The sequence below is a fragment of the Gossypium hirsutum genome, chromosome D03 (assembly GCF_007990345.1).
Source record: "Gossypium hirsutum isolate 1008001.06 chromosome D03, Gossypium_hirsutum_v2.1, whole genome shotgun sequence".
Classification (NCBI taxonomy): Eukaryota; Viridiplantae; Streptophyta; class Magnoliopsida; order Malvales; family Malvaceae; genus Gossypium; species Gossypium hirsutum.
Window position 1 is genome coordinate 7,410,248 of NC_053439.1, and position 144,179 is coordinate 7,554,426.

The 144,179-nt window shown below is 33.5% G+C and overlaps 6 protein-coding genes, 2 long non-coding RNA genes, 5 other non-coding genes and 1 pseudogene across 15 annotated transcripts; 3 read left to right on the forward strand and 11 right to left on the reverse strand.

The window, feature by feature from the left end:
• The first annotated feature begins 1,555 nt into the window (after positions 1-1,555).
• On the forward strand, positions 1,556-5,921 carry LOC107950031 (WAT1-related protein At5g64700). The gene is made up of 7 exons (XM_016884779.2): positions 1,556-1,833; positions 1,929-1,991; positions 2,088-2,204; positions 4,707-4,962; positions 5,053-5,211; positions 5,305-5,456; positions 5,557-5,921. The coding sequence occupies exons 1-7, from the start codon at positions 1,661-1,663 to the stop codon at positions 5,696-5,698; spliced, it is 1,062 nt and encodes a 353-aa protein (XP_016740268.2). The 5' UTR covers positions 1,556-1,660; the 3' UTR covers positions 5,699-5,921.
• A 12,084-nt stretch (positions 5,922-18,005) lies between these two features.
• Positions 18,006-18,956, forward strand: LOC107950030 (agamous-like MADS-box protein AGL82). The gene has a single exon (XM_016884778.2). It carries the CDS (start codon positions 18,009-18,011, stop codon positions 18,954-18,956), a length of 948 nt encoding a protein of 315 aa, XP_016740267.2. The 5' UTR covers positions 18,006-18,008.
• Positions 18,957-19,945: 989 nt separating this feature from the next.
• LOC107950585 (PR domain zinc finger protein 2) lies at positions 19,946-22,094 on the reverse strand. The gene is made up of 2 exons (XM_016885464.2): positions 21,456-22,094; positions 19,946-20,556 (listed from the first exon to the last, which is right to left on the reverse strand). Exons 1-2 carry the CDS (start codon positions 21,690-21,692, stop codon positions 20,293-20,295), a joined length of 501 nt encoding a protein of 166 aa, XP_016740953.1. The 5' UTR covers positions 21,693-22,094; the 3' UTR covers positions 19,946-20,292.
• A 7,663-nt stretch (positions 22,095-29,757) lies between these two features.
• Positions 29,758-30,832, reverse strand: LOC107950919 (uncharacterized). The gene is made up of 2 exons (XR_001698264.2): positions 30,419-30,832; positions 29,758-30,085 (listed from the first exon to the last, which is right to left on the reverse strand). It is a non-coding gene; the product is annotated as an uncharacterized lncRNA (long non-coding RNA).
• Positions 30,833-36,919: 6,087 nt separating this feature from the next.
• LOC121215332 (uncharacterized) lies at positions 36,920-38,509 on the reverse strand. The gene is made up of 2 exons (XR_005911134.1): positions 38,233-38,509; positions 36,920-37,915 (listed from the first exon to the last, which is right to left on the reverse strand). It is a non-coding gene; the product is annotated as an uncharacterized lncRNA (long non-coding RNA).
• A 14,933-nt stretch (positions 38,510-53,442) lies between these two features.
• On the reverse strand, positions 53,443-53,549 carry LOC121215809 (small nucleolar RNA R71). The gene has a single exon (XR_005911782.1). It is a non-coding gene; the product is annotated as a small nucleolar RNA R71 (small nucleolar RNA).
• Positions 53,550-69,052: 15,503 nt separating this feature from the next.
• LOC107950584 (protein BOLA2) lies at positions 69,053-71,607 on the forward strand. Its single transcript, XM_016885463.2, has 3 exons — positions 69,053-69,250; positions 71,099-71,121; positions 71,198-71,607. Exons 1-3 carry the CDS (start codon positions 69,188-69,190, stop codon positions 71,391-71,393), a joined length of 282 nt encoding a protein of 93 aa, XP_016740952.1. The 5' UTR covers positions 69,053-69,187; the 3' UTR covers positions 71,394-71,607.
• Positions 71,608-72,576: 969 nt separating this feature from the next.
• LOC121215869 (uncharacterized) lies at positions 72,577-72,712 on the reverse strand (annotated as a pseudogene).
• Positions 72,713-73,339: 627 nt separating this feature from the next.
• On the reverse strand, positions 73,340-73,456 carry LOC121215719 (U5 spliceosomal RNA). The gene has a single exon (XR_005911695.1). It is a non-coding gene; the product is annotated as a U5 spliceosomal RNA (small nuclear RNA).
• Positions 73,457-74,821: 1,365 nt separating this feature from the next.
• On the reverse strand, positions 74,822-74,938 carry LOC121215686 (U5 spliceosomal RNA). The gene has a single exon (XR_005911662.1). It is a non-coding gene; the product is annotated as a U5 spliceosomal RNA (small nuclear RNA).
• Positions 74,939-76,880: 1,942 nt separating this feature from the next.
• Positions 76,881-76,997, reverse strand: LOC121215697 (U5 spliceosomal RNA). The gene has a single exon (XR_005911673.1). It is a non-coding gene; the product is annotated as a U5 spliceosomal RNA (small nuclear RNA).
• Positions 76,998-92,236: 15,239 nt separating this feature from the next.
• LOC121215708 (U5 spliceosomal RNA) lies at positions 92,237-92,353 on the reverse strand. The gene has a single exon (XR_005911684.1). It is a non-coding gene; the product is annotated as a U5 spliceosomal RNA (small nuclear RNA).
• A 2,585-nt stretch (positions 92,354-94,938) lies between these two features.
• LOC107950582 (pre-mRNA-splicing factor ISY1 homolog) lies at positions 94,939-96,770 on the reverse strand. Of its 2 annotated transcripts, none has more exons than XM_016885460.2 (2): positions 96,466-96,770; positions 94,939-96,132 (listed from the first exon to the last, which is right to left on the reverse strand). In XM_016885460.2, the coding sequence occupies exon 2, from the start codon at positions 96,101-96,103 to the stop codon at positions 95,204-95,206; it is 900 nt and encodes a 299-aa protein (XP_016740949.2). In that variant the 5' UTR covers positions 96,104-96,132; positions 96,466-96,770; the 3' UTR covers positions 94,939-95,203. The 2 variants fall into 2 exon arrangements, with proteins under 2 accessions (XP_016740949.2, XP_016740948.2); XM_016885459.2 differs by having other exon boundaries at positions 94,939-96,136.
• Positions 96,771-97,598: 828 nt separating this feature from the next.
• Positions 97,599-99,636, reverse strand: LOC107950583 (uncharacterized). Of its 2 annotated transcripts, none has more exons than XM_016885462.2 (2): positions 98,777-99,636; positions 97,599-97,845 (listed from the first exon to the last, which is right to left on the reverse strand). In XM_016885462.2, the coding sequence occupies exon 1, from the start codon at positions 99,529-99,531 to the stop codon at positions 98,791-98,793; it is 741 nt and encodes a 246-aa protein (XP_016740951.2). In that variant the 5' UTR covers positions 99,532-99,636; the 3' UTR covers positions 97,599-97,845; positions 98,777-98,790. The 2 variants fall into 2 exon arrangements, with proteins under 2 accessions (XP_016740951.2, XP_016740950.2); XM_016885461.2 differs by having other exon boundaries at positions 97,599-97,862; positions 98,777-99,630.
• Between the last annotated feature and the right edge of the window lie 44,543 nt (positions 99,637-144,179).

Here is a 144,179-nt window from a genome sequence, read left to right on the forward strand (position 1 = left end):
ATTTTAGTCACTTATGTTTAAAATGTTATGTTTTAGTCACTTACGTTATCGCGTTGTAACATTTTAGTCACTGAGCTGTTTATTGTTGTTAATAGTATAATGGTAAGCTAATATGGCACATTAAATCATTATTTCAAACAAAAATTTTAGGTTAATTTATACAATCGGTCCCCATATTTTTTTGTTTTAAGCAATTTAACTTTTTCCTTTTATGTTTTTTAAATTTATTTTTTTCTTTATTTTCCATTCTCTTCTGCTTCTCCCTCTATTTTCTCCCTTCTCCATTTCTTTTAACGTAGTTTTTCTATGCTTTCCATTTGTTAAAACTAGTCCCTATACTTTTATTTTTTTGAACAATTTAATTTTTTTCGAGTGAGGCAAGCTTATGAACTAGTTTTAACAAATGAAAAACATAGAAAAACTACGTTAAAAGAAATGAAGAAAGGAGGAAAACAGAGGGAGAAGTGGAAGAGAATGGAAAATTAAAAAAATAAAGTTAAAAGAACATAAAAGAAAAAAAATTAAATTGCTCAAAATAAAAAATATAGGGACCAATTGTAGAATTTAACCTAAAATTTTTGTTTGAAATTATGTTTTAATGTGCCACGTCAGCTTATTGTTACACTGTTAATGACAATTAACAGTTCAGTGACTAAAATGGTACAAGACGATAATGTAAGTGACTAAAGTATAACATTTCAAAAATAAGTGACTAAAATGTAACTAGAGGCAAACAAAAGTGACTATTTTGATAGTTTACCCTAATTTAAAATACTGAATTCCTTTTATTTTGAAGTTTTAAAACTCTTATTTTCTTATTTAATATTAATTCGTTAAGCATAGTTCAGTGCATACTTTTTTAGCACGAATTTCCTCTAATATTAACGATTTTTTTATTAAATTGAGGGCTTTATAAAAACCGGACTATGCTTTATGCATGCAAACCCTCTTGAATCAGTCCTTCCACTAATAATCAAAATAATCTTAGCCCCTATTAAAAGTAAAATTTGAGCATATTGTTTAATGAAACATAATATACTCCAAATAAATATAATCATTTCTACCATTAAATTCCATGTCACTTCTCACATGTTGATCATAAAAAAAAACTAACAGCACTAGTCTTTGAGAGTATTTTGTATAACATTTGACAAATTTATAAGGTACCGAATTAAACTTAAAAAAAATTTAGGTACCAAATTAGGAAAAAGTACCAAGTTCAAGTACTAAATTGAGAAAAAAAAATTTAAATACCAAATTAAGAAAAAATATAAAATTTAAGTATTAAATTGGATCAAATCATGTTTAAGTGCCATCTAATCTTAAAATAATTGAACAGATTAAATTTGAATAAAAAAGAAAAAGAAAAGGTTGGAACCCTATTGATGACATGTCAAGTGTCAAAGAAGCCAATCCTAATATCAATTTTTCATTAATAATAAAGGGGTCCCTTTGGCCTCAAAAAAGGGGCCCTTTCATCTTCACCACACACGTCCCAATAGAAAAGAAAAAGCAAGTTATTTTCAATGGCCAATCCCTCCATTGTCCCATCTCCTCACTCCAACTTACCATTATATAAATCCTCCCTCCTCCAGTGTTGCACTTTCAAACTGCAATACACATCTTTCTACCCCCCCCCCCCAAAAAAAAAAAACAAAGAATGGATAACAAAAAGCCCTATCTTGCTATTATTCTCATTCAATCTATATATGCGGGCATGTTCTTGGTCTCCAAGGCAGCTTTCGATGGTGGCATGAACAATTTCGTCTTCGTTTTCTACAGGCAGGCCGCTGCTACCGTTGTCTTGATCCCTCTTGCCTTGTTTCTTGAATGGTAATTTTAAGCTTCTGCCCTGGTTTTTATGCCAAACTTGAAGACAATATAAATAGAATCATGTTATTAAATTTTGTTTGCTTTGGAATCTAAAGGAAAGCAGTGCCTCCACTATCATTCGTGACGTTCAGCAAGATATTTTTGCTGTCTTTATTCGGGTAAGTCAAACATTTAGAAACACTTGGTGAATTAAGATTGCGCAGCCATTACAGTGGAAGAAATCATATAAACTGTTGAGAAATTTTGGATTTCAGGATAACTTTAAGCTTGGATATCAACGGTATAGCCCTAGTTTATACGTCTGCAACTTTAGCTGCTGCTACAACAAATTGTCTGCCTGTCATCACCTTTTTCTTGGCTGTGTTACTTGGGTAAATTATCCCTACTTCTTAATATCTTTCCAATTTTATATGTATATATCTATTTTTTTCTTCTCATTTAGGTTGGGTTTCTGACTTAATGTGACATGAACATTTTTAGTCATGAAATTCATCTTAGAGTTGTATTTTATGTTTAAATTTTAGACTTTGTAAATTAGCTACTTCACAATGTCTTCTTAGAGATTAGTACTTTGATTATTTAATTAACATGAACCACCCATTGAGTAGAAGGTCTTTTAGTAAAAGAGGCATTGGCTAGTTGCAACTTTTTAAAGGAAACGATGTTAGCATGAGACATGGAAATATGTTTCAAGGCTTTTAGATGCTAGAAAGTTTCAGATCTTTGCTGCCAAATTTGCAGAAGAGTAAGAACAAAATGTGACTGGTTCATTAGACCCCAAAGATAAATTCTATCAATAACCTATAATTTTAATTTTTAGGTATCAATAAAAATGTGTCACTTCATTCATTTTCGAAGACTATAAAAAATATTATTATACATTCATTTATATCTTATATTCTCTCAAAAACATTGAATTTTTTCTAGAATTTATTGAAAAAAAATTAAAGTATAAGCATTGAAAATTGGATGTCTCAACTATTTGATTCTCTCTTTTATGATGCTTTCCCTTCCATTTTTATCACCTTGGTAAATTTGGATGAAATATTGATGCCAAAAGCCTTGTACTATTCGCCTTGGAAACTACACATATGAATGTATGGTTTGAGTTAAACCCAGTTTTTATTTCTTTCATAAAATTCTTCCATTGGCGTTCAACTCAGTTTTCTAATTCATCCATATGTGTAGGTGTAGCTTCCATGGTTGATGGTATTTAAAGATCATGGGTATCGAATGGTAATAAATGTGTTTCTTTTTAAAATAATTATGTTAAAACTAAACAAAATTAGAAAGGACATTATGAAATATATGCGAGCCATCTAAAAATAGAAAAAAAATATAATTTACCCATTGAATCTGATTCATTAAAAATTACTACAAGGTTGCTTCACGGGGAAGGATGTTGTTGCAAATTATCAGGAAATAGTAGTGTTTTACAAATTTAATCGGTGGGACTGTGATAGGCTTAAGTTTATAATAATTAAAAGAAGAAGTGAGAATATGTTTTAGGGGCAAATCTCCCTTTTTATTACTCCCATGAAGGAATGCAAAGGTTGGAGAATATTTTATTAGTAGTGCTAGTCGCTTGATTTTCTATCCTTTTTATGGCCCTGAAAAAGAAATCCCTTTAATCATAGGAATTTAATATAAGATTTATGTTTAAGTCTGACACCAATTTTATCATAAAATAAAAATATTATTGAAAGGGAAAATGCAACATGGTAAACAATGATAGATTTGTTTATCTTTAACCACATAATACCACCCTAAGTAAAAAAATATTAAAAATAATGCAATAGTTCTGTTGTCAAATTAAAAATCATAAAGCGGTGTATTTATTGTTAGGGTTTGTAAAATACTTTATTTATTATTATTGTGGTATCATAAAATATTAATGACAATGACAAATAATGCACATTCCGGTTCTCAAGAAGAGAATGATGTTCAAATCTAGAGACCAACACTTAAAAATTACAAAAATAAAATATTAATGACTTAACAAATGAACATTGTTGCTATAAATACTTTGACGCAACCAAACTAGCAAATCATTGGTAAGTTCTTTTTCTTTAGTTTTAAATTTTTGCTTATAGTGGCATATTTTGTATTTTCGCCTTATTTCATTCAATGGTAGATATACAAGTGTTGAGGTAAAATTAATTTCCCAACATAAAAAATTAAAATTTTAAAACTGATATTCGACAGTTTTCGCCTTTTTCTTTTTCTGTATCAAGCTGGTATCCGCAAAAAATATTCAAAAAAATGTCCTTAGATGCAATTTGTTTGGGTTTTGGGGGCCAGTTAATGAATGGCTTTCAATCAAAATCGAAAATAGGAACATTGGGTCCCCTGGTGATGTAGCCGTCAAAGGAAAAAGCCACTATGTATTAAATTCAGAAACATTTTCCAACACGTGCTCATATATATAGATATATACTTGCCCCTTCATTTATCAATTTTGTCATTTTAACTCTCTTCACATAAAAGCCTTATATAATATATATTGGTCTTTTTCGTTGATATTTTCTTGAGAATTATGAGTATCAGATTTTCAATAGAATCAAACAACTGAATTTATGGTCTCCATGCAAATACAATTTTGCTTATGGCAGAACCTGAACTGTCCATTATTTCACCATTTATTTGTTGTGTTAAATAACATATGGCTATAATGAAGATCATAGTTGCTATAACATAATGTCAAAAACTGGGTGTCTTCAAACTTAAGGTTTAGTCTAGTTTATTTACACAATCATTGAAGTGATGTGTTTTACGTTTGCAGTTTGAACCCTAACATGTATAATCTTCCTCTTCTTTTTTTTCCACGTGCAATTTTAATATTTTATTCAAGTACAATATTTATTGCATGACAGGGTGGAAACGTTGAGACTAAAGACAAGTGCAGGGATAGCAAAACTTATGGGCATATTAAGTTGCTTGGCTGGTGCACTCACCCTTGCCTTTTTCAAGGGTCCCCATTTTAAACTTTTTTGCCTCCATCACCTCTTTCAGCACCACCATGACCAAACACTTGCTACTACCCGAACTTCCTCTGGTCTCACTTGGATTAAAGGTTCTTTCCTCATGTTGCTTTCCAACATCCTTTGGGGCTTATGGCTCGTCCTGCAGGTTCAGATTGTGCCCTACAATAAAAATCTTTACTTTTACATTACCAGAATTGAAAATAAACAAGCTAATTTGGTTTGAAATATTTACCAGGGTCCGGTTTTGAAGACCTACCCTTCGAAGCTTCTCTTTACAGCTCTTCAGTGCTTCTTAAGCACAATTCAGTCATTTGCTATCGCTATTGCTTTGGTAAGAGATCCTTATGAATGGCGACTCGGCTGGAACGTTCGACTCGTTTCTGTAGCTTACTGTGTAAATATCTAATACGTACCCCTACTCTTTTCATATTATTACACGTAAAAATGTGCGTATTACGTGTATTGATGGTAATATTATTATTGGCAGGGAATTGTGGTGACAGGCGTGACATATTACCTACAAGCATGGGTTATTGAAAAGAAGGGACCAGTGCTCTTGGCCATGTCAACACCATTGAATCTCATCTTCACAATGTTGTGTTCTGCATTTTTCTTATGCCAGTTTATCAGTTTAGGAAGGTGGGTTATTGATTTACATTTGGTTATTAAGTTTAAAAAACCATCTTAACCTTGGGATTTCCATATTGTCTAACCTCAAGTTTTGTTATGGTTTGTCCAGTGTGGTAGGGGGGGTTTTGTTGATTTGTGGGCTATACAGTGTGCTGTGGGGCAAAACCAAAGAGCAGAAACTGCTGAATCAAAATTGTTCATCAGCTGCTGTGGACAAAGAATGCACTGAGCTACCAGTTGTGGCACCCTAAAAACTCCATCCTTATTGCTGATATTAGTAGGGAAACCCTACGTTTTTTTTAATTTTTGATGTTGTGATTGTCAAGGTTAAATTTGAGCAATTTTAGCATGAATTTGTTGTACATATATTCGCTAGTGTTAAATTAAGTTAAAGTTTGTATTTGATGTATTGATAATGTTTAAGTTCATACACTATCGTATTATCATATATTAATAATACTATAAATTGTTATATTTTTAATAGGTATCATCTTTCGATTTACTTATTGTGTTTAAATTTATATGAATATGATTACTATTATTGAAAGAATTTGTTCTCATACAATTGAGATGAATGGATTCACTTTTCTTGGTTCTTCTAATTAGACCTAAATTCAATGAGCATAGCAAATAAGTTCATCAAACTATCTGCACAATTAGAAACATGATATGAATCCCAAGTCGAAACTTCGGGCTTCAACCTATAATGATTGGGTTAAAAGAAAGTAAAATTAATCTTTATACTATTAATAAATTTCTTATTTAAGATAGTGTCGTGTGTACCAATTCGATTAGAAAATTATAAAAATGATCCTTCATAATTAAAATGAGTAATACTATTTGAGTATAATTTAGTCTTTTCAAATGAAAAAAATTAATAAAGTATAAATAAAAAAAATGTTTGAATCTATGCCTATTACATTAATAAAATCTTTAATTTACCACTTGACTAAAATTTTATTTTAATATTTTTAAACATTTTAATTTTATTATGCACACTTTATTATCTCTATCAATTATATATATTATTAATTAGTTTCAAACTATACGTTTTATTATTTATTATATGTTATTTTTAAACATACATTTATGTTTTAAATTTACGGTTTTCACATGTATACGGAATAAGACTTTTGGTAACAAATAAGTTTTATAATTTCAATAGCAAAACGAGAATGAAAATTATAATTAAAAATATTAATGTGATAATATTATATATCTTAACATATTATTATGTATCTATTTTAATTAATTAATTAATTATTGTATAGATATTATTTAAACAAATAATTGAACAACAAAGTTAAAGTAAAATAATAAAAATAAAATTAGATAAATAAAGAAACTAAATGATTTACTTGCTGTTATAAATAATAATAAAAAAATTAGATCTCCATTTGGAGAATTTTTTTTCTTCAAAATATTTGAAATTCTACTTCACCGTAATTACAACAGAATCTAAATTAGCCTTAAGTTTTAAGAATCACAGTTGTTAAGCAAACTAGTGATGTCCACAATATTAAAAAAAATGGGATAGATCAATGACCTAAACATCAATTTTCTGTTTGTAGTGACTCGTTGTTAAATTTACCATTTGTTACTATAAGTGTAATTATTGATTATGTTTAAAAAATAAATTTAAACCTTTAAAAATTTGTTATGGAAAATAGTAATTATATTTTATCAATATAATAGTTACTGAAAGTAGTAAGTAGCTAGACTAAATTAGTCGTACCAAATTTTTTTAATTGGCCTTTTAGGTTTTTTTTTTTGAAAATTAGAGAAATAAGTTAATTTTGGAGAAAGAGTGTAAAAGCGCGTCTAATTGGGCACACTTTCTGCACAGTTGGCAAGAAATCGCATCCAGACGTGTTTTCACACACTCTCTCCTCAATCTTTTTTTAAAAATTCTGTTAGGGTTGGGGTTTTTTTAGGAATGAGCGTTTAGGGTTTTAGGAGTGAAACCATGAAAGTTTATAGGTAGATTTGAGGGGTCGGGGATGCGATAACGCGACTTAGAACACATACATTTCATATGTCATATCGGGATAGGACTATTACCTCAAAAACCCATCCTGTGGAAGTCAGATTTCGGGGTGACAGTGCTTAATATGGTCACGGGTCGAAGTCTAAGTGGAGGTCCCAGTAGGCAGTCGTGATGTGATACCGGGTTTAAGTATAATCGAGGGCCAGTTAACGATCGTTATGCGGTCACAAGTTCAAGCTTTTTTGATACCCACAAATGATGCCTTATATATACCATACATAATATTGAGACCATAATTATAAAGGAAAATAAAGGGATTTTTGGTGTAACAAATGTAATTTTTTCTTTATTTTCAAGTAGCCGGTATCTTTAACCTTTCATTCTTATCCGAAGGCTGGCACCGAGGTGGAAACAAGAGGGCTCTCAAGCGGAGAGCTGATGTTTCACCGAAATAGAGGTCAAACTTGGGTTGGCGCAACAACGGCTGTAGTTATTAATGGGTTGTTTAATAACAACAACCATTGTTGCCCCGAAAGGAGCATCACTTTTACTCTAACGTCACAGTCGTTGCTCGCTTAAGAGTCCTACTGCCTCTACGGCGGTGTCAACCTTCGGATAAGAATGAAGTTTAAAGATACCAGCTGCATAGAAATAGAGAAAAAAATTACGTCAATTATAGCGAGAAGCCCCACAGTTTTTCCCTATGATTATGTCCTCGACCTCTTAATGGTATTTATAAGGCAACATCTTTGGGTATCTGAAAAGTTTGAGCTCGTGCAACGACCGTCAACTAGATCTCTCTTTATACTCCAATCAATGACCTCATAATGGCCATTGATTGAGACCTTTACTTAGATTTTCACTCTTGACTGTATAAAGCAAAATCACCCTGGAACCCAACCTCCACAAGATAAGTTTCCTAGTTAATGGTCTCATCTCTACAGGATATGTGACATGTGTTAATCTTGGAGCAATATCGCATCATTGACGACTCAAGAATACCTCAAACTGAAAATTTTTAACACTGAAGCAGGAAAGAAAACCAAGAGAGAGAAATTTTGTAAAGTGGAGGGATAGAGGTCAGGAGAGGTTATGCGTTTAGGGATGATGGAGTGTGGAGGGAGAGCCCCCTTTTAATGGCGTGAGGAAAGGGTGAGATTTCAAAGGAAAAAATCCCCGTGGTCAAAAATATGTTGTAGGACTAATGTTTTCATCGAATATTTTTAAAACGTGCTTCAAATCTTACCTCGGATTCTTAGGATCATTGTACTTTTTTGGTAGACTTTAGTGGAAATAGAAAGAAAACTCGTTCAGCTGAGAGAGCTTTCTTGCTGACATGGTAGGAAAGCACGCTCAACTAAACGAGTTTTCTTTCCATTTCCACTAAAGGTCTGCCAAAAGTTCCCCGACCCCAAGAATCCGGATAAGATTTGAAGCACTGAATATCCTTTGAAGTACGTGCCTAATGAAATTATTTGATTTGTGAAACGCTTATTTGAGCATCGAAGAGCATTTCATTATTATTATTCGACAAAAGTGCATCTTATAAAAAGCATTTTGAAGCACGCACACTCTCTCTACTTGTTTTATTTTTCTACTAAAGTACCGAAATATTCAGAACTTAGACACGCAACAAATTCATATCAAACATTGAAAACTTTCACTACAAGTGTTGGTTGCATTTCTTTGGATAACCATTTGAAGACTTTTTTTTGTTCTAAATATCTAATTTTATTTTTTAAATTGAAATGAGTCGACGAGTGAAATCTATCATTTATTACGATAGTCAAATCTATAATACGAAAGTCAAAGCGTATTTGCAGGAGTCCAGTTCGTGGAATTGGCTTTCAATCGTACTATTCAATTACGTGAGCTACAAACTAAAATCAAGAAAAAAGTTGAGGGTTTGAGCAGGAGAAGAATTTTGAGCTTTCAATGTAGATATATGCCATCGATGGACCCCTTTAAGTACAAGCTATTAGATGTAAAAGGTAAGCTCGAGCTGGAGGCGATCATATCATTGCATTGCTTAGTGAAAATGTTGTAATGGAGTTATATATCGAGTTTGTCGAGGCTGATGGAGTTAGTCCATCTTCAACCATTGCTGCGGTTAATGCAGGAACCGAAGCTAAAGCATAAACTCCTACGACACAGTTGTATGGTGAGTTCATTGGTTTGTTACAAAACTTCTATTATGATGTCCTCGAATATCAATGAGTAGGCATTATTTGATTTTTGGCACCGATTTAAACTTTGGCGGTTACTGTTGGTCGGGATATAAGCGTAACCTAAACCTCGACACTAGGGCATGACATTCAGTCAATGCGTTCGATTTCAACTTCGGTGGGTCATTGCCCTAGGGCGAAAGTACTTTTATTGAGGGGCATCAACCTACAGCAGTTCGTAATCTGGTGTAGATTTTTTTAGGCATACTGAGTATAAAAGAACTGATGACTTACTCCCTACGATTGGGTCTGGCGAGGATACATCAAACCATATGGTGGAAGATGACAATGAAGGCGAGACTGAGGAAGAAGATGCAGTCGAAGAAAAAGGGGTAGTGAATACAGTTGACAGATCAGAGTCAGACCTCGATCCAATTTGCCAATCTGGTCCAAATGGTTCAGAAATAGAACTTTTTTTTCTAAACCAAAGCAGGTTCCAACTGAGGTAAAACCTTGCGATTCTGACGATAATGGTTTTGACAATGCTCCGGATCCAGATTTGTAATTTAGGGCATATGAAACTCTGCCCTACATGATCAACATTGACCTCTCCGCTGAGGGTGGTTTAAAGTTCCGACATCACTGCACAAAACACCTAGCTATACAAGCTTCTCGTCAGATGTCTAGGTACTAGAAGTTAGCATGGAATACCCCAAAAAAATTGTTTTTCTTGCTGCACTGAGGAAGTATAGCTTTAAGAACAACGTGAACTTTCACATCACAAAATGTCATTCAGAAAAATTCGAGGAAAAGCGTACAATGCACGACAGGAGGCACAAATGTAAAATCATGACATCTTTTCAGAATAATACGAGCTTGTCGATGATAAAGAAATATTTCGATTTACATACTTGTATTGTAGCAGGTGCGCGATGTGATCATCTGATTTTCTAACATAATGTGAACTGATCGGATTTTTCATTTTTTTTCCAATAATGTAACTTTAACTTGTAATTTGTAGGTGTAAGTTAGTATCATTCGAGGCTAGACTCTGACATGATATCTGACATTATTCTACCTATGGTGAAAGGGAGTCTTAGAATTCTCGTCTTGGTGTTGATTGCCAACATTCGTAGCCAATATGATTACACGACATCGTACTACAAGGCATGGGTCACAAAACAAAAGGATATAGATAAGTTGCATCACAGCTGTGACAGTTTGTACAACGATTTATGAAAATGGTGTCAGGTATTGGATCGGTACGTACCAAGTTCCGTAATCGATCTGGAAACGCACCTAGTGTACTTTGGCGATCATTTGATCCTTGGGAAAAAAGTATTCCATCGATTCCTTTGGACCTTCGATCAATACAAGGAAGCTTACTAGTATTGCAAGCATTTGGTGCAAATTGATGACACTTGCCTATAAGGGAGGTATCAGCATTTGTTGTTGATGGTCGTTGCCCAATATCGTAATTGGAGGATTATACGGATGGCGTTTGCAATAACTCCTTCCAAAAACGTAGATGATTAAGATTTCTTCCTTGATTGCGCCATCGTGTTTGCTCGCAGCCCGACATATGTGTCATATTCGATAAGGGAACTAGAATCTTGTCTGCTATTTAGCGGCATGGTAGCCTTTGGGATTGCACCTACCATAGGTACTGTACAAGGCATGTTGGCTCAAACTACACTTAAATGGCTTTCGAAAAGTGAGCAAGATCAACGCATTGACATGGGCACATAGTTTCCACTTTATCTGTAATCATGCTAAACCATATATTATCGTATATTGTTTGCATTCATTGGTATACTTTTCTTGCCAAGGTACGAGCTCGTCCAACATCATTTTCATGAGATATTGAATAACTTGTATGCCATCAATAGCGTCGGTGTGGACTACCTCGCCAACATATTAATACAATCGTATGACATGGGTCTACGGTACGGGCACATGACAATGAACTTAGTCGAATGCATCAATTTCGTACTAAAAGAGACGTCATTTTTTGATAACCTCGATTTTCAAAAAGACATACTTTCACCTTGCTGCCTTATTTTCAAAGTGGGTGGCGTCATATGCTGGGCAAATAACGGATGGTCATATTTGGTGCGAGTATGTCATGAAAGAAATTAGATGAAATACATTAAGAGCGAACACAGTTTATGTAGTGTGTCATTCACGTCGAAACTTGAGATTTTAGGTCATGGAGGACGCTAGGCTCGACCAAGACATGTGAAAGGCATCATATTGTGTTGACCTACTAAAAGGGACTTGCGATTATGGGAGATTCCAGGCACTTTGATTCTCATGCGCAATGTACTTGCCGCATGTGTGAATGTACGAATTGAATACATGTATTATATTAACGATGTATACAGACTGGAACACATGCACAATTTATGAAGATCTGAATTCTCACCTGTCCTACATTAGAGTATGTGACCATTAGTGTCCAACGCCTCGTTCGAGTTGGCCTCGAACATGAACTTGCGTCGCACCTCGAAAGGTCATCCGATTTTCACTCGGATACACACCAATATGGATGTTCGAGAGAGAGACAATCAATAGAAGTTACGCATGTACTGTAGAAACCCAGGGCATACAAAGACAACATGTTTCGTATTGAGAGATACATTGAGGCCTCAACGTCGCTAGCATTCTTTTTTTTTACGATATAAAATTGAGGACAATGCTTTTTCCTTTTTTGTGTACAAAATCTTTTTTTTTTTAAATTTCAATTGTATTTGCCACCTTCTAATTCAAGTACCAATTACAATTTCTCTGATGATTGAAATTTTATCATTTTTACAATTTAGTCCCTATACCTTTATTAATTACTAGTTCGATAAAGGTACCTATCCGAAGTTGCATATTTTATACCAAATATTAAATATGGAAAATTACGCATAATTTATATTAAAATTTAACAAAGACAAATATGAGTTGCAATAAAAATATATATAAAAAATTATTCTTTTGTTATTGGTGTCATTTATATTTACATCACAATAAGTAAATGAAAAATACATTATCGGTGTTGTTAGGCTAAATGTGTGCCACAAGGCGGTGGCTGAATGGTACGCGTAGAATTTTTGCATACAACTAGTGGTGTCAGCTCATTTTTTTGATCGTGGTCATTGTCCTAATCTTCTTCGTCTTCACTTCCACCCTTGTACTCATCATCTACACTGTCATTTTCATTTTCATCTTTACCATCGGCTTCATCTTTGTCTTTGTCACCTTCCTCTATGCTTGAGTGCGGTGCCGTCTTAGCCTCCCATCATGTGTCCTCTGTTCTACGAAAAGATGTTGCGTTGATGACCCACTTTGATAAAACAACGACGTGATGGGTGTTTGCGACACTATCGACAAATAACCATATGTCGTCGCAAAACCCAGATATGTTGGCATTGATATGAGCTTCGGTATTGGCATTGATGACGACATCGGTGTCACTATCAGTGTAGGTATATGTGTCAGCCTTGACGTTGACATAGAGGAGTAGAATGTTGGGGGCGGAGATGCCTCGAAAAACGTACATGTGGTGAGTGTAGATGCAGGGTGTTGTGGTGGTGCATAGTGTGGTGCTTGTGAAAAAAACACGGGGTTACAAATAAATGGAGTGAATTGACCAAGATGTGGTGTAGACACGGGTGGCGGTTGTTGGGTTGAAGTTGGGGATGAACCCATCGCAGCACCTCCTCTGAACCTACGTTGTTGAGGCAATTGTCGTGACCTCTTCTGGTGAAATTGCCTACTCCTTACGTCCATCGACAGCAAATATGGCTTGCCAGCGACTTTGAACCAAGGCATGTACTCCAAACAAGACGTTGTGTCCGATGAGAAAAATAATTCGCGGATGGGTAAAAATTTCATCCTACGATCCCAAATGTCGATGTACTCTTAGTGGTAATCTCACCAATTTTCATTGGTCTTCTCCTGCAAATCTAGCTTGTGCAGTGCTTCCATGTCTCGCGATGATGACGGAATTTTTTGCCTCCGCCAAAATTGTTGCATCGCTTTTCCTGTTTGTGCATCTCCACCGTCGTGTACACTATCAATGACAACTCCACGTCCTGTATACTCTGAATGGCCAAAAATTCTAGAGGGACGCATTCTATGATATCCGTATCGGTTATGACATCCATTCTAACCGCAATGCACAATTGTAAATTAGAGAAATAAACCGTTTTTCTTTTTGAATACGGTCAATTTATTAGGAATATTAATGCATTATTTGTCTAAACCTTACCATCAAAATTTTATGAAAATTAACAAATAAATTACTTACAAATTATCTAAACTTATTTACATTAAAAATTAATAATAAATAATTTCAATAATTGCAAATATATATTTTCAATAAAACCAACTTTTAATTTTTTTAAAAAAAATTGTAAACGCTTCATGTAAATTTTCTTCAAAATTAGGGTCAATTATGAAATAATTATATTTTAATATTTTATAAGTGAGAAAAATAATCATATATATGCATTAGTAATATTTTTTATGTGGGGCATCTAAGAATTTACCATTTTCCACTATAAACATATAACATGTATAATTATTTATAATATTAAAAACTAATTTTATGATTTAGAATCAATTAATTTAATGATCCAAAATCACCATAATAGTATCCAACAACTTAACCTTGCATTAATTATCACATAAACATATCTTTTTTATAATTTCATAATTTTACTATAATATCTTTATATAATTTTGTTATAAAAATAATATATTTGATATAAAAATTGATTATGAAAATTAAAAAAATCGAAATTAAATTAAATTTTCTATTAATTAAAATCTTAAATAGAAACTATAGAAGTTGTAGAGTTATTATTTAAGGAAACATTTTATAATATATTGTTAAAACAAAATATTCATCATTTAAACCTTTAAAAATACAACTTAATATTATAATTTCATCCATTATATAAAAAATAAAAGATTTATTATTAAAACCTTTAAAATAAAATATTCATTATATAAAAAATTTGCAATTAGAAATGGAAACTCATCATGTAACAACTAATGATACAATAATTAATTTTAAAAATCCATTATATTTTGGCATACAATAGAAGCATTTTTGACTAAATATAATATCTTTAAAGTTGTATTTTGATAATAGTAGTGGATATTGCAATTTTGATTGTATTATTTCTTTATAAAAGGGTACTTAAACGGAAACTATATAATTATTACCATAATTACACCCTCACACATGCAACTAAAGAATATAAAATTAAGATTACAACCTACCAAATATATTTCAACTTCATTATATTGTTAGAATATAAATTAAAATTTTAATAAATTCAGATTGAGTATTAGCTCGATTGGTATGGGCATCATACGAATGCATTAAAGCGCATTATCTTATTATTTATGAGTTGGGAAGAGACTATAAATATTTGCAAACTACTTCAATTTTCCTTTTAAAATGTATAGGTTTAGGGATTTATGATAACCATAACAAAAAGACTTGATATTTGTATATTTAACTTTTATATGCTGAATGAAAAATAATAGATGTGTTAATTTCATTTTTACATCTCTCAATATTTTTAATTTAATTCGATTTAGTCATTATTTGCATAATTTCCTTTCGGATTAAGCTTCTATACTTTAATCTTGTCATAATTTTACTCTCCTACTTTTACAATGTCATTATTGATTCCAAATAACTATTCTATTTAAAATAATTACATGTAGCTTTTCTTAATTTATCAATTTAAAATAATATAAATTATTAAAAATTTAATAAAATAACTTAATATGACATGCTTTATTAAATAAACATACGCATGGCTATATAAACTAGTGCCTAATATGATATTGATGTAAATTTCTTCTATTCTTTTAAACATAAGAATTAAAGTGAAATAATAAAAAGCAAAACCAGATAATTAAAGAAAATAAATCCTTTAAATAGTGTTAATAAAATAAAAAAATTGAAAAAATAATAAAAAGAAAATCGTATTTCGAGGATTTTTGTCTTCCAAATGTAAGGTTTGTACCTCACGTTTAGCATTTTTTTTTATTAATCATATGTTGAATTATTTGTTTCTTAAATTAAATTAATTTTTATTTAATTTTTCACATAGTTATATTATACATGTGGATTTGACGATTTAAAAAATAATAATTACGTGTCAAATTTTTATTAATTGATTTAATAATTCACTAACCGTGTTAACTCAAGTACCCATAATAAATCGCATATTTATAGTTTAAGTATCACTTGGATATTTTATGAAAGTAAAATGAGGATGGAAACTATTATTAGTCATGTTACCTAATAAAATATGTATAAAAATGTTATTATATCTATTTAAATATTTAAATTAATTAACTAATTAATGTATGAATTATTTGTTATATTAATCAAATAATTAAATATAAAACAATGAAAACAAAATGAGATCATTAATGAAAATAAATAATTAAAATGCTGATATAAATAAATAAAATTTAGAAAAAAGGATAGAAAGCAAAATGGTAATTTCAGTTGTCAATTTTTTGGTGTATTTAACAAGTGTTGAATGAAAATTGTTTGTCAAAGTGGTGTAGACGAAGAATGCATCGAGTTAACAGTTATTGTCAGATGAAGGGGAGGAGAAGAGGGGTATGAAAATGCCTCATTTTCGACCTCTTCTTGATATTAGTAGGGAACCTCCTACTTCTTCCTTTTGATTTTGTCATTTCTCATGGCTAAATTTGCTAATTTTTAACATGAATCCTTTGTAGATATTTTTGCTAAGAATAATTTACATTAGGATAATCCTAAAATTTAAGGTTTTTAGGCACTAATAAAATCTTATCACATCATCAAATTTTAAAGACATGAAATTATTAATATACATACATCTATAGAGAAATTATTTTTGGATCATTCTCACCACAAAATTCGTTGTCCCTTTCCAATTCTTTAGTTTCATGTCATTGACAAATAATTTTTGGTAATTTTTACCCTGAATCCAAAACCTAAAACTTGAATCCCGAACCCTTAAACACTGAACCCAAACTCATAACTCATAACTCCGAACCCTTGGACTTTAAACTCAAACCCTTGAACCTTTGAACTCTAAACTCAAATCTTAAACCCCAAACCCCGAACCCTAAACCTTAAATCCCAAACCCAAACCCTGAACCTTAAGGTTCGGGGTTTAAGGTTCAAGGTTCGAGGGTAAAATAATTACTAAAATTATGTGTCAATGGCATGGAAAAAATTGCACAAAAATTATTAATTTTTTTAAAAATGTTAGTTGCATAAAAATAAAAAAAATGTTAACTTATGGAAAAAAGAACAAAATGATTAAAATTTGTAAAAGAAGAAAAGATATTTGTTTATAATTTTAAAAATTAATTATTTAAAGTAATTTAATTAAAGTTAAATTAAGTTAGAAAAAAATATTAGATATAGATGAGTATATAATAATATTTTATTATCTTTAAAATTTGATGACGTGACACTATTTTATTGATGCCTACAAACTATTCTTTTTAGAATCATATTAATATAACTTATTTCCCTATTTAATGAATACTGTTTGTATTAATTACATGGATAATGTAGGTTCACATAATTAATATATTAATAATATTTTAAAATATATAAGTATTACGTTACTATTATTATATGTATTAACATAGGTATAAAAATATTATAATTTTAATTCTCATTTTACTATTAAAATTGAAGATATTAATGTAACAATGTATGAGAATTGAAATTGTATTACTTTGTAATTATGACAAAATCTAAATTAGGGTTTTTTTCTTGTCATCGTCGACAATAACATGGGATACTTTTTAAAAAGGTAAACAATTATCATAAAATGTACAAAATCCCAACCAACTTTTAACTTGATTTTCTAAATATGGATAATTTCCATGTTAACAATTTAATCTTTTAATTGTCTAAAAAATCGGAAAATTTAAGACTTGAAATCACTACAATTATTCTAGTTATGGTAAGTAACAAAAATCATAATCTTCAATTTATATTCATAATTATAATCAGAGAATTAATTTCTAGTCTATAAAATCTTAAAAGAATTCCACGATGTTTCTTTCTAAACAAAATATAATCTCAAGAAACCATTGAAGAGAGGTAAACTTCTTATGCTTCTTTTTCTAATTAAGAAATCGTTTGATAGCTACTCATATAACCCATTTGTCTTTATTCTTCTTCTTTTCTTTTGTATATTATTGTGCTTTTAATGGTTAATTTCAATATTTTTCTTTGTTATATGTGGAGAGAAATAAGAGTTGTCTAAATATTTTTTTTAATTAAAAAAGCGCTTTTTTTATTGATTTGATGTTGTATTTCTTTTTGGTTTTCAGAGAATTTTAGAAATGGGTCGTGGAAAATTGAACATGAAGTTCATTATGAAAGACAAAGTGCGTATTTTAACATACGAAAAGCGCAAAAAGGGCCTAATAAAAAAGGCCCAAGAATTCTCGATTCTTTGCGGTGTTGAAACGTGTGTAATTCTTTATGCACCCAAATCGAAAGAAACCCCTGCGAAGCTCGAGATTTGGCCCTCGGACCATGCTAAAGTGATGCATGTCATCGACAAATACAAAGGGAAGCCATTGCACGTACGCGAAAGGAAATGCTTTAACGTTCTTGATTTCTATGCAATACGTCGGAAGAAGCTCGATGACGAGATTTGCAAACTGCGGAAAGCTAATACAGAAGCCAAGTTTTCCGTATGGGATGATCGTATCAATAGCTTCTCGGTTAATCAACTTTCGGCCCTTCTCTCTAGCTTGGACTCCAACTTAGAATCCGCACGGACGATGATTAAGATGATAAAGGGAAAGCATCAATCTTTAATCGAAGATTCAACTGAAAACCAGCTGAACCAACCAAGCCTTGATCTTTATAATCAAGCTCAACTCTCCTTGTTTCAAAGGGCCTCGGACATGGAAATCACAAAGCAGCAACAACCCATGTTTACTGTGAGTTCTTCTTGTCAACCTTTTAGCTCCAATGAGCCTCTTCAATGGCAGTCTGTCAATATGAATCCTATTGATACCTCAATGGCAATGGTGTCCACAAATGGTACTTTAGACTTCACTCAAGCGGATGGAGAGTGTAGTAGCAGCACAACTTATAGTTCACTAACACCACAAACATGTTATGACCCAACAACTTCAATGGTGGGCAATGTAGTGTTGAGTAACTCTTGGGGAGTCCCAGTTTGCTTTTATGGTCAGTTAATGCCGCCAATGACACCATTTGCGTCCCCTACGATGTTGAGCTTTCCTTCTCAAGCTGGCGAGCTTGATCGTAATGTCGGTGATCAAGTTAGATCAATCAATAAGAAATAGAAGTTTTAGAAAAAGTTTAATTATAATTGGAATTGGATTATGATTTAGTTTGGTTGTACCTAAGATTGTTGCTTGATTTAGGGTTTACACTTTAATTTTATTTAGTTATGTTTTAAAATTTATATTTTTCCATTCTTTGATTGGTTGAGCATATAAATATTTATTTAGTTATGTTTTAAAATTTTATATTTTTCCATTCTTTAATTGGTTGAGCACATAAATCTTTACGAGGACACTAAATCAAATAAGATTTTATATGAGGACACAATTAAATATGAATTTATATATGGACACTAAATCAAATATAGATTAAATGTGATATCTCATTTATTAATAAATAAGCAGGAATGTTTGAATGAGAGATTTGGGGATGAAAGTTTCTTTTATTTAATTTACTTATTTAAATAGAATAATGAAAACTGAGATTTGAGTTTTTATTTATTTTCTTATTTCAACTTAATCCTAATTAAAAATACTTTACATTTTAAAATGCTTTAATTCCAATTTTTATTTTTAGTTTATTATCCAAATGCACCGTTAAACACATAAAAATTTATATACTTTGACCTATTAAACAGGTTTTTCCATCATGTTGAAGCTTTTTACAGAAATTAATAATTTAATATTTTTTCTTTAATTTCATAAAAAAAATAATGTTCATATTTTGTGAAAATTGAAAAATTAGTTAAATTATTAAAAAATGTATAAATTTAAATACTCGATTTATACTAATTTATTGCATATAAATTATTAAATTTAGTCGATTCTTTTGCATGTAAATTACAAAACTGTTAGATTTTCATAGGGTAAGGTACCAATTTTTTTTTTCTCAGCTTTGGAATAATTGTAAGAAGAAGAAAGGGACAAATCCAACAGCTTGGCCCTTCCTCGGTACCCTCCAAACTCATTCTTTGTAAAATAACAGCACATAATTTCTTATTTTCTAGTAACCAGAAAAAGCAATGGCAAAGAAAAATTCTACTAAGAAATGAACACCCACATTCTCATACAAACAATTACAAGCCAACTTGTGGAAGCCAAACATCAAAACTCTTAAAACAGGGTTCTGCTGCATGAACTCAATCATTGAACATATTTTCAATCTAAGGATCCCATATGAACAAGTAGGATAATGATATCCAAAAACAATTTCTTAGGAACGATAATAAATGTTTCAAGAACAACAAAATACAAAGTTCACCCAAAAGATGTCCATAAACCAAGTGAATTACTTGGTTCTACGACAAACATATACAGCAGCTTTCCCTCCTAGTAGTAGGATTTTTCATTTCTTCCAATTATATCACACACCTAATTCAACATTACTGCTCATACTTCAGTTTGCTACTAGCATCTCGTCTTTCTTTTCGCCGGCTGACGTTTCTTTGCTTTGTGTCTCCGGCACATTCACAACTGCTGCTGCTGCTGCTACTGCCTTGGGCACTGCTTGAGCTGATTCTATGTTCCCGGAAGGAATAGACACGGGCTCCAACGACTCTTGTTTAGCTATTTCCGAAGATTCTTGTAGCGCTGACTCCGGTGTATCGTTTTTCATTGGCTCTGATGGTGTGGTATCACTCTCAGCTGTCCCCTTTTCTTTCTGTAAAAGGATAACAGTTAAGCTAATAAAACAAACCTCCCACACTTGCTTAAGTCTATCAAACAAATATCATTGGAGTAGATCTATATGTATATGTATCAAGGAGCCTTTTGTAGTCGATAAATGAACCATTGGGGAAAGTTGAGTCCACAGTGCAACATTATTGATAAAACAAACAAACATAAGAATGCAGATTGATGAAGCTTTACAGATAAGGATGTCTAGAAAAGTATTCCACATACATTCCAAAATGTTTGAAATCATAAAGCACCCTAAAACATCATCAATGAGTTAAGTTGCAGAAGATTATTCAAATGAACAGAACAAACCGGTACGGAAAGTACTCGAAGGGCCAGTTTGTTCGCCTAAATCCACTAGTTTGATGCATTATATGGTGCCCACCATCAAATTATATATCTTGGATCAGAACCACAATATATTTATCACCATCAGTTTATGTACTATTGAGGAAATTTCCTTTTTATATATCTACATATATGTTATAATCTCATGCTTTGTAGCTTGATAGACAATACCAACCATATGAGGAATTATTCAATCTACTTTTTGAATCTTTGCTTTGCTTTCACTTTCTTACCAACCAAACAGTAGAAAAACCAGTTATAATTCAAAGAAAAAAGTGAAGAAAAAGATGCTGTTCAACAACCAGCATAATGAAAAGACAGATATATGACCGTATTCAAATGAAAGATTCCATCATCCCTGCTTTAACGGAAATCACATCAACCACTAAAGCAAAAGATCTAGAACACCATTCATCAAATTTAGTAATAAACACAGTTCCATTCACATCTAAAACGAATACAATTTAAACCCTTTCTTCAATTTACAGTACACATGCATTATGCAGTACCAGTTATAGGATTAGAAACAGATACCTCTTGGAACAAGTTACTAAGAGATCGTCTCTTGTTTGATTGATCATCAATGGCATCATCATCGATAACATCTTTGTCCTTAGCAACCTCATCAGCTTCCACCTTCTTTTCACCATCAGCAGCAACAGCAAGAGCAGCCTCCTTTGGTTCGGGAACCGCCTCTTTCGACGGTGCTGGAGCAGGGATCTCGGGTTCGTCACCCTTCAAAACCTTGGGCTTGGTAGCACAACCACCCATGTTTGCTCAGCTTTCAATATTGTTTTGATCAACTGTTTTAGGTAAGATTGAACAAAAAGAGAAGATATAGGAGATTTATAGGGGAAAAGGAAGAAAACTTGGGTTTTTTTTTTTTTTAAAAAAAGGCTTGATTGGCTTCAGACAAATGTTGTACTCTGCGTTAAAACAAGAGCAATCCCAAGAGACAAAAAATAAGACAAAACGACAACTAAAAAAACATACTGAAACATTTTATTAACGGTCCCCCAAAAAATTAATAAATTGTTTCCATTGTTATTATAATAATAATTATAATTATTCATAATAATCATAATAATAACAGTTGTCTCAAGCTGTACAGCTTTTCACAACCCTAATGTGTTGAAATCTCAAAAGAGAAAAAAGAAACCATTGAGTTTGGGTGAAGTAATTGATGAACATGAGTTGGCTATGATTTTATTTTCCTGGTTTTGGAAAGTGTATTTTTTAAATTAATCATCCATGAATGGGTGGTAAAAAGAACAGAGCAGGGGACCATGGTATGCATGCAAATGGGTTGTAAAAAGCTTCAGGTGGGGCCTTATATTTTCTGTCAAGTATTTTTACATGTTTATGTTATTGCATGTATTATGCATATGTTGGAGTTAGGTTCCCCCTGTTTTACCAACTTATTTAACACAGCAAAATTTTATTCCATCAAGACAAGGCCATAATCGTGATTCCATAAATGGGAGGTCACATTATATATTATTATTAAAAGGAAATGAAAGAAGCAGAGAGGGAGGCAGAATCTGACGAGAGTTTGCAGGGCGGAATATGCCGAAATTAGGTCCCTTAAATTATTCAAAGGATTTTTATTATTATTAAAACATTCAAAGGATATTAATTGTAGAGAATTAGGTAATAACTAAAAACGAAGATGTGGTGTGCTTATAATCGCATCGTGTTGCCCATCAGACTTCCACTTCCCCATATAGTCTATAATATATTTTTTATCATTATACCTGTTTTCCATCAAAACCCTAAATCTCATACTTCAGAAGGAAGAGTTTGTTGTAATGAAGAGAAAAGGGTTTGACCCATGTTGGAGGTTTGGAGCTATGCCTCAAAGTTGTATAACGTAATTTTAGACATGGCAAGCACTAAAAAGAAAGGTTAATTATACTGATTTTACTAAATTGTGGTCGGATTTTAAATTAATTTTAAAATTTTAGAATTTTAATTTATATCATATTTATTACACTAATTTATCAGTTTAGATGTTAAATGTTAATTCAAATCTAATATTATACGCATTTAACATGTTTGAATACTTATTGTCATGATAATCTAGGTTTGATGTATTAATTTTTTTTTTAAAATTTGTATACATATGCTTAAATATACTTCATATGATACCTGAGTTAGAATTTAACGTCTAAAGAAAATTTAAACTACTAAAAGACTTTAATTAATATGATACAGATATTTTGAGAACATAAAATCATAATTTATAACTATTTGTGCAATTAACCACTCAATAAGCTCCACTGCGAAACTGTAATGTAATGCAATGCAAGCACCGATTTTCATTTCCAATAGCTGATTGTAGCACACATTTTGTTGTTTACATAACAGGCCAAAAGCACCAGAATTGGACCACTAGATTGTTAAAACAGACTACTCTTTGCCTCCCCAATTCGACCAATGCCTACCAAAACACCTTTTTATTTAAAACACTTACAATGCTACTTTTCTAATATTTTTGAGTGAAGTTAAGAATGTTACTCCCAATGATAAGGGATAACCTCAAGGTGTTCTTGTCTAAAGAATTATACCAGGGGCTGCTATTTGCAAAAATGGGAAATAACTAAAAGGAACAATTATAACCTATCTAACTTATTTCGGATAAGACATAAGAATTGTCGAGGGACCGAATTCGATATTAATATAAGTTTTACTTTAAAAATTTAAGTATAAATCTTTTATCAGTGATTCAATCGATTTATAATTCATAATTTAATAATTTTTTAAAATGGATACAGAGAGGTTAAAATTTCTTCAAAGTTGCTTTATAGGTATGTCTAGGTCTGAAAGAAAATTAAGAAGGAAAAAAAAATAAAATTAACTATCACTATTTAACCATAATTTTGTTCTAAATACTATATTTTTCCTCTTACCAACCGGGGAAGCATTTGATTTAATTTATTTTTGGCTTAACGTTTATATGTTTTATAAAATGGTGTTAATTGTATTTTTGAGTTTTTTTTTAGCTATCAATCTTTTTTTAACAGATTTTATGAAAGTACCGTTAAAAAAGTTAGCGGGATGATGTGGAATTTCGTATGCGGAATATTTTTAATGAGATGTAATTTATTACTTAAATAATCTAATAAAATAATTACATATGAAAAATAATAAAATAAATAAATAATTCATGAAGTTAAAAAATAAATCTTAATTTAAAGAAAATAAACATAATTACCTAAAAAAATATGAGGTTTAAAAAATATATTTAATAAATCAAACCGAAAATACTGAATGTGAAGTTTAAAATTCTTTGTAGAAAAAGCCAAAAGCCCAATGGCGAAGCCATGTTGAGGCCTAGGGGGGGCATGTTTAATATTTTTCAATTTAGTCATTTGTAAATTTACACTATGGCCTCTCAAAAATATAAGTAGACTCTTCAATGTTTAAGATTTTTGCAATTTTCCCCTCTCTCTCTATATTATAGCCCTCCAAAAAATATAAGTAAGCTCTTCCAATATTTTTATAGGATTAAAAATAATATTAAAAAAATTATTCTTAATAAAAACAAAGAGATAATCTTCTTGAAGAAGTTAAATTACTCATGATGACTTTTGAATGATATTTTTGTTAAATAATAAATTAATATTTATTTAATAGTTTACTTAACATAATAATATTTTATAAGTAATATAATATAATATATATATATATATATATATATAAAGAAAAGAAAAGATGAAGAGGCTTTTATCATCTTTCTTCTTCATATTAGTGCTTAAAAAGAAAAGAAAAAAAATATTATTTATCATTTTTTCTCCAAATTTGAAGTATAAGGTATGTTCTTCTTCAAACTTTTCATAGATTTTGAATGTTTGAAACTTGTTTTACATATATGTACCAATAGTTTTTGTTTGTTTGTTTGTTTGTTTTATCAAGTATATTAAAAGTTTCCATTAAAGGGCATTGATGGAACTTGGAAGCTTATAAAATTAAGTGAAATGTGTATGTTTTTGGATGGAATATGATTAGGAGACAGATTCTAACTTGTTAAAAGTGTAAAAATGAAACAAAAATAGTTAGATAATGTTATAGTAAGTTTCGGCCAAAGTGAAAAGGAGGAAGAAAACTTTGGTCACTTTGTTTAAAATTATGTCAAATGTTAACTTGTGAAATAGTGAGCATTCCTGTGAAAACAGAATAAAAAATAGTTAATCGTGTCTAATGATAGCTATTTCGTCTTAATTGTTGGAATACTGCTTCTTTTGAATATATTTTTTATATGTTTAAATCGATTGTCATGTTGGAATACTATTTCTTTTGAACCGATTGTTTATATGTTTAAATTGACTGTTACATAGCACTTCTAATTTTAGCTTGTCCCCCAGATTAATATCTTGGTCCGCCACTGCGTACATCAAGATTAAACTCAAAAGGTTTGTAATGGCATCCATGCTATACATTAAACTGAGTACTATTGTTCATGCATTATACATCATACATTCTTTTTACACCATACGTGCCGCATATTAAACTAAGTACTATTGTTCAATCATTACCATGCTATAAATTAACGCCTCTAATTTATGTGCCCAACAAGTTGGGTGTATCCTTAATCAATGACGTGACCATCTTCTTCGTCTATAACTTTGATCAAGGCAAAACCAAGCTGCAAATTTGATTGTGTAACACCCTAAACTCGGCTTAGACGTCCAGTCCAAATTTAGAGAGTTACATCATCTTTCATCAATTACCACACAAACAACAAAACAAAACTAAATCATGCTTCACATAATATTCATCACAAAAGCTAAATAAGTGTATAGTCTCCCAAAGTCATACTGTTATAGTTTACCGAAACTCTTAATGTACTACTTAAAGCAAGATAAGCGCTTGATCGAGCTTCCGCGGCACCGACCCGTTCAAGACTGGGAACAACCTGAAATCCAACCAATAACGAAATGAGTTGTGAACTCAGTGCGCAAAAGAAATTTATTCAATTACTACTCATTTATAAAGTAGTTCTAAATTTAGAGATTCATTCGATACAGAAGTAATTTCAGTTCAGATTTAGAGCAGATCAGTTACATATATATATATGCAATTTCAGTTCGTATACGGTACAAATCAGATACAGATGCAATATCCTTATTCAAGTCCGTTACACACCGTCTTCGGCCATCCCAACACACCATTAAGGACATTCAATGCCCAACCAACCCTGCACACCTTAAAGTGTTCGTTGACACTTTTACAGAGACGCAGCTTAGCTGCTAGATCAGTATGCAACAAGCTCCAGAATTATATTTATTCTCATTGTGGCGTAGCCACAATTTCAGAACAGATTTCTTCCTCCTTCACAATATCCCAACCCATGCCAATGCAGAACACAAATGCCCATATCAAGTATTCAATCATTCTAATTTATTTCACAATTAATAAGGCACATCAACATCAGAATAAGCATTATAGTATACATATAACTATGTAGTTCACAGATCAGTCTCAGAGTATCAGACAATTCTCATATAATCAAATTTAATCATTTGTACATTAAAGAGGCTAGTATCAGTGTTAAGTAACCTTCTCGGCCTCAAAAATAGGTTTCGGGCCCCAATAACATGCCACATGGCCAAGTCACATGCCCATGTGCCTTGCCCATATGGTTCCGAAGCATAAACAATGAGTTACACGGCCTGGACACATGCCCGTGTCCTTACCTGTGTGACTCACACGGCCTAGGTACACGCCCGTGTCCCTGGTCGTGTGTCTTTGTACCACAAACAGTGAGTTACACGGCCTGGGCACACACCCGTGTCCGTTACCCGTGCGAACTTTGCACTAATATGGCCACACAGACCAAATTTTAATGAAGTTTGTCTTAATCACCAGCATACCTCCGACAATTAGAAAAAATTCTCTTAACGCATATGATAGGATTCAAAATCGAGACCAGACAAAATACAGACAGATGCTTAACCAGTGAACCAATAGGATCATTCTTGACATAGATTCTTACAGAACTACCTTTAACTATATACCGCATGGACAAGGATAGTTCTAAAAGAATAAAACTTTTAAAGATATAACTCGAACTTCAGACCTTAAACACGAAAGTAGAGCATAGGACCAGAGCTACAGAAATCTAATTACTGCAGATTCTCACAATTAAATTCTTAAAATTTTAGGGTGTTACAACTCTCTCCCCCTAAAAGAAATTTCGGTCTCGAAAATTTACCTGAGTCAAATAGATACAGATACATCCGTTGGATTGATTCTTCCGATTCCCACATGGCTTCCTCGGTACCATGGTTTCGCCATAAAACTTTCACTAGAGGAATAGTTTTCTCCCTCAGAATCTTAACTTCACGTTCCAAGATCTGGACAGGTTTCTCTTCGAATGTTAAATCCAGTCGCAATTTGATCTCATCGGCAGTAACATAAAACACATCATGAATCAGCTCTGGTGGTAATTCTAACTGGTATGCGACAGGTTCTATACGCTTTAATATACGATAAGGCCAAATGAACCTTGGGCTTAGCTTGCCCTTGCGTCCGAAATGGATGACATTTTTCAATAGTGATACTCTCAAGAAAACTTGATCACTAATAGAAAAATCAATGTCTTTTCTTTTTAAATCTGCATAGGACTTCTGCCGATTAGATGCGACTTTCAAATGGTCCCGAATTACTCTCACAATTTTTTTTTAGTTTCAGAAACTAACTCAGAACCAGAATCCGACGTTCACTTCTTTCAGTCCAACATAACGGAGTACGACACCTATGACCATACAAAGCTTCGTATGGGGCCCTCTGAATACTAGACTGAAAGCTATTATTGTATGCAAACTTAGCCAACGGTAGATACTCCTTCCAACTACCTCGAAAGTCTATTACACAACCTGGAAGCATATACTCTAGGATCTGAATAACTCACTCTGATTGTCTATCAGTTTGAGGGTGGTATGCAGTGCTGAAATTAAGTCGGGAACTTAAGGTCTCATAAAGTTTCATCCAGAACCAATACATAAATCGCAGATCTCTGCCAGAGATGATTAAGACTGGGATTTCGTGTAATGTCACAATTTCGGCAATTTACAGTTTAGCTAACTTTTATAAGGAGTAATCTACCTGGATAGGTATAAAGTGAGTGGATTTGGTCAATCGATCAATGGTGACCTAAATCGAAGGGGCTTAAAGGCAACCCACTAACAAAATCCATTGTTACCTGCTCCCACTTCCACTGAGGAGTCTTAACTGGCTGAAGCAATCCGGAGGGCAACTGATGTTCTGCCTTAACCTTTTGACAAGTCAGATAGTGGGACACAAAAGCAAATACCTCCCATTTTGGTTCGGGCCACCAATAGAGCTCTCGAAGATCCCGGTACATTTTTTTCCCACCAGGATCTATAACATAGGGACTACTATGTGCCTCCTGAAGGATTGAACGCCTCAGTTCTCTATCATTAGGTGCACAAATCTGACCTTTAAAGCACAACACATTATCGCTGTTTAAGCTAAAATCAGAAGTCTCGTTCGAATTAACATACTGCAGACCCTGAACTAACGACTCACCACTCAACTTTTTAGCTCTAATCTGCTCCACCCAAATCGATTTTACTAATAATTCAACCAACAGCCCTCCATCCTCAACGAAACTGAGATGAACTAACATTGCTCTCAGATCAGTCATCGCTCTACGGCTGAGGGCATCAGCTACCACATTAGCCATACCCGGATGGTATTCTATCGTGCAATCATAATCTTTGAGTAACTCAACCTATCAACGCTACCGAAGATTTAATTATTTTAGGGTTAACAAATATTTAAGGCTCTTGTGATTAGTGTAAATAATACACCCTTCATTATACAAATAGTGTCTCTAGATTTTCAAAGCAAACACAATTGCAGCTAGCTCAAGATTGTAAGTAGGGTAGTTACCCTAGCGTGTCTTGAGCTGCCGCGACATGTAAGCGACCACCTTACCGTCTTGCATAAGCACACATCCTAACCCGATATGTGAAGCATCACTATATACTATAAACTCCCGACCCAATTTCGGTTGAACTAAGATAATACACCCTTCATTATACAAATAGTGTCTCTAGATTTTCAAAGCAAACACAATTGCAGCTAGCTCAAGATTGTAAGTAGGGTAGTTACCCTAGCGTGTCTTGAGCTGCCGCGACATGTAAGCGACCACCTTACCGTCTTGCATAAGCACACACCCTAACTCGATATGTGAAGCATCACTATATACTATAAACTCCCGACCCAATTTCGGTTGAACTAAGATAGGAGCCTGTGTCAAAACGGACTTGAGCATATTAAAACTAGGCTATTGTGCCTTAGACTGCACGAATTGAGCATTTTTACACAATACTTTTGTCAGAGGTGACTTAATCAGAGAAAAACCTTCAACGAACCTTCGGTAGTAACCGGCTAAACCCAAGAAGTTACAAAGATCAAGTACATTTTTCAGTTGTTTCCACTCAACAATAGCTTCTATCTTCTTGGGATCAACTCGGATCCCTTCCACCGTCATTACATGACCTAAAAAAGTGACTTTCTACAACCAAAACTCGCATTTACTGAACTTGGCATACAACTATTTTTCCTAGAGTATCTGAAGTACAATGCAAAGATGATCATCATGCTCAGTTTCAGTTTTAGAGTAGATCAGGATATCATCGATAAAAACCACTACAAATTGATCTAAGTACGGTTGAAACACCTGATTCATTAAATTTATAAACGCCATCGGGGCATTCGTTAAACCGAAAGGCATTACCAAGAATTCATAATATCCATAACGAGTTCTAAAGGCAATTTTGTACACATCAGTCTCTTTGACCTTGAGTTGATGGTAACTAGAGTGTAGATCAATTTTAGAAAAGACAGATACTCCTCGAAACTGGTTAAAAAAGTCGTCAATCCTCAATAATGGGTGTACATGCCCAAATATGCCCGGGCCCAAACCAATAAATGGGCCCAATTTTGCTAAGCCCAAATATCATATTTAACCCAAACCTAGCCTAAAAAATACAGCAGAAACCCTAAAACAGCTAGAGCAACAGCGCCACAACTGTCACCCTTTTCTTTTTTGCTCGATTTCGCTCCCAGCAACTCCAGTCACTGCACAACTCGGAGTCGACCACCTCTACGCATGCTGTAATCGCCACGATCACCTGCAAATGTGGACTAGAAGAGTCTAAAAAAGAAAATTGTGTAAATAAAATGTATTTTTTAGGCTATAAAAAGCCTAGATCTATGTACTAAATGGGGAGGAGACTGAAAAAAAATACAGAAGAAAATATATATATATATAATAGAGCAGATATCAATTTTTAAGGTGATTACTAGAAGTGTTTTAGTGATTTCTTTTTATTTTGTTTCTGCGCATGTAATGATAAAAAAGGGAAAGAGATTTTTGTTCTTTCATTCTATTTTGCTTTTATTTCATTATTATCTTTTATTTCTTTTCTTTAAAATACGAAAAAGAAAGAAAAAGGGAGACTTACCTTTCGCCGGAGTCGTCGAGCTGGTGTCCCCTTCGACGAAATCGGGGCATGGGCTGAACGGCGGCCAAAGGGTTAAGAAAACCCCAAAAGAAGCAGTTTCTGCTTCAAAGGGAAAGGCTAAATATTTCCCTAAATTTGTTTTTTAAAATTTAAAACTGAGCAATGATGGCACTGTTTAGTTTGGGGGTCCGCGCATATCAATCTTCAATGGGAGAATTGCGCAATAAGTCCTTCCCCTTTGCGCCATGTTTTATTAAGTCAATTATTTCTTTTTAATTTAGCCTAAATGTTTTTACCTTGTTTCAAATCGGTCCCCATTGCGGTGCAGCGTTTTAGGGAGGCGGATTATTTCCATTTGGGCCCCCTCATATAATGCGTGTGTCGCAGATTGGTCCCTGTTCTATTTTAATTTCATTTTTTTATTTATTCTCTTTTTTCCCGTAATTTCTTTTATTTTCTTTCAAATTTATTTTTTAGAATCATTACTATATTATTTATTATCATTTATTACTATTTCTATATTCATATACGATTTTTTATATATAGTACATATATGCATAATTCTTTATATAATATATATATTCTTAAAATGCACGCATTTTACATACGTCTTTTATTTTTTATTTTTTTTACTCATATATTTTACATTATATATTCATACTTAAACATTTCTTTTATTTTTTTAAAAATGCATACATATCCACATACTTTTATATCTATCTTTTTTTCATATATTAGTTTGTTCTTCTAGTTGTTTGCATTCATATATGTATACATACATATACATATTTTAATAACATGCATAATTTATATATTTGTTTTTTTGTTCTCATAGTTTTTATAAATAAATAAATATATATATGTATGTACACTCATATTTTACAATACAGACGCATTTTTCCTATTTTTTTTGTGCATATACATGTTTTATGAAATATACGTACATATTTTTGGAGATTATTATAAGTTCTGCTATACATATTATTTTTATATGTATACTTATATATGTGTTTTATATATGCATTAACATTTTATCATGTTTTTTTATATATATTGATTTCATCAAAGCATTAAAATCAACATATTTTATAAATTTTCAAAATATTTGGCATTCGTGATTCTTGAGGAAGATCGTGTCCTAAAACTTACTGGTCCTGATATTTTGACTTCTCAAAATAAGAATTTTCAGAAACAAGAGGCAATATTCGGGTATTTTGAAGATTTAAAAACATTGTGCCCTAACTCACTGGGTGTGGTGTTTTATTTCTTTGAAATAAGAATGTCTTATTATTTTGATTCATTCATGAAATAAAAAGTTACCTTTTAAAATCTTTTCAAATTTTTGACACCGAAGCATTAAAAAAATCAATTTGGTACCAATTTTGGGCGTTGCGAGGGTGCTAATCCTTCCTCGTGCGTAACTGAATCCGAACCTGTTTTCTCAAATTTCGCAGACCAAAATTATTTTTTAAGGTGGGCCGATCACACCTTAATAAAGGATCGGTGGCGACTCCAGTTTTTGTTTTTTTTAAGTCGATAACCAAATTTTTTGTTTTCAAAAAAATGGTTTCGACAGCTTGGCGACTCCACTGGTGACTTTAGAGAGTCGAGCCATAAACTGATTATATTTGTCTTTGTGTCGAAAATCAAAAGTTTTTTTAAAAAAAATTCATGAGTTCCCTTCGCATTCATTGATTTTTCATCTTGGAAAGTTGACGACTTTGCATTTGCATTTTGCATTTTACCCTTTAAGTGGGAGCGAGAAACTAGTCCTTCGTGAGGTTTTCACCTCCGTGCAGGGTAGTGGACCGCTTCCGGGATACATCTGTACCTATGTCTTCGTGAGATTTTCATCTCCGTGCAGCCATAGGGAAATGTATCCCCCTGAACTGAACTTGATCCACATGAGCCTATAATGGGTGAGGATCGAGGAATATGCTGGTTCGGGTACCCTTACTCTAGAAACTAAACCTCATATAGTGAGCTTTAGGAACTTACCTTAGGTAAAAGTACTCTAAACCTTAGTAGATACCTGACTAGGAGTTTTTATTTCTTGATCATATTGGATTTAATGTTTATAATTGATACTAACTTGTTGTTTTGTTTTGACTGCATGACATTTTGACTGCATGACATTTCATCATATAAAAGAGATGTTGATTCACGTTTGGTTGTTAATAGAGAACTTGCCAGGGAAAACGGGTTTCTTGATAAGGTGGAGGATAATACGGTTGTTTGAGTATAATCTACGAAAACGTGACACGAAAGGTAATAGCCTAACAAGAGGAGTATACGACTTTGCCGCATGACCTGAGGATTCAAATTGTCAAAATTTATTCAAAAGTCATCAAAGGTCTCAATCTTTTAAAGAAGCTAATGAATGTGAGTGAGCAAGGAGTTGCGACCTAGATCAAACAAAAAGGAGCTCAAATTCGCGAGATGCATCTTAATATCCGAATGGTCGATGTCTTCGCTTGGAGTACGAGGGGGAAGCCGTATATATATATCCGCTTTATGTAAAGAGATTTGTTTTCTAGTGAAGATTTCTAGTAAAGAATTAAACATGAATCAACGTCTCTTTTCGCATTCATCTCATGCATTTGCATTACATTGCATCATATGCATTAAACACCTCTAAATGATCCTAATTAATTAAAATCATTGCTCAGTTAACCTGGAAATCAACCAACCAACCCAACACCGATACGGCACTCGGGCAAAGATTAAAGATATGGATCAGAGATTGGAAAAGCTCGAACAGCATCAGAAGGAGATGCAAGACCGACTTCAGCTACAGGTGCAAGAGCGGTTAGATAAGATGCAAAAAGATATGTCTGAGAAGATGCGAGAATCCCAAGATGATATTATGACGAAGCTAACCAAACTATTAACTGGAGGAGGTGATAAAGGAAAAGGTCCCATAGCTGATGTCGAAGTGGGTAATGAACCATTCTATCCTCCAGGCTTTACTCCTCCACATTTTCGAACTCAAGCTGAATATCCGCACAAACCCACGGTCACAATTAGGCCTCAGCAGTCCCAGGCCAGTGCTTCGAACTTTCAAGCTAGATTGGGCTCTAACCCCGAAAACTACCCTGTTAACTCTATTATTCCTGACTTCGATGAAGTAACTAAAAAGGAAAGAATAAAGGAGGAGTTACCAAAGCAGCTAGAGGAAAGGTGCAAATGGCTCGAGGAGAAATTCAGGGCGATGGAAGTCACCGAGAGCTATCGCGGGATTGACGCTAAAGAGCTAAGCTTAGTTCCAGATTTGGTACTCCCTCACAAGTTTAAGATGCCAGAATTCGAGAAGTACAATGGGACAACTCACCAAGAAGCTCATATCACCATGTTCTGCAGACGAATGGCTGGATACATTAACAATGACCAACTATTGATACATTGTTTCCAGGATAGCCTTTCAGGGGCAAAATCTAAATGGTACAACCAATTGAGTCGTACCACGATTGGTTCATGGAGGGATTTGGCACAGGCGTTCATGAAACAGTATAGTCATGTGACGGACATAGCTCCTGATAGAATCACCCTTCAAAACATGGAGAAGAAGCCGAGTGAAAGCTTTAGGCAGTACGCACAGAGATGGAGGGAAGTCGCAGTCCAAGTTCAGCCATCGCTCTTAGAAAAAGAAACGACCATGCTGTTCATTAACACACTGAAAGCCCCATTCATTATGCATATGTTAGGAAATGCTACAAAAAGCTTTTCTGACATAATTATGAATGATGAAATGATTGAAAATGCTATAAGAAGCGGGAGAATTACGGCGGAAGAGAGTAACAAGCGGTCAGCCCCAAGGAGAAGAGAAAGCGAGGTGAACAACACAGGTTACTCTAAATCAGTTGTTGTAAGTCATCCAGAAAAGAGGGTTGCTAGTCAACAAAGTTCATTGAGACATAAATCTGGAGTGAAACTAGGTACTGAGAAGCTCCAGTTCACGCCAATTCCGATGTCGTATAAGGAGCTGTACCAAAGCTTATTCGATGCACACGTTGTTTCCCCTTCCTACTTGAAACCCCCACAACCTCCGTATCCCAAGTGGTATGATGCGAACGCACAGTGTGACTACCATGCAGGAATTACGGGGCACTCAATCGAGAATTGCATTACCTTCAAAAAGCTAAGTGAAAAACTTATCAACATGGGTGTTGTTAAGCTTGATGACTCATCTAGTGCAAAAAATCTACTTCCCAATCATGATTGACAATAGGGTGGGCGCAGTATATGAAGAGGTGTTGGGAGAAACAACTGAAGAAGGGACCTTGTTAGATATTCGCCATTGTAAACTTGGGAGTGTTCTAAATAATTGGACTGTAGAAGAAACCCTTAGTATTTAGAGTTTGTTAGAGTAATGTTCAGAACACACTTGATGCTTTTAGCCTAGAAGCAATAGGAACTTCTTTGTGAAATAGGCTCATGTTGGAACATTATTATTTTAATAAAATGCATCATTGCAATCATCTTTGAGCAAATATTCTTTCATTCTTTACGGTTCTTTCATTCTTTTGGATTTTTTCTGCCAAACCATTCATTCATTCATATTATAGGTCCCTGGATATCAATGACATGATTTACACTGTTACAGACTCTGAATCTCCTTTTAAGCGAGACATGTGTTAGAGAGATTTCACGACTTTGAAGATGACATGGATTGTAGTCTATTTCTGGACTTATTAAGGATGGCAGAACAGGAAGAAAATTTTACCTCATGAAGAGACGATAGAGACTGTGGCCTTGAGGGAACATGCATGACCGGAAAAAACAAAGTAAGAAGCTGTTGAGTTACTTCAAGTATTCAAAGATGTCTTCGTATGGTCATACCAGGATGTGCCCGGTTTAAACGCTGTCATTGTAATCTGAACAACAGCATGATAGTAGAACTTTACAGTATGTTCAAGGTGAATATCATGAATGGTGCAATGAAAACTCTACCGGGGCAATGCCACTTTTTTCAGTTTATCATGATTTTTTCATTAAAGTTGAAATTATTTCTCTTCGGTTCTGGCTGAGCTGAAGTAGGATGAAGATCCAATCCCGATACGATTAGTTGAACCTAATTGAAGAAAAAGGCTAGAAACTATTCATCATGGTCGGATGTACCAATAAATGAATGATGCAAGCCTATGACAAAAGGTTTGTCCCAGAGAATTCCACGATGGTGACTTAATGCTGAAGAAGATCCTCACTCTACAAGAAATATAACGGATGCCAAATTGGGAAGAACTTTATATTACAGAGAAGGTCTTTTCCAAAGAAGCTTTGATTTTGAGCGAGGTGGATGATAAACCGGCAAAGTCCTGTAAACTCAGATTCAGCCAGGAAATACTCCGCTTAAAGAAGGAGAGGACCAAGTTAAAAACCCCCAAAGGGAAGTTTGAGTAAAAAAAAAAGGTGATGTGAAAAAATGAAAAGATGAAAATGAAAAGTAAAAATGGAGAGGCTAAGGTAAAAATCCACAAAGGGCGCTTTAGACCAAAGGGGATTTAAGTTGAAAACCCAAAAAGGGCGGCTTAAATATTGATCAGAATGGGGTATGAGGAAATCAGAGTAGCTCAAATATTGATCAGCATGGGGCATGCAGTGGTCTTGCTATACCTGAATCAATAGGAAATGGTACGCGGCATCTTGGGGCATCAACAAAGTATGTAGATCTCCTAAACACATGTTAAACTCAGAATGGTCTTCATAAAGTTTGTACAGAGAAGTTCAAGCTGCGATATCTGGGGCACCTAATCCTTATACTATTTTTGTTATTCTTGGAACACTTCTTTTATTTCCAATATACGCATTCCTAAATTAATTTCTTTGTTATCCATCTTTGTTATCCTCGATAATTTATTCATCTCGAGCTATGCTCAGAACCAACTCTATTCTTATCCATGATCCTTTTTGCAAGCATGTTGCATTAAAATAATGATTAATGGACTAATAAAACTTTCACAATGGATGTTTTGAATATTACTATAGAAGTTTCTGAATAATATAGGAACCTCAAGCAGGACTATTGTTTAGAACGCACCAAGTTGGAAATCTGATAAAGAAGAGTCTAAATTAAGACTATCCCTTTGAATTTTCTTGTCTAAAACATCGATTGAACAAGATGGCAAGATATCGTGTTGGTGACAAAGCTTCAATGAACAAGCAAGCAATGATCACCGAATAATAAGAAGAAGTTGTTCTTGGAGAAGATTTCTTCATTTGTGCATGAGCATTTGGTACAACACTCTGGGAATGGTGTAATAGACCAAAAAGTTTCATATCCTGTATCCTTGAATTGCGATAACAGAGGATTGAGAAAAGCCACATATTTTTACCATTGGGTTACAATGGGAAAATAATGGTACAGTTTTTGCATCCCAGTGGATTAAACTTGGAGGTTTACAGTGGGGGCAATCTGGTCAAGTGTTTCTTTAGAGACGCTAGCTGAGTAAGAAGGTGTTATAACACATTAGTGATGAAACCTTAATAAACTTGGAGTAATAATAACTCAAACGTTAAAATATCATTTACGTGACATTCTGTATTCATGCAAACACCATTCACATCTGTCTAGTTAGGAGCATTTGATTCATTTTGATCATGCCATCCTAATCATTAGGCATAATTAGGTTCATTATACAGGTCATGTTCCCCAGAGAACAGATCAGTGATTATAACAGTTCTTGCCTTCCTGCATCGAAAGTGAAGCAATGAAGACACCAACCTCGCCTCCCTCGGAGACAGTGGAGCAGGTGAAAGATAGCAGATCTTGTCCCCCTGAGCAGTAGTGGGGTAGATCAAAGATGGCAGATTTTACCTCCCTGAGGTTACAGTGGATTACATTGAAGCCAGTATTCCTATCTCCTTGAAGTTGCAATGGAGTGGACTAAAACCGCAGATCTCATCTCTCTGAAGTTGCAGTAGAGCAGATCGCATCAGATTTATCTTTAAGTTGTAGCAGAACAAATTGAAGCTACAAGTTTTATCTCCCTAAAGTTGCAGTGGAGGAGATTAAAGATAGCAAATTTTGTTCTTGTGAGAAACTATAATGTACGAATCCTATCTCCCTGACATTGCAGTGGAGTAGATTGAAACGCTAGTTCCTGTACCTCTGAAGATGCAGTAGGAAGGAATGAGGCCACTAGAAGAGAAGCACTGAAGAAGTTGAGGCTCAGTAAGACCGGACATAATTGGGCCTTGTAGTCTTTGCTCTGTTCCCATTACACAACAACAATCAAAGAGGGGCAGTTGTACATGCCCAAATATGCCCGGGCCCAATCCAATAAATGGGCCCAATTTTGCCAAGCCCAAATATCCTATTTAACCCAAACCTAGCCTAAAAAATACAGCAGAAACCCTAAAATAGCTAGAGCAACGGCGCCACAACTGTCACCCTTTTTTTTTGCGCGATTTCGCTCCCAGCAACTCCAGTCACCGCACAACTCGGAGTCGACCACCTCCACGCATGCTGTAATCGCCATGATCACCTGCAAATGCGGACTAGAAGAGTCCGAAAAAGAAAATTGTGTTAATAAAATGTATTTTTTAGGCTATAAAAAGCCTAGATCTATGTACTAAATGGGGAGGAGACTGAAAAAAAATACAGAAGAAAAAATATATATAATAGAGCAGATATCAGTTTTTAAGGTGATTACTAGAAGTGTTTTAGTGATTTCTTTTTATTTTGTTTCTGCGCATGTAATGATAAAAAAAGGGAAAGAGATTTTTGTTCTTTCATTCTATTTTGCTTTTATTTCATTATTATCTTTTATTTCTTTTCTTTAAAATACGAAAAAGAAAGAAAAAGGGAGACTTACCTTTCGCTGGAGTCATCGAGCTGGTGTCCCCTCCGATGAAATCGGGGCGTGGGCTGAACGGCGGCCAAAGGGTTAAGAAAACCCCAAAAGAAGCAGTTTCTGCTTCAAAGGGAAAGGCTAAATATTTCCCTAAATTTGTTTTTTAAAACTTAAAACTGAGCAATGATGGCACTGTTTAGTTTAGGGGTCCGCGCATATCAATCTTCAATGGGAGAATTGCGCAATAAGTCCTTCCCCTTTGCGCCATGTTTTATTAAGTCAATTATTTCTTTTTAATTTAGCCCAAATGTTTTTACCTTGTTTCAAATCGGTCCCCATTGCGGTGCAGCGTTTTAGGGAGGCAGATTATTTCCATTTGGGCCCCCTCATATAATGCGTGCGTCGCAGATTGGTCCCTGTTCTATTTTAATTTCATTTTTTTATTTATTCTCTTTTTTCCCGTAATTTCTTTTATTTTCTTTCAAATTTATTTCTTAGAATCATTACTATATTATTTATTATCATTTATTACTATTTCTATATTCATATACGATTTTTTATATATATAGTACATATATGCATAATTCTTTATATAATATATATTCTTAAAATGCACGCATTTTACATACGTCTTTTATTTTTTATTTTTTTTACTCATATATTTTACATTATATATTCATACTTAAACATTTCTTTTATTTTTTTAAAAATGCATACATATCCACATACTTTTATATCTATCTTTTTTTCATATATTAGTTTGTTCTTCTAGTTGTTTGCATTCATATATGTACACATACATATACATATTTTAATAACGTGCATAATTTATATATTTGTTTTTTTGTTCTCATAGTTTTTATAAATAAATAAATATATATATATGTATGTACACTCATATTTTACAATACAAACGCATTTTTCCTTTTTTTTTTTGTGCATATACATGTTTTATGAAATATACGTACATATTTTTGGAGATTATTATAAGTTCTGCTATACATATTATTTTTATATGTATACTTATATATGTGTTTTATATATGCATTAACATTTTATCATGTTTTTTTATATATTTTGATTTCATCAAAGCATTAAAATTAACATATTTTATAAATTTTCAAAATATTTGACATTCGTGATTCTCGAGGAAGATCGTGTCCTAACTTACTGGATCGCGATTATTTTTCGATGAATTTAGAAAGCCGAGTATTCGTTTTGCAATAAATTCTCAAATTTCAAATAAAAGCTTATTCTCGGGGATTTAAAATGTTGGGTCCTAACTTACTGGTCCTGATATTTTGACTTCTCAAAATAAGAATTTTCAGAAACAAGAGGCAATATTCGTGTATTTTGAAGATTTAAAAACATTGTGCCCTAACTCACTGGGTGTGGTGTTTTATTTCTTTGAAATAAGAATGTCTTATTGTTTTGATTCATTCATGAAATAAAAAGTTCCCTTTTAAAATTTTTTCAAATTTTCGACACCGAGGCATTAAAAATATCAATTTGGTACCAATTTTGGGCGTTGCGAGGGTGCTAATCCTTCCTCGTGCGTAACTGACTCCGAACCTGTTTTCTCAAATTTCGCAGACCAAAATTATTTTTTAAGGTGGGCCGATCACACCTTAATAAAGGATCGATGGCGACTCCAGTTTTTATTTTTTTAAGTCGATAACCAAAATTTTTATTTTCAAAAAAACGGTTTCGACAATGGGTACTTTTTCTTGATTGTCAACTTGTTCAACTGTCTATAATCTATGCACATTCTGATCGACCCGTCTTTCTTCTTAACAAATAGTACTGATGCTCCCCATGGAGACATACTCGGTCGAATGAATCCCCTATCAAAAAGTTCCTGAAGCTGGGCTTTTAGATTGGTCAGCTCTTTCGATGCCATGCAGTAGGGCATAATGGACACTAGAGTAGTACCTAGTAACAGATCAATTCCAAACTTTACCTCTCTATGTGGAGGTACTCCGGGAAATTCTTCTAGAAAGACATTTGGTATCTCCTTCACGGTGCAGATATCTCTCACCGAAAGTTTCGTAAGAGCAGAATTGGATACGTAAACAAGGTATGCCTCGCACCTATTTCAAACTAACTTTTCTGCTACAAGAGCGGTGATTGCATTAGAGAGGTAATCTCGACGTTCACTAACCATGACCACCCTTACCAATACCACGACCTCTGACTAGTTACTGAACCTCTCTCTGAGGCTGAACAGAATTTGGAGCCGAAGTTTGTGCCACAGTTGGCACTGAATTTGGTCATCAGGGGCAATCTCTAACTCGATGCTCCATCGAACCACAACGGAGGCATGCTCCTAACTTTCTCCAGCACTCGCTCGGATGGCGCTTCCCATAATCACTGCACAACTCAATCTCAGTCACTACAACTGGTGTCTCGGCCATTAGGGAACTATTAAATATCAACTGCTTCTTAGGACTTTGACTAGAACTAGAAGGACCCAAATCCCTGTTAATTTTATTCTAATCCTTCTTACGATCACGCCACTCGCGCTTAGTGCGTTTCACTTCTTCCACTATCTTTGCTTTATCAAATACGATCGCAAAAATCTGCTCCCTCTAAGGAGCTATCAAAACCCCCCAGGTCATATCTCAATCCCTCCTCAAATCATACACACTTATCATAGTCAGACGCTACTAAAGTCCATGCATACCTATTTAGTCACAGAAACTCGGCTTCATATTCAGCTACAGATCGGTTGCCCTAAACTAGGCTCATAAAATTGTGTCGACGAGCCACAATATAACTCGCCCCCATATACTTACCCTGGGCTGAGCCTCAATATATATCGTGTCGGTTAACCTATTCGAGTTGAGCACCTTGTTCAACTGTCAGCCACCACTGATAAGCTTCGTCTCGGAGTAGGGGCACAACACCCCTTAATTTTTGAGTAGGAGTACAGTTAAGATCTGTCATAATATTTTTGGTAGCCTCGAGCCAATATTCAGCAACAGTAGGAGTGACTCATATGATGCCCTTGAAAAATTCAGCCCCATTAGACCGGAGTCGTTTAGTAACTGATCCTTGCTTCTCGATCCCAAATGGATCCCTATGACCCTCTCCAGTGCTTGAATCATGGCTTGGGACAGTGCGTTGTCCTTAGCCGTCGAAGTCTGGGACTCCGTCTCAGCAGTGAGAGTACCAACAGTCTCGCTGGTCTCTAGATTGGGCATGCTATCCATAGAGGATGATTCTGCTCGATGATTTCACCAGTTCACATCAAAAAAATTTACCCACAACAGTTTAAGTATTATAATCTTTATAACAGAACATAAATACTTACAGGGTTAACGTTGGAGGCTCGGTCGTTCACTAAAGTTTCAATGTGTTATATTAATTCAGATACTAAAGTATTACTAAACTACTTTTCACACACATTATAAGCCAAAACACAGTCCGAGTGTTGGCAAACCTAGCTCTGATACTACTAAATGTAACAGTCTAAACCCGGCCTAGACGTCCAGCCCAAATTTAGAGAGTTAAATCATCGTTCATCAATTACCACACAAGCAACATAACAAAACTAAACCATGCTTCACATAATATTCATCACAAAAGCTAGATAAGTGTATAGTCTCCTAAAGTCATACTGTTATAATTTACCGAAACTACTAATATACTATTTAAAGCAAGATAAATGCTTGACCGAGCTTTCGCGGCACCGACCCATTCAAGACTGGGAACCACCAAAAATCTAACCAAAAACGAAATGAGTTGTAAGCTCAGTGCGTAAAAGAAATTTATTCAATTAATACTTATTTATAAAGTAGTTCCAAATTTAGAGATTCGATTTGATACAAAAGTAATTTCAGTTCAGATTCAGAGCAGATCAGTTACATATATATATGCAATTTCAGTTCATATACGATATAGATCATATTCAGATACAATATTCCTATCCTCGTCTTCAGCCATCTTGACACACCATTAAGGACATTCAATGCCTTACCAACTTTGCACACCTTAGAGTGTTCGTTGACACTTTTACAGAGACGTAGCTTAGCTGCTAGATCAGTATGCGACAAGCGCCAGAATCAAATTTATACTCATTGTGGCATAGCCAAGATTTCAAAACAGATTTCTTCCTCCTTCACAATATCCCAACCCATGCCAATGCAGAACACAAATACCTGTATCATGTATTCAGTCATTCTAATTCATTTCACAATTAAATAAGGCAGTTCAAAATCAGAATAAGCATTATAGTATACATATAACTATGTAGCTTACAAATGAGTCTCAGAATATCAGACAATTCTCACATAATCAAATTCAATCATTCGTACATTGAAGAGGCCAGTATCAATGTTCAGTAACCTTCTCGGCCTCGAAAATAGGTTTCAGGCTCCAATAACATGCCACATGGCCAGGTCACACGCCCAAGTGTCTTGCCCGTGTGGTTCCAAAGTATAAAAAGTGAGTTACACGGCCTAGACACACACTCGTGTCTTTGCCCATATGACTCACACCACCTGGGTACACGCCCCTGTCCAAGGCCGTGTGGCTTTGTACCACAAATAATGAGTTACACGGCTTGGACACACGCCAGTGTCCGTTACCCGTACGAACTCTGCACTAATATGGCCACACACAACCTAGACACATGACCGTGTGCCTTACCCGTGTGGCCCCAAATCGATGAACAGTGAGTTACACAGCCAACCACACGGTTTGGGCATACGCCAGTGTGCTTGGTCATGTGGTGTCGATAGACACAATTTTCGGTAATCAAAATTTGCAAAAATTAAGGTTTCCAGTACGCACCTAGTTTCGCTTTGACGGAAAACAATACGGAGATTACCCGAAACCCAATTAACAATTCAAAAATCAATAATTTGACTAAAATGACAAAATAACGCAACATAAATAGACAGTCAATTATGTAGAATAAATCGACACGAGGAAACTTCAATGACTAACGCCTACCGACGATTCAATCGTGCTATGTCGACACAACACGCGGAGGGTCGCTTTCCTCTGTACTCATGCCTAAGGGGACAAAACGACTAGTTAACAGAGAGTTTAAGTAAAATAATCTGATAATTTCCAATTTCACAATGCAACCGAAATCTAACCAAACCTCGTAAAAGTCAAAGGATTCTGACAGAACTTATACAGAAGTCTTTCAGTAACTTAAAGATCTCACTAATTTCTACTCGACGAGGAGAAATCAAAGAAGTAAAATAAAGAAAGGAAAGAAAATAAAAAAGAAAAAGAAGAAGAAAAGACATAGACGTTAACCAAAATTTAATGAAGTTTGTCTTAACCACCCGCATGCCTCTGACAATTAGCAAAAATTCTCTTAACGCATACGATGGGATTCGAACTCGATACCAGAAAGAATATAGACAGATACTTAACTAGTGAACCAACAAGCTCATTCTTAACATAGATTCTTACAAAACTACCTTTAACTATATACCACATGGACAGAGATTGTTCTAAAAGAATAAAACTTTTAACGATATAACTCGAACTTCATACCTTAAACACGAAAACAAAGCATAGGACCAGAGATACAGAAATCTAATTACTGCAGATTCTCACAATTAAATTCGTAAAATTTTAGGGCGTTACAGGTTGGACACAAAACAACCAAATGTGAACCACTGTGTTTGGATTGAGACTATTCTTATTGTTCTTCAACACCTTACTATAATCTCCATTTATGATATATGACAGACTCGATCCAATGTTCCACTTGGTCAAGTTCACCATAAATACACTACGACATGGTTCTAAAAAAGTTATTGCCATTTTTCTTTTGGCATTAAGCATTCTCTCTTTATCTTCATTTAGGAATGCAATCCTTGAATACTTGCGGCATATTCGGAGGTGGTTCCATGCCCATTCCCATAAAATTTTATTATTAATCTTCTACTTCTTCGTTCTGTCAACGCTAGTCTTTTGTTTCTTTTGCTTGTCGATTAAGTAATCTTGTTTTCCTTCTTCAACTCCAGCTTCATGACAAGATTTGAGACCCTCTTTCTTAATCATCTTCTTGTTCTCCATCTCCGTGACTAGACGAGCTACAAACTTGGGAAATACCATCTGATTTAATTTCTGTAGCTTCTTGCTTTCACTAGAAGTAGATGCTTCAACACCATTCAACAGCGCCAGCCATGAACAATCAACATCATCAACTTTCTCTTTACCCTTTAACTAGGACATCTTCGATTCTTTAAAACTTTTTTCAATAATGGCAGATTTGTTCATAAAAAACTTTAGTATGAATAAAATAGTGCCTTTTTATATATAGTCAGAGTTCTAATCCACACCTAACTTTGATTCCTATATTGTATTGAAGTGTAAAAGTTTTATCTTATTCAAACTATTTAGTTTTGTTTTTCTCTGACTATATAATTTTACCCATAATGATAACTTTTTAATCTTACAATTGAGGTTTCCATTTTTTATTTTTTTAAATATTTGTTAGGAATTTGAAAGGTTGATTGTAAATTTTCTTAAATTTTTTTTTTTAATTTCCATTATCATATGCCCAATATAAACCGATTCTTTGGATGAAATTTTCTAACCTTATTCTTGACACTATAGATTGTAGACAGAGCTTTTTCTTTTTCTTTTTTAATGATTATGGTAAAAAAAAATAGTAATGCTTACATGTAAAAATGACATGTAGAAGAGTTATTATATAATTTCTCGAAGTTTGTAGTCATACTCCTCTAAAATTTTGGGAAAAATATCATTACAACCTTTAAAAATTTTGAAAATATCAGTAGACAAATATGTAATGTATGGCTATGAAAATGACAATATTCACGCTTTGTTTTTTTGATGAATTTTTTAAAGAAAATATCTTTATTCCACTTTTTCAATTAATGTTAATCAGTTCTTACATACTGATCATAATCCCAAACGATTTCATTGAACAATTATTCTACACATACTGATCATAATCCCAAACAATCTCATTGAACAATGATTCGCCTTATTACATCAATGTAATCCCAAATAGTTGCTCCGCCTTCGAGGCAAACTTAATTTCAAACGGTTGTTTTATCTTCAATATGAGCATAATTTTAAATACTTACCAATGGTTGCAATACTTACAATGTTGGTGTAATTCAAAATACTTGTGGATTACTACAATTTTTGTAAGAAGAAATATATGTAAATTTTCTTAAATCAAATTGACTTCATCTGCAAGAAAAAATTTTACTACTGCTTCAGTCTCAAGAAAAGTCACTTTATAATGTTTCCTTCAATTAGAAGGATTCTTATCATAAACATCTTGGTCAAATTGTGGGTCTCATCAGGGACATTTTTATATACATTTTTCAAGATTAGGAAAACAGAATCCAATCACCGTACACATATTTGGGCTCATTCTCTCATCAAGGGAGCTCTTCATTACTTATCTTCCTCATTCTATTCAATGATGGATCTACGCCTTACATTGGTGAATCGTTCTAAAAGCTCATCACCTTCTCTACCTTGTTGAAACTTTACATCAACATTAAGCCTAATCCATATCGAACTTGGTTAACTAAATCATAGTTTTATGTAAAAAGACTTATTTTATTCAAATTGATTTGAAAATAATAATATTTAATACTAATTGAGAAGATATTTGATCCATTATCCATTTGGGTTTTATGTATCATTAGTGAATAATAACATGATATTTCACCATTGAATAAAACAAAAAATAAAACTTATAAATAAAAATAGTAATATCTTTATTTAAATATAATTAAATATTAATTTACTGTAAATAAATGCAAAGGTAATCCTAAATTCGAGACCCTAAACTTTAAATCTAAAACCTTAAATCTTAAACTCAAATTTTAAACATGCGGATTCATAGAACTTCACAATCATAGTGGATTCATACAAGCGGACTTTGTCGCGGTCTTTATTTGGCAAAATCTCATATGTAACTTTAAGACAAAGCTTTTACAATAAGTCCAACAGACTTTTATATCTTTCACAACTTTCATATGCGTTGACCATGGACTTACTTACACATATGTGGCTTATAGCCTTAGACTCTGATGTGTCATGAAACTAACTAAAAATACGACAAAAGTAAGTGCACCTATAGATAAATAGTATATCTACGGTAAGTAGAGATATTGTACCCACGAGGACTAAAAGTACTAGTAATTACCATTTTCCTATTATTTAATCGACAAATTGGAGTGATTGGTTTAAGCTAAAATCTACTAAATTAATTAACTAATGAACTTAGCAGAGAATAAATCAAGAAAATAATTGAATAATAACCAATAAACAAAACAATACCCAAAAATGAATCCACCTAAACTTTATCTATCATTACGAATTTGAATTAAACGATTTATCCACTTGATATCTTGATTAGTAGAAATCTCTAAATTATGCTAATATCTCTTTTGAGAGTAAGAGCAACTGACTCTAAGTTGATTAATTGAAATTTCTTTCTAATCAAAAGAAATTAAAAGGAGGTCTTCAATCTTGATGGAAATATTCTTCAGAGTTGGCTCCGATGTTGTTCTTCGAGTTGTTTTCTTCAATATTCTCTTATGGCCCCCTCTTCTCTTTTTCTATTTGGTATTTATAGACTTTAGAATGCCTAGAAAGCCTAAAAATTATGTTTTTCCGTGTGTTTGAGATGTGAATTGTGAAATCAAGACGGTCTGGCACATGACAGTGTGCCAACCAGTGTGGGAAGGCTCAGCCCGTGTGGCTCCTAAAATCTGCTCCATTTGTTCGATTTTTGCTCATTTTTCGCTCTTTTTTCTCCCATATGCTCTCCTAAGTATAGAAACATGAATTTAATGGAGTATGAGAATAAAATTCACTGATTTGCATAAATAATCATAAAAAAATGTATTAAGAACGGGATTAAAATATGTTACTTTTATCACTTATCAAATATCCCCAAACTTAAGCGTTTGCTTGACCTCAAGCAAAATCCTCAACCCATATTAAAGTTAATCTCTCTCAACTTGTTATTTCCATCAATAATGTCTCAACATAATCCACAAACAATCATGCATCGACAATTCAACTAAAAGAACACTAAAGATTCAAAAATCCAAGCTGAAACATTTAAAGTACGAAGACATAGGTGTCTCCCCTTATTTAAGTAATTACCTTTAATTCAAAACCAACAAGAGTTGATATTCTCATTGATTATTCACTCAAAATACTCAAAGTGTTTAAGGTTCAAGAAATATGTACTAAACAGTCGAATAAGAAATATCATTACCACAAGCTTGCTTGAAAATCAAATCTCCACCACTATAAAATGATATGACACACCAATCAAGAGGTATTTAAGAGGTTGTAATGAGGCTTAGGTTAAGGGTCTGGAAAAAGGCCAGAAAAGTTGGTTATTATTGGGATCGAGTTGATAAATTATCAAACTAGAAAAATAATCAAATGATGAATTAAAAGAGAAAACATCAATAAAGAATAAACAAGAATAAAAAAAACTTCTCAAAATATGAAACTAATTATTCAAGCTCAATCAACTAAAAATTAAAATTTTCAACTAACCATTATTTTTTTATTGAATAATAAGAACAAAAATAAACTGACTCTTCTTTTTTTTTTAACTTAGAACAATAAAAAATTCAGCAATTCAAACAAAGGAACATAGTTAGGCAACTAACCAAGTCAAATCTTGACAAAAAAGGGAGTCAATAAAATGGGAACATTTTACAACGAAAATATGGGTTATGGGTTAACATTAACAGGTTAATCAAGAAAGAAAACGTGTTAGGCTCAACAGGGTTCACTAAGGGTTCATTCAATAGGTTAAGTGGGTTAAAAGCTAAGTGCCTTTATCATCTCAGAATATCAAATCAAAGGTATGGTCTCGACATGCATAATCGAAGAAAGTTCTAGAATAAAAAATCAAGTTGACACACTAATAACCAATAATAGAATGAGCATGAAAAATGTATGTTCTATAGGCTCAAAAGCTCACAAAATCATGGTTTTGATGTCAAACTTGCAAATAAAACTTCAGGATAATACCTTAATTCAAGAAACAACCGAAAACATTTATTTCTGAAAAACAACTTATCATGCTTGACCTTCTCATGTCTTAAAGTTTAAATTAACCAATGCACAAATATCTAAAAACTAATTCGAAACAATATAAATAAAAATCCCAAATCAATAAAAATTCACTCTAATGGAGGTATGAGAAAATTACTTAAATATAATAAATAATTCAGGGATTTCCGAATAATTATATAAACAACCTCCCCACACTTAAGATGTGCATTGTCCTTAATGTACAAACAAATATAAACACAGAATAAGCACAATATCATAAGAGAGGGAGAAAACTAAAACTACCCTGAAAGTGGATGAAATTGCCAAAATAGTAAAAATCAGAATTGTAGGTAGAATCAAAATGTAGTGTATGGTTCCGAGCAAACTAATAAGAAAATAAACACGAATAATAAATCAGATTAAGAGGTTGCAAAATCAAATAAAAATAACCATCAAAATAAAACATAGCTCAAAAGGAAAATAAACTAAAGTCTAAGAAAATAAAAACCAAACAACTAAAAGCAAAAATAAAAATAAAACTAAAAAGAAAATAAATAAAGCAAATTAGTGATCTTCATCGTGAGAGGCATCGGGATCGTGAGCTGTAGGCTCAGTAGAAGAAATATGGAGATGCTGACAGATCTGTTGCAGCGGGGGTAGTAGTAGGGTGACTCAGAGGTGGATGATGAGGTGGATCCTCATGGTGGAAAGGGACATCATCAGTGAAGTCTTCATGCTCACCCTGAGGATCAGAATGTGAGAATCTGTATTGAGGAGGACTCACTTCGCGTTGTCGCTCGATCATCCTCATATGAATCATACTCGATAATCCCTGCGGGGTCATCTGTCCAACTAGTGTGAAGGAGGAAGACTGCTTCAAAGTGTCGAGGGGGCCAAAATGTCATTCGAGGCGAGACACATAAGGGCCTAAGTAGATAGGACCCTTCCTATTACGCTTTATTTAGTGGCAATAAGCAAAGGCGATGAAGTAAGCAAGATCAAAAGTGCGCCCCGTCGCCATGCTCTACAAAGAATAAGTGTCAAATGTACCGATGACCCCAGTGCTCTCCTTCCGAACAGTCAATGTGTGGACCAAAATGGCATGGATATAGCTCAAGGTCGGAGGTAGTGAAGTCGCCTTCGACCGACTCAGGTCATATGACTTTGTACTAGTAGTAAGTTCTACCCAGCATAAAGATGACGAATAATAGATGTGCTGGTGTAAGGTAGGGAACCCCTCAGCACTCATGAACTCCTCATAACAGAATTCTAAGGCAGCTCCGAATTTTGGGATGCTAAGATAACATGTCGTACCGTCAAGTCTGAAAGAAATAGTGTGCAGCTCATCATGGCTCAACATCACGTGCTGTAAGAGGGATGTCGAACGAAAAATGAGGGTAAGCTCTGAGTAGATGGGCTTGGTGATGGAAAATAAATGGTTCCATTAATCTGTAGCTATCAGTGCATGCACCCTATCAACTAAATTAATCTGCTCTAAGGCCATCTTCTCCGTCTACAACTTTGATCAAGGAAAAATCGATATCCAAATTTGGTTGGACACGAAACGGCCAAATATGAACCACCTTGTTTGGCTTTAGACTATTCCTGTTGTTTTTCAACACTTTACTATAATCTCCATTTATGATATATGACAGGCTAGATCTGATGCTCCACTTGGTCAAGTTCATCGTAGATACACTAAGACATGGTTTTACAAAAGTTACTGGCATCTATCTTTTGGCATTAAACATTCTCTCTTCATCTTCATTTAGGAATGAACATCTATTTAGTTTCAAAGATATTGACAAACGATTCTGTTGTGGCCTCAAATAAGTAACCTGAAATTTTTTTTGAATAACAAGCTTTATTTCACTTCCACCTAAGACTTGGATGCAATCCTTGAATACTTGTGGCATATTCGGAGGTGGTTCCAAACCCATTTCCATAAAATTTTTTAGATCTTTTCTATTTCTTTGGTTATTAATTTTCTGCATCTTCTTTCTGTTACTGCTTGTCTTTTGTTTCTTTTGCTTGCCGATCAAGTAATCTTGTTTTCCTTCTTCAACTCCAACTTCATGACAAGATTTGAGACCCTCTTTCTCAACCATCATCTTGTTCTCCATCTCCGTTACTAGACGAGCCACAAACTTGGGCAATACTATCTGAGTTAATTTTTGTAGCTTCTCGTTTTCACTAGAAGTAGAAGCTTCAACACCAACAGCTCCAGCCATGAACGGTCACCATAATCAACTTTTCTCTTTACCCTTTAGCTCGGACATCTTCGATACTTATTTTAGCAATGACAAATTTGTTAACAAAAAAATTTAGTATGAATAAACTAGTGCCTGTTTATATATATATTCAGAGTTCTAATCCATACCTAACTTTGATTCCTATATCATATTGAAGTGCAAAACTTTTATCTTATTCAAACTATTTAGTTTTGTTTTTCTCTGGTTATATAATTTTACCCATGGTAACTTTTTAATCTTAGAACCGAGGCTTCCGTTTTTATTTTTTTTAAATGTTTGTTAGGGATTTGAGGTGTTGACTGTAAATTTTCTTAAAAAGTTTTTTTATATAATTTAATTTTTGTAAAGTAGTATTTTTTTTATAATTTACATGATCAAATTTAAATGTGGGTGTGAATTAATGATTTTATTATATAAAAGAATTGTTTTAAACTTTTAGTCCTTTTAGATTTAATATTTCTATTTTAATTTGGTTTCTCTATTTAATATTTTAATCATCTACATGCTCATGCAGAATCCTTCTCTCGCTCGGTAGTAAACTACATGGCTGGATGCAATACTACCGTATCTAATATTGTGATGTCCTCTGTTGTGCTACTAACATTGGAACTCATAACTCCATTATTCAAGTACACTCCAAATGCAATACTTGCTTCCATCATTATGTCTACAGTGATTAGCTTAGTAGACATTGAAGCAATGACCCTAATATGGAAGATTAATAAGTTCGACTTTGTTGCTTGTATGAGTGCCTTCTTTGGTGTCGTTTTCTTTTCCATCGAGATCGACCTTCTAATAGCTATGAGGAACATAAGTAGATTATGGACATACTCTATGTTTTTGATTGATTTTCCACACATATCCACCTAAATGATCCATTTTGTTGTCGTAACAGGTCTCAATATCTAGTTGCAACGAAAGCTCCTGGCATACTCATTGTTAGAGTTGATTCTGCAATTTACTTTCCCAACTCCAACTATGTAAAAGAAAAGTTAGCTGATAAGCTATAAAAGTAACCTATTCTAATCCCATTCTTAATGCATTTTTGGATGATTAATTATGCAAATTAGTGAATTTGATTCTCCTAATCCTTTAGTTCATGTTTCTATACTTAATGGAGCATTTAGGAGTGAAAAGAGTGAAAAGCGAGCCAAAATTGGACAAATAGAGTTGTTTTCAGGAGTCATACAACTTGGCCATTCCCACACGGGCTAGGCACACGCCCGTGTGAGCCACACGGGTTAAACACACGCTTATATAGCAGCTCGTGTCGATTTCATATCCTAGTTCCCAAATACACAGAAATACCTAATTTTTAGGGTTTCTAAGCATTCTAAAGTCTATAAATACACATTAGAAGAAGACATAATGGGGCAATTAGAGAATATCAAAGAAAACACTCGAAGAACACTATCAGAATCAACTCAGAAGTAGATCTCCGTTAAGATCGAAGATCTCCTTTTAATTTCTTTCAAAGTTTTATTGAGTTTCTTTATTTCTTGTGGTTATTTTGACTTGGACATGTTTCTATTCAGGACTATGAACTAAATTCCCTAGATGCCTAGGGAGGATGAATCTTATTATTTGATTTTTGATTTACATGATAAATACTTGATTCTTGTTCTCAATTATGTATGCTTATTTCTTGTTTTAATATTTCCAGAATATTAATTCATATTTAATATGCTTATTTCAGTAGAGCAAAAGTCCTTGTTTAAGAGTAGATCTAGCATAATTGAGTGGGGTTGCATGCAATCCTAGAAATAAGACGACATAAATCTACCGTGTTAGAGTCAAATCTAATAGGGGAATCCATAGATTGAGTTAATGCGACAATAGGGGTTTCAATTAGAAAATGATTTCAATTAATCAACCTAGAGTCAGTTGTTCTTACTCTCAAAAGAGATATTAACATAATCTAGGGATTTCTACAGATCAAGACACAAGTGAATAAATCGTTTAATTTAGATTCATAATAATAGGTGAAGTCTAAGTGGATTTTTTTCCTGGGTATTGTCTATCTCATTGGTTAATATTTAATTATTTCCTTGATTCATTCTCTTTTGCGTTTATAGTTAGATTAGGTTAGTAAATTTTAGATTAAAACACATCACCCCAATACGATATTCCCTACTCACCATAGCTGTACTATTGTTCGATAGGTGGCTTGTCTTTGTCGTATTTATAGTTAGTTTAATGACCATCAAGTTTTTGGCACCGTTACCAGGGACTAAAATATTAAGAACACTTGACTTTATTAATTTAGTCATTTATTTTTATTGCATTTTATTTTTGTTTTTAATTTAATTTTTAAATTCTAATTTATTTATTTGTATTTGCTTCTGGCAAGTTCTTCTAGTTTATGACAGGAAGAAACCTGTCGAGACCATTGTTAGTTGACAGTGAAATTGAAAGTACAGCTCGTAGAAATAGTAGAGAAGCAAGGCAAATTCGACAGAATATAGTAGACAAACAAGAGGACATTATTATTACTAAGGAGATGAGTGATAAATAGAATAATCAGCTACCTCCTGCAATTGCTACAAATCCTGTAAAACCAGATCCTGTTGCTCGTACTATTTAAGATTATGCTAAGCCCACTCTAACTAGGGCTGATTCGAGTATTGTGAGCCCCACTATTGCTAAAAATAATTTTGAACTGAAGACAAACACTATTCAGATGATTCAACAATTTGTTAAGTTCGATGGTTTGAAAGACGAAGATCAAAATAGTCTTTTGCCTAATTTTTTGGACGCCTGCGATACTTTCAAGATTAATGGCATTACTGATGACGCCATTCGCCTACGGTTATTCCCTTTCTTGTTAAGGAACAAAGCTAAACAGTGGTTGAACTCTTTACCATGAGATTCCATCACTACATAGGATCAAATGACAGAGAAATTTCGACTAAAGTACTTTCCACCGACTAAGACTGCCAAGTTGAGGAATGACATCTCTTCCTTTATGCAGATTGATTTAGAAACATTATATGATGCATGAAAGACGTATAAGGATTTATTGAGAATGTACCCTAACCATGGGTTACCTCTATGGCTACAGGTTCAAACTTTCTACAACGGTTTGAATCCCTCAACTAGACAATTGATCGATGCAGCAGCCGGTGGAACTCTAAATAATAAAACACTCGAAGTGGCTTATGAATTTATTGAGGAGATGTCACTGAATAATTATCAGTGGCAAGTTACGAGAACGAAACAGATGAAAGTAGCTGATGTTTTCAATTTAGATGCAGACACCATGTTATCAAATCAGGTAGAACAATTAAATAAGAAAATTAATGGTTTATATGTTTCTACGCAGGTACATCCGGTAATGCAATGCGATACAAATGGAGGAGGAATGAATAATCTAGAATGTCTACCATTCGCTCCTAGCACAAAGAACGAACAAATTAATTATATGGGTAATAATTATAGGCCTCAAAATAACACTTATCGTAACCACTATAATGCAGGTTGGAGGAACTATCCCAATTTCCCTTGGGGTGGTCAAGGAAATTAAAGAGCATAACCCCCTCCGAGCTTCCAACAACAACCTTACTAGCAAGAGAAAAAGTCAAACCTCGAGGAGATGTTGATGAAGTTTATCTCGGTGTGAAACCCGCTTCCAAAACACTGAAGCAGTACTTAAAAATCAACAAGCGTCAATTCAAGGACTCGAGAATCAAATCAGTCAACCTGCTAAACTAACCTCAGAAAGACCATAAGGTAGTTTACCTAGCAATACCGAAACTAACCCAAGGGAGCAGCTTCATGCAATTACTATGCGAGATGAAGAATGGTTAGTTGAATCTGAACAAGAACCAAGGAGAGAAATTGTCGTAAATAACAATAAGGTTGAGGTAAGCCAGAATAAACAAAAGCAGGTTGCCAAAGAATATAAACGTCGAGTTCCATATCCTAACTCGACGAAGAGAGACCACACGAACGAAAAATTTGGTAAATTTTTTAAACTTTTGAAAAAATTACATATTAACTTACCATTTGTTGAAGCTCTTTTGCAAGTGCCCAATTATGTCAAATTTTTAAATGAGCTTTTGGCAAAAAAAAGGAAGTTAGATGATTCGTCGACTATGGAGCTAAATGCAGTCTGCTCGACCATATTGCAAAATAAACTACCCAACAGACTGAAAGATCCTGGGAGTTTTATTATTCCTTGTTTAATTGGTAGTTTGAATATTTATAATCCTTAGCTGATCTAGGGGCTAGTATTAATGTCATGCCCTATAAAATGTTTCAACAACTAGGTCTTGGGAAACCCAAACAAACTAGGATGAGTATTCAATTAGCAGATAGAACCATTAGATTTCCTAGGGTTATTATTGAAGATGTACTTGTAAAAATTGATAAATTCATATTCCCAGTTGATTTTATCGTTTTAGACATGGATGAGGATAATGACATACCTTTGATTCTAGGTCGTCCATTTTTAGCAATTGTTAGGACAATTATTGATGTTGGTACGGGTGAATTAGTACTTCGTGTAGGTGACGAAATGAATACTCCCCAAGCTCGTGATTCTGTTAGAACATCTAATGATCGAGATGATTTTACAAGTTCTGTTAATGTGAGTAACCATGTGGCTCAACCTTCTTTGCAGGAAACCCCTCGAAAAAATGTAATAGAGCCATGTTTTAGTCCATGCGACAAAAACAGAATGATTTATGGTGAACGAGTGTTACAAATCGATGAACTAGATGAATGGTGAACACATGTCAAGGAGAAATCAAGAATACACGATAAAGAGCCAAAGCAATGCCATAATGAGCATCTAAACGTGATGAACCAATTTAAGGTTGGGGACAAGGTACTGCCACATAAAACGGATCCAAAAATTGCCACTTTGGAGCTTGATGCTAACGGATCAAACACTTTTACTGTATTGAACATCTTTCCCTACGATACAGTCGAGGTAAATCATTCTGAATTTGACACATTTAAGGTAAATAATACTCAACTTAAGCCTTATTTTAATAATAGAATTGATAGCGAGAAGAGGAGCTTCGGCTCCACGAACCACATTAACTGCACGTGCATAAGGTAAGTCGAGCTTAGATTTTAAATAAGCACTTCTCGGGAGACAACCCTAGTGTTAACATTGCTAACTCTTTTAATTTTATTTCATGTTATTTTAAAACTAATTAATTTTTTTAAAAAAATGTTTTTGACCACACGGCCTAGACACACGGGCATATCCGGACTGTGTGCACAATAAGGGGTTCAACAGTGAGTTGCATGGCCTAGCGACATGGCCATGTGACCCACACGGCCTGAACACACGGGCGTGTCCTTGTCCGTGTAGATCTTGGGACTTATTTTTAAAAAATCAAAGGTTACACGACCTAAATTAGTCTACACGAGCGTGTCCTAGGCCGTGTGAGTCTTGGAGCTAATTTTTTCTATTTTATTTGAAGTCAGAGAGTTACATGGGCAAGAGAGATGGCCGTGTGCGGGACACGACCGAGCCATACCAGCGTGTGGGCCCTCACACAGGCGTGGGAGAAGTGAAGGAGATCACACACGACCGTGCGACACGGCCATCTATGCCACACAGCCTGGACACATGAGTGTGTCCCAGGTCGTCTGAAAACTAGGCTCGTATTCTAAAATGCACACAGGCTAAAAAGGAACCACACAAGTGAGTGACACGACCGTGTGGCCCAACACGGGCCTCACATAACCGTGTCGCCTTTTTAACCCCAAACCCTAATCTCTTTCCTTTTACTTTATCTTTTTCCCACCCTCAACAGCCTAGCCACCGTCAACCTTCCCTTGCAACTCCGGCCAATTCCGAACATCATTTCTCCTCGCCAGATCAATCGCCACTTCATCGCACCACCACCTTCATGCCCTCTCTTTATTTTCTCCTTTCTTCCTACCTTCCTCATCTCGTGAGCCATACACGACCCCTTTTCTCCTTCCCTCATCGAGCATCTGCGCCCGTCCCCTCCACTTTTCCCCTCACCATCTCGACCCCTACGCCTCTAATCACCGACCAAACCAACCCACTTTTGAGCCAAAGCCCCTCCTCGTCGCCCCTTTTCCTTCCCCCTTTCCCCTTTATCTCGTGCCCTTCCCCTATAACCCTTTCCTCTTCTTCGCACCGTGCGCAGCCCCCCAGCACCAAATACCGTCCCTCAACTTCGACCACTGACCACCGTCATATCCACTATTTGGCCCTTAATCTTTGTATTTTCATTTATTTAATTACTTTTATTTATTATACTTATTACTATTTTTAATATTATTATTCTTCCTGATATTCTTTTGTTCTTAGTACTATTAGTTTTAGTTTTATTTTAATTATTATTGTCATATTTATTTTTTTTGTTATTACTTTATTATTCTTATTATTCTGGTTTTTATTATTGACTTTAGTTTTCATTGTCATTAGGTTTCATTTATTATTTTAATATTATTTCTTTTCCATATTAATTTATTTTATTAGTATTATTATTATCGTTCGTATTAGCTTTCGTTTCGTCCTATCTATTTTCGTTCCATGCCTGTATTATTCTTTGTGCTTTAGTATGCCTATTTGATAACTTTAGTCCTTAGTTTTTGCATGCTTGGGTATTAGTACATATGATTTTAGGAATGGATTATCTATCTAGGCCACTTTTATTTTTGATATTCATCACATTAAGATAATTAGAATCGTAATTTTTTATTATTTTCACGTTTATTCGTAGGCCCCTCTATTTGTTTAATTGGTGATATTTCTATTCTTGTTTTACTGATATTAGATTATTCTATCTTTCAAGTACACCATGATGAACACTAGAGGCAAGTCCAAGGTCGTCGTTCCCGCTTCAAAAAAGCTGAGGACTTTGGGTGCACCCTTCTCTTCGGGTGCTTTCGCTGATACCCGCCATCCATTCATATGATTTTCACCGGGTCCCCAGGAGGACTTATATCAGCTTCTTTGATTGCGACCACTTGAGTTAGGCCATTGTATTGATTGGGCCGCTTCAGAGCAAGTCCAGTTAGCAGATAGTGTGCGCGCCATCATTGCCACAGCTTCGTGGGACCGATTTTTCTTTATTGTTGAGCCCACATACATGGAGTTGACTTTGGAGTTCTGTTCTACATTTACTCTACAGCAGGTGATGAAGACCCACGAGCCAAGCACCATCACTTATAGACCCGGTAGAATGGCACGACATATGAGTATCCCAGAGTTTGGCGCGACCTTAAGACTTTACACTAAAGAGTTCATGAGTGTTGAGAACTTTCTATGCCTACATCGGCACATCCACTACTCGTCATCTCTTTGTTTGGTAGATCTCACGGGAAGTACGAGACCTTATGACGCGATTCGTTCGAAGGCGACTTCTCTCCCTCCGACCTTATGGTATATTCATGCCCTCTTGGCTCACACATTGACCGGTAGGAAAGAGAGCACCGGAGTCGTCAGTACCACCGACACGCCGAAGCAGTCCTTCTCGATTACACTTATTGGCCAGATGTCCCCACAAGGAATATCGAGTATTACCCATATGAGGATGATCGAGCGAATTCGTGGAGTGGATCCTCCTCAATATTGATTATCTCTTTCTGACTCTCAGGATGATCCCAAGGAATTCACTGATGATATCCCTTTCCATCACAAGGACCCACCTCATCCTCCACATTTGAGTCACAGTCTTGTTTCTTCTGCTACTACCTTAGAGGACTTCTCCGAGCGGTTCCCTTGATTTGAGCAGTATCGCTTTTAGAAGCTCGACAGTATTGACGCGACATTGCAGTAGATCTGTCAGCACCTCTGTATATCCTCGTCAGCGCAGGCAACTTACGACACCACCGCCTCTGACGATTAGGACCATTGAGTTTATTTATTTTCTTTTTAGCGTTCTTTCTATTTTTCTTTTATGTTTATGTTTATTGTTATTTTTAGTTCTTTTTATTGTTATTTCCCTAAACTTATTTTGTTTCTTATCTTTTGAACTATATTTTTTATCTTTATGGTTGTTTTTAATCGAGTAAGTAACCTTTTAATCTTATTCACTATTTGTGTTTATTTTCTTATTAGTTTGCTCAAAATTATGCACTACATCTAGATTTGTCTACAATTCCGCTTTTCACCATTTTGGCAATTTCATCCAATATTCATGTCAATTTTCGTTTTCTTCCTTTCTTATGTTATTCTGCTTATAATGTGATTATATTTGTTTATACATTAAGGACCATGTACATCTTAAGTGTGGGGAGGTTATTTATATGATTATTAGAAAAATCCCTGAATTATGTCTTGTATTTAAGTAATTTTCTCATACTTCCATTAAAAAGATTTTTTATCGATTTGGAATTTTTGTTGATGTGTTTTAGATTAATTTGTCGATAATTGTGTATTGATTGATTTAAACTTTAATACATCAGATAATCAAGAATGATAAGTTATTTTTAAAAAATTAAAATTTTTTTGGTTGTTTCCCTAAATTGAAGTATTATTTTGAAGTTTGAGATTTACAAGTTTGACATCAAAAATCATGATTTTTGTGAGATTTTGAGCCTTTAGAGCATACATCTTTCTTGCTCATTTTATTATTGGTTATGAGTGTGTCAACCTGATTTGTTATTCTAGAACTTGCTTCGATTATACATGTCGAGACCACACATTTGATTTGATTTATTGGGATGATGAAGGCACTTAGGTTTTAACCCACTTATCCTATAAAAAACCTACCTTCTAATTAAACCTTAGTGAACCTCGTTGAGCCTAACACACCATTTCTTTATTTACCCATTAATGTTATCCCATAACTCATCTCTTCATTGAGACTTTTTCCCGTTTTATTGACTCTCTTTTTATCGAGATTTGATTTGGTTAGTTGCTTAACTATGCTCTTTTGTTTGATTTGCAAAATTATTTTTGATTGTTCTAGATAAATAAATCAAAAAATCAAAAAATAATAATATTGATTATTATTTAGTTCTATGTTGGTTGAGCTTGAACAGTTAAATTCATATTTTGAGAAGAAGCTCATTTTTATTCTTGAATAGTTCTCGATTGATGTAATTGTTTTTAACCCAACACTTGTTTATTTTTTCTAGTTTGGTAATTTATGTAATAGTCCGATTTTCAGTGGTGTCAGAAACAGTGGTTCGAGATCACCAAATCTGGTGAGTAAACTCATAAATTTTATTATTTAATATTTATGAGTCAAATATGGTTTTAAAGAGATTCTTGTATTAATAACTTATGTCTTGTAATAAATTATTAGGTTCAAGTGATAAAACCTAGTTCAAGTGGTTTTAGAAAATGAGGTAACGCGACCTCGTTTCTATAAAACGAGTCGTAAATATTTAAAAATATTTACAGAGTGTCTTTAAGGTGGTATTAAAGTGTCGTTAGAAAATTTTAACGTTTTAATAGTTAATTAATTAAAAAGAACTAAATTGAAAAAGGTGCAAAATTTTGAATTATAGGAAATAATTGATTAAATAGCTTGATAAATAAATAAGGGAGGACTTAAGGAGCAATTAAGCCTAAAGTAAAGGCATGATGCTGCACAAGCAGAGAAATAAATAAAAATAAAGTGAATCAAGGGCAAAATTGTACATTTCATGAAATTAAAATTAAATAAAATGGATTCTAAAGTTTTCTAGGCCATTCTTCTTCATAATTAAATAAAGTGAATCATGGGAAAGATCTTTTAAGCTGGTTTTGCATATTTTTACTGCATGTGAGTCTAGTTCTTGCCTTTTTCTTGTAATTTTTATATTTTTAAGATTGTTACAATTAAGTCCAATTAAACCTTACCTTTGTTTTTTATTTTGTTAAAGATTTTGGATGTTTCCATTGATGAATATATATGATTCTTGATGTTAAATGATGAATTTGAGATATTAGTTTTTAATTAAAAGTATTTTATTAAGTGATTTTTGATGAATTTCTCGATTAGGGACTAAATTGTTGAAATGGTAAAAATACAAGATTTTGTTGTGAATTTATTGCAAAAATGGGTTTTATTGAATGTCATGAATATTTGGATAGCTTTATTTTTTGTTAAAAATGGTTAATTTGCATGTTTTGAGTTCAGGGACTAAATTGAATAAAAGTAAAATTTTAGGGATAATTTTGTAAAAATTTCAAATTTGCAGGAAATGAATTTTTTTATCGTCTAAATTAATAAACTGAATGAAATTATTAATTTAGATCAAGATCGGGTGAAAAATCGAGGAAAATGGAAAATTACCAAAATACCTTTGAATCTTTGTATTTCTGCAATTTAGCCAGGTAAGTTCATGTAACTAAATTGTGTGTATATTTATATGATTGAATTGAATGTTGCACATATGACTTGTGTAATTGCTATATGTATGAAATTGACTACATATTCAACAAAGCTTGATAAATGTTAAATCCCGTTTGAATAATGAAATTCGATGGATACATGATTTCTCGTATTGGATATTGTCATGCATATGTTACGGACACATCATAGTTCGAAAGAGCGTCCTGTTATAAGCCATCTCGAGCTTCCTGTTATATGGTTCCTGCGAGCATCCCGATCGGTATTAATCTTGCATGTGTTGCGGATATACCACAGCTCTTTATGAACGTCCTTTTATATGATCAATATTGATCCTGTGTGTATTGCAGACATACCGCAGCTCTTTATGAGCGTCCCTATATATGGCACTTCATGAGCTACCCGTTATGGCTCGCTTGAACTTCCTGATATATGGTTATTCGGAGCTTCTTGATAATAGCTCTTCAGAGTTACCCGTTAAGCTCACATGAGCTTTCTATTCTAAACTCTTATGAGTTTCCTGTTATAGCTCGGATAAGCTTCCTATTACATGGCTCACATGAGCTTCCTATTATATGGCTCGAGAGAGTACTTTCTGATTATGTGCTCTAATGAGTACCCCTGAATATGAATTGATGGATTTTAGATTTATACACTTCATGTGTACTACCTTTGTATCCATCGATATTTTAAATAATTCAACGGGCAAAGTTCTGATATGAGATAACATGAGTTCGAAATGAACTATTACCGGTATATACCTGAAATACATGGAAATGATATTTAATTGATACATTGAAACATGACATGGAAAATACATGTATATGAAACTTCCTGATAATTAGGTATATTCATGATTATGAACTGTTACTGGAATAAATATACATGAAATTCATGAAAATGATGATACATGAAATATTGATATAATGAAATGAATGATTTATGTTTATAAAGAAACGACAAGAGAATGATATGTATCATGACATGTAAATATGTGACTATCTTTGATATGTTGATACAAGAAAATTATGTATGTTGAGACGAGTAATAAACTCAAGTGTGACATGTCGAGAAAATAAGTTTATCAATGTTGAATTTATATGTAATATGTACAAATACACTAACCAGTGTTGTTGCTTGATGCTTAGGCAAGTATCAAGCTATTGGTTGAATGGTAATATGATTATTTATAAGATGCATTAAATTGGTAAGTATTTAAGTGAAAATATGCTAGTTCTCATGAAAAAGTGGTAAGGTTTAAATTATGCAATTTCTTATGAAATAACTTATCATGTGATCAATTCGAAAAAGGCTTTGGTTAAATGCACTAGCTTGTGACCATGGTTGAATGATATGTTTATGACTTGTGTGTCATGAATATGGAATAAGTGTGGAAAGTAAATAAATACAAATGAAAATAAAGAAATTTGGAAGAGTTAAAGTTATATAAAATCCTACTAAGCTTGGGATAATATGTATAAGTGATACTATTCACCTTGTGAATTGATGAATATAGCTTCACGAGTTTTATGGTATCAATATTGGGTTATTCTTGATACATATAGATTTCATATTTGAAATAAATTAATATGATTAAAGTTTGTATGAGCTTACTAAGCATTCGTTGCTTGTGTAGTTGTTTTCCTTTACTTTTCAGATTATCGGAAGCTCGATCGGGTTGGAATTTTGTCGGAGTTATATCACACAATCTATCGGTTCTATCGGTACTTTTAAATTTTTTGATTTGGTTATAAAGGCATGTATAGGTATTCTGGTTAATGTTGGCCTATATGAGTTTTGTTAATATTAGCCACTTATTTGGCTTGTGTTTTGACACATATTGGTTTAGTGCATATTTGTCTTAAATGTTTGATGTGTGGTTTGGTTTATGGTTGTATGGTGAAATGTTAAATGTTAGATAAAAGTGCATTATATACATGTGTTTTGGGATGCAATGAATTGATCATGAATCGGTACCATGATATGTAAGGTATATATATAACTAAATATGTTAGTATTTGAAATACATTTTGGCATCAAATGGTATGTTTTGGTGGGTAAGTGACTTGGTTAGAAATAATGCAAATTAGCTTGGTAAACTTTAGGAACCAATATGCATATAAGTTAGTTATACATATGAATATATTGAAAATATGAATATACCTATTATAATATGATATCTAAGGTGCCTAAAAGCATATTGATTGTAAGTGACAATATTATATGTTTAAAGCTTGATTTTGACTTGTTTTTTATGTCTAATTATGACTTGTAAAAAAGCACAAAGTTGATTGTAGGTTGACACAAAATTGGGTGAGAAATATGACTTGTAAAATGACCTATTTTTGTCCACACGGGCAGAGACACGGGCGTGTGTCTCAACCGTGTGTGACACATGGCCAGGTGACATGCCCGTGTGTCCCCTGTATCTTTTAATTTGCATGAGTTAGTATGCTTAAATTTTTCACACGACCTAGCACACAGGAGTGTGGCTTGACCATGTGACCCCTGCACCTTAATATTACTAGTCAGTATGCTCACACGGCCTAGCACACGGGTGTGTGGCTCGACCGTGTGATCCAAGTCAATAAACCCTTAATTTTGGACACGGTCTGAAACACGGGTGTGTCCCTTGACCGTGTGAGCCACACGGCCTGACCACACGGACGTGTGACCCCTGTAGTGTTGAAAATATTAAATATTTTTGAAAAAAAAATTGAGTTTTTGATTTAGTCCCGATTTGTTTCTGATGCATAATTTGAGCCTTGAGGGCTCATATAAAGGACAATATGTATGATTCTAATTGGTTCTTGACATGAATGATATATGATATGAAATGTTTACATTTTTTGTCTGTTTGATTTATAAATTTTGGTAATGCTCCGTAACCCTGTTCCGGCGACAGGTTCGGGTTAGGGGTGTTACAATTTATCAATTTGATCTCAATTATAACCAACTTTTCTGGCCTTTCTCCACACCCTTAACTTAAGCCCCATTACAATCTTTTAAAGACCTTTTGATTTATCATATCATTTTATAGTGGTGGAGATTTGATTTTCACACAAGGCTATGGTAATGACTTTTCCTGTTTGACTATTGAGTGCTTATTCTTGAACCTTAAACACTTTGAGTGATTTGAGTGAATTTTAGTGAGGATGTCGATTTTTGTCAATTTTGAATTAAAGGTAATTACTGAGATAAGGGAAGACACCTATGTTTTTGTGTTTAAAAATGTTAGCTTGGGTTGTTTGAGACTTTAGTGCTCTTTTAGTTGAATTGCCAATGCATGATTATTTGTGAATTATTTTGAGGCATTATTTATGGGAATTACAAGTTGAGAAAGATTAATTTTAATGTGAGTTGAGGATTTTTCTTGAGGACAAGCAAACGCTTAAGTGTGGGGATATTTGATAAGCTATAAAAGTAACATATTTTAATCTCATTCTTAATGCATTTTTGGATGATTAATTATGCAAATTAATTAATTTGATGCTCCTAATCCTTTAAATTCATGTTTTTATACTCAAGAGAGCATTCGGGAGTAAAAGGAGTGGAAAACGAGCCAAAATCAAACAAATAGAGCTGTTTTAGAAGCCACACGCTGGGCACACGCCTGTATGAGCCACATGGGCTAGACACACGCCCATGTGCCAATCCGTGTCAATTTAGCACCCTACTTCTCAAATACATGAAAAAGCCTAATTTTTAAGGTTTCTGAGCATTCTAAAGTCTATAAATACCCATTAGAAGAAGACATAATGGGGAAATCAGAGAAGATCAGAAAAAACACTCGAAGAACACCATCGAAATCAACTCGAAAATGGATCTCCATCAAGATCGAAGATCTCCTTTTAATTTCTTTTAAAGTTTTTATTGAGTTTCTTTATGTCTTGTGGTTATTTTAACTTGGAGATGTTTCTATTCAGGATTATAAACTAAATTCCCTAGATACCTAGGGAGGATGAATTTTATTATTTGATTTCTGATTTACATGATAAATACTTGATTCTTTTTCTCAATTATGTATGCTTATTTCTTGTTTTAATATTCCTGAAATATTAATTCATGTTTAATATGCTTATTTTAGTGGAGTAAAAGTCTCTGTTTAAGAGTAGATCTAGCATAATTGAGTGGAATTGCATGCAATCCTAGAAATAGGACGACATAAATCTACCGGATCAGAGTCAAATCTAATAGAAAAGTTCCATAGATTGAGTTAATGCGACAATAGGGGTTTTAATTAGAAAGAGATTTCAATTAATCAACCTAGAATCAGTTGTTCTTACTCTCGAAAGAGATATTAACATAATTTAGGGATTTCTACGGATCAAGACACAATTGAATAAATCGTTTAATTCAGATTCATAATAATAGGTGAAGTCTAGGTGAATTCTTTCCTGAGTATTGTCTGTCTCATTAGTTAATATTTGATTATTTCCTTGATTCATTCTCTATTGCGTTCATAGTTAGATTAGTTTAATAAATTTTAGATTAAAACACATCATCCCAATTTGTCGGCTAGATAATAAGAAGATGTTAATTATTAGTACTTTTAGTCCTCGTGGATACAATATTCCCTACTCACCATAGCTATACTATTGTTCGATAGGTGCACTTTCCTTTGTCGTATTTATAGTTAGTTTAGTGACCATCATTAGCTTTTCCACATACATGAAGTAATAAAAAGGATGTATAGACATTGACAAACTGCAAACTTCTTGCAGGATTTTGAGATGGCTGGCTGATGAAGAAGAACAACTAAAAGAAAGTTCTCAATCCAGAGTCCAGTATCTCATCATCGAAATGTCACATAAGCTATCTTCTATTTTTTGTTTTCCGGGTATATTCTTTTTCAGCCGTTATTGACATTGATAGTAGTGGCATACATGCCATGGAAGAGTTATTCATAAGCCTTGAGAAGAGAGATGTTAAGGTAACATACATTCAGTGGCTGAGCCACGTTGAGGCCCAAAGGGGCCATGGCCCCCCCAAAGTTTAAATTTTTTCAATTTAGCCCTTTATAAATTTACACTATAGCCCTCCCAAAAAAATAAGTAGGCTCCCTAAGGTTTAAGATTTTTGCAATTTTCCCCTTTGTATATATATTATAGCCCTCCTAAATATATAAGTAGGCCCCTGCAATATTTTTATAGGATTAAAAATAATATTAAAAAATTTATTCTTGATAAAAATAAAGAGAAAATCTTCTTGAAGAAGCTAAATTACTCATGATGACTTTTGAATGATATTTTTGTTAAATAATAATAAATTAATATTTATTTAATAATTTACTTAACATAATAATATTTTATAAGTAATATAATAATATATATATACGAAAAGAAAAGAAAAGATGAAGAGACTTTTATCATCTTTCTTCTTCATATTGGTGCTTAACAAGAAAAGAAGGGAAAAAAAACTTATTTATCATTTTTTCTCCAAATTTGAAGTCTAAGGTATGTTTTCCTTCAAACTTTTCATAGATTTTGAATATTTGAAACTTGTTTTACATATATGTACCAATAGTTTTTTTGTTTTATTACGTATATTAAAAGTTGCCATTAAAGGATATTGATGGAACTTGGAAGCTTATAAAATTAAGTGAAATATGTATGTTTTTGGATAGAAAATGATTAAGAGACAGATTCTAACTTGTTAGAAGTGTAAAAATGAAACAAAAATAGTTAGATAATGTTATAGTAAGTTTTGGCCAAAGTGAACTGGAGGAAGAAAACTTTGGTCACTTTATTTAAAATTATGTCAAACGATAGCTTGTGAAGTAATGATCATTCCTATGAAAATAGAATAAAAAATAGTTGACCGAGTCAAATAGTAGCTATTTCATCTTAATTGTTGGAATACTGCTTCTTTTGAATATATTTTTATATGTTTAAATTGATTGTCATGTTGGAATATTGCTTCTTTTAAATCGATTGTTTGTATGTTTAAATTGACTGTTACATAGTACTTCTAATTTTTGCTTGACCCCCCCCCCAAGATTAATATCCTGGTTCCGCCACTACCAAAGCCAATCCCAGGAAACAATGAAGCTTCATAGGATCCTTTTATCTAGGACATTTATTTTCTTTAAGTTAAGAGTTATTATTTTTTTAATTTCATGAATGATTTATTTTATTATTCTTCACATGTAATTATCTTATTGGGTTATTTAAGTAATAAATTGCATCTCATCAAAAATATTTCACATCATTCCCGTTAATTTTTTTAACGGTACTTTCATCAAATTTGTTAAAAAAAGCAGCTTGAAAATAAAAACAAAAAAAATGGATGCCCAAAAAAGGATGAAAAATACAATTAAAATCATTTTGACAAAATATGTAAACGTTAATGACCAAATTTATCATTAAACATTTATTTTTTAATCATATCTATTATCAAATAAAAACATTACTTTTAAACATCCCCTATAATTTAATTTTTGCAATAAATTTTATTTATTTATTTATTACTTCAAGAATTATGTGCACTTTTATACTTCAGCTCGGATGCATTTTTCTATAATTGAAGTGAGAGTATCCTTAAATTTTGTGAGTACACATTGTTTTTCTCTTGCAATTTTAAGTATACGATATCTGATATTTCATAATGAAAGGGTATAAATTTTAAAAAAATCATTTTATATATTTTTTTAAGAATCAAAATGAATTTTTACTTCAAAAAAGAATCAAAATGATTTTTTAAATATAAAAATATTAAAATTTGAAGAATATAAAGAATGAAGACAATCTAATAAAGGACGACGCTTTAAAAATGGGTTTAAATAAAATTTAATATTCATTTTTTATATGAGTTAGGCTTTGAGTAAATTTTTTTTACCTGAGACGGTCTAGCTCAAATTTTATGTTATAAAAGAAATTATATTAGTTATATATATTAAATAATAATTATATGTATTTAAATTTATATTAAATCACTAATTCAATAACAATCAAATTTATTACCCCAAATCTAAAAAAAAAAATTACCTAACTAAATAACCTAACCGAAATATAAAATTTTAAAAATTATATTTAATACAATAAAATATTTATTATATTTATTTTTTAATATAATAAAACATTTACTATATTTATAGTAGTGTTTTTTAATATAAATACTTTTTAATATATTTTTCATGTATTAGAAAACTTTTATTTTAACCTTTTTTAGTGTATCTAGTGCATTATATATATATATATATATATTTTAAAAATTAAATAAAATTAATTTAAAAAACAGAATATGAGCGACCGGATTGGGCTCAAATTTATCTTTCTTAAAGTAAACTAGGCTTGGATAAAAAGTAAAATCTTTTTTTAGGCTAAACTAAACTTTAACTTAAAAAATTAATCTAAATATCATAGTTGAAATATGCAAAATCCGCTCATAAATTGTAAAAGTTATGATTAAATTTATATTGAAAAATAGATATAGGAGAGCCAAATCCATATATGTTGTTGCTAGGTGCTGCTTTAGTGGATGTTTGATTCCAACTGTATACTGAAATAGTGAATTTAAATTTAATAAAATTTGATTTGATTTAGGAAAAAAAAGAATATGTATATAAAATTTAAAAATCCTAAACCCATAAAATGAATGAATAAATTAAACGGAGTTCCTTAGACAGAATAAACTGAAATTTTGATTAAATCAACTTCATTGATTTAGATCAATTCGATTTCACAGATTAATTTATTGAATGGATATCTTATTTGTATGAATATGGTAATAACTGCGGATTTAAAGTTTTTTTAGTTTAAGTTAATTTTTGAATTTAATAATTATTCTTACATTAAGGCTTAAAGGTAAAGAGTTTAAACTCTTTTTTTTTGTCTAAGTTAGTCCTTAGACTTGACAATTATTCCCACATTAAGGTTTGAACGTTAGAGTTTTCAAAAAAATATCAGAGATTAACTTGGATTAAAAAAAATTCAAACCCTAATGTAGAACAATGAAAAAAAATTCAAGTTCCAATGTGAGAATAAATGCTAAATTTATGGGCTAAATTAAAAAGAAAAAAAGAACAATTGCCAAATTGAACCCTTGAATTTTAATTTTGAAACAATGTTAACTAAAATCCTTTTGTAAGAGAGAGAGAGAGAGAGAAATAACCAAGGAAACTAACTTTCAGGTTTGATTTTCTTAAAAATGACCTAAATAACTTCAACTAAGTTCATAATGGGCTGTGGCCAAAAAATTATGATGGGCTTATAGTAACGGGTAGGCCTTGCATAGCAAATGGCATATAAGTCCATGATGTTTGACTCCACCAAAATCGAATTTTTATTTTCTCTTTACAAAAATCGAATCTTTCTTTTAACTTTATTCTTCAATTGAATTTATACTGTGGTAAAGGAATCTTGGAAACAAAACGAAGAAGAAGAACCAGAGCGAAAGAAAGAGAAGATGGGAGTGACGAAGGAACAAGTTGAGTCTTCATTGACTTCAAAATTGAAGCCTTCTCATCTGGTAACCCTCCTTTCATTTCTTCCTTATATTTCATTCACCTTTATATCTATAATTTATTCCTATCTAAGTTGTAAATTTCTAGAAAAAAATCTAAAGCTGGTTGTTGGTTTTAATTTTTTTATCCTCCCTAATCATGTTTCCACAAATAAGTAAACCCATGAATATGCTTTTGCTTGTTGCTTTTCTGCTTTCAAAGGAACAATTTTTATGAAAAATTGATTAAAAATCTGTTTTTTTTTGGGGGGGGGATTTGCATGATGTTACTTAGAATGTAGAACAATTATATTTTAGTCAAATATCAATTTAAGTTAAAATAAGTTGTGCTACATTCACGGGGATATCGGGTACAACTTCAATTTTTGTGGAATCATTGTGGGAACTCTTGTTATGAATTGATGATTAGTTCAGAGCCATGCTGTTTTTGATGAATTTTACTGAGATACTTTTTTCACTCTTTAAATTTTTTGTTGGTTCACTTAAGAGTGAAGTTGGTTGAATGAGAAAGAAGCATTTATTTCAAGCTATTGAGGTGGAAAGATTTCTCAGTTTCCATCCTTTTGGAATGATTGGGGCACATTTAAGTTTTTAACTTAGATGCTATGTGTAGTTTGAGATCAAGGCAACTCAAGCCATAATTTGCAGATTTTCCGGGTCACAAGCTCATTCTTCATATGTATCCATTGTTGTAGATTCCTACGTTTATACAGAAAGATATTGTGTCGAAAATTGTTTCGGAATTATTCTTAATTTTACAGCTTGTTGGATCCAGGTTTTTAGTGATTTCGAGAATAGTACCCTACCATATTGGCTTTGGTTCACTTGAGAAGAGAAAATTAAACTAAATTTCCTTTTTGTTTGGAGAAAGCTTGACAGTGTTATTTTGTTAAACTGGGTCTCAATATTCAAGGTTCATGTTTACATATTCTGGTCGACATTAGTGAGGAGTATGATGCCTTTCTAGTTTCTTGTTGATATATCTCTTACGCACGATTGTCTGAGTTTTTATGGGAAATAAACTTTTCTTGTTGCCTCGTATGACTAGGAAGGACTGTAAGATCACTGATTTGCAATTCTTTCATTGGCTGTGCTTGCATTGCTTGAATATGGTAGTGATACTCCTTCGTTTATTTGAAAGCATTCAATAAGAAGCAGAACTAAATGTGCTGCAAGCTTTTTTGAAATTCTATATCCTTTTGGCTAGGTTCCAATTTCCAAATGATTATGATCAAGATCAACTTGAAGATGTTTATTGTTGATTTTCCAAATAGGTTTAAGCACCAATGGGCTTTTTGGCTGTAAAAAATGGTGTTTTCTAGTCATCACCCCATTTTTTGTTGTACAGTCCTCTTTGAAGTGTCATCATCATCTTCTTCTTTTGTGATTTATGAGGGACGTCTTCCATAAGCTCATATTTCCTTATTTCCACTGGGGTAGAATGTAGTGCCATATACGCAAATGATTTTGAACCCATAACATAATCCGTCATCCTATTCATATGGCTGAAATGAGGATGCGGCATGAAGGTTGTTGGTATCTAATGACAATAGTAGCCTTTTTACGTATTAATATAGATGAAGTACAAGGTTACAAGCTCAAAACATGATTCTTTGCCTGGTGGGGTCCCTTTGGCTCTGTTGTTCGTAGTTCCTTGATAAATTTCCTGATCAGCTTTGTGTATTGCTAGAATAATTGGGAACGACTCCTGACTTTAATTTTTAGAAAATTTGCTTTCATATGCATTGTATTTATTATTTGGACTGGCGAAACCCTTAATTACTTCCCATTTTGATACATGTTTATCTAATACTATATTCTCACAAAACTAATTTTTACATTTCTGTGTTACAGGAAGTAATCGATACATCTGGAGGGTGAGCTTTATTCTATTTAAATTACTAATACATTCTCATTTTTTGGGAAATTTACAAAGAGGTTTGAATGTATCAGGTGCGGTGCAAGTTTTGTTATTGAGATTGTATCAGAGCAATTTGAAGGGAAGAGGCTCCTGGAAAGGCACCGAATTGTGAATGCTGCTCTCGAGGAGGAGATGAAGCAAATCCATGCCCTGTCTATAAAGAAAGCTCTGACCCCGGAGCAGTGGAAACAACAGCAAGAGGCTGAAAAATCTAAACCAGATGCTTAGAGAGACACTCAAAACTATAATTTAGACATTTAAATAAGAGAGTTCATGAGAACTCAGCTGGAATACTAAACCATCATTTCACCTTGAGCATACATTTTAGAACCATACTTTGTAATTACTGATTGCTTACCCACGGTGGCGTTTGGGATGCATGCAAAACTACAAATTCACATGATAAAAATATGGAAATCCAATGATCATATATTCAATTCAATGATGAAGGCATATTGATGTTAATATATGTAGCAAGAAAAGAAAATGCATGACTCCGTATTTTGCATGTGCATTTTGAAGTTAGGTTACTTCTGTAGTGCCATATTGACAGATATCATTTTTGCTCTGTTACTGTTATATACCAATATATTATATGCTTATATGTAAATGTAGATTTTAGTTTTAATACTCAAATTTCTCAATCCCTAAATAAATGGCATAAATATGATAAAATATTTAGTTTTAATCAGTCAAAGGTTACCAAGTGGGAATTGAAATCATGGTAAATCGATTTGAAGCATCCACTCGTTTTAGTTTTTATCCATGACTTGTGGAGGATTCAACCTTCATCCCCGAAGTAAAGAATAAGTTCTGCTCTCGTAGTTGGCATTTATTTATTCATTGCATAACTTCATATCAACATGATTCAGGATAACTCTTAAAGCTTTCACTACATTTTTTTAAAAATTTTTTAATCAATTACCAATTAAAAGTCGAGAGTCTAGAGATTATTCAGTGATGTGTTTTGAAATTGAGGAAGAGAGCTATGAACCCGTTATGAATGCCTTAAAAAGGATGCCATTCCCAATAGAACGGCAATTGTCAAGGGCAGCTTCATTCTAACAAATATACTTCATGATTGAGAACGCAAAACTTGAAAGTCACAAATAAAGAGAGCAAATCCGAACTAGCAAACAAGGAATTCAATGGAAAGCAACTAGTTGCAAAAAGTGGTTTGTTTCTTGGTAATTCTTTTAAAAACTCGGGAAGTAGGTTTATCTGCATAAACAAGCATTTGCTGAAACTACAAGGTCATTTAGTGACTGAATGGACCAATGCATTGGCTTTGGACTATAGCAAGTAAACAGGTCTCAATCAGGTTTTTTCTTCTGTTCCATTAGAATTTAAGAAACCCTGTTTCTGCTACTTTAACTACACCATCCATCACAGAAAACTTTGGCAAATTAGAAATGGGTAGCGCAAACGCAGGCCCTAACTGCCACAAATTATGACGTAGGCTCTCCCACTTGGGGAAACCTTATGCAGGTGCAACAGTGCAAAGAAAGCCACCAACCTAGGCCTTGAAAGTTCTCTGAGGTAACTTTGACAGCATGTAAGTCAGCCTGCTCAACGTCCATATGTTCCACGGATCCTATCACAATCCTACAATATTAACCTCCATAACGCTTAAAGAGAAGAAATACAAGTAGTATATCACCTCTTGAATCTCGTAATACCCCCCACCATTCCCTGCATTTCCAAACATTTCAACTCAAGGTACATTCACAATAAACAAAAATCAACATAGAAGGATGCCACCTAGAAACTGAATTCCCTATCCTATGCATGAGACCTACCTTGCATGTCTTGGATTATGAACTAAAATTCCATCCATCCAAGCTAAACTCGACTAGGTCCTAGTCTATCCATTTCTCTTTCAAGATTAGCCTTCACCAGGCAACAACTAGCCCAATCTCCCCAAAGCAGAAGAAAGTATGAAAACTTGCAGAGTGGTCTCAACAATATGATATACCCAATGACAGACGATTTTGGATTACCAACCTCAAAAATCTAATATTGAAGCTGTGGTGAAGATACTAAAAAAGTTTCTCTAAAGGGACTTATATAAAGTGATTGTATTTCACAATTTGGTTATTACATCACTGATTGAGTTTCATCACTGAATTGACTGACAAGTCGTACAAAAGATTTGGAACTAGAATAGGTATGGGGGCATTCAACAAGAAGTACCCTTCCAAAAATTGGCGTATGCAGCTTAGGGTGGCGAGCACACGGTATTCTTTAGTAAAAGGCGAAAGAATAGTTCGCTCTGTGCTCACCACACGGCTCCGTGAGTTTGAAGCCCTGCTGCAAGTTGCTTTTATAAGCATAAGGTGAAGCTGCTACCTGCTTTTCCAGAGCCATGTGGGACTTCACTTTATGGTAATTTAATTTGAAGCCTTCACTCTTTTTAAGTTTTATCCATTTGTATTGTAGATTTGCTATCAAATCAAGCTTTTAAGTTCATCATCCCCAAAGTAAGAATAAACTCTGCTCTCATACCTAGCACCACGTGATTCATGATGTTAGATATTGGAACTCTAAACAGAGTTGAGAATAGAGATTATTCAGTGATTTCTTTTGAAACTGAATAATAGAGCTAAGAACCTGTAACTGAATGCTAGCTTTAAGTGAAATTTTCTGCAAGCTAGAGGGAAATTTAGCTGTAACCATTTCTTTACTCTAAAACAGAAGGTGTCCGAAAATAGAATGACTAATGGGGATTAATTTCAAACTGTTTGGGACAATATGGTGGAAAACTAGATTGGAAGCAATGTCTAGAGTAGCTTGATTGTAACAAAATAACTTCATAGGTTGAGGAAGTAGGTTTATCAGATTAACAAACATTGCTAAAACCACAAGGTCAGTGAGTGGAAGCACCAATCAATGGCCATTAGGTTAGATTTCCTAGTTGTATATCAAGTAAACAGCCAGATTTCACAGTTCAGGCTTTATCTTTCATTTCGTTGAAGAGGGATCCATTGCTTCTATTTTGTCATGCCCATCTCATTGGTGAGCACTCTCAGCCTCTTAAGCAAACTAGATATAAGCTCAAATCAGAATTTGAAAAGAATTCAGTGTCACTTAGAAAGGTCTGGCTACCACCCCTCTTGATATTGAAGCACTGGTGAAATTACAATCTTGGGCTCAAAGAGAACAAAGCTGGGATTGAGAGATTTCATCACTTTGGGAAAACATTTCCAGGTGATTGATGTTCAATAGGTATACGAACTAGAACAAAGCTGGGATTGAGAGATTTCACCACTATGGTTTTTGGTTACATTTCTTCGCTAATTTGAAGAAGAAACTAGTAAAATATCCATCTATTCATATTACTGAACTAGAACACTGTTGCTTGCATTTGGTCATGGGAAAATCGAAAGCAAAGCAGTCAACGTGATCAAGTTCAATGGCAAAAGATTTAAACTGCTAAATTGGAAGCTGACAACTAAGCTTATTCCAAGAATCCATCCAAACAAGTTAAAGCTCCAATCGATTTCCAGCATTTTCCTTTGACAATGTGCTCGACAAACTTATTAAGCGTGATACAGAACTGAAGGTGGAAATACCTTTAATACAAAGAATTCCCAACATTGGTTATTCCTACAGAATAGGGAAGTGTAGAAAAGCTTAAGAACTTGTATCGGAATGGGGGCATCCAACAAAAAATGCCCTTCCAAAAATTGGCGTATGCCGCTTAAAGTGACGAGCACACGGTATTCTTTAGTAAAAGGCGAAAGAATAGTTCGCTCTGTGCTCATCACACGGCTCCGTGAGTCAAAAACTTTGCTACAAGTTGCCTTATAAACATAAGGTGAAGCTGCTACTTGCTTTTCCATGGCAATGTGGGACTTGACTTTATGGTAGTTTGGTTTGAGTCGCGCTCTTTTTTTGTCCACTCAAATGTTGAATTACTGTTAACCCAAGCTTTTAATTTCTTGGAGGATTAGAACTTGTCATCCCAAAGTAATATGAAAAAATGCTGCTCTCAGAGTTAGCACGACGTGGTTCATGATATTAGATATTGGAAGTCTCAAATTTTTCTCTTCATTTTTATTTGTTTATGATTATTCAGTGATTTCTTTTGAAATTGAAGAGAGCTTAAGAACCTCGAACGAATGCTTTCCAAGTAAAATTTCTGCAGGCTAGAGGAATTAGCAGTAACCATCTGTTGAAAATTGGCCAACCATGCTGCTGTGATAATTTTTGTTGAAGAGCATGCAGCTTGTAAACATGCTGCAGCTGGTATGCTTGCGGCAATAGCAAGTTTTTTGTTTAGGTACATTGTAATCAATCTTAGTTGAAAATGAACAAGCTGATGACAGCTTGATATGTTTAGGTGAATGATGTGTTTAGTTGGCTTGTTTAGTGTACAAGCAATGTTTCACAACTTACTAGGCTGAGTAGTTGTGTTTGGTGGAGAAAATTGTCTATAAAAGGCATGTATTGTTTTATTAATGGTAATGAAAAATCAATGAAAATCAGTTTTTCATTCCTTGCTGCACGTTTGTGAGCAAGTAAAATATTTTTTGCATCTTGCTACTTTGTTCTAAGTCCTGTTTTCTTCTTTAGCTGCTGTAAAACGCCAACACCATCTCTTTACTTTAAATCTGCTGTTGTCCCCAAATAAAATGACAAATGGCAATCAATATCAATCGGTTTGGGATAACAATACATCATGGAAAACAAGATTGGATGCAATGTCTAGGGTAGTTTGATTGTAACAAAACAACATAGTGAATGCAAACTTGAACATTTATAAATAAATACAGCAAGTCCAATCTAGACCACTAATAGATAGTAGCAAACATGGAAGTTAATCAACTGCAACTAGTTGCAAATAGTGGTTGGTTTCTTTGGAAATTCATTTAAAACTGGTGGATGCAGTTCATCAAAATTAACAAAAAATTGATAAAACTACAAGGTCAGTGTACTGGTGGAAGGACCAATCAACGGTTTTTTTTATCTAGTTTTTCTGTAGGAGGCAATGCTTCCCTGAGTACTCAAGTTTTAAGCATCTTTCTAAACCATGAAGTAAAAAAAGACTGAGAATGTTTATGTAGGACGCAGAACTTCTGCATTCAAAAACACTTTTATTGCTTGGCTTTGCTGTACTTGATAGACTTCCAACTAGAAGCAACTTCATGCATGGCACTGTCAAGACCACTGAATGAATGTGCACCATGCAGCACTGAAGAGGAAACTACAGATCCATTTATTATATTTTAAACGTCAATTCTCAAAACAGGTTTAGGATATGGTTCTTCAAGTATGTGAAGCTTGTCCTCAAGCTATGTGCTTATCTGTGGGATTTGGCAGGAGAGGGATGGAAGATTGGGTGGAAGTATGGAGTTTTTCAGGGTGGTCACTGCCGCTGGCAGGGCGTAGACAAAGGGATGATAGATAGCAATTTTCTTTTTATGTTTATTTCCTCTTTACAATAACAGAAACTAATAAATAACATGGTGAAGATTTTGAAGATAAAGATTTGAAGTTTATTGCATCTATGTAAACATTCCAAGAATTAATAGAGGGATTATAGGAGTACTCAAAAGAAACATGATATTTGAAGTTGCTAGAAACTCGAGATCCTGCTTTGAATCTAGAGTTGTATACTCAACAATTACGAGTTCGCTCTGTGCCATTTTCAAGACTCTCAGCAAGGCATTTTGTTAATTGAAACCCGTACAGAAAACCTTAGATTGTATTGGGGGCACTCAACAAAGAATGCCTTTACAAAAATTGGCGTATGCCGCGTAAAGTGGCGAGCACACGGTATTCTTTAGTAAAAGGCGAAAGAATAGTTCGCTCTGTGCTCACCACACGGCTCCGAAAGTTTGATGCCAAGCTACGAATTGCTCTATAAACATTAGGAGAAGCTGCTACTTGCTTTCCAGCTGCGATGTGGGAATTGATCACTAAGCAATTTCCAACAAAAAAAGTTGGGACTTGGGAGTCTAGAGATTATCGAGTGTTTTCTTTTTTGAAACTGAAGAAGAAAGCTAAGAACCTGTAACGAATGCTTTAAAAGTGACATTCTAAAGGGAAAATTAGCAGTAGCCATCTCTTTAATTATTATATTTACTTTCAATCTTCTCTAAAGGTTCCCTAAAAGTATTCAGTGAATTTTAAGGATTGTAACATATGAAGAAAAGAAAACTGTGGTAACTTAGTAACTGCACATCCAGAAAATAGTAACCGGTCGAGTGGTGGGAAGAAATGATAAGTATGGTTTGTTTTATTAAGATTTAATGGGTTACTAATTCTTTTTTATGTAAATTTGGTTTGGTGGTAATTTTCTCTGGTGATATTAATTTAGTATAAAGTTTTAATGTTATTATAAACACAACCACCATAAAAATATAAAATTACTATCAACAAGTGGTTCGGTATAATGGTAAAACACATTGCAATCTTAAGGGTACTGTAGGTTTGAATCGTGGAGACATATTGTTGAGAGGGGCAATCACGAACCCCGAACATAAATCGTAAAATGGACATGCATAATATCAAATATATATAATTACTTAATACCAACATATATAAGATTAATTTACACATTAACCATATCGAATATATCAGATTACCTTCTTAAAGTTCATTTTAGGCGAAATGAAAAATAATTATTTGGTTGATGAAATGTGATATTATCATCATGATAGTATCATACCGGTATGTAAAAATTCAATCTTAAATTGATATATAACATAAGTTCCATTTCAATCAAAATTTCGATGCATTATGACCATTCCAATGTGTTTCAACTCATTTTGATTAATAATGAATTGTACCGCTAAATGTATCGACCTGTACTGATTGATACAAAATTTTGATATTTTAAATCAACGTTTAAATTTTATTTTAACCGTTTTAATTTTTTTCATCATCAGATTTAAACTTAAAATATAATTATTAAATTAAATTGTTAAACTTAATTAATAATTTTAAAATTTATATGGGATGACATTTATATATAATATATAAAAATATAAAATAAAACGGTAATAACATGAATAAAGAAAACACCATACATCACTTGATACATACTTAGGAATGAAGCTACTCGACAAATAATAACAAAAAAAAAAACTGGGAAAATATGCAAAAATCAGTGCTTATAGAATGACCACATGTTGGGTACCTGGATTTAACCAAACTAATGCATGCAAATCCAAAATCGGTGAGTTGACAGCAAAAACTATTAAAGTCCAATTTAGAATATAATTTCCAGTGTAAGAAGATCTGATTGATCGGATACTGTTTCAGGTTAATTCATTAGAAACAGTGTAAACCAATAGACAAACTGCTATTAATATATAAAAGAAAAAAATTGTAACGCAGTGTACAAAATAAATATTGTAGCAATCCCCACAACATGGATACAAACAAGTTGATACACAGGAACTAAAGCAAACTCCAATATGATGAAAACAGCATAAATGGTTATGTTACTCTACGGATTCTTTTCATTGGTAATGAAAAAGTAGTACTGAATGACAGAATGGAGCTAGCCATTACACTATTACTGTTGGGTTTTTAGCAAAGGAAGAGAGCAAAACAGATAAAATTAGCAATCCAATTTGAGTTACTATTTTTCACCACATTTTTTCAATTTAAATTATACAATATATATTAGTTTATTCATGACATAACTTAACAAATCCCACTAATACAATTTTGAAAACATAAAAATTTAATTTGTGCACAAACTGATTTGTATCAATCAGTACCTAAACATATCATAAATCTACCAACTAAAAATGGTTTACACGTAACATAACATGTGCAACATGCACCAAAAATATATCCATGCAACCCACGGATCTTCAATCCGCCAATAGCTTCACAATTCACCATACAGTGCACAGCTTGGGCATCGTCGAGCTTATTCTTACTTGTTGTATATGAAGAGTCCACCAATATTTTTTACCTTCAGACTTTCTATCGAATGACTTAAAAGTCTGAACTGTTCGCCAAATGTACTCGTCACTACATGGTTGACCATCTCGCAACAATTACTTTATATTGTCCAAGGAGCATTCTTGATGAATTTGAGATCTAATCCTTCACTCTTCACAAATCAATGCATGGTCTAATACCCTAAAGTTAGTTAAGAAGCTCCTTATTTTCAAAAGTTACTAAAGTATATCTGGCGTCCATAATCATACTACATTTTTATCATCAACATAGATCTCTGTAGCGCAAGTACAAATTAATATTTATTTATGTTAAAGTTTGGCAGCATCTTTTGTTAATAAAAATCAAAGGTGGCATCATGGCATGTAAATTTCCAGTATGATATCAAACACCATTAGTAAAACCATAAACTGAAATAACACTGATTTGTTTATTTTATTAAAACCTAGTAACTGTAGGAAGGATATTCCCTAAAATTAGTGACATGGTGAAAAGCGAAAGCATGAAAAGTTTCCACAAAGTCTAGGCACTTGGACAAGTTAGAAAACCTCAAACAACCCATGACAGAACTGCAAGGAACTCCATAGACAAGAGTTTTATATGTTTTTCCCCTTAAAGTTAACTCAAAGATAGAGTTGAAGTGAATGGAATATAAGATGTTTGGAGGCCAGCTAGGATTAAATGGTACAAAATACTTTATTTTTCATCATATCTCATAAATGTAATCGATAAGAAAGTTTTATAATGTAAGATTGCAAATACTATGACCTTTATTTTAAACACAAAAAAAACTTGTCAAGGTGCCTGCAAAGTGTTCTAAATACGCAAACCACTTAGAGGCTATGAGCAATATCAATCATCCAGTGTTCTGTAACACATTACTGAGTTAACCATTCCAGTTTCATTTCCAAAACTAAACTAATTTGAATGATGTTGCCAAAAGTTACATCAACGAGAAACCAACATTTCTCTTATAATCTCAGACTTCATCCGACAAGCCAAGTATGAAAGCATTAGTAATAAGGACAAGTGAAAGCTATCACATGATTAACAACAATATCAATGTAATTAAATCTAGATATAACATCATGATTCTGATAGGTGTAAACAATATAAAACATTTGCAAATAAGAAGAATTCATTTTCTAGCTCTTTTCCACATAAAAACCAAGTTGAATATGGGGGAGTAATTCTTGGAACTCAAATTGCACATAAAATTTAAAAGCAGTCTAACTAAAACAGAAAGTGTTGAAATATGTGAAACCCATATATTTTGGGATATATTTTAAAGTTCTTTAGGTAGATAAGTCTTAGAATAAATCATTTGAGATATTCTAGGATTATTTTATTTTATCTTTTAGTAGTTTATTAGAATAAGAAAATTATTTTTCCAATTAGGTTAGGACTCTTTTCTCTATTTAAATTCAGTTCTTTAGTTAATAAAATACAGAACAGTTTTATTAAATGCTCTCTTGAAAACTTTTATGGCATCTGAGTTAGGTTAAATCTCTAATAATATCATGGTTAAAACAACTTTTACTGGAGATAAGAGATTCAACAATCAAATAGAGGTAGAAAGTTCTACCGTTGAAACAACTACCGAGAGTACAATGACTCAAGGGACAGAGGCATCTCACCTCTCTTTTCAACTAACATCTCACAAGTTGAATGGCAAGAATTATCTATAATGGTCGCAGTCCGTAAAGTTAGCAATTGACGGGCGCAGCAAGCTAGGTCATTTAACTGGAGAAGTCAAGTAACTACAGGTGGGCGATCCAAAGATGAGCAAGTGGAGGTCAGAAAATTCTATGATAATTGCGTGGCTTATTACTTCCATGGAAGCATCCATAGGTAAACCTTTTTTTTCTCTCGACTGTTAAAAATGTTTGGGACGCTGTAAAAGACACCTATTCAGATTTAGAAAACGCTTCACAGATCTTTGAGTTAAAAATAAAACTCAGGAAAGCTAGACTAGAGGAAAAGGAAGTTACTTTTTGTTATAATGAGATGATGTCTCTTTGGTAAGAATTGGATCAGTGTTGTAATGATGAATAGGAGTGTCCCGGAGATGGTGTAAAAGCTATGAAAAAAGAAGAGAATGAACGAGCTTATTTATTTCTGATGGGTTTAAATAAAGAATTTGATGAAGTGAGATCTCGGATCTTAGGAAAAAAACCGTTTCCAAGACCCCGTGAGATTTTTTCTAAGGTTAGAAGAGAGGAGACAAGGAGAAAAGTAATGTTAAGGCTAGGATTTGAAGCTAATGATGATAATTCTGCTCTTGTAATTGTTAAAAATAATGATGATAGTGAAAAAGAAAAAAACCTTGGTGCGATCACTGCAAAAAATATTAGCACACTCGAGAAACATGTTGGAAGCTTCATAGAAAATCGACGAATGGAAAAAAAGAAGAGTGGCAATGGTCGTGGTTCACAATCAGGGGATAGCAGAGCTTTCCAAACAACTAATGAAAATTATGAGGGCCAAAGTTCTCTAGAAGGATCTCTATTCACTAAGGAACAATTAGAGCATCTACACAAGCTTTTTCAATCACCACAGTTTCGAATGAATTCTTCTGTTCCTAACTCATCCAATAATCCTTCTTCCTCTTTTGCCTAATCAGGTACTGATTTTTCTTTTTTTTTTTAGTGTCAAGCATTGTAAAACAAATACGTGGATCGTTGATTGGAGCTAGTGATCATGACTAGTAGTCATTTTATTTTCTCAACTTACACATATTGTGTAGGAAACAAAAAGATCAAAGTAGTAGATGGGTCGTTCTCAACAATAGCCGGGAAAAGCACTATTAAAATTTCGCCTTCACTGGTTTTACATGATGTTTTACATGTGCCAAATCTAGCTTGTAATCTCGTTTCGGTTAATAAATTATCTCAATCCTCGAATTATCATGTTATATTTAACTCATCTATGTGTAAATTTCAAGACATGGTCTCAGGGAGGATGATTGGCAATACTAAAGAATCTGGTGGAATTTACTTTCTTGACGACGACCATCTAAGTCAACCAACAACTACTTTATGTTTAAATTCTGTTTCTAGTTTTGATAAGGTTATGATTTGGCATTATAGGCTTGGACATCCTAATTTTTAGTATTTAAGATATTTTTTATCTAATATCTTTAAAAATAAAAGTCCTTCTTTATATCACTATGAATTTGTGAATTAGCTAAACATCATCAGTCATTCTTTCCACCTAAAAAATATAAAGCTTCTAAACCTTTTTCATTAATTCATAGTGATGTTTGGAGATCTTCGAGAGTCTTAAATTTTTCAGGAAAACGTTGGTTTGTCACATTTATTGATGATCATACTCGCATTTTTTGAGTGTTTTTATTAAAAGATAAGTCTGAAGTTAAAAATGTGTTTCAATCTTTTTATGCTATGGTGAAAACACAATTTGGTGTGAGAATAGAAGTATTTTGGAGTGACAATGGTTGGGGAATTTTTTAGTGACCAATTAGGTGTTTTATTAACCAAATATGGAATAGTCCAACCAACATCTTTGGAAGTAACTAGAGCCTTGATGTTCACTAGTCAGGTACCACGTTATCTTTGGGGCGAAGCCTTGTCTTGGTGAAAACCCAGTAACTGTAGGAAGGATAGTGACGTGGTGAAAAGCTAAAGCATGAAAAGTTTCCATAAAGTCTAGGCACTTGGAAAAGTTAGAAAACCTCAAACAACCTATGATAGAACTACAAGGAACTCCGTAGAAAAGAGTTATATATGCTTTTTCCCTTAGAGTTAACTCAAAGATAGAGTTGAAGTGAATGGAATATAAGATGTTTGGAGGCCAGTTAGGATTAAATGGTACAAAATACTTTATATTTAATCATATCTCATGTATGTAATCAATAAGAAAACTTTATAATGTAAGATTGAAAATACTATGACCTTTCTTTCAAACACAGAAAAAACTTGTTAAGGTGCCTACAAAGTGTTTAAATATGCAAACCAGTCAGAGGCTATGAGCAATATTAGACATCTAGTACTCTGTAACACATTACTGAGTTAACAATTCCAGTTTCATTTCCAAAACTAAACTAATCTGAATGATGTTGCCAAAAGTAGCATCAATGAGAAACCAACATTTCTCTTATAATCTCAGACTTCATCCGACAAGCCAAGTATGAAAGCATCAGTAATAAGGACAAGTGAAAGCTATCGCATGATTAACAACAATATCAATGTAATTAAATCCGGATATAACATCATGATTCTGATAGGTGTAAACAATATAAAAAATTTGTAAATAAGAAGAATTCATTTTCTAGCTCTTTTCCACATAAAAACCAAGTTGCATATGGAAGAGTAATTTTTGGAACTCAAATTGCACATAAAATCTAAAAGCAGTCTAACCAAAACAAAAAGGTTATATAAATCGAAATTATCCAAGTCTTCATTAAAAGATACAACATTACCAACATCTATTCCACCGATGAATATTAAGCATGTCCTCGTCTTCACTCTGCTCCTCCAACAACCCTTCACTCCCATACTTACTTAAAAGCTCCATCTTCTTCCTTTCCACAACCATCCTCTCATTCTCTTTCTCATGAGACAATAGCACGTGCATGACAAATTCCCTCTCCTTATCTTTCTTCTCTTTCTCCTCCCTCTCCCTCCTCTCCTTCTCTTCCACCACATCATCTTTTTCCTTAAACAACACTTTCCTCACTGAAACATCATCAGTGGACACAGTTTAGGTATCAGTCTATTGACATAAATTCTCTTGTTAAACTTAGCTTTTCAACATTTTATTTCACATATGGTCTTTTTTTTACTTTGAAATAGTGGTAACCATCTCTTTACTTTGAAACTGTTGCTGTCCCCAAATAAAATGACACATGGCAATCAATAATATCAATTGGTTGGGATTGAACGTTTCAAAGAGAGCATTTAATAAAACTATTCTATCTTTTATTAACTAAACAATTGAATTTAAATAGAGAAAAGAGTCATAACCTAATTGGAAAAATAATTTCCTTATTCTAATAAACTACTAAAAGATAAGAAAAATAATTCCCTTATTCTGATATACTACTAAAAGATAAAATAAAATATTCCTAAAATATCTCAAATAATTTATTCTAAGATTTATCTACCTAAATAACTTTATAATATATCCCAAAATATATGAGTTTCACATATTTCAATACCCTCCCTCAAGTTGGTGCATAAATATCAATTATGCCCAACTTGCTTACAAGAAAATCAAAGCTTGTCTTAGAGAACCCTTTGGTGAGTATGTCAGCAATCTATTATTTTGAAGGAACAAACGGCATGCACACTTGGCCTTCTTCAATCTTCTCCTTGATAAAGTGTTTATTAATCTCAGCATGTTTAGTTTTGTCATGCTGGACTGGGTTGTGAGCAATACTAATGGCAACTTTGCTATCAAAGTACAACTTCATTAGTGAAGTTATTGGTTTCCTCAACTCTTCCATAATTCTTTTTAACCACATCATTTCACAAATTCCTTGAGCCATTGATCTAAACTCAGCCTCTGTACTATTTCTTGCTACAACATTTTGTTTTTTGCTTCGCCAAGTCACAAGGTTTCCCGAAACAAATGCACAATATCCTGATGTAGATCTTCTATTTGTTATTGAGCCTACCTAGTCTACATTTGTATAAGCTTCAATTCCTCTTTGTTCAGATTTCTTGAAGAATAAACCATTTCTAGGTGAACTCTTCAAGTATCTCAGAATCCAAAACAATGTTTCTTCGTGTTCCTCCATTGAAGAGTGTATAAATTGACTCACTAAGCTCACTGCAAAAGCTATGTATGGCCTTGTATGTGATAAGTAAATTAACTTACCGAATAATCTTTGGTACTGCCCTTTATCAACTAATCGACCTTTTTTTTTTTCTAAATTTTACATTTGGATCAATTGGTGCGTCAGTTGGGCGGCAACCACTCATCCCAACCTATTTTAAAATATCAATCACATATTTTTTCTGAGAGACCACAAGACCCTTCTTTGATCGAGCAACTTCCATTCTAAGAAAGTATTTCAAGGGACCCAAGTCTTTGATCTCAAACTCCAATACTAGATGCTCATTGAGACACCTTATTTCATCCACTTCATCTCTTATAAGAATGATATCATCGACATAAACTATAATAACTGCTATTCTACCTCTTTGTGAGTGTCGATAGAACATTGTGTGATCAGCTTGCCCTTGTGAGTAACCTTATTTTTTAACAACTTGAATGAACCGTTCAAACCAAGCTTGAAGAGACTGCTTTAGACCATACAAAGATTTCCTGAGATTACATACTCGAGTTCCAAATTTTTCTTCAAAACCTAGAGGAGGATCCATGTAAACTTCTTCTTCAAGTTTCTCATTTAGGAAAGCATTCTTCACATCTAGCTACTGTAAGGACCAATCAAGATTAACAGCAATTGATAAAAGAACTCTAATAGAATTTAATTTGGCTACTGGAGTAAATGTTTCAAGATAATCTATCCTGTATGTTTGAGTGTACCCTTTAGCCACTAGTCGGGCTTTGTATCTATCTAAAGATCCATCCAGTTTGAATTTGGTTGTGAACACCCATTTTCAGCCCACAGTTTTTTCTCTACAAGTAATTCCATTGTTTCCCATGTACCTATTTTTTCAAGAGTGTACATCTCCTCTAAAATAGCCTTATTCTATTCAAGAACCTGTAAAGCACCTTTCACATCTTTGGGTATTTTCACAGTATCGAAACATGAAAGAAAGGCTGGAAATATCGAAGACAAGGCTTTATAGGACACAAATTTAGACATGGGATACTTGACAACATTTCTAACACATTTTCTTTTAACAATTAGAATATCTAAACCAGAAAATTCATTGGTTGGATTATGAGCTTTACCTGGACTTTTGACAAGATCTTGTGGGTCAAATTCTTGGTGATGAATCTGGTGGATTCCACTTTCTTGATTTTGATTTCTTCTTGAGTAAACAATTAAGTCCTTTGTTTGTTCTTTATTCTTATGATCAAACTCTACACCTTAATACTCATTTTCATTAACAACATTAACATCATTAATTTCTGTGTTAATCATAAATTCACCTTCCCCATTATTAGAATCCCTATGTTGTAACAACCCGATCTTGACCCTAATCAGACAAAGTGGTTTCGGGACCACAAATCCAAGTCAAAAAAATATTTTAAAATTATTTTTGATATTTGCAGTATGTGAATTACTATGTGTAAAAATTTTGTATAAAAATTTGATCGTTTGAGTGCACAATTTGATAAAAATGGGCTTAATCGCGTAAAATAAAAATTTAAGGGTTAAATTTAAAAGCACCCAATTTTTGTTGTCTTTTAAAAATAAGGGTTATAAATGGAAATTAGGCCATTTAATAGTTAGTGGGCTGCAATGGTCTAAATTACCCTTAAGTTATATGTTTTATAATTAATTAAACTAAGGTTAAAGTAGTCATTAAGTAATTAAAATATATATTAGTTAAAATAACTTAAGAAAAGATGATTTTATCATCTTCTCCAAGCCGAATGTTAAGCAAAAAGAAGCTCAACTATGGCTTTCTAAAGTTCGGCCATATCCTTGCTTAATTAAAGGTTCGTTTTTGTTCGATTTTTGAAAACTTTTACGTTTTTGAGATCGTTGCTTTGTGTACTACAAGAACCATGCTTTAATTTTAGAATTTGGTGTTGATTTTATGATATGCCATTGATGAATGCTTGAGCTTTGTGATAGTTGATGATGAAATATGAAAGATATGTGAAAGATTAACGTGTTTTGTCTTGGAATTTTTGGTGAAATTGAGTAATTAGGGCTAAATTGTGAAATTAAAATTTTGAGGGACTAAAATGTGAAATAAATGAAATTTGTGGACTTGTATGAGCACTAGGGACATTCGGCCCTTGTATAGTATGGGCAAATTTTGTGTATTTTGTGTTTTATGTAATAGGGACTAAATTGTAAAAAAATGTAAATATTAGGGGTAAAATGGTAATTTTCCCATTTATGTGTTTTTGGACTAAATTGAATGTAATAATATTTAATTTATCTCATTTTGAATATATTTAGATCAAGAACCAAAGAAATCAAAGTTAGATCGAGGAAAAGTTAAAGTCGTCGACTAATCGTCCGGTTTCGATTTTACACTGTCCGTGGTAAGTCTATTAGCTATTTAATGTCATAAAAATCAGTATATAGGTATGTATATGTGTTGTATTTTGATGAATTATAATTTAAAATATGTTGGTTGAAATAATTAAAAGTATGAGTGAATTATATGCATTATTGTTACATGTTCGAATCATAGGTATATACTTATATGGTTATTTGAATTTAGTTAAAGTATGAAGGTATATAATGATATACAATTATAAATGTTATCAAATTTAGTTGGAGTATAAAAGTTTTATATTTTTATATGTACAAGTTTTGAATTTATACATGTATATACAAGTATAAAGTATTGGTTTAATAAAAGGTATATATATATGTGTGTGTGTGTGTACTTAAGATTCGGAAATAAACATAGGTTTATATTGGTATAAACTTTGTATTGGATCTATAATATGCAAATATACATGTATATGTCCTTGTATTGAATTCAGGTATGCCATTTATACAAGTTTATATGAGGTTCAATTATGCAAATATGCATATATATATGTGTGTGTGTGTGTGTGTGTGTGTTCTGTAATGAGTTTAAGTATGAAATTTATATATGTATAAGGGAGGTTCGATTATGTATGTATATTCATGTAAAAATTCTTGAATGGAATTGAAGATATGAAATTATTAGTTTGGAATATCATAAGGTGTTCAAATGCATGATATTAGGTAGTAGGCTTTAATGTATTAAGTTATATATATATACACGTTCGGATGTATAATTAAGTTATTGAGTTGAATTTGATGTCTAAACTTTATATACCTATGTGGATTAAAGATATAGTTTATAAATTATTGAGTTGAATTTTTATGTGGATAATATATACAAATATGAGATATAACTTCTGTGAATTGAGATTTTAGGCTCAGTGCCTATCAGGTTTATTGTCGGTGAAATAATATCAGACTTTACGTCTAGCAGGCTTAATGCCGGTGAAATAATTTCAGACTTTACGTCTAGCAGGCTTAATATTTCAGACTTTACGTCTAGCAGGCTTAATGCCGGTGAAACAATATCAGACTTTACGTCTAGCAGGCTTAATGCCGGTGAAACATTTCAGACTATATGTCTGGCAGGCTAAGTGTCGGTGTACTGAATCAGGCTTTAAGTCTAGCAGGCTAAGTGCCAGTGAATCTGTTTAAAGAATGTGATTAAGTGTACAGTTATATGATTTTGGTTATCTTTAATTGATGAGCATATATACCTTCGGCTAAGTGTGTTTAATGAATATGTACATATTCGGTCTATGTATTTGTAAAAATATACATACATGCTTTCGATTTATGCAGTCGATAAATGTATACGTATAAATATTCGGTATATGTATTTGATAAGTATCTACATATGCATTTGAAATGTATACACCTCTATTTATAATTATTTGATGAAGATGAATGCATTTGGTCACATGTATTAGATTTGTATTTGGTTATAAGTTTATTATGAGTATACATACACAGTTGGATATGATATGTGTATAACATACATATATGCTCGGTTATATTCATTTGGTTGTAATGTTGTTTGGTATAAATATATATATTCAATTGAATGCATTTCGACAGGTACATATATTTGACTATAAATAAAATGGTCTGAGTACAGTAAATGTATAAATATTAATTATATGTGTTAATTGCAATCTCAGTAAATTAAATTAAAAAGTTATATTATTTCTATATATATATTTCATTATGCAATAGACTTACTAAGCTATAAAAGCTTACTTTGTTTGTTTATGTCTTTCTGTTTTATATACTTAAAGATCAAGCTTTAAGCTCGGGGATCGTCAGCAAGATCATCACTCTATCTACTGTCTCGGTATTAAACTGTTTAAATTTTAATTATGGCATGTACAGGCTAGATAAATGTTTTGGAAAGTCGTACTTTGATATATTGTATATGAAATTAATAGTCATATGAAAATTACTTATATTCTTATGCTTTAACTGGATTGTAATTTTAAAGAGAAGTTTAAAATTTTACATGTTTAATATTAGACCTAGCAATTTATATGTAACCGTTAAAATTATTGAACTATACTGAATGTCTATTCTAAGTTCTGTTTTGATTAGTAATGCCTCTTAACCCTAATTCGATGACGGATACGGGTTAGGGGTGTTAAATATGTTGTATATTCTTAGTGTTTTCTTGATCAATTATAGAATCTTCCTTACTATAATTCCCTCCTTGAAGATTAGAATCAAAGTAAGATTGCATTTCAACAAATATGACATCCATGGTAACAATAATCTTCCTATCAATTGGATCATAACATTTGTAACCCTTTTTATTAGAAGCATAGCAAACAAAGACACATTTTTTTGCTCTAGGATCTAGTTTACCTTGGCTATGAAGATGAACAAAAACACTACACCCAAAAACTCGGAGGGATAAATCTGTGATCAATTTAGAGTTAGGAAAGTTATCTTTAAAGAGACGGAAAGAAGTTCTATAGTTTAGAGTTTTACTAGGCATTCTATTAATAATATATGTAGTTGTTAACAAGGCTTAGCCCCAAAGATAATGTGGTACCTGACTAGTGAACATCAAGGCTTTAATTACTTCCAAAAGATGTCAATTTTTTCTTTCTGCAACCCTATTATGTTGTGGTGTATTTGTACAAGAGCTTTGGTGGACTATACAATGTTTGGTTAAGAAAACACCTAATTGGTCACTAAAAATTTCCCCATCATTGTCACTTCGAATTACTTCTATTCTCACACCAAATTGTGTCTTCACCATAGCATAAAAAGACTGAAACACATTTTTAACTTCAGACTTATCTTTTAATAAAAACACCCAACAAATGCGAGTATGATCATCAATAAATGTGACAAACCAGTGTTTTCCTGAAAAGTTGAGACTCTCGAAGGTCCCCAAACATCACTATGAATTAACGAAAAAGGTTTGGAAGCTTTATATTTTTGAGGTGGGAAGAATGACTGATGATGTTTAGCCAATTCACAAAATTCACAGTGATATGAAGAAGGACTTTTATTTTTAAATAGATTAGTTAACAAATATCTTAAATAGTAAAAATTAGGATATTCAAGCCTATAATGGCAAATCATAACCTTATCCAAACTAGAAGCAGAATTTAAACATAAAGTAGTTGTTGGTTGACTTAGATGGTCGTCGTCAAGAAAGTAAATTCCACTAGATTCTTTAGCATTGCCAATCATCCTCCCTGAGACTATGTCCAGAAATTTACACATAAAGGAGTCAAATAAACATGACAATTCGAGGACTGGGATAATTTACTGACGGATATGAGATTACAAGCTAGATTTGGCACATGGAAAACATCATGTAAAACCAAGGAAGGCGAAATTTTAACAGTACCTTTCCCGGCTACTGCCGAGAATGACTCATCTGCTACTTTGATCTTTTTGTTTCTTGCACAAGGTGTGTAAGTTGAACAAAGAAAATGACTACTATTCATGTGATCACTAGCTCCAGAATCAACGACCCACGTGTTTGTTTTACAAGGTTTGACACTGAAAAAAACAGAAAAATCAGTACCTGATTGGGCAAAGGAGGAAGAAGAATTATTGGATGAGTTAGGAATAGAAGAATTCATCCGAAATTGTGGTGATTGAAAAAGCTTGTGTAGATGCTCTAATTGTTCCTTAGTGAATGGAGACTCTTCTAGAGAACTTTTGCCCTCATAATTTTCATTAGTTGTTTCAATGGTAAAACTTTCTTCCTCTGTTTGATTGCTGGATCTCTTATCTCCAGTGAAGGCTATTTTAACCATGATGCTACTAGAGATGTAACCTAGCTCAGATACCATGAAAGTTGTTAATAGAGCATTTAATAAAATTGTTCTCTCTTTTATCAACTAAACAATTGAATTTAAATAGAGAAAATAGTCTTAACCTAATTGGAAAAATAATTCCCTTATTCTAATAGACTACTAAAAGATAAAAAAAGTATTCCTAGAATATATCAAATGATTTATTCTAAGATTTATCTACCTAAATAAGATTTATCTACCTAAATAACTTTGAAATATATCAAAAAATATATGGTTTCACATATTTCAAATATGGATAAAATACATCATGGAAAATAAAGAATGGATGCAATGTCTGGGGTAGCTTAATTGTAACAAAACAACATAATGAATGCAAAACTTGAACATCACAAATAAATACAGCAAACCCAATCTAACCTTAAAACAAATAATATAACCTTATTGTCTTTCATAATTTGGTTTTCCATCACACTGGTTGAGTTTATAACTGAATTAAGTGACTGAACTGCAAATATTGACATTTGTAGGTTTTGTGATAGAAAACCACGCTTGTAACTTGTTTCTTCTGTTTAACTACGGTCTACGGGTGTATTTGGTCATTGTCACTAGCTCGCTCCCGCTGAACCTCTTTTTGCTTTTAATATCCCACTGAACCCCTTCAATTCTATGGCATTGGGATATACGATGAAATTCTATAGCATTTTTCCACCAGACATATATTCGTCTACACCCTCACCCGATTCCGGGACTGTCTTTTAGCGGACTAATGCTCTATTTATCTCTCCTAACTTCAAATTTAATCTGTTATATGTGAGGAACTATGTTTGATGAATGTGTTCGGGAAAAATTATATAATCTTTTGCTTGCTATATTAAATCCTGGCTGGAAAATCTCGTCTCCTTTCTTATTAATACTCAGGCACATTATAGTTTATTCACTCACCCAACACTTCCTAGACCTTTCTTTCCCGATCAAAACTTGACAGTGGCATTATGGCAGAGAATATAAAAAATGGTTGCTCCTTCAATTGGCTTTTAACACTCTAGATATGAGGAATTATAGACGAGGGCAGGGATATCAGAAAGTACACTTTGGATATCAGTTTGTTGACTTAATTTCGCTTGTTATCTTAAAAACTTCTCAGCATTATATATAAATTTCCCGTTCTTACCAAAACATATGTTCCTAGAACACAAAAAATTCTTTGGTACTTGTACTGGAATGGGGGCATCCAACAAGGAATACCCCTCCAAAAATTGGCGTATGCCGCTTATAGTGACGAGCACACGGTATTCTTTAGTAAAAGGCGAAAGAATAGTTCGCTCTGTGCTCATCACACGGCTCCGTGAATTTTTCACCATCTACAAGTTGCTTTATAAATAGGAGGAGAAGCTGCTGCTTGCTTTTCCGGTGCGATGTGGGACTTGACTTTATGGCAGTTTGATTTTTTTTATCACTCTTTTTAATGTTTCTTTATCCACTGTAATGCTGATTTATAATTAAACCAAGCTTTTAAATTTTTGGGAGGATTTTAACCTATTATCCTGAAGTAAAATATGAATACATTCTGCTCTCACAGTTAGCACGACTGCTACTAGACATGGGAAGTCTCAAATTTTTCACTATATTTGTATTTTTTTTAATCATTTTCCAATAGACAGCTGACAGTCTAGATTTTGTTCAATGATTACTTTTGAAAACGAAGAGAGCTAAGAACCTGGAACGAATGCTTTAAGCGCACTTTTCTGCAGGCTAGTGGGAAAAATTAACTGTAACCAGTTCTTTACTTTAATACTGCTGATGTCCCCAAAATAGAATGACAAATGGCGATCAATATCCATCTGTTTGGGATAACAATACATCATGGAAAACCAGACTGGGTACAACATCTAGGGTAGCTTGATTGTTACAAAACAAACTTCATAGATTGAGAATGCAGAACCTGCACGTCAGGAATGAATAGAGCAAACCCAATCTAATCCACTAATAAATAGTAGCTAACATTGAAGTTAATCGCAAGTAGTAGTTTGTTTCTTTGGATATTCATTTAAAACTGGTGGATGTAGTTCACCACGAACAACAAAAAATTGCTAAAAGTACAAAGTCAGTGGAAGGACCAATGATTCAGTGCATTAGTTTTAGATGTTTATCGAGTAAACAGATCTCTACAAATCGAACTCACAGTTCAGATTTAATCTTTTGTTTCATTATATAATTAAGTGGATCCTTTGCTATTGTGCTTCCCACATCTCTTTGAAAGTGGTCAAATGAGTACTAAATCAATGGTTTTAACCTTTAATCACCAATCTTCCAAACATGTAGCAAGTCATAAGCATGAGGCAACTAATAAAAGTATCCTGTTGGTAAACCATTTTGGTATCGCTGCAGCAGTAGCAACTCAACTTGTATAAACCGGGTGTTGTCGCGTATGAATGTCAAAAACCGACTACTTATTCTGTCATTGACGTTGACTGATAAATTGCTAGTAAGATCGGGAGGCAAAAAAGGAACTTGTAGAATGGAGTTCAGCTTGTTAAATGAGATATCTCCATCTTTGCTTGGACGTTTTATTGAAGAAGCGTTTTTGAAGACCAAAGTGAAAGAAGCGTTTTATTGCTTGGACGTTTTAGAAGCAGTTGTGTTGAGGTTAGGAAAATTATAAGACCTAAGCACTTTCATTGCTTGGCTTGCTGTACTTGATGGACTTTTCAATTAGAAGCGAACTTCATGCATAGCATGGGCTGCCAAGTAACCAGTGAACGTCCCCCATGCAGCACTGAAGAGGAAACTAGAGATCAATTTATTATTATTATTATTTAAAATGCCAATTCTCAAACAGGTTTGGAATATGTTTCTTCAAGCATGTGAAGTTTGCTTTCAAATTGAACAATGGCAAGATGCAATGGCCTGGGCAATTCGCAGTTCAAAAGAAATTTTTGTATGCAAGCGTTCTTGAATGCGCTTGTCCATGGAAGTTTGAGATCTAGTCCTTCACTCTTGGCAAATCGCAAATCAATCGAAGAACCCAAAAACCCCAATACCTGAAGTTAGTTAATATCAGTCATGTCAAATGGATACTAAAGTATGTTTAGCATCTATGTCTTGGACATAAATTTACACATGTTTATCATCATCACAGATCTCTATAGTACAAGTACAATTAATATTTAATGTAACAGTTGGTGGCATCTTTTGTTAATGAAGATCACAGGTGGCATGTCAATTTCCAGAAGATATCAAACACCATTACTAAAAGTAATGGCACAAACCGAATGCTACCACAAACCCTAAAACCCTAAATGCTACCACAAACTGAAATGGCACTTATTATTTACACTATTAAAATGATCAATTCATTTCAGGGTAACTGTAAAAGGGAAATAACCTAAAACTAGTGACATGGTGAAAAGTAAAAGCATGAAAAAGTTCCCACCAAGTCTAGGCACTTAAACAAATTAGAATACCTTAAACAACCGTTGAAAGAACAGCAAGGGTGCGATATTTTTCATAACAAGTTAAACTCCAAAAATAGAGTTGAAGTGAACGGAATATAACATGTTAGGAGGCTGGTTAGGGTTAAATGGTGCAACTTGTCTTTATAGTTCATCATAGCTCATGTATGTCATCCATCCAAAAACTTAATTTGTTAGATTAAAAATACTATGGCCTCCCTTGTAGACTCAGAAAAAACTTGTTAAAGTGCCTGCAAAATGTTCTAAATATGCAAAAGACTAACGGCAGTATCAGTCATCCGATGTTGAGTAGCACTTCACTAAGTTAACAATTCCGGTTTTATTTCAAAACTAAACTAGTAAGATGCTGACTGCTCGAAAAAGCATCAGGGGAAAACCAACATTTTTTCTAATAATCTCAAGCATCACCCAACAAGTGAGGTATGAAAGCACCAGCAACAAGGACAAATGAAAGCTATCACAAGATTAACAACAATATCAATGTAACCAAATCCAGATACAAAACCATGACTCTAATAGGTGTAAACAACATCACAAGTTGCAAATATAAAGAATTTTCCTGCTCTTTTCCACATAAAAACCAAGTTGCATATGGGAGAGTAATTCTTGAAACTCAATTCTCACATAAAATCTAAAAGCAATCTAACCAAAACAGAAAGGTCATATAATTCGATATCAACGAAGTCCAAATTAAAAGATACAACATTACCAGCATCTATTCTACCGATGGATATTAAGCATGTCCTTGGCTTCACTCTGCTCCTCCAACAGCCCTTCACTCGCATACTTACTTAAAAGCTCCATCTTCTTCCTTTCAACAACCATCCTCTCAATCTCCTTCTCATCAGGCAATGGCACGTGCACGACAAATTCCCTCTCCTTATCCTTCCTCTCTTTCTCCTCCCTCTCCCTCCTCTCCTCCTCCACCACATCCTCCTCTTCCTCAAACAAAACCTCTCTCGCAGCAGCTCCCACGCTAACCACCTCCTTCGCCCCTCTCCTTGCCTCTCTTCTAATCTCCTCCACTCTCCGCCACTCTTCCTCGGCTTCAGCCCTCATCTTTGCCTCAGCTGGCCCCTCCACTCTAGCTAAAACTCCATCCTCTTCATCCCTATACCCATAATAACTCGCATCAATCCTCTTATAAATATCATATCTAGTTCTCCTCTTTCGCAACTCCGGCGGCTTCTCAAACAACTCCCTAACTCCCGGCAACTTCTTTGCGGCTCCGAAATACCGATACCCAGGGCCACGGCCACTGGGGTTTGGAACATCCACTATGTTCCCTTCTAAATCTGTCATTTTAGGGGCATGTTTGGCGTAATTCGGGCCGCCGAGTTCAACGATGCGCCGTTCCCAGTGCGACTTCTCTCGTATAAGCTTATTGATCTCGTCGTTAAGGTCGCGGAGTCGATGTTCTCCGAGGCCTTCATTCTGAATCTCAGCGACCTTGCGGCCAATCTCTCGCATGATTTGTTGACGCCATTTGTCGGCCTCAGCAAGGTCACGGCACTCAGAGGCGAGGAAAGGGCGGCGTTCTTTGGGCTTCTTTTTTTCCTCGGCTTTTAGGGCTATGAATCGATTGAGCATCGACTGGGCTTTCTCTTCGTTTCGAGCCATATTGTGATTGAGGGTTTCGGAACCAAGAGCTAGCTTTTGAGAAAGTTTAGCAAATGAGAGTCAGAAAAGCTTTAACCGCTTAATCTCCAAATAAATAACTCAGTGCAGACAGAAAAAGGAACAATGTAAAAATTGCTAATTAAGTTCCTCGGTATTCTCGGCAACCAAACAGAGGTTAAAGTAACAATAGTTACATGAAAAAATAAGAAATAAATTTACCATTAAATGTGCACAACAGATTAGAAAAAAACTGAAAAAGTATGAAGGCAAGGCCAATATTTCTCTAGACCTTATCATTGAAATGCCTCCATTTACCAAAAGAAAATCAAATTTAATGAAAAACAAAGGATTTTGAAATTCACCTGCCCTGAAACGTGAGCTGAAAGTGAGACGTCTTAAAACTTGAAACGTTTCAGAAAGAAATGGCAAGTCTGCTCGCTCGATCCGTATTAAAATTATAAAGCCTCCAGCGGGTGTGTGGTGGGTTGGTAGTGACTGCCTGACTGGTGAACGATGATGGTGGTGGCCGGTGGGTGTTGGAGTGGAGAAGGAAAAGTTATTTTGTTAGGGATTTAGAAATTAGCTGTTAGGGATTAGAAATTGGGGGAGTCGGCTGAAGAGGAAAAGGAAAGAAGCGGTAGACAGGCATGTGATTCGGGCCGGGCTTAGGATAAAAAAGTTTTATCTGAGGATCGGTTTATTTAAAAAATGGATTTTTATTTATTTATTAAAATTTACCTTTTAGAATTATATTTTTGTTCAAATTTTTTTTATTTTTCAGATAAATTTTCGGATTTAAACAGATCATTTGAATCATGATTAAGTCTAATTATAACTAAAACTCTAGAAGAATTAAAATTGAAACATGATAAACCAGCCAAAAAGAGAGAAGGAAAGAGAGACCTCCGAATCGAGATTTGTAACTTGGTTATGATTTTGATAGTTCGTGCAAGGTGCATGTCTGATACTTCTATTTTTTTAAAAGAATTTTATCTCTCCACTTTAGAAATTAATCTCTATATTTCATTGGTAAATCCAAAAACTGATAAGTTCATCCAATCTTTTGCTAATGTTACTAATCTTTATTAATTCCTTGAACATAAATTATTGAATTACTAATTTTTACTAATTCCAATGCTAATTTTTAAGACTAAGTCAACATTTTACGTCAAAGTTTAACTATGTTATCTAATTGAATTATTTTAAGTTTCTGTAAAATAAAATTCTGACAAATAAAAAAAAAAATTCTCAACTTTTATAAATTGAAAAAGGAAAAAGTTATAATTAAACCTTTTTTTTCTTTAACAATTTTTTTCCCTTAATAGTGATCCAACCCCAGTCTTAATAATCAAGCTCTTAAGTTGCAGAACAAAATTCTAAGCTTCTACACGAGAAGAGACTAAATAAAATTTAAGACACCGTTAGTAGGAGGGACTAGATAAAATTCAAGACATCCCTAGTATGATTAATACGGTAAAAGAAAAACAGGCGTCAATAATTCAAGCTATCAGATTATTATAGCAAGCAAGTCCTCAAAGAGGAAATAATAATTGTAAGTTGCTGCCTATGCTTGGATCACAACACATCATGCTAGTTTCAACGTTAAACCGGAAAATATGACATTGCTCAATTTCAATGTTGAATACTTCTTGTTTTGAGACTCATTGCCATCAGAGAAAATCACACTACATTGCAGCTGTAATTGATCATCAGTTTCACGAGTGAAGTTTGTCCCTTGCCTACTGCAGCCGCAAAAGATCTAGTGAGAAAAACATTCATTAGAACAAAGGAGGCATAGAAATTGGCAGGTTGTTGATACAGGTTCCTAGCAATTAATATAGTAAATATACTTTCAAGATACCTACATCATATACTCGCCAGACCAATTCCTACTACACCAAAATATACCCTGCTCATGTTCATTTTTACGGGTAAGAAGTATATGTGCAACACTTGGATTATTAACTGTCGAGCAAATTTTTACGATAAAAATAGATGTCTAATCCACACAGGCACACATGCAATGCGCGCCCACATACACAGGATGACATTCGAATATATCACAAATTGGAAGTCAGATTGAACAAGAAGATGCCAATACTACAAAAACTTAAACATGCCAAATGGCAAACGTGACCAATAACAGGAAGCACCAATTGGAACTCAGCCAGAGCAAGAAACAATTTATTTATAACATAACTTGATCAAAAATATTGCTGTAATTGAGCATCGAAGACTTAGTATCCAACATAGTCGAAACCTATGTTTTAAACAAAACTATGAAGTAGTCTTTGAATGGTAGCAAGTAAAACCGTCAATCAATGCCATATGAATTCTATCCTATGGTTCTACCTTCAATGAATCAATTTCAAGTCCAGAGATTAGTGAATGATAGTGCAATAAAAAAAGCAAGTTATTAGTTTAAGTAAGATTGAAAGTGTTGCATAACTGATATAATCAAACCAACAAAAGTCACTCACTCATATTTGGATTTTAAGTCCTAATTGGTTTAAATTCAACTCCCACTCCCACCCCCACCCCACCCCCCCCCCCAAAAAAGAAGAGTTCCATATACATTCACTTCAAGTTGAATTTTTAATAAGAAAAAAACAGCATTACTTAAAACACTTAACGATTCGTCAATAACCTAATGAAGAAAAAGGGTTAAAATACCTTCCACCTCGCCTTCACCTAAGCTTCTGCTTGGTGGAACTTTTCTTAGCCGCTTCCTTAACCTTCTCAATATACCCTTCAATAGGTGGAGTCAAAGACGCCATCAATCGATTTGCCGGAAATGGGGTCAAATCTGGTATCATAGCCGCCTCCTTAAGTTTCTCCGGCAACGCATCAATTGCCTCCTTTTTCATTCTCAACAAATTAGTCTCAGCAGCCTGCCTTGCCCTATGCTTCCTCATCAAAACCCGACTATACTCCTTGGACAATCTCCGGCCATCCTCCACCGTCAGCTCATATTTGGGTATCTTATCGGCATCGACAAGGCCCAATGTAATCAAATCCAGCCCCGGAGTTCCCATAATCATAGGCTCGTCAGGGACTCCCATTGCCTTTCTTCCTCCCTTCTTCAAAATCTCCATTTCCCGTTGCCGCTCCTTGCTTATTAATCCCAATTTTTCTCGTTCGGCTTCGCGGGCTCGCTCTTTCGGTGAGAGGTGACGGACCGGTGTGGGTGCATTGAGGCATTGGTCGTAGAGTTTTTGCTTCTCGTCGGGGATTCTGCCGCCTTTGGGGAGGGAATCGTCGAGAGAAGCGCCGCCTTTTCCTTTTTTAGTGGAGATTTTGGAGCGTTTCAAAGGTTGGCCGGCTTTGAGTTTGGATTTGCCTTTGGCGGTTCCACTGACGGTGCAGCGTTGGAGGAATTGGTGAGTCAGAGTTGTTAGAGGTTTGGGGTTTTTGGCGATTCGGATCATTGTGTTTCCGGTAGGTTTAAGGGTTCTAACAAAGAACCCAATGAAGGAATAGAAATAGAGAAGGTGAACACACCGCCCGAGCCCTTAGTTGTTTTGGATGGACTGTCTTTATTTATAATTAGTGTAAAAATAAATTAACAATGAAATTGGATATGAATGAGATAAAAAACATGTTAAATGCACTATATTAAAAATAAACCCCAGGGCCTTAATTTTTCATTTTTGCTCATTTATCATTTTAAGTTTACCTAATTTTATTTTTTCTGTTTTAATGAGTTAGCATTGTAGCAAAACTTGTTTGGGTTGTGATTTCCATGTAAAAAATGTTAGAATCCAAAATAATGGTAAATTACACCAACAATCACTAAGGGTCCGTTTGATTGCCAGTAAAATGTTTTCCGTAAAATGATTTCTGGAAAATGTTTTACTTTTCTGTAAAATGATTTACTGGAAAATATTTTCTGGTGTTTAATTGAATCTGTGTAAAATATTTTCTGCTGTTTGACAGATTTCTTGAAAATATTTTCCGGAAAAGTTATTTTTTACATATATTAATATATATTAATAAATTTTTATATTTTAAATTACTTTTACATATATTGCATTGATTTATTTATAATAATACTCAATTATTAAGCTACAATATTGATCGTTAGAAATTGAAAAAATATTATCCACAATGAGTACTAGTAATAATATTGAATAATTATAAATTGCTTCGAAACCACAATGAGTACTAGAAATAATATTATCCAAATACATAATTAGTAGTACACCACATAGTAACAACATTATCCAAGTGCATAATATTACACCACATAAATGTATCAATATCTTCAACCCTGAGAAAATTTTTGAAGCCAAATTTTTCTATGCTTCTTACTTTTAACTAAAAAAACTTTGGTTGTATCTTTAATTAAATTATAGAGACCAATTTGATATAGATTCTAGTTTGAGAATATACTAATCAGATTTTTCGTAAAAGATTTTGATATCGATTACTTGTAAATAAAGAAAAACGAATAAATTCACAAAAAAAAGATAAAGAAAAACGAATAATCCATATTTCATTATGTTGTATCTTTAATTAAATTATTATCCATAATTAAATTATTATCCATAAAGTTGGTAAAAAATAATTTTTTAGTATTGTTCGTGCATTAGTCGGTGTGAAATGTTTTAGTCAGTGTACACTATAAGAATCAAAATTAAAATCGGTGTAAAAAAAATTTTTAGTTATTCTAATTTATTATTCAAACGGCATCCACCAAGAAATGCAACCAAAAACCAATGTACAACCTACTACATTAAAACAGAAACTGTGCCATTTGCTTAACCCACAATCTTTCCACAACCATATCATGAAGCAGTTTTACACTCAAAGTGTTTGCACAACTATTTAAAACCATCCACATGCTATGAATTTGTTCTTGTTAGCTTTACCCCATTCTCTTTTAGCATCATTGGAATAATATCTCATAATTGGGATAATATCAACAATGCAACACCGCCATATACGAAATTGAAACCTTGATAAATGAAATGAAATATTGAACTGAAATTGCATTATGCTCAATTATGACTATTTTCTATATAAGAGCGTGTTAAAAGCTATGCCTCCGAATGAGGCTCTACGGCACAAATGCAAGTTTCATTTACCAACTTTTCTTTCACTTCTCACAACCAGTCAAAGATCCTCACCTTGGCCTGCTTTGGGAGGGAAGGCTTGAAAGATATGAAATGGAAGCAGAAGGTAAGACAGATACTTAAAACAGATACTTAAAAACATACTGTCACGGACTTAGGATTTTTGCCTCACGATCCGTGCGGCCTTAGACAATTTCTTACTTCAAAAACGCCTAAGTCAGCCTAACTCCCACAACTTGAGGATTCAATAGAATTCCCCTTTGAAAATTAGCACAAACAAAAGCAACTCAAAGATCAAGCAAAGATGAACGAAGAACAAAATAAGAACAAGCCACGAAATATCAAGAACACAAGAGAGAATAATGTTTGAGTGAATACTCTCAAGAACTCTTATTATTCCTCCAAAATCAAGTGATTTACAATGAGGGGAGATGCCTCTATTTATAGTAGAGCCTCTCCAAATCTAACGGTACAAATCAAATACATGAATGGCTAAGATCGAATGGTATCTACAAATCAAATCTCTAAGATTACAAAATCATATCTTCTAAGATTACATATCAAATCTACGATTGCATATCCTCGAAGATTATGTTTCCATAAGTGACGAGCTTGTAGATGGGCCTTCAATCTCTTCAAGTAATGGGTCAGTCTGATTGGGCCAAATGACCTCCTCCCCACTTGATGGATCACACGAATGTGTCATGGTTGCGGGCTCCCATGCGCAACCCATGACATTTTCCCCCACCGAATCTAGCGACGTCCTCGTCGCGTCCTCCGCATGGTAATGATCTTTCTTGTCTTGAAATTGCCACAAGGCTTCAGCGGGTTCCCAACTTGTCTCACTATCGGGGAATCCCTTCCATCGGACTAGGTATTCATGCCGCGGTCGATAGTACTTCTGTCTAATCACACGATCTCCTTCTATGTTTTCAACTTCTCTATCATAGGCAGTTTTTACCCCCATCGGTGCTCGTTTGGAATCGTTTCGTTTTGGGTCTTCTCCATCTTCATGGAATGGCTTAAGCATACTCACATGGAACACTGGATGGAGTTTGAGTTTTTCAGGCAACTCAAGTTTGTAGGCCACCTTGCCTACCTTCTTCACAACTTAGAACGGCCCCTCATAACGTCGTACAAGCCCTTTATGCAACCCATTATGTCGTAAAATCAGGTGCAGTTTAGCCAGGACAGAGTCACCAACCTGATATTGCACATCCCTTCGATTCTGATCCGTCCACTTCTTATTGCGCTTACTTGCCTTGTGAAGACAAGATCTGCTTACGTAATGCTAGACTTAAAGCATAACAAGAATCATTTACCAGCTTTTCTTTCACTTTTCACAACCAGTCAAATATCCTCACCTTGGCCTGCTTTGGGAGGGAAGGTTTGAAAGATATGAAATGGCTGCAGAAGGTAAAACATATACTTAAAACAGAATCACTTAAACCAAAAAAAAAGAAAACGAAGAAGCTAATTTCTTGTTCTTCAACATCAAATGTTGTAATTCTCTGAACATATTATTATCAGATGCATATACATATATACAAATCTGAGTACGATTAACATAATATGGATACGATGAAGCATTGCACGAAATAGAACGTGCAAAACAGAATAATAAAACAAAATCGAAGTAGAAACCATTTTCTGAACGAGACTTAAATTTGCATTTCTTTTTTCATATAATTCTAGAATTTTCTTATCAACCAAACAGAGACTTAAAAAGAATCTATTATGATATAATACTCTTTAAGAATTGCATGAACAGTTAGTAAACGAGATAGTGACAAACAAACAGAAAAACACAGAATTTCGATCAAAAACCGAAAATCAAAAGAAAAATAAAAAAAAGCACTTTGATCAAAAACAGCGAAACAAGCTTCGATCTGCTAAAAAATACACTTAAAATCAAACAAAAAAAGCACGCATAGATCAGTGAGAGCAGAGGTGACATTTAGCATAAACAGGGGCCAAAATCTTTCTAACTATGGACAAGAAACCGATTCACAAAACTATGGAGAAGAAAATATACCTTTCTAAAGCAAGTCTGTGAAGAAAGTCTGCCCAAGACAAGCCAAACAACACAACCAAGCTAGCAGAAAACCCAAGCAAGATCTCAGACAAAAACAACCAGAAAATCCCCAAATCAATTTATAAAAAGAAGAAGAAATCAAGGGGGAAAAGGAGCCCGAAACCAAATCAAGGGAGAATGAAAGGGAGAAGGGAGAACGAAACCAGATCGGTGCAGAGAGGAGAAGGGAGAACGAGAGTGTAGAGAAGGGAGAACGCTGGAAAAATCAGAAATGTCTTACTGATTCCAAATCGGTAAGACATTTTCCAAAATTAAAGGCTTCTTTTTCCCGTGTTTGTAATTGATTTTACGTGAAGAAAATATTTTCCTCCAATCAAACACTGGAAAATGGGGAAAACCAATTCCGAAAAATATTTTCCCCCTATCAAACAAACGCTAACTTTGGGGTTGCTGATAAAACAGTCACTCAGGTTTCAATTCAGTACTCAACTTTCGAAAAATAACAAAACAATCCTTTTAACCATTTCTGTTACAGACATAACGAAAAAGTGACGTGGTAGATGACAGATTCCTTGTTGTCATTAACCATCCAGCTGGCTGGTTAGTAGCAATTTAAATAGCCTTTAGCACCAATTTAGGGTTTAGGCAGCAAAAGAAGAAAAAGAGACAAAGAAGAGAAGAAGAAGAAGAAAAAGGAGAAAAGAAAAAAATAGAGATGCCAACTGTGATTTCGGTGTGCTATTGTGGAAACCCAGCCAAATTAAACACGTCTTGGTCCAATGATAACCCAGGTATGAGGTTTTTTAGTGTAAGAAGTTTGGGAGTGGGTTTCGAAAACCATGTTGTTTTTCACCTCGTTTGATCCACCATTGACGCCATATTCATGATTGTGTTGTTGGGTCTTTTGAAAAAGGTGAGGACATTAGAGGATGCAAGGAGGAGGGGGAGAAAAACATGGGTTTTGGTGCTTGTATTTGTAATATTGTTGTTGTTTTTTAAACCTTAAACCAATTTATGTGATAGTTGGTGTTCTTGTTGTTGTTAGCATTGCAAACCAGCTTATGTGGCTGTTGGTATACTGTTTTGCTATTCATTCATGGTGAGTGGAAACTAGGGGTCCTAAATGTAATGGTCTATAAAGGGTAGAAGTTTGCTTACAGACTTGAAAGTTGCAAGACTAATTGTAATGGGAGAGTATTTGGATATTGTAATGGTCTAGTATTCTTACACATTTGTATTTCATTTCATTTCGTTTTCTAAATGTTTAATCTTATTTTAAGACTTGAAAGTGTATTTGGTTATTGTTTGGCAGCTTCTTATATTGCATGGATCAATGCTCATATGTTAGAAGAGATAAAACAGATGGAAAAAAAAAAACAGAAACACATTGGTCAGCATTAAACTTCTTTCATATATTAAGGCCAAACTATTTACAAAAGGAATGACAAACTATTTCCAAATATGCCTACAATTCAATACAATTGAACAAATTTGAAGTTTACAAAAAAATTCAGTGACTATATGCCTAAGTTTAGATAAATGTAGAATCATAGGCAAATTTACAAAAAATAATAATTTGCCTAAGATAAGAAATCAGTAGTAGGTATAGGCAAATTTACATAAGTTCAAAAAGTTAACAAAAAAAATTTTACTCACAATGTCATCATTGGTCTGTCACAAATGACTCTTGAGTAGAAGGCATGTAATATCTCGAAAATTACTACTGTAACACCCCGAAAATTACTACAGTAAGAAAGTAGGTATCCCTGATAGTAAAATAAGGAAATAAAGTGACAAAAAGGGAAATTTTGAGTTATGACAACATTGGGAATTATATTATGACATATTAATTCAAGAAAGGATTAAATCGCAAAAGTGAGAAAAGTTTTGTTGCCCAAGAGTAAATACTTGAAATTTGAGGGGTTAAAGTGTAAATATGAAAAATTTGAAGGACCAATAGTGTAAATATTTTAAGGGTGGAATAATCTAGAAACTAAGAAAAATGGATGAATTAGGACCAAATTGAAAAGGTGAAGAATTTTGAGGGACTAAATTATAATTTTACCAAATTAGGTGATGACTCAAGGATGGAATTTTTAAAGATTATAAAGGGAAAAATGGTCAATTAGAAGAGAGAGAAATCTAGAAGGCAATGATGATGTTGGTGATATTTTAGATTAATTAATTAAATAAATATTAGTTTATTAATATTTTAATTTAATTTTTAAATGATATTTTATTATTTTATTATTATTCTATTTAGTATATATATGGAAGGAAAGATGGAGAATCTTCATCACCTTCCCATGCATCCAACGTATGAAGAGAAAAGAAAGAAAGAAACTTTCTTTTCTTTACAATTTGGTCCTTTCACCAAAAATTCACCACTTTCACTTAGAAATCAAAAGAATTTTCATATCCATTAAGAGAGAAAGATAACAAGGAGACTATGGGGAGCTAGAATATCAAGTTAGATTCAAGAAATAGAAGCTGGAGGAGAGAGAAAATCAAGTTAAAGATTGAAATTAATAGGACAATGTAAGAACATTAAGATTTCAATATATTTTTAAGTTTGTTATTATTGAAAAAGTATGGAAATGATGTTATAGTAGAGTTTTATTAAATAAAGTCTTATGTTCTTGATATATTAGTGAAGGGAAATAAGAGAAAGTGATGGAAAATATTATAGAGAAAATGAATAAGGAAGTTATAAACTTAGTAATCAACATCTTGCACTAAAACAGTTCTGGACAGTAGCAGTAGGCTAAATTTTAAAAATCACCATAAATTATGGAAATAGAATTAGAGGATAAAAAAATGGAATTAAATATTATTAATTCTAGTTTCTCATAGAAGAATGAATTGTAAGTAATGGAATTGTAAATCATGAGATATAATAAATTATGTTAGACAAGGTCAGAATGAATTTGGGTTCCCCTGTTCTGACTTTGGAAAATTATAAAAAAAATGGGAGAAAAATAATTATGGGCTTAACTTTATATTTTTAAAATCCTTAATGAGTCTATTTTCAAGAGAAAAAAACGGGAACATCATCTGACTCTTGTACCAGGAGATAATTAATTTTTAGTGAATAAGGGTAGGAACTATCAGACAGCAGAATAGGGATGACTTTAGATAATAAACTGTACTTATTGGCTAACCAAAAATTCTAAAAATTTTATAGTAAGAAGATATGTGAGTCTAGTTTTAGAGAAAATTTACGGATCTCAATTCGGAGTTACATAGCTCAATATAAAAATAATTTTGTGACAATGACTCAAGTGGACAGCTTTGAATGAACAAATAAATAAATAGTGAAATTATAGATAATGTTACATATAAGCATGTTATATACATTAAGGATGTGGAATGGAGAGGAGGAGGAGGAAAATATATGATTGTTCAACTAGCATGAGTTTTCATTAAAAATGGCTAATTTGCATGTTTTAGGTTTAGGGACTAAATTGAATAAAAGTAATATTTTAAGGGTAAATTTGTAAAAATGTCAAAAAGTGACCAAATTGCATGAAATGAATTGTTTTATTATTTAAATTAATAAATTGAATGAAATATTAATTTATATCAAGACTGGATGGAAATTCGAGGAAAATAGAAAATTACCAAAATGTCCCTAAATTTTGGTATTTCTGCAATTTAGCCTGGTAAGTTCGTGTAACTTGAATTATTTTCTTAGATGATTGAAATATATATATATTGGATTGAGAAATTGATTTGGATTGTGAACATGAGAAATTGTGAATTGAATGAAATGGAAATGAATGTTTGAATTACATGAGTAAATATCGGGTCTCGTAGGCCCTATTTGTTATGAATATAATGTTTCGAGGATATGTTGTAAAAAATTATAAAAGCACGTTAATAACTTAAAATTTTTAATTCGGATGAAATATTGCAACTCGGTTAAATATGTATGCAAATGTATGTCTTCTAGTAATGCCTCGTACCCTATTCCGGTGTCGAATACGGGTAAGGGGTGTTACAATGTGACATTGCCAGATTCGGTCATAATGTTTAGACCAGGTTTGGGGTGTTACAAGGCATCCATCTAACAGTGGTTGGTTTCCTTTTGAATGAAAGCTTTTCTCTTGGGGTAACATCTTGTTGGTGAGTTGAGGCAGTTTGTCATTGAGTTGAGGCAACCTCCTGCTGAGTTAGGGTAGTCTCTTGCTGATTTGGGGTAGCCTATTACTAAGTTGGGGCAACCACTTGGTTGTGGACACCAATTTTGTGTCTTTTAACCTATAGGAACAAGTGAAACCCATCAAACAAATTAAATTTATAAGTAAAATAATGAAGCAAAGACAGATTACTTATTGGAATGTTTTGGCCAACATCCCATTTGCAACTCCTCTTATTGTGGCATATTTTGTTGCATTTACTACACCTCATTTCCACCCTTCTCTTGGTCAACCTTTCTATTGTTTGTTGTTCATCAAGTTCTTTCCTTCTCACTTTAGTAGGTCTACTAGGTGGCCTTTTTAGTGTAGAAGGTAGTATTGGCAACACGTTTGGCATAGACGCCCATTGTTTAGGACCCCTTACTGGCTTTATGAAGTTGGAGTAAATGGTAAGTTGGGTTTTCTTGGTGTATCAGGTTTGTACATAAGTTTTTAGGAACTCATCTTTTAAATGAATAACAGCCACTGCATGCATGCAAAGGATGCCAGTAAGATTCCAATTCCTATAGGAGCAGGAATTCTTAACTAGGTCCACCTTATGCTGACTGCCTGGACCATATTCAACCTGATACCTATCCCCATTAGCATGTGATGGAACAAACTAAAACACAGTCACTAAAACAATATTAAAAACAACAAGTGATCAACCTTACCAACAATCATACACAGGGCATAAATATATTAAAAAATGGCATAATAGAGGCATACATGTATTGGTCCAATAGCATGTGATCAACCCCACCATCAACTATACACAAGGCAAAATAAAGGCATCAATATATTACAAAGGGTAAATTCACCTCAGTGAATCTTTGATATTGACATCCAACTTTTTCTTGATCTTTGGACACAAGATTGTAACAGCCTGTTTTCCAGTGGTGTCAGAAAATGTGGTTTTGAGACCACAGTTCTTACGTGATAGTCTATAAATATTAATTTAATAGTTATAAAGTCATTAATGTCATATTAAATTTTTGTTAGGAAATTTTATCGTTTAGTTAGTTAGTTAATTATTTAAAAAGGACTAAACCGTAAAAAAAGTGCAAAAATCAAGAGATATTAGTGATTTGGTTTATATTGTCTTTATGGAATGATTGAATGGTTTTAAATAGCAATTAGTCCATTTTAGTTTTAGTGGACGGTAATAGTTTAATAAACTAAGATTTTCTTAAGAAATTATTATTAAAAAAGTAATGTTAAAGTAATGAAATATATTAGATAAAACAAAAGAAAAGTGGAATTGGTCATTGTCTTCTTCTTTCTTTATTTTTCCGAAACACCATTTTTGGTAGACTTAGGAGCTTCGGTTTGTGCTATTCTTGGATGAATATGTAAGTGTATTTTAGTTTATTTTTTCATGATTTGTATGTTTTTGAGTTAGTTGAAATGATATTTATCTAGTATAGGGACTAATTTATGAAATTGATGAAGTTTAGAAAAATGTCTATTGATGTTATTGATGTTTATTGATATCTATGTTTTTGGTTGAAGTTAAATGATGAATTTTAGCTATTTTGTAAAGTAAATTAGAGTGATTTTTAAGATTAGGGATGAAATAAATAGAATGTTAAAATTATTAGGCTTTCTTGAGAAATTTTAGCATGAGTACGGGCTCGTTTGGATTGGTTAAAATTTGGTTCCATGGGAAAAAAAGGGTTAATTTTAGAAATAATCATGTTTTGGTCTTTGGGGACCAAATTGTGTAAAATGTAAAGCTTGGGGCTAATGTGTAAATATTGTAAATAAGAAATTAAATGTATTAAATTGAATAGAATGTGAAATTGAGGCTAATAATTGAAATAAATTATATTATAGATCAAGATCAAGTTGATAATCGAGGAAAGGGAAATGTTGTTGATTAGTCATTGAATGTTTGTTGTTTGTACGATTAAATTTTAGTATAATTTAATTATTGAAGTGCTTGTGGATTGAAAAATATTAATTGACTTGAAATTATTGAATTGTGATAAGTGAATTAATTTGGGAAAGAAATTGTATTAAATGTTGTTAAATGATAAATATGTGAGTCGATGAACGTAGGATAGGATACAACTGGAATGCTAATAGGTCATATCGCGCGCTGTATAGGATTGGTTGATGTTGAGATGATGATTATGATTTCATTCATGTTTACTGAATATACTAGAGTTTAGCATTTTTTGTGAACTATTGTGTTATATTACAGTATTTCAGGGACGGATGTAAAGCCTACGGGTTTGGCACTTGGTGCCAAGGTGTGTTTCGGAGGGATGTTCGCCTATGGGCTTGGCACTTAGTGCCCAAGTGTGTTCTCAGTTGGTGATGGGCATCGAAACCAACAAATATAAATTCCTACACTCTAACTTAATTAAATAGTAGTATAGAGTAATAGGGTCAATCCCACAAGGACTGGATTACTAATTTTTCTATTTTCGTGACCAAATTTCTGAGTCTAGGCAGCTGTCGTGCCTTCAACCTGTGTGTGCAAAACTGTAAAATAAATGAAAGGGGGAATTTAGTTGATAGAGAAAATAAAATAAACAAAAATATAATAAAATAAAATAAAAAACATATTTGAGATTGCAAATAAAATTAAGTGAATTAAATTAAATCGGGGAACTAAATATATTGAAACTTAGCCTCAGCCTCAGTATCCAAACTTGAATCGATCCTTAAAAAATGGTTTTTCCCTTCCAACCGATAAGTTGGTTATAGCGGTTGAGGACGCCTTAATTGCCAACTTTTTCTCTTATAGTCGGTTACGACTTGCAAATCAACCCTTGTCAAATTTTTAACCATGTAGCTCGTACCCGTAATTTAAGATTTTAACAGCCTTATGATCTAGAAAGCCTAACTCGAATTAACGACCTCAACCTCGTAGGTCGTTTTTAAATCTGATCACTATCTCCCTTGACGGAATCCAACTAGCTTTTTCCAATTGGACACAACAATTTGTTCGCGGGAATTCGAATACAGCGCGGCCGACTCGGCTTTCCAACTTCACACCAAACAACTCCAGCCCAACGCATGCTTTTTGAGTTGAAATTGAATCAAATTTAAGGGACGAATTTGTACTATCCCATATACTGGAGAGATAGTGAGTACCGAATTGAAAAGTTTTTAGTGTGGGTTCATATCTCACGATTATATTGTCAGAGCAATAACCAGACTAAAACTAAAAGAGACTTAGCTAAGCATGAAGATAATCATGCTAGTTGGTGTATGAAAATGATCTTTAATGGAATTGGTGGAAGGTGGAAAGGGAGAGGGGCCTAAGAAACAAATTACTCAAAATGTTGAAATGGAAAAAAATGAATAGTAGTATGCTAAAACTTACTGACGCAAAAGTGAAGAAAAAGAAAGGAATTGTTATATTCCAAAAACCAAGTGTGTATTCAAGTGTCACCAACATTAGGTATTTATACACATTTCTCATGCTAAATTTAGCATGTTTATCCTAAGAAAATATCAACTAAAAGTCAAAATTTAAAAATCAAATTTAAACTAAAGATAAAATTCAAACTATTTATAAGATTTTGACAATATAAAAAATAATTTGATCTTTATCCAGCCAACCACTAAATCTTCAATCCTTCAAGTTGGCCCTCCTTTTTTCTTTTCGTTCCAATTTATCCCTTTTTTATGATTTTGAATTTCGGCACACCAATTTCATTCCTGATAAGAAAAAAATCAAGTTTAGTAGCATCTTTTTCAATAATTAGCCAAAAATAAATACATTAAAAACACAAATTTATCTTGCTATCAGTTGGTTAGCTCATTTGAGCGATTTGGTATGTTTGGTTGGTTAACCGAGTATCCAAATCCATTACAACGTTCATCGGGTATAGTTAATGCTATAACATATTTGATTGAATTGATTCACTCATATACAAGTTTATGATTCACCTGTGATTTGGTTATGAATGGTAAGATTATGATTTATGACATTTCTATATTATGTATTGATTAAGTTTATTTGGTAAGTTAATTGTTTAATCCGTGGAACTTACTAAGCTTAAGTAAGCTTACTTGTGTTTCTTTTATTTTTATTGCTTTCTTGTAGATTTGTTTTTGAGGCTTCAGGTGATCAGATCGACTTCAAGAATCACACTATTCAGAAGTCTACCAATAGTTTTTTTTAATGTTCGTTTTAGGTTATATGACATGTAATAGGTGAATTGAATTTATGGTAGTAAGTGTGAAGTTAATAGTTGGATGATGCTTGTCTGTGATGGATTTTGAGCACATGTGAATATGTTTTGATTTGGTATATGTGTTAGTTGGAAATTGTTTGGTATTTTAGTATAAGACTTATTGAAAGTGTGAATATTTGCATGGTAAATTAAGAATTGAAAAGAGTGGTGTTTTGGTATGAAATGATAAAGGTGTTTGAGTACTTTAAATATGTAATTATTTTTGTTTTGAAAAACGTTATGTTAGTTTGGATATTGAATTGTGGTGTCAATGAGGACACATTAGTTTGTCTTGAAGGTGTTTGAATAGGTGAATTTTGGCATGAATTGAACTTTTGAAGATGAGATTTTACCATTTTAGAAACAAGTATCGATACTTTGGCATTTGGTATCGATATATTGACCATATGAACAGTTTTAGAACAAATAGAATGCCAAAATGGTATTGATTTTTATTTGAGTATCGATACCCTAACATAAATATTGATACTATTGTTTTGTAAAAAAAAATAATATTCAATTTTGGTATCAATTTTCAAAAAGGTATCGTTTCAATATCGATACCAACTATGGATTTTCAATATTTTCATTAAAACTTTAGAAATTTTGTAAACCTATCATATTCTATGCTTGGATTTTACAATTAGGTACTTTTAGAGTTTTAAGCTTATTATGTTTGATTATTTAGAATATCAATTATCAATAAGTAATTATTGTTTAGTAAATGAATATTGGTTGTGGAATGTTGCTGTAGCATCTTTTTACTCTGGTCCAATGACCGGGCCGAGTAAGGGGTGTTACAAAGATTCCTTTAATTTTCTCAGATTCTTCTTTCTTCTTGACAATAAGCAACATAATCTTGGTTCTAATTGTTTCCATCATGGTTAAAATAGGTTTCCTCTTGCTTCCAATATCACCTACTAGTAAACAACATAAAGGATTAGTGAATTGCATGTCATTAATGATTAGTAAGTAACATAAAATAATAAGTGTTTACCTTGTTAAAGCATTTAGAAAGATTATTCACCAACATGTAAGACTACCTCCTAATTGAGAAGTGGGACCTTGACCAGTGAGTAGGGTTCTTTTCCTTCAACTAATCATAAGCATGCTGATTGGTATTCTTCAGTTCAGCCATGACATCCTCAAAATCCCTTAGAGTGCTTGCTCTGACAGCATTTCAAAGAAAATCTTTCAATTCCTTTGTTCGGAAACTAGCTTTCTTGAAATTGGCATGTAGGTTTCTAACAGAGTGTCTTATTTCTGCATTAGGAAACAACATATATATTGATTCTAAAAGTCCCTACAAATAGAACAAAAATAGTTTAATTCCTTTTACATACCATAAACCCTAAATAGAAACAACATAAAATAAAGTAGACAAATTGAGTTTTACCTTTTGTTTCTCAGACATGAAAGATATCTGGTATGAGCTCACAATTTCCAAGTCTAATCGAGCACCTCCAAGAACCAGAGCCATGATGTTTGGTTTTCACTTTCGACAGCAGCATATGCAATAAGACAAATGACATTATTTGCATCTATCCCAATAGCTTCCAGTAGATAGCCACCAAAGTAGCCCTTCAAGAAACATTCATCTAAACCTATTATCCTCCTACAACCAACCCTATAGCCATCTTTGCATGCCTGTAGACAGACATACATCCTTTGAAACAAACTGTTATCTAGATAACAAATTGTTGTTGTTCCCTCATTTTGGGTCCTAACCTCCAACAAATACTCATAAATCTTCTCATATTGAGCCTTATGAGCTCCTTCAATGTAACACCCCTAACCTGTATCCGTCGCTGAAATAGGGTTACGGAGCATTACTGAATAAATGTAACCTAACTCATTCATTTCTAAACATTTCAATAAACATAGCACAATATAACTTTATACATGCATATCGCCCCCAATTCAAGCCTTTGAGGCCTTAAAATTACTTTAGAAATGATTTGGGACTAAATCGGGAACATTTGAAAAATTAAGGAAAAATTTAGAAAAATTCAACTACAGGGGTCACACGGTTGTGTGGCCAGGCCGTATGACTCACACGGCTGAGACATACGCCTATGTCTTAGGCCGTGCAACTTTTGAAATAGGGCCACAATTGTGTGTCCCTACTCGTGTCCTCACCCGTGTAACTAACTGACTTGCACCTTAATCATTCAACAGGTGACACACGACCATGTCACCAAGCCGTGTGTCTCACACGGTCGAGTCACACGCCCGTATCTTTGGTCGTGTGGACCTAAATTGTACCTTAAACAACAAGTTTACCATTTCAAGCTTACTTGGGCCTTAAGCAGTTCAAATACCAAACATTTAACCTATTCAAAATACGATCAAACATACTCAAAACATGCCAAAAACAATCATCCTAAGTGCCTAACCAATGTACCCTCATTGATACCACACTTTATATCATCAAGACACATCAATCATGCATCATCCAAATCAAAGTTTAAAGTATGCCAAGATCACTTAATTTAGCCTAACATAAAGCTACTTAAGACATCAAGCTTTAAGTTTCATACACATATCAAGCCTTTGGTCAAAACACACACTAACATTTAGTTTCAAATATAAAAATATACTTTTAACTTAATTTACATCACACTCACAAAACAACTAAAAACCAAAGACATCATAGGTACATGCCATTACAAATTAAACATAACCACACTTGAGATTGGGATTGTTGTTGAATGCTGACTCGACGATCATAAGAGAGTACCTAACTTGCACATGGAAAACAAAACCACACGCTGAGTAAAACTCAGTGATATTTCTATAATCCGTACATTTTAAAACATAATATGATACATGAATGCTCAAATTGAATTATATCACCATACTACTATCTAAACATACAATTACAATATATCACCATTTCAATTTCATGAATTTTATCACATTCTTTCATGCTATATTCAATTTTCACAAGCATTCATATCACTTGCTATATAAATTGTTTTGCATAGATCAATCAATAATTTACTTATATAATGGCACAAACCAATCCACATTAAGTAAACTTCACTTATTCGAATAGCCACAAGTATATTTAAAACATTTGAATTTATTTCACAACTTTAATAATCTAACTCAAGAATATATCATGTCTTCTAATGAATAAATGTATATACATAAGTAAATATAATATTCTTTAGTAATACCTATAACCATCCTTCTTAGATGATTCATAAAACCTTGATGTATAGTGTAGTTGATACACAACACCCGGTGCCTAGCGGATAATCCGTGAAAGAGTTTGCCCACAGTGCTAGTCGGATAAATAGACGAATGTCTACCTAAAACTAGTCAGATAAATTGATGAAAGTTGCACCCAACGCTAGTCAGATAAACCGACGAAATAATTAGTGAGCCCAGCTCTAGTTGGATAAACTAACGACATTTGCACCTAGTGCTAACCGGATAAATCGACGAATGTGTGACCAGCACTAGTCAGATAAATTAAAGAAAGTTGTGCTCAACACTAGTCGAATAAACCAAAGAAATAATTAGTGAGCCCAGCTCTAGTTGGATAAACCAACGGAATTTGTGCCCAGCGTTAGTTGAATGAATCGACAATGTCAATTACTCATTTGCAAGTCCATATTTTTAATTTTCATAACTCAATATCAGATTTCATAATTTAATAAAACTTTCAATCCAATTATCTACTAATCATACATTAATTTATTCCATAATGCCACATTCCATAAATCTCTATTCAATTGGATTAACAAATACATTAAAGATATAATAAGACATCAAGTAGTAATTAAATTAATTAAAACAATTTATAAAGTTCAATTTTGGGGACTACGAACTTACCTTAGTAGAAATTAATCGATGACGTGAGGTTGACAACTACTCTGGCACTTTATGTAACAGCCCGATTTTGGGCCTAGTAGGAACAGTGGTTTCGGGACCACAAATTCAACGAGGAAAAAAATTATTTTTATTATATTTTTATGGTATACAATTTCACAAAATTATTTTGTGAAAATTTCGTTCGAAAATTTTGACGTTTGGGCACTCAATTTAGTAAAAAGGACTAAATTGTAAAAACGTGTAAAAGTTGAGTTCTACATGTTAGAAGTGTCCAATTGTTATGAAATTTTAAATTGGAGGTCCTTTTATGGTAATTAGACCATTGGTTAAGTTGGTGGACAAAAATGGATATGGTTAGGCATGTTTCCAAAGTTTTTCCTTAAGGGTATTTTAGTCATTTAGTTATTAAAATGAATTAAAAACAAAATTAAAAGCCAATTTTTATCCATATTCAAGCTATGGACGAATTTTGCATGAAGAAACCATGACTAGGGTTTTTCAAGCTTCCAAGCTCGATTGTAAGTCCGTTCTAGCGTCGTTTTTAATGATTTTTACATTTTTGAAATCCTCAGAACAAGATCTAGCTATTTCTACCATTATTTTGAACTAGGGTTTGTGTTTAAAAATTTAACCATGAATGATATGCATGTATTTTGATGTTTTATGGAAGAATATGAATGTTTGGGGTGTGATGAACGTCTTTTACTAAGTGATTTTCGATGAAAATGCCTAAAAGGATTAATTTGTAAAAGTTATAAAATATGTCACAAGTGTGTGAATAAGTGATTATTGTGGACTACTATAATTAGGAAAGTGGTTCGGCTAGGCCTAAAATGCAAGGAAATTGAATAAAAATTATTTTGCGAGCCTAGAGGCAAAATTGTAATTTTGTAAAACTCTAGGGGCAAAAATGTAATTTTTCCAAAGTGTGATTTTTGGACTAGATTGAATTGTGTGATTGTTTATAAGTTTAATGTGTGATTATAAATCAAGAAAGACGAGAAATTGACTTTGATCAGTGAAAAAGAAAAGTGAGAAAAAGTGAAAAATTTCCCGGTTGAACCTCCGGAATAGAAAATATACGAATAAAGTGACAGTAATGATCACATGTGTGGCACGGACTGTGTGCAGGCCACTATGTGAAAGTGATAGTAATGGTCACGTGTGTAGTACTATGTGGAGGCTACTACGTGTACTGAGTATCGTTGATTATAAAGGTGGTTGCTATGTGCTGATTCCACCGGGTACCATCGATTATAAAGGTGGTTGCTATGTGCTGACTCCACCGGAAATCATTGAAAATAAAGGTGGTTGCTATGTGCTGATTCGACCGAATATAATTGATTATAAGGGTGGTTCTATGTGTTGATCCATCGTGTAACGGTTATTATTCCAAAGTGATCATCAGGAAATTGGCTAAGTGAAAATACATGTTATCATGTAACAATTAAGTGTAATTGAATAAGACCATGTGATGAACAATGTGCTCGATATTTAATCGAACCTTTGGTGCAATGAAATGAAGTAATGAAATTATGAAAGAGTAAATTTAACAACAAAACAGTTTAGGATAGAAACAGTTGTGTGACTTTGAAAAAGCACTAAAAAAAATGGAAATTGAATTAGAAGCTGAATGAGATGTGTAATTAAATATGGATGAGTCTATTTTAATATAAAGGAAACAGAGTAAGCAAAAGAGTTAGATATGTTGAGACATTTGAATTTTAGTGAGACAGGGTCATAATGATTTTGGAATCCCCTGTTCTAAATTTGGAAAATTTTTAAAAATTGTAAAAAAAATAATTATGGTCTTAAATTTATATTTTTAGAATTCTGAATGAGTCTATTTTCAAAAGAGACAAACTAGAACATTATCTCTGTACAATGAGATATTTAATTTTTAGTGAAGAGGGGTCAGAACTGTTGAACAGTGAAACAAGGGAAACTTTAAGGAATAAACTGTACTTATTGGCTAAGACAAAAATTTTGAAAATTTTATGGTAATAAGATCTGTGAGTCTAGTTTTGGGTAAAATTAACAAATCTTAATTTGGAGCTCTGTAGCTCGAGATATAAATAAATCATTGACTCTGACCCAGACAGTCAACTTGAATTTACATATGGGAAAATAGTGAAAGTATGTATAATGTTGTTCAAGTGTGTTATACACATTAATGATGAGGAATGGAGAGGAGGTGGAGGGAAAATTGGGAAATATATTAATGATTTTTGTATAATTGGTAATACGCTCAATTATAATTGATAAAAGATGAAATAGAAATGACGCATATATTTGTGCATTATTGGTCATGGTTTAAGCTCATGTGGGAAAATAAAGTTTCATAGTATGTGTATATGGTATATTTGGTATATGATTTGGAATGAAGTAATGTCATGAATGAGTATTGAGTTAACACATGTTAGAAAGTTGATACATGAATAAATATTGTGCTCATCCATGCTTATAATGCTTATGTTATATGTTTATTTGGCTGGCATATTTAGTATACATGCTTAGGCTTTGGCCAAGTTGTGGCAAGATAATGCCACGCTAAATTTATAAGTTATGCATTGAAATAGTAAGTGCCAAAATGGAAATATGCTTGTGATCATGAAAGGGGAGGTAATGTTTAAATTATGTAATCTCTAGTGAAATGGTTTATCATGTGGTTAGTTCCAAAAAGATTTATGTTTCAATGCACTAGCTTGCAACTATGGTTGAATGATATGTTTATGTCTTGTGTGATAAGCATAGGAAATGAGTGTGGAAAGGTAATGAAATAATAAGTTCATACTTGAAGTGTAAAATGACGAAAAAAGAGGATGATGAGTTGAATTGATGTTGTTATTTAAGCTAAAATGATATTTTCATTGTAAAATTGAGAATTTCATAAATGTGTTAATGAATGGTATAATCGGTAAGCATTGAGTTAAATGGTAAATACATATTAGTATTGATCTTAATGATATTGAATTGTAAGTGAATTAAAAGGAAATTGCTAGTGATATGATTTGAATTGTAAGCATGAGAAATTGTGAAATGAATGAAAAGGAAATGAAGCATTGAATTGCATGAGTATGTATCGGGTCTAGTAGGCCCTATTTATTATGAATATAATATTTTGAGGATATATAGTGAAGAATTATAAAAGTATGTTAATAATTTGAAAATTTTAATTTAGATGAAATTTTATAACTAAATTTCAATACGTTTACAAGTGTATGTGTTCTAGTAATGTCTCGTACCCTATTCCGGTGTCGAATACGGGTAAGGGGTGTTACACTTTACTTTTTTCATGATTCTCATCCGATCGGTTTGTTTCTTGATCAATAACAACAACTAATACAATAATTTAATTTATTCAAATCCTTAAAACATTCCTACTTAAACAACTACTTTATAAATCATAATTTACACATTTGCACTCAACTTTTGTTATAAGCATAACTTAGTCCCTATTACAAACCACTTAATTAGCATTTGTAAATCAAACTCCCTAGCTAACCAATCTATAATAATTCATATGTAGTCCTACAATCTTGTATTTCATAGTTTGATACCATGCTATTTTTACAATTCAACATTTTAATCTTTGGAACTAATACTAGCTAAAATCATTTAACCAAAAAAAATGTTTGTTTAATTACCAATATTAGTATCCAACAAATAACACCAAAAAATTAGTTTCCCTACAATGGCACTCTTCACAAACTTCACTAATTCTTAAAATTCCAACATTGGTAAGTAAATTCATGATCCTTAGGTTCCAAAAATGTAATATACAAGTAAAAATGATCAAAGCATACGAACTAATTTAAGCTTCAAACTAAGCAACCATGGCCGAATATCCTTCTCCCCTCACCCTCACTACATGCAAAGAAATAAAGCTTCCCCATTTTTCTTTTCTTTCCTTCCACTAAGTTATTTTTTTCCTTTATTTTATTTTATTTTTATTTTCTAACCTCGTACACTAACTTAAATTTTTAATATATATTAAACTTAAACATAAATCATGACCGGTCACTTACTACCCATTTATATATATTGGTCTATTTATTATACAAGTCCCTAAAACAATTCCTATATTATAATTTAATATAAATCACTACTTTTATCACTTATGCAATTTAGCATTTATACCTAAATTAAACACTAATTTAATGGAATTACTTACCCGAAATTCAATTCGTTCCTAATATAACACCGTAAATATTTAATAAAAGTATTTACAAGTCCTGTTTACGAAAATGAGGTATCGATACCTCAAATTTCAAAACCACTAACTTTAGAACCGATACACTTGTACCTTGTCTAACTTTCCAATTAACCAAAATTATTAGACCAAGCTTCAGTTTAATACTGTAATACCCTTGTAAATATTAATAAATAATTCTTTTTTTACTGACTTTATCATCGAAAAATAGAATTTTAAAACAACTGTTTCTGACACTACCGACTTCTGGGTCGTTACATTCAATTAATTCCAATGCCCTAAGTTTAGCCCTCCTACATTTGGTTAGTGAGACAAGGAAAAGGAAATCTCTTTTGATATCTTATTGCAATGATGTCAAATTTATAATGTTGACCTATCTAAGATAAGGTTACATTCTTATTTTTATAGACTTTAGAACAAGTATGCTTAGGGTTTGAACCCCTAATTTGCCAAGTTTGGTTAGTAGGGTCATTAAGGTTTAGTTTAGAGGTCCATATGTACCAAGAACATTTTGAACTGCAGACTGCCTTGAACCTCTTTGGATCATTTTTTGAGAACTTAATAAAATAAATATTCAACCTATCATACTGCTATCTTTGGGCTTAAATAACATTCCAACCTCAAGTTTAGGATTACTCATGTCATTTTCTGGGTTGAACTCAGGCCAATTTGGCCATCTAAGTCAGATTCAAGTACACTGTTTAACCTCCCAAAATCATCACTATCACACAATTCCTCGATTTCTATATCATTCATATAATGCCCCAAAATTTCAAGTATTTGATTTGTTGGATTTTGTCAATAAATAAGTATATGCTTCAATGGTTGTGAGCCTTTCAAGACTTTGTGCTAGCTTGTGGGTTTATTTATTTTTGCTTCATATGTGGGTGGTTCATTTAGTAGAAGTGGGGTCAAGTTGGGATTTTTTTTAGTGGGAGGTGGTTAGAAGTGGGATGTTATTTTGATCCTAATATCCCTCACCTTTATTCCATTTTTGTTTCTCATGTTTTTTCTTCTTCTTTACTATTGTAGTTATGTTGACTTCTTTTCCCTCAAAATTTCCTCTTTTGATTTTCATTTTGGGATTTTATCTTGTGTCATGCCAAGACTGCTCATAACCTTTACAATTTAATTCTTATTATGTTATTTTTCTTCAGTGGTGGTTTCATAGTGTAAGGTAAGGTTTAAGTTCTTGTAACCCCCCTAACCTATATCCGTAAGCCATTCTTTGATTCAGTAAGAAATGGTAAGAGACTTATGTGATTGAATTGAAAGATTTATAGATTATTATTGATATTGATCTGAAGGAAGTGTGTTTATTGATTATATTGTATTTGACAGGGAAAAATGTATGATTTATTTACAATTTAATTTATTATATTAAGTTCGGTAAGATCAATGTTTAACCTTTTCATTCAGCTTACTCGTGTTGTTTAATGTTTTTGTAGATTAACGTGTAATCGAGAGATCAGATCAACACATCAAGCTACACTATCCAGTTTAATCTGGTAGTTTTTGCAATGTAAATTTTGGTTTATATGGCATGTATAGGGTTGGTTTGACAATGAAATAGTTTGAATTGTGGTTGTGAATCTTAAATGTTTGTATGTATGCAATTAGTAGTAGAATTTGATAAATCAATGAGATGAGTTAAATAGTTAAGTATAAGTAATTGAAATATTTGTGATGCTATGTCATGTTGAGAACATGTTTTAGCTTGTATTGATTGCTTGGTTGGGATATCTTGGTGTATGTGAATATTGAGTGCAGGTTAATGTCAAAATTGGTAAGAAAAGTGGCCTTAAAATGGCCTATTTTCGCCCACACGGGCAGAGACACGGACGTGTGTCTCAGCCATGTGTGACACACAGCCTAGCACATGGGTGTGTGGTCTGGCCGTGTGTCCCCTGTACCTTAAAATTTCAAAACAGAATGCCCAGGTTTTTACACACGGCTTAGCACACGGTCGTGTGGCTGGCCATGTGACACAAGTCAGAGAGTTACACGGGTAAAGACATGAGCTGAGACACGGTCGTATGTCTCGCATCGAATACCTGCGCGGCCTAGAACACGGGCGTGTCATTTGGTCGTGTGAACCACACGGACATAATAGCTGCTCGTACTTATGTTATCTGAAAGAAGGAGGAAGCTATGGCTCCGTACATAATAACTAGTACATTCAATCTTTTTGATGCTATTGTGTATGCATTGATTGACCCTGGATCCACACATTCTTATATTTGCACTGCATTAGTAATAAAAAAGAAAATGCTTGTTGAGTCTATTGATTATGATATTCATGTCACTAATCTATTAGGCCAAAGTGTGATAGTTAATTTAGTGTGTCGAAATTGTCCACTGAAAGTAAAAAGCTGTGAATTTCCCATTGATTTAATGTTGCTACCCTTTCTAGAATTTGAAGTTATTTTGGGAATAGATTGGTTAACGAAGCATGATGCTATAGTGAATTATCAAGAGAAACAGATTAATTTGAACTGTCATCAGGAGAAGTAATTTCAGTTAATTCTGAGAATTTGAATGATATTGTTAAAATTATTTCAACTTTTTCTGCTCAAAGATTGTTGCGTAAAGGTAATGAGGCATTTTTAGCCTACATTCTTGATACTCAGGATTTTGAATCAAAGATAGAATAGTTACTAGTTGTTAACGAGTTTGCTAATGTGTTTTTTGAGGAATTGCTGGGTTTACCACCAAATCGTGAAGTTGAGTTTGTAATTGATGTAATCTCAAGAACAGCTCCTATATCAGTGAGACCATATTGTATAGCACCGGTTGAGTTAAAAGAGTTAAAGACATAGTTGCAAGAGTTATTAGACAAAGGGTTCATCAGGCCGAGTATGTTTCCTTGGGGTGCACCTGTCTTATTTGGGAAAAAGAAAGACGATTCTTTGAGACTGTGTATACACTACAGATAGTTGAATAAGGTCACAATAAAAAATAAATATCCTTTGCCTCGTATTGACGATTTGTTTTACCAACTGAAAGGTACTGCAGTATTTTCGAAGATAGATCTCAGATCCGGGTATTACCAGTTGAAGGTTAGAGAGTGTGATGTGCTGAAGACTGCTTTCAGAACTCAGTATGGTCACTAAGAGTTTTTGGTGATGCCATTTGGTTTGACCAATGCTCCTACAGCTTTCATGGATTTAATGCATTGGATTTTTCAACCTTATCTGGATAGATTTGTGGTTGTATTTATTGATGATATATTGATCTATTCCAAGACAGAAACTGAGCATGCACAGCACTTGAGAATTTTGTTACAAACCTTGAAGGAGAAACAGTTGTATGCAAAGTTTAACAAATGTGAATTTGTCTTCACGAGGTTGGATTTCTAGGTCACATTGTATCAGCCAAAGGGATTCGAGTTGATCCAAGTAAATTGTCTGCAGTGGTGAATTGGAAAACTCTAAAGAATATTACAAAAGTGCAAAGTTTTTTGGGTTTAGTAGGATATTACGGATGTTTTATTAAGAACTTTTCGATGATTGCTTCGCCATTAACTCGATTGTTGTAGAAAAATGTTGAATTTGTTTGGTCTAATAACTGCCAGCAGATTTTTGATCAGTTGAAGAAAATGTTGACAGAAGCTCCGGTCTTGACTCAACTAGAATCAGGTGTACCATATGTTGATTATAGTGATGCATCTTTGAATGGTTTGGGTTGTGTATTGATGCAGTTAGGAAAATTAGTGGCCTATTCTTCTTGATAGTTAAAACCATATGAGAAGAATTATCCTACGCATGATCTTGAGTTGGCTGAAATTGTATGTGTTTTAAATATTTGGAGACATTATTTATACGGTGAAACATGTTGTGTTTACATATCATAAAAGTTTGAAGTATTTGATGACTCAGAAAGAACTAAATTTAAGACAGAGACAGTGGCTAGAATTACTAAAAGACTATGAATTGGTTATCGATTACCATCCAGGGAAGGCTAATGTTGTTGCGAATGCACTTAGTCGAAAATCGTCATTATTTTCTCTTTAAGCGATGAACGCTTATTTGTCTCTTAATGAAGACGGTTCTGTATTAGTAGAATTGAGAACGAGACCTATGTTCCTTCAACAAATTAGAGAGTTGCAAGATAATGATTCGAAATTGGTGTTGAAATGACAAATGGTTCAGGACAAGTTGAGTTCAGAGTATACCATTAATGATAATAGTATGTGGTGTTATTGCAATAGAATTTGTGTTCGAAATAATTTAGATTTGAAAAATGACATTCTTTCTGAAGCTCATAATAGCATGTATTCCATTCATCCGGGTAGTACGAAGGTGTATTGTGATTTGAAAAGAATGTATTGGTGGCCGGATATGAAACCGAAGATTTGTGAGTTTGTGGGAAAGTGTTTGATTTGTCAGCAAGTCAAAGCAGAACATTAGGTACCAACGGGTTTGTTACAACCTATCATGATTCCTGAGTGGAAATGGAAGCATGTCACAATGGATTTTGTATCCGGATTACCTATGACTCCAAGAAAGAAAGATTCGATCTGGGTGATTGTTGATAGATTGACTAAGTCGGCACATTTTATCCCAGTCAGAACAGACTTTTCACTTGAGAAGTTAGTAGAATTATATATGTCTGAAGTTGTAAGACTACATGGGGTTCCAACATCCGTTATTTTGGATTGAGATTTGAGGTTTACATCAAGGTTTTGGAGTCAACTACAAGAAAATCTAGGTACTAAGCTAAATTCCAGCACAACATTTCATCCTCAGACTGACGGGCAATCAGAATGAGTGATTCAGATTCTAGAAGACATGTTGAGATATTGAATACTCGAGTTTGGAGATAGCTGAGAAAGGTATTTACCCTTGGCCAAATTTACCTGTAACAATAGTTATCAGTCTAGCATAAAAATGACACCATTTGAAGCTCTTTATGGAAGAAAATGTAAGACTCCATTGTATTGGTCTAAATTGAGTGAATCCAAGTTAGTGGGAGTCGACTTGATCCGAGAAAATAAGGAAAATGTTCGGATTATCCGGGACAGTTTGAAGGCTACTTTTGATCGCCATAAATCATATGCGAATTTGAAAAGAAGAAATATATAATTTGTGATTGGTGATCTTTTAAAAGTCTCTCCTTGAAAGAAAGTACTACGATTCGGTAGGAAAGGAAAACTGAGCCCAAGATTTATTGGACCATATGAAATTGTAGAAAGAATTGGCCCTGTGGCTTATCGATTAACTCTACCTCCAGAAGTTGAGAGAATTCATAATGTATTTCATGTATCAATGCTGAGACGGTACAAATCTGATCCTTCACACGTGATTCCTCATAGTGAAATTGAGTTACAACTGGATATGACGTACTCAGAAGAACCAGTGAAGATTTTGGCTCGAAAGGTTAAGGAATTACGAAATAAAATAGTATCGTTAGTTAAAGTGTTATGGTATCGTCATGGTTCGGAGGAAGCAACCTGGGAAACAGAAGGATCAATGAGATCACAATATTCGAACTTATTCTCAGGTAACAAATTTTTTGAGGACAAAATTCCCTAAAAGTGGGGAGAGTTGTAACAGCCCAATTTTTAGTGGTGTCAGAAACAGGGATTTGAGATCACTAAATTCGACGAGTGAGTTTGAAAATTTTAATATTTAGTAATTATGAGTTAAATCTGATTTTAGGAAGACTGTTGTAATAGTGATTTGTGTTCAGAAGGATTTATTAGGTAAAGTGGTTTCGAAAACGAGGTATCGAGACCTCGATTTTATAAGCTAAACTGTAAATATTTTTATAAATATTTACGGAGTGTCATTGAGTTAGTATTAAAGTTTCATTAGAAAATTTTAACGTTTCGATAATTAATGAATTAAAAAGGATTAAATTGAAAAACGTGCAAAACTCACTAAAATGATTAAATGGTTCAAGTTTTAAATGAGAGATGACTTAAAAGGCAAATTAGCCCAAAGAAAATGGCTGAAACAACACAAGGGTAGAAGAAATAAAGAAAATTAGTGTGAACTAAGGATAAAATGGCAATTTGGTTAAAATTAAATATAAAACAAGTGACTAAATTGAATTCTAGACATTTCTTCTTCTAATTTTCAGTCCAAAAACGCCATTGAAGGTCCTCTAAGCTGGTTTTTCATATTTTTGCATCATGTGAGTTCAATTCTTACTATTTTCTTGAAATTTTTGTGTTTTTATGACTTTTACAACTAGGTCCAACTATCTATTTCATTAGTTTTTGATTTTATGGGTAATTTTGAAAGTTACCATGGATGAGTGCTGGATGTTTTTGATGAATTAACATGGAATTGAAGCTTTAATTTTGTTATATGAAGATTTTATCAAGTGATTTCAACAAATATTGATTTTAGGACTAAATTCTGAGGAACAAAAGAATTAGGGTTTGCTATTAAATTTCTATGTATCAAAGGCTATAAGATAGCCTAGAATAATTAGATAAATATTCAATTGAGAAAAATTAGCTCAATTGACGGGATAATTGGTGAGGGACTAAATTGTAAAAACTATAAAAGTTGGGGTAATTGTGTAATTTTGAAATTTAATGGGTATAAATTGTGAAGTGGAATGAAATTTAAATATATGCTAATGAAAGAAAAAAATTTACATTCTAGATCAAGAGCTCGTAGATCAACGAGAAAAAAAGGGAAACTAGCCAAGTAGTCTCTGAACTATTACCAATTTTACAATCCAACCCAGGTAAGTTCATATGGTTAAACTTTCATGATTATTTGTTAATATAGGAATGGTATAATGTATTTATTCATATTTTTTTGTTGAAATTTAGATTATTGTAAAATTATGAAAATTGAATTGAATGTTTAAAATGAGTAGAACGCAGGATTGAGTACGATCGTTTCGTGACAAAGAATGAATTGACGGATAAGACCATGGTTGGACCATGGCAATGTTTAAATGTAAGACCATAACTTAGCTATGGCATTTTAATGAAAAGATCATAATTAGGTTATGGCACCTTGAATGTAAAACCATGGTTGGACCATGGCAGTATATATACATGTGTAAGACCATAGCCGGGCTATGGCATTCAGATGATAAGACCATAACTGGCTTATGGCACTACAAATGTAAGACCATGGCAATGCATGTGTAAGACCATAGTTGGACTGTGGCACAAAAAGAATGATGTACTCATATCCATAAGCCGGTCTTCGATTCAGTAAGAAATGGTAAAAGACTTATGTAATTAAATTGAATATTTATAGATTATTATTGATATTGATCTGAAGGAAGTGTGTTTATTGATTATATTGTATTTGACAGGGAAAAATGTATGATTTATTTACAATTTAATTTATTATATTAAGTTCGATAAGATCAATGTTTAACCTATTGAACTTACTAAGCTTCATTAAGCTTACTCGTGTTGTTTAATATTTTTGTAGATTAAAGTGTAATCGGGAGATCGGATCAACATATCAAGTTACACTATCCAGTTTAATCCGGTAGTTTTTGCAATGTAAATTTTGGTTTATATGGCATGTACAGGGTTGGTTTGGCAATGAAATAGTTTAAATTGTGGTTGTGAATCTTAAATGTTTGTATGTATGTAATTAGTAGTAGAATTTGATAAATCAATGAAATGAGTTAAATAGGTAAGTATAAGTAATTGAAATATTTGTGATGTTATGTCATGTTGAAAACATGTTTTAGCTTGTATTGATTGCTTGCTTGGGATATGTAATGAGTTAAATAGGTAAGTATAAGTAATTGAAATATTTGTGATGTTATGTCATGTTGAAAACATGTTTTAGCTTGTATTGATTGATTGCTTGGGATATATTGGTGTATGTGAATGTTGACTGCAGGTTAATGTCAAAATGGGTGAGAAAAGTGGCCTTAAAATGACCTATTTTCGTCTACACGGGCAAAGACTCGGGCGTGTGTCTCAGCCGTGTGTGACACAGGGCCTCGCATATGGGCGTGTGGTCTGGTCGTGTGTCTCCTACACCTTAGAATTTCAAAATAAAATGCCTAGGTTTTTACATACAGCTTAGCACACGGGTGTTTGGCTTGGCCATGTGATCCCTGCACCATGCACATGGCCTAGCACACGGTCTTGTGGCTGGCCGTGTGACCCAAGTTAGAGAGTTACATAGGTAAAGACACAGGCTAGGACACGACCCTATGTCTCGTATCGAACACCCATACGACCTAGAACACAGGCGTGTCATTTGGCGTGTGAACCACATGGCCTAGCCACACTGGCATGTGTCCCCTACATCTACGAAAAATTTTGAAATTTCGCGAAAATTTCTCTGAGTTCCTGGTTTAATCCCAATTTGTTTCTAGTTCCTATTTATGGTCTCGATGGCCCATTTAAAGGGATTATATGAAAGAATATGTATGATTTCTGATAAAAATAGTAAATGTTATGAATTAGTTGTAATTATTCTGTAAATTCTAGTAATGCTTCGTAACCCTGTTTCAACTACGAATATGGGTTAGAGGTGTTACGGTTTTATTTTTTCTTTATTTTTATTTTGGGGGTTGTTGTTTGTTTGATGGATTATGGGGTAAGGTGTGGATTGGGAATTTAATTTCTATTAATGTGTTGTTTAGGAGGGAATCGTGTGACATTGGATTTTTCGACGAGTTGAAGTCATCCAAGTTGTTGTTTCAACAGGTGGTAAGTGATTTGTTGTTGTTGGGGTTCGATCGTTTTGATTTCGATATTGTTCGTTGTAGGAGATGTTAGAATTAGTCGTTTAGATTAGGAAATCTCTATTGATTGATTCATATTTTTGTTAATTTAGGTACTGGAATAACGTCTTTGAGCGTGCGTCGGACTCTTGATCAAGTGTGTAATGAGAAACCCGAAAGTCAGTTAACGACGAAAGTTAAAAAATAATACTGTTAACATCACGCGTTCGTTTGACAGGCCATTTGGTAGGCCTCTGTGACACACGGTCTGGGCCATTTGGGCCATGTGGATCACACAGGCATGTGGGCCACATGGGCGCGTGTGAGGCCATTTGGGCCCAAACTTCAAATTTTTTCCTAAGGCCATACACGTCATCCCGATCGATCAAGGGTCTTCCATAGGGTCAGTATGTGATTAAATATACTATAAAACATGAAATTTGGTCATCTGTTAGTATAATTTCTACTAGATGCAAGTGTATTGATGATGTCATATGATAGATAAAATTGAGAACAATGTTATATATGTGACTTGTATCTAATATGTTATGTATGATTTCTGCTTTGATTATATCTGATTTTAGGATGGGATATATATTATGTAGAGGAAATGTTTCTATGAGAGGCGACATCTCACCCACTACTGACAGCACAACTGCAAATATCCTGTAAGTGTCTTAATGACACTAAGTGGTGTGTAGGGTTGGATGGGTGTTTCAAATCCCATATGGTCTGTTGGGATGTTTGGAGATGGTGTGTAGCGGTTGGGGGTAGGAAATATATATCTATATCTGAACAACTTTGTTAAGATTTTGTACTGTTAAATTGTCTGTTATTTATTATCTGTTTGAGTTGTTTGTTACACATTGAGTTTTGTAAATTCATATTCTGTTTGACCATTATTTTCAAGTAATTCTCGAACTTAGACGGAACGGTGCAATTGGGATATTGATTAATGTCGTATTTTTCTTAAATTTGACTTATTGAAAGTTTTGGTTTGGGAGTTCTCTAAATTTTGGACTCTTTGGACATTTGGGACTATTTTAGGTTTTTGGACTTTATTTTCCATTCCGTATTATATTGTTCAAACATTTTATCGACAACGATTAATCTTTTGCAAAAATAATGGGTTTCAATTAACAAATTATATTTTAAAAATATACATCTTTCTAATGGTTTCAGCTGCAAAACCATAAGTTTTAGAAAATATAATCAAACATCACTTTCAAATAAATAGTTAGATAAAAATATATTTTTAGTCCGGGATTTTAAGAGTTTGCGATGAGTTTCTAAATAAACAAAAACCAAATTTTCAATCATTTAACGTAAAAACTCTAGATCTAGCCATAACGTCTAGGCGAGGTTTGAGGTATTACATTTTGTGGTATCAGAGTCAAGTTTTAAAACTCAGCTTTGAAATTTTGAGTTTAAAATATTTTTTGTGAAAAATGTTTGTTCGTGTATTCTTTATATCTACACGAATTTGAAAAATAATTCTATGAAATATTGAGTCTCCGATGCCGATCCTGTAAGTACTTTTGACATAGAAATACTTTAGTTTAGAAAACTCTGAAATGATTAAAATTGTACTGTGATAGTTAGAGACTGAAACATTTTTAAAATTTCTGAAATTTCTCCTGATAACTATTTTGAAGCATAAAATATCTGCTAATAAATATTGGAACTGATGCATAGAACTTCATAATGTAGATAATTTATAAATATTATGAGCACTCGCGGATCAATTGGACCTGGTACCCGTAGGCGCAACAGGCACCGTAGAGGGGCTCAAGCTAAGTCATCCTCAATGGGTAGTTTGCCCAATTTGGATACAAGTGAGACTTCAGGTAGACCTACTACTGAGATCAGGTCTCAAAATCGCTCGACTGAGGATGACGCATTATCTTAAGCTATACTGAGAGTTTTGGAGTGGGATGTTGGGCCCCATTCTGGTTCAGGGAGCCGTGGGTCGATAACTAAACGACTCCGATCCAATGGCGTTGAATTGTTTTGGGGTGTCATGGGATTTGCCCCGACTATGGCCGAATATTGGTTGGAGGCCACAGAGAGGATTATGAATGATATCGACTACACCTCTGAGCAGAAATTGAAATGTGCAGTATCTCTGCTTCGCGATGAGGCATATCAATGGTGGTTAATGGTTGAGGAGGATACTCAGCCAGATCAGATTACTTGGGATCAATTTAAGACTACTTTCTAGGGTAAATATGTGGGGGCGAATTATGTAGATGCTCGTAGACGGGAGTTTATGAGACTTACCCAGGGAGATAGGACTGTGGCTGAATATGAGGCCAAATTTCTAAGGTTGAGCCGATATGCTTGTGGAATGGTATCAACTGAATATGAAAAGTGCATTCTCTTCGAGGAATGATTAAGGGATAATTTGAGGTAGCTCTACAAAGGGGCGGGTTTTTGCTATCTTGGTGGAAATTGTGAGAATTGCTGATGAGGTTAAGTGCATTGAGCGTGAAAATAGGGAGTGTGAGAGGGGTAAAAATAAGAAGGATTCATAGATCTCTAGTTTTGCTTAGAGGCCTAAGAAACAGGCCAGACCTAATGGGCTTTCGAGGGTTAAAGTTCTAGTTGCACCTACCGTGGCTCAACCGTGTAGGGATTGTGGTAGACGTCATCCAGGTGAATGTTGGAGGAGGTTTGGAACCTGTCTATAATGTGGGTTGATGGAGAACTGTATCAGGGATTGTCCACAACGTTCTGATAAGATGCAAGCTCCAGTTCTAGGGTTTGTTTAGCCTTAACGAGCAGTTCAGTAGCCGCTTAGGGGTTGCGGTTCTACCAAAGGTGGTAATGGTTTATGGAGAGGTGAGGTGCTAATTAGATTGAGGCGAGGTAACTTTCATTGGTATATGTTGCTAGATATCGTGAGGACAGAGACGTCGCGGATGTTATTGTCGGTATGTTCTTTATTCCTACTACTCCCTATTTTGTATTAATAGATATAGGATCAACACATTCCTATGTAGCTAGTTCTGTTTCTGTAGACATGGGTATTTCTGTTGAAAGCACGTCTGGAGAGATTACTATACTTAGTCCATTGGGTCAATTAGTTCGGGTTAATATATTGTATAGGAATGTACTGTTGGATATACAATGGGTGGTGTTTCCTACTAATCTGATGGAGCTGCCATTTAAGGAATTCAATTTGATTCTAGGAATGGACTGGCTCGTGGAGCATCGGGTCAGTTTAGATTTAACTACTAAGAGGGTATTTTTGAGATCAGAAAAATGATGTAGAGGTGATTATGATCGATAACCGTCGGGATTATTGATCTAATGTAATCTCTGCTCTTGTGGCTGAAAAGTTCGTTCGTAAGGGGTGTGAGGCATTTTTGGCCTACGCGTGTAATTCTACTTCTATGGATTCATTTGTTGGGAATATTCGAATGGTTAAGGAGTTTCTGGATTATTTTCAAGAAGTTACTGGGTTTGCCTTCGGATCGGGAAGTCGAGTTCGGTATCAAGCTTTTACCAAGTACAGATCCAGTGTCCATTGCTCCATACCGTATGGCACTGAAGGAGCTTATGGAATTAAATGCTTAACTTCAGGAACTTCTTGATCGTAGGTTCATCTGGCCTAGTGTGTCTCTATGGGGGGCACCAGTTTTATTTGTAAGGAAGAAGGATGGTTCTATGAGGATGTGTATTGACTACCGTCAGCTAAATAAGTTAAAGGTAAAGAATAAGTACCGACTTTTGAGGATCGATGATTTATTTAACCAGTTATGTGGGGCTTCAGTATTTTCCAAACTAGATCTCTGTTCTAGGTACCATCAACTTAAGGTTAAGGAGGTCGATGTTCATAATACTACTTTTAAGAATCGTTATGGGCATTGCAAGTTCCTTGTCATGCCCTTTGGTTTGACGAATGCTCCAGCTGCATTCATTGATCTTATGAACTAGGTTTTCCAGTAATATTTGGATCGGTTCATGGTATTTTTCTCAATGAAATTCTGGTATATTCTAAGACCGAGGATGATCATGATGAGCATCTTAGAGTAGTTCGTCAGATACTCCATAAGAAACAGCTCTACGCTAAGTTGAGCAAGTACAAATTCTGGTTAAAGGAGGTAACGTTTTTGGGTCATGTGATTTCTGCTGAGGGGATCCAATTTGATCCTAAGAAAATTGAGGTTGTGCTTCAATGGAAACAACCTAGAGATATTTTTTAGATTTACAGTTTTCTTGGGCTAGTGGGTTATTATCGAAGGTTTGTTGAGGGGTTCTCATTAATTGCAGCTCCTCTAATTAAGCTGTTGCGTAAAAACGCTCTGTTTGTTTAGATTGATGAGCAGAAATTGAGTTTCGAGAAGCTCAAATTCATTATGACTCATACCCCTGTTCTGATATAGCCTGAATTCGGTAAGAAATTTTGTGGTATACAGTGACGCATCTTACATCGGTTTAGGTTTTGTTCTGATACAACATGGCAATGTAGTGGCTTATGTGTCCTGATAGTTGAAGTCACATGAAGGCAACTACCCTACGCACGATCTTGCTTTGGCCGTGGTTGTTTTCGTTAAAAATTTGGATGCATTATTTGTATGGTGAAAGGTGTATCATTTATACCGATCACAAGAGCCTCAAGTATCTCCTTGCTCAGAAGGAGTTAAACCTTAGGCAACGTAGATGAATTAAGTTGCTTAAGGATTACGATTGTACAATTGAATATCATATCGATAAAGTCAATGTGGTGGCCATTGCTCTTAGTCGTAAAGCAATGTCTAATTTGAGGGTGATGTTTACTCGCCTAATTCTTTTTGATGACATGAGTTTGTAATTGAGTTGCAAGTGAAGCCGACTTGGATTGAGCGGATTCAAGTTAAACAGTTGGGGGATGATTCTTTGGTTCTATGATTCTGTCAAGTGGAGGATGGTAGTAAGTCTGATTTAGGATGAACAATGATGGGGTTCTGCGTTTTTGAGGACGGGTTTGTGTGCCTAACGACTTCGATTTGAGATAGTACATACTGAGGGAAACGCATAATATCCCTTATGCTATGTATCTCGTTGGAAATAAGATGTATCGAGATCTTCATGAGTTGTACTGGTGGCCTGGTTTGAAATGGGAGGTGACAAATTTTGTCTTTCATTGTCTGACGTGCCAAGAAGTTAAGGCTAAGCACTAGTTGCCTGCGGGTTTGCTTCAACCCGTTAAAATTCCCTATGGAAATGAGAACGAGTGACTATGGGCTTTGTTAGTAGGCTGCCCTTAATACCCACTAAGAATGATTCTGTGTGGGTCATCGTGGATCGGTTAACCAATTGTGCCCGCTTCACTCCTGTTAGGATAGATTACTCCTTCAAAAGTTGGTCAAGTTGTATGTTTTTGAGATCGTGAGACTTTATTGGGTTTCGGTCTTGATTATTTCTGATAGAGATCCTTGCTTCACTTTTTGATTTTGGAGGAAGCTTCACAAGGCTCTAGGTTTGAGATTAGACTTCAGTATTGTGTTCTATCCTCAGACTGATGGTCAATCTGAGAGGGTGATTTAGATACTGAAGAATATGTTTTGGAGTTGTGTGGTCAATCTTCGAGGTAGTTGGGAGGAGTTTCTGGCGTTAGCCAAGTTCGCATACAATAATAATTTTCAGTTCAGTATTTAGATGGCACCGTACGAGGCTCTGTATGGTCGTAAGTGTCGTACTCTATTGTGTTGGACTGTGTTGGGTGAGCGACATGTTTTGGGTCCTGAGTTGGTTTCTAAGACTGAGGATAAAGCTAGACTAATTCAGGATTAAGGCGGCTTCTGATAGACAGAAGTATTATGCGGATCTGAAAAGAAGGGACATCGAGTATTCTGTGGGTGTTTATGTTTTCCTTAAGGTATACTCATTAAAGAAGGTTCTACGATTTAGACGTAAGGACAAGATGAGTCCTAGGTTCATTGGGCCATATCAGATTTTGAAATGTGTGGGTCTGGTCACCTATCATTTAGAGCTAGCTCAAGAGCTAAACCACATTCATGATGTGTTCCATGTTACCATGTTGAGGTAGTATTGGTCTGACCCATCTCATATTATTTTTGTTGAGGAGATTGAGGTTAGACCGGATTTGACATTTGAAGAGGTGTCGACTCAAATTCTAGATCGAGACATTAATGTCTTGAAGGGAAAATCTATTCCATTATTTAAGGTTCTGTGGCAGAATCATGGCACTAAGGAAGCCAGTTGGGAACCTGAGAACTCGATTGACAACAATACCTGCATCTGTTCAAATTAGGTAAAATTCGAGGCCGAAATTTCTTTTAGGGAGAGAGTTGTAATGCCCTAAAAATTTAGGTATTTGATTTGTTGGATTTAATCAATAAATAAGTATATGCTTCAATGGTTGTGAGCATTGAATAGGAGGGTGAGGTCATGGGTTCGAGACTTTATGCTAGCTTATGGGTTTATTTATTTTTGCTTTAGACGTGGGTGGTTCATTAGTAGAAGTGGGGTCAAGTTAGAATTCTGTTTAGTGGGAGGTGGTTATAAGTGGGATGTTATTTTGATCTTAAAATCCCTCACCTTTATTCCATTTTTTTCTCACGTACTTTTTTCTTCTTTATTGCTGTTGTTCTGTTGACTTCTTTTCTCTCAAAATTTCTTTTTCGATTTTTATTTGAGGATTTTATCTTGTGCGACACCAAGACTCCTCATAGCCTTTACACTTTATTTCTTGTTATGTTAGTTTCCTTTGATGGTGGTTTCATAGTGTAAGGTAAGGTTTAAGTTCTGGTTTTTCTTTATTGTATTTTAGGGGTTGTTGTTCTTTTGATGGATTTTGGCGATAGGTGTGGGTTGGGAATTCGATTTCTATGAGTGTGTTGTTTAGGAGGGGATCGTGTGACATTGGATTCTTCGACGAGTTGAAGTTGTTCAAGTTGTTGTTTCAACAGGTGGTAAGTGGTTTGTTGTTGTTGGGGTTTGATCGTTTCGGTTTCAATATCGTTCATTGTATAAGATGTTAGAATTAGTCGTTTAGATTGGGAAATCTTTGTTGATTGATTCATATTCTTGTTAATTTAGGTATTGGAATATACGTTTTTGAGCATGCATTTGACTCTTGATCAGGTGTGTAATAAGAAACGCAAAAGTCAGCGAATGACGAAAGCCAAAAAATAACACTGTCGACGCCACAGGACTGTGTGTCACAGGCTGTGTGCTGGACCGTGTGTGACATACGGTCTGTGCCATTTGGGCCATATGGATCACACGGGCGTGTGTGAGGCCGTGTGAGCCATACGGATGTGTGGGCTTAAACTTCAGATTTTTTTCCTTAAGGCCGTAAATGTCATCCCAATCGACTAATGGGTTTTCCGTAGGGTCGATACGTGATTAAATGTACTATAAAACATGAAATTTGGTCATCTGTTTGTATAATTTCTTCTAGCTGCAAGTGTATTTGGGATGTCATATGATAAATAAAACCGAGAATAATGTTATATATGTGATTTGTATCTGATATGTTATGTATGATTCCTGATCTGATTATATCTGATTTTGGGATGGGATATATATTATGTGGTGAAAGTGTTTCTGTGAGAGGCGACATCTCGCCCACTATACTGGCAGCACACCTGCAAATATCCTGTAAGTATTTTAATGAAACTAAGTGGTGTGTAGAGTTGGATGGGTGTTTCAAACCCATATGGTGTGTTAGGATTGTCGGAGATGGTGTGTAGCGGTTGGGGGTAGGAAATATATATCTGTATCTGAACTACTCTGTTAAGATTCTATACTATTAAATGGTCTGTTAATAATTATCTGTGTGAGTTGTTTGTTATACACTGATTTTTGAAAACTCATATTCTGTTTGACTGTTATTTTCAGGTAATCCTTGGACTTAGACGGATCGATGCAATCGGGAGCTCAGTTAATGTCGTATTTTTCTTAAATTTGACTTATTGAAAGTTTTGGTTTGAGAGTTTTGTAAATTCTGGCTTCTCTGGACATTTGGGACTATTTTGGGTTTTTGGAGTTTATTTTTCGTTTCCGTATTATATTGTTCAAACGTTTTATTGACAACAACTACTTTTTGCAAAAACAACGAGTTTCAATTAGCAAACTGTGTTTTCAAAAATATATCTTTCCAAGGGTTTCACTTGCAAAACCTTAAGTTTTAGAAAATATAATCAAACATCGCTTTCAAATAGTTAGATAAAAAGATGTTTTTAATCCAGGATTTTAAGATTTTGCGACGAGTTTCAAGATACACGAAAACCAATTTTTCAATCATTTAAAGTAAAAACTTCAGATTTGGCCATAACGTCTAGGACGAGTTTAGGGTGTTATAATTCATGTTTAAACCATCTAGATTAACCTTAATCCTCTTATATAGATCACTAACAGATAGATCACTATTAGACACACAAAATCAGACATTTCTTCTTCATTCTCATTAAAATTATCATCAATTAAACCTGCCAAACAAATTTAACATCAATAAATGCAGACAACAACCAAACAATTTAATACAACATGAAAGATAATAACCAATACAAAAAGAATTTAATACAAAAACATATCCATTTCTGTCATGCACATGGCAAACAATAACCAAACACTTTAACCCTAAACCTAGGAAATGGCAGACAATAACCAATACAATGTACAAGCTAAAGAACAAATTTAATCCAATTGATACTTGAAACTAGGAACAAATTTGTAACATCCCTAATCCGTCACCAAATTAGGGTTACAGAGTTTTACTAAACAATTAAAAAAATTTGGACATTAAACCATTCAATATTATATTCACATCATAACCAATTCATACACATGCATAACGTCCCTAAATCGAGCCAGAGGTTCTAAATATAACATAGAAACAATTTGGGACCAATTTGAAACAGTTTGGAAAGTTAGTAAAAATATGCAAAATTTGCCAAACAAGGGTCACACGGCCATGTGCCTTACACGCCTGAGACATACGCCCGTGTCTCAGGCCGTGTAACAATTGAGCTAGGGACACACGGCCGTGTCACACGCCCGTGTGCCAGGTCGTGTAACTCTCTGAGTTGCCCCACACGCTCGTGTGCCAGGCTGTGTGTTAGGCTATTTAATTCACTAACTTGCACTCTAAAGAAATCATCAGATGACACAAAATCATGTCGCTTGGCCGTGTGTCTCACACAGCTGAGTCACACGCCCGTGTCTCAGGTTGTATAGACCCAAATGAACCTTAAATGGCAAGTTTACCATTTCAAGCTTACTTGGACCCTAAGTAATCCATCTACCAGCCAAAAGACCTACTTAAAATGACATTTAACAAGCTTAAAACATGCTAAAATAACCATCATAAGTGTCTAACCAATGTACCCTCATTGGTACCACAAATACATTCAATTTCACAACAAATGAACTATCACCCTAAGCATGTTAATTCATACAATTTAACATTCAACCAATATGCCTATCATAGGCACCTCAATCACAGTATTTCATTAACACCTACCACGAACTTGCAATAAAACATTTTCCTTAGTTCACATATATCATATTAGGTTAACTACTTGCATTTAAGATCATACATTAAAGTTTTACATATCAAAACCATGGCAATGACAAACAAGCCTATTACATGTCATATAACCCAAAATGAATGTTCCAAAAACTACCGAAAACAGGAGGATAGTGTGACTTGAGTGCCAATCCGACCATCCAACCTTCAAAGAATCTACAAGAACATAAAATAACACAAATAAGCTCATTGAAGCTTAGTAAGTTGACGTACAAAAAGGGTAATTCCTATTGAAGTAATATACTAAATAATTCAATAATAACTCAACTAAATGTGTTCCCTGTCATCCAAAATCTCAACCCGATGAATTGCATAGTTCAGTTTAAAGCTCAAATACAATCAAAAGCACTAAACAAGTTATGATTAAGAGATTTACTATTTAATGAATGACTTACGGATATGAGTATATAGATATTCCAACCGAAACACGCCAATCACTCGTAAGAGCTAATCCACTCGATAACACGCCAGGCGCTAATAAGAGCTAGTCCACTCGATAACATGCTAGATGCTCATAAGAGCTAGTCCACCCGATAACAAGCTAGATGCTCATAAGAGCTAGTCCACCCAATAGCACGTTAGATGCTCATAAGAGCTAATCAAACTGAAAACGCACCAAAGCAAGGAGTATAAGACGAGAGTTCACAAGAAATGCTGAACCTCGGCCTACTCAAGAAAAATATATATATCAATCCACAATAATCTCCATTCCAATTCCCCCATAACATGCCATAATTCGATTGTACTCTATCCCGCGTTCATCCATTTCAAGTATTGAAATTCATCAATAATTCTCAAACAACTTTACATAAATGATAAAACAATTATAAATATTATATCATATTATATCATCACACATTTCATATCGATATTAAATTGTAAACGTACAACTTACTTGGATTGAATTGTAGTAGTTGTAGAAGTTTAGGGACTAATCTGTGATTTTTCCTTTTCCACGTATATGAACAGGGTCTTGATCTAAAATGTAAAATTTCTCAATTATTAGCTTACATTTCATCCTCCAATTCACTTTACATTTATTCCCTCTTATTTTTTAATATTACATAATTACCCCTAGCTTTTACAACTTTTACAATTTAGTCCTTTAACCCAAAATTCCTCAAATTAACCACTTTTCTCAAGTCAACATTTCAACTGAATATACTAGGCCCTTAAACAGTCCCTATTAAATATCAAATTCACTATCAAACCCTAAAATTTTAGCATTTTCATAATTTAATCCTTAAATTAAAATCAAACAAAAATCACTAAATAAAATAATCAAAGCTTCAAATACATAGTTATCGTAAAAAAACATTCAATATTAATCAATTAAAACTTCCAAAATTTTTAACAGCTTCAAGAACGAAGGTACGGGCTAGCTGGAACTAGTTGTAACAATATCAAAAACATAAAAATTACAAGAATCGGGTAAAGGAATCACTCACATGCAAAGAATTGAGTTTGGTCAATTCTTCAAGCTGAGAAGACCATGGATATTCGGTTGAACATGAAGAATTTTGGAAGAAGATGACAAATTTCATATTTTAGTTTTGTTTATTAAATATTTATTTACCTTTTTAACCTTTAAAATTAATTAAAATTTCATCAAAACCAAACTTGACCGTTCACTTATATTATCTAAGGTCTAATTGCCTTTTTGGCCCATCCACATTTATTAATTAAGCTATTAATCATTTATATTCACAATTACTAAATTTTGAACCTTTTACAATTTAGTCCGTTTCCTTAATTAGTTATCTAAACGTTAAAGTTTCTTAACAAAATTTTAATACGACTCTAATAACTCCATAAAAATTCTAAAAATATTTATGAGTTGACACGATGGAAATTTGTGGTCCTGAAACTACTATTGTAACAGTCTATTTTTCAGTGGTGTCAGAAACAGTGGTTTCGGGGCCACCAAATCCAAAAAGTAAGTTTGTAAATATTATTATTTAATATTTATGAGACAAGTGCGATTTTTAAAAAGGGTTTTTATTTGATAATTTATGTTATATAAGTGATTTATTAAGTTCAAGTGGTTTTAGAAAATGAGGTATTGGGACCTTGTTTTTATAAACTAAGCCATAAATATTTTTATAAATATTTACAAAGTGTCATTAAGGTGGTATTAAATTTTCGTTAAGAAATTTTTACGTTACAGTAGTTAATTAAGAGAAAAGGACCAAATTGAAAAAAGTGCATTCTCGGGGCTCCGTTCCCGTAAATCGGACTCATAAATATTTATAAAGCTAGTTGTGTAGTTAATTAGGTTTTGGTTAAGTGAATTTACTTAAATTAAAAGTAAATTAGTTATAATGACTAAATTGCATATAGGGTGAAAGTTGAATTATAGATTAAAGAATAAAACTAAAGAAGCAATTATACCTTATTCCATTAAGTGGACGGTATTAGTAACTTATATGTGTAAATCTATTATATATATATATTATATTATTAAAGTTAAAATATATATTATAATAGGTTATCTTAATTGTTAAGTATATATATTATATAATTATAATGAAACAAATAAGTAAAAGAAAAAGTAATAAAAGAAAAAAGCAAAACCAAATTAGAAAGAAAAGAAAGAAATAAAAAGAGAAAGGAGAAAAGAATCAGACGTACGGCCTTAGGGGTATCAAAATTTCAAAGTTCAATTAGTTAGTCAATTTAGTCCCTTTTTCTTGTAATCTTTATTTTTTTGAAATCCTGATGTTAAATATTACTCGACCCATGTTGAAATTTTAGCATTGGTTGAGTTTCTAAATGTTGTTAATGTTGAATAATTTTAGTATTAGGGATTAAATTGATAGATTTTTAAGCTAGAAGTGAAAAAGGATTAAATTGTAGAATAAATTATAAATTTTGAGTAATAGGGACTAAATTGTGAAAAATTAAAATTTATGGATTTAAGTTAAAATAGAGAGTTAAACTTAGTTTAAAGTGAAATTTTGTGTAAAAATATAAGATTAATTGTGAAGAATAAAAATTATTCTCGATTTTGGGACTAAATTGGAAATGAGACAAATATTGAGTAAAAAATTGAAATATTAAATATAAAATTGAATTGTGTTGTATTGATGAAATTTTAATTGTTTTAATTCCGTAGCTAACGTCATACCGGAATCCTTGACTAAAAAGGGGAAAGATAAAGTTAACGTTGAATAGCTCGGAATTCCTGGTTTGTATTTCTATAATCCGAACCTAGTTGTTAATTGTTGTATTTTGATTTAATGTATAGGGTAAGTGGTTGAGGTGAGTATTTTACCCTTTGACTATTGAGTTTATGTATATATCATGAATATATGTGTAAATGTGATAATGTGCAACTATGATAATTGGATATTAGTTGTATTTGGAAAGTGAATTGAAACCCTATTAACTGCATCGGGTTGACTCAAATATAAATGGCATGCCATAGGATAGGAGGAGTTCAGGAATTTCTTCGAATTTGAGTTGATGAGGCATTGGGTGCCAATTTACTTCGGTTTAACCGATGAGGCACTGGGTGTCAAATTTATATAGCTCTGGACGCATATTACTTCGGATTATCCGATGAGGCACTAGGTGTCAAACTCGTGTGTTGGTTGGATCTGTGTATCCGTCCGAGTCCGAGTCGTGTTAATAGGGGTAAATAAATAATAAAGTTCTATAATTGATAATGATATGGCATAGTATGAGAAATTAAGTGATATAGTGAATTGAAAATAGAATGTGAAAAGCTATTATATAGCAAATGATGAGAATTGAGTATGGTATTTATGAATTGAGTATTAAATGGCTAATGTCACTGTATGAATAAATGTGGTTATAAATATTCAATTGTGCTTATAATTAATATGTGCATATTATATTATTATGTCTTTAAATATTCGGATTATAGAAATACCACTAAGTTTTACTCAGTGTACGGTTTTGTTTTTCGTGCGCAAGTTTGGTACTTAACTTTTGATCGTCGATTCAGTATCCAACAACGATCCCGAACTCAAATGTAGTGATGTCTATCTTTTGTGTCAGCTTGTACCTATAGTGTCTAAATAATAGTTATTTTGTGGATGGATTGTAAATGAGGTTATAACTTTAATATTGGTTTGGTATATATATAATATTGTGTTTGTTTTTTAAGCCATAGTATGGCATGGTAAATTGAACTAAATCTAGATATGTGCATGTGAATTTAAGTTAGTGTTTAAGTGCTTATGAACTAGGCAAAATGGATTGAAATTGGTATGTTTATAATTTGGATTTGAGTGATGCTTTGATGATATGAATTGAGGATATAAATGTGGTACCAATGAAGGTACATTGGTTAAGCACTTTGGATGATTGTTTTGACATGTTTTGATTGTATTTGATCGTGTTCAGAATAGGTTAAATGAGTTGTTTTTGAATTGCTTAATGTCTAAACTTGTAGGGAATGGTAAATTATTGTTTAATGCACCTTTTAGGTCCACACGGCCAGACACACGGGCATGTGACTCGGCCGTGTGAGACACATGGCTAGCACACGGGTGTGTGAGGCCATTTTGAAAGGGTACACGGCCAGGCACACAAGCGTGTGGCTTGGCCGTGTGACCTAAGTCAGAGAGTTACATGGGCACGGACACGGGATAGGACATGGCCGTGTAAACCTTGCAGCTTTGAAAATTTTTCTGAGTTTTTGAATTAGTCCCAACTTATTTCTAACACGTATTTTGGGCCTCGAGGGCTCGAATAAGAGACAATATATAGAGTTTGATTGGTTTAGGACTTGAATATTATATGACATGAAATGTTTGAAATTTCTATCTGTTTGACCTGTAAACTCCAGTAATGCTTCGTAACCTGGTTCCTGTGATGGATACGGGTTAGGGGTGTTACAACTATTTTGTCACCACTGGAAAATGGGTTGTTACAAGATTTGTCTCTTTATAACCAATCAATAACCAAACTTGATACTGTTAGTCATAAAAATAGGAACAGATTTGTCTCTTTAATAAGGCAATTAGTATGCAAATGGTAGACATATTTGAATACACAATATTTGAATAAACATATTTAAAGTACTCATAAATCATATTTGAATAGTTAAATCAATTTGATACAAACAATAAACATGACATACATAGTATCATGCACATGGCAGACCATACACAGTATCTGCCATTCACTTTAACAACTAGACCCTAAACCCCATGTAAATAACAAATGAATCAAAATCTTTCATGCACGTTAATAACAAATGAAACCAAAATATGGCATAAACCCTATGTGAATGCAACATTTTTCAAAATTTAAATTTAGACAATCCTAAACCAAAATAACCTTAAATCCAAAAAATCAAAAACCAAATATAGAAACTTACTCGTTACAGTGGATGTAACAACATTAGTAGCTTATCTTCTATTAACCATTTTTGTTGAAAACCAAAAATACTGATAGGTTTCCCTTTTTGTCTTCTTTTCTCCCCAAACAAAAAATACCAATTGATTTCTAACCTTAAACCTTATAATCAATTTTCGAATCGATTTTTTAACCCTAAACCAACTTTGTTAATTGATTCTTAAATCAATTTCTAACCCAAACCCTATTGATTTTTTTACCAATCTATTTTCTTTTCCTCCTCCCCTTAATCACAACCAATTTTTGTTTTTTTACCCTAAACCAACCCACCTATTCAAATTTTTTCCCTAAACCCATGTCAAACCTTGACCCTTCCACTGCTTCACCAACATGGCAACTTAACTAGCCACATCAACTAGTTAACTTGCCACATTAGCGGTCTTATTAAGACAATAACGGAAAAAAGTTCATAAATGACTAATTTTTCACTTTTTGATAATGTTAGTGACTGTTTTGTCATTTTTCAAAAGTTGACTGACTAAATTGAAACCTGAGTGATTGTTTTATCAGTTACCCAAAAGTTAAGTGACTGTTGGTGTAATTTACCCCTAAAATAAATCAAATTATTTAGAAAATATAGAAAGAATAGTACATGTAGGGAACATGCTCAAATTGAATGAAAAAGAAATCATCATTTCATCGATTTTAACTAGGGGTGAAGCTTAAATATCTTTTTTAGCTGGAATTAAGGTGTATAGTTTTATAAGTGTTATAGTTTATATTTTTATAATATTTTGAAGGATTAAACAAAAATCGTATCACTTGAGAGGTAAAATGTAATTTTACTATGTAATAATTTATTTTAAAGGATTAAATATTAAAATTTCAGTTTAGGTGGATCGGGAACCTACTAGTCCTCTGTTGTTGCCCATAATTTTAATAGAAAAATTTAACGAATGTTAACAACTTGATTGAGATTTACAAACCTGTGAAGTACAAAGAT

What these genes read in the sequence shown, in the direction of transcription:
- LOC107950584 (XM_016885463.2), top strand. Translation starts at nt 69,188, where the DNA reads ATGGGAGTGACGAAGGAACAAGTTGAGTCTTCATTGACTTCAAAATTG. An exon ending in AATTGAAGCCTTCTCATCTG is followed by an intron (nt 69,251 to 71,098) that starts GTAACCCTCCTT and finishes TCTGTGTTACAG; the next exon opens with GAAGTAATCGATACATCTGG. An exon ending in GTAATCGATACATCTGGAGG is followed by an intron (nt 71,122 to 71,197) that starts GTGAGCTTTATT and finishes TGAATGTATCAG; the next exon opens with GTGCGGTGCAAGTTTTGTTA.
- LOC107950585 (XM_016885464.2), bottom strand. Translation starts at nt 21,692, where the DNA reads ATGGGTGGTTGTGCTACCAAGCCCAAGGTTTTGAAGGGTGACGAACCC. An exon ending in TTAGTAACTTGTTCCAAGAG is followed by an intron (nt 20,557 to 21,455) that starts GTATCTGTTTCT and finishes ATCCTTTTACAG; the next exon opens with AAAGAAAAGGGGACAGCTGA.
- LOC107950583 (XM_016885462.2), bottom strand. Translation starts at nt 99,531, where the DNA reads ATGATCCGAATCGCCAAAAACCCCAAACCTCTAACAACTCTGACTCAC.
- LOC107950030 (XM_016884778.2), top strand. Translation starts at nt 18,009, where the DNA reads ATGAAAGACAAAGTGCGTATTTTAACATACGAAAAGCGCAAAAAGGGC.
- LOC107950582 (XM_016885460.2), bottom strand. Translation starts at nt 96,103, where the DNA reads ATGGCTCGAAACGAAGAGAAAGCCCAGTCGATGCTCAATCGATTCATA.
- LOC107950031 (XM_016884779.2), top strand. Translation starts at nt 1,661, where the DNA reads ATGGATAACAAAAAGCCCTATCTTGCTATTATTCTCATTCAATCTATA. An exon ending in CTTGCCTTGTTTCTTGAATG is followed by an intron (nt 1,834 to 1,928) that starts GTAATTTTAAGC and finishes TGGAATCTAAAG; the next exon opens with GAAAGCAGTGCCTCCACTAT. An exon ending in TCGTTTCTGTAGCTTACTGT is followed by an intron (nt 5,212 to 5,304) that starts GTAAATATCTAA and finishes TATTATTGGCAG; the next exon opens with GGAATTGTGGTGACAGGCGT.